The sequence below is a fragment of the Simochromis diagramma genome, unplaced genomic scaffold, assembly GCF_900408965.1.
Source record: "Simochromis diagramma unplaced genomic scaffold, fSimDia1.1 OVJJ01000669.1, whole genome shotgun sequence".
In the NCBI taxonomy this organism is placed as follows: domain Eukaryota; kingdom Metazoa; phylum Chordata; class Actinopteri; order Cichliformes; family Cichlidae; genus Simochromis; species Simochromis diagramma.
This window is the reverse complement of record NW_024387458.1, coordinates 55,464-187,225: the sequence shown is the minus strand read 5'-3', so window position 1 is coordinate 187,225 and position 131,762 is coordinate 55,464. Positions and strand designations below refer to the sequence as shown.

Sequence of the window (131,762 nt, the reverse complement as noted above, 5' to 3'; positions counted from 1 at the left end):
GTGTGTGTGTGTGTGGTGGACATGAAATGAGATCACTGGTTCAAGTACATACTGTTCCCAGCAGCAGAAGCAGGCTGGGTGATTCCCACTTCCAAACATGTGTTTACATTCACATCCACTAATAATCCTGACACACACGCACACGCACACACACACACACACATGCACACAGGCAAACATGCACACACACACACACACACACACACACACACACACATGCACACACGCAAACATGCACACACGCAAACATGCACACACACACACGCACACACACACACACGCACACACACATGCACACACACACACACACACACACACGCACGCGCGCACACACACACACGCACACACACACACACACACACATGCACACACACACGCACACACACGCACACACACATGCACACACGCAAACATGCACACACACACGCACACACACGCACACACACACGCACACATGCACACACGCACACACACATGCACACACGCAAACATGCACACACACACGCACACACACGCACACACACATGCACACACGCAAACATGCACACACACACGCACACACACACACACACACATGCACACACACACGCACACATGCACACACGCACACACACGCACACAGGTTTGTTTTCATTGAGCTGCAGTTTTAATCAAACTCAGTAATGTTGTGCTTTCAAAGCATCCAACGCTCGACGCTGATGCGTTCTTTGGTTAAAACCTCAAACAAACAACATTTATGTTTTGAATCTGGGAACTTTATTCTTACAAAGTTTTTTTCATGCAAATCTCAGCTCGGCCTAAATGTCAGCGATGTTTCTCCTCCACAAGCTTCAGATTGTAATCCAACCTTTACGCTCAGCGTCACGTGACGTTCTCTGGCCCGAGCGGAGCACACAAAACATCCACTGGAGGATTTTTAATCATTTTAAATGACTTTAAAGACAAAGTGTTGTAAGATGTTTTAGTTCCAAAATCAAAGAAGAAGAAGAAGAGAGCATCACTAGCACGAGCTGGTCTACTTTAAGCTCATTCATTTCATTTCCTCAACAAACAGCGACCCCGCCCCACGGTCGAGGACGCCTGCCGTCTCAAAGGGACAAACGCCTCTGATTTGTTTTCAGTGCGAGATGGAGACGGAGCGGCTCAGTGACGGTGGGTCTTTGTTCTGCTGCTGAGGGAGGAAGCACCTCTGAGTTTGACTGTTTTCACCATCTCAGCCTGTTCGGGATCATGTGGTCACTTCTACGTGTTGATGTTCCTCCTCTGTGTGATATTTCTAGTGACCTTCTTCAAAGAGGCGTCACAGGATTGGTAACTATCTCTTATCTCATATCTTGGTCAAACTTCTAAAAAACATCCAGAAACTGCACTTTAATGCTGATGAAACTTTTATATAAGAGGATCATCTGAAGAGTGTAAATGTGCTGCTGTGATTCGTCAGCACTGGCCTGGTTCTTACCTCATGATGGTTCTTCAGTCTTTGTAAACAGTTTATTATCCTCCAGACAGATACTTTATTCATCCCCGGCTGCATATCCACAATATATATATAAATATATCTTTTTTAGAGTGCTTCAAGGATTCATACTGGGCTCTGCATTATTCCTGGTTTAAATTCCCATAATTCACTGCTATGCTGATGACACTGTGCTGTACCTGCACCAGGTAATACTCTGGTAATAACCACAGTGATTCATTTGAACAGCTGCATGTGTTAAAAACAAAGTCATAAAGTTAATGAAACCAGGTGTGCTGGTGTTACCTGCTGCTGCCGGGCTGCTGTGCAGGCAGTTCGGGGAGACGACAGTCGTGTGCACAGAGGCGGAGGCGTGGTTGCTAAGGTCAATCACTGAGGGTGCTGGCGTGGGAGGGGCTGGTGTCATGATTGGCGGCTGGCGTGGTGGAGCGTGTGGTGGGTGGTGGTCGTGGTGGTGATGGGAGGGGCTGGAGGGGATCCCGTTCTCAGACAGAAACTCCTCCAGGTCCATGTACTCCAGCTGAAAGGTGTCTCCATCGTAGGGGAGGGTTTTGTCCCACAGCGTGGGGCCCAGGAAGGCCGACTGGGGGGCGCTGCGCTCTTCTTCTAGGTTTTTCTCCTTCTCGTGCTCTTTGCTGAAAGCTGCACAAGAACATGGAGAGAGTGAATCAGTGACAGTGACCAACTTTTAGAGGTTTATGGTACAGAGCAAAGGCCTGCACTAAAAAAAGCACCAGGAGAGAACTGTGGGATCATCTCACAGACGACTGCTCAGAAGAAGATCCAAAGGAGAACCTGGAGATCCTCACAGAGATGACAGAGAGCTGCTCAGAGACTGAAGGATAAATGTGCTCAAGCTTTCTAATGTTCAACAAACTGTGCTTCAGTGCTGTATTTCAGTAAACCTGCTCCTCATATTCTGTGAAATACAAAGAAACGAGGAGCAGATCGAGACTATAAATACGAAGAGCAACTGCTGCTCTCAGAATTTGTTGCGATCAGCATTAGTCACTCTGTGAAGGTGGTCTCTGGAGCTATAAAAAGATATTTTGGGTTAATCTCTGTGAGCTGGTAGCTGCTGCTTGGTGTTCCACCTTTAAAGCTTTCTGGTATTGATGAAATGACTGAGAACCGTCAAACACATCTGAATTCATTTTAGGATGTTTGCTATGACAGGAAGCTGAACTCTGACTCTTCTTTCAGCTCGACCGCAGCAGATTGTACCTGAACGTTTTCTAATCTGGATGTTTTCCTGCTGCTCACATGACTCTCGTCTTATTTACCACAAACGATGGTGAAGGTTTGGTCAGGTTTGAACATAAGAACTGCTTTGTCTGATTACAAAGAAGTCGTTATCAAATATCACAGAGCTTTGTTGACCCGTCCACCACCCTGGCATCAGCACCCTGCTCTTCAGAGGCTGGTGTGGAACCAATTTTACTAAAGTTGCACTCACTGAAGTCACAAGTGAGAGTTACCGCTAACTGTGCATCAGGTTAACTCAGCATAACACAACATGGAAAAACGATTACATGTTTTTAGGCATCTGAACAAAGAAAGTGTTTCGAGGGGATAAACTGAAGTAAAATGACTGCACAGCTCTGGCATGAACACCTGAGATTTACCCAAACATCCCTCAAAGACCTCTGAGAGCTTGAAAAACTAAAGTTAAACTTTTTTTCATGTGAACTTCAACAAAAAGTAGAAATCTGAGTCATCGTTCATGGTGTTTCAGGTCATCATTTAAAAAACCTCCAAACAGGAAAAGGTGATGCAGATATAATGACGGGGAAGCTGTACTTACTTCATCGCCCTCGCAGCCTGACACGTCTCCAGAGCAAAAACTTGTTTAGCAGGCTCAGACCGCCAAGGTCAGGATGGTTCAGCGTGACCACAAGAAACCAAACACAGGCGAGACGACAGCCTCAAACCCCCAAATACTCCGAACTCTGACGGCCTGAACCAGCAGCTGCACGGCGCTCTCAATAAAGTCCTTGTTATTAACTGAGAGGGTGGATAAAGTCCAATCACGGACACACACAAAGCCCAACAGAGTCCATCAGGACGAGCACACACAGGTGACTCATTACCTGAGCTTCAGTAATAACTTACTAAAACATCTGAGATGTGAAGAAACAAGAAAACTGAGCTCTGGAATATTTTCTTCTGTGTCTTTATATTAAAGGACGCTTCCAACATGGATTCTAATCGGAATCATAAGTGTCAGGTAAACCTGGAGGTCATGACGTCGATTAAAGGACAATGATCACTGATCGGAGCTCACGTCTACACCTGACGATACAAACTCATAAACATGTTATAAACATCACGTACAGGCCAGAGGAACAGGACCTGTGTGCAGTGACAGGAGACGTGTCTCATGGCGCGTTCACATATTTGACTTTCGGGCAGCTGGCTGCAGAAAAGAAGCATCTGAAGGAGAATATCGATATTTTCCGATCACTCTTTGAATTATGAACGATCAGCCCGAGCCGGGTAACATTCAGACGCTTGTTATGCAACATGAAAAACAGAAGTTCACAGCTGGGCGCAGCACGGGGCCGCTTTCCTAAAATCCTCCAAAAATGACACAGAGTCTGGTTGGCAGAATCGTCCCCGGTTCCTCGCGGGGAATTTGCACTTGTGACCTCCGTGTTTGCGAACTGCTCTGCGTGAGAAGCGAGTCTGACACACACCTCAAATTAAATTATTGCCCCACACACAGGCAGAGGTGTGTTTGCAGGTGCTTGTTTGTCACGGTGCGAGTGTGACCTCGGCAGACACGGACTCTTCTTTCTTCTCCTGCTGTGGAAACTTTGCTGCTGACGCACAGTTTAAATGTGACACACACACACACACACTTCACCTTCGTGCTGCAGCGGCAGCTTCACTGGGTTCTCCAGCAGCGACTTGAGCACTCCGTGCGTGGCCATGGGCAGGAAGCCCGGGCTGAGCGGGCTGAGCGGGGTGAGCGGGCCGGGGTGTCGGGAAATCTTCTCCATCACGCCTCCTTGCATCGGGACTTCAGTCTGGGGAAACGAGCCGAGCAGAGCCGCAGGTGTGACACGGTAAGGTGAGCGCTGTCCTCGCGTTGTGGCCTCACGTCCACGCGGAAAGGAATCCTTTCAGAATAAAAGTTGCTGCTCTCAGCACACACGACCTGCTGCGTGCGCGTGCGGCGGTGCCTGACCGGGCTGCGGACAGAGCACCGAGTCCATGTGTGAGAACGGAGGACTGCTGACGTCAGAGCTGGAGCCATAACCCCGCCCCGCTCTCTCTCTCTCTCACACACACACACCTTTGCTGAGCGTACTGCGCATGCTTCCTGCGCAGCGACAGCTTCATGGTGAGAGTGTTTTCCCTGTTGGAAGTGAAGTGAAAAATCTCTGTGATTTTCTGAAACCTGTGGAAAGTTTTTGCTCTGAAGGTGAAAAAAGAGGGCGTGGTCGGAGCTGAGGTTCACCTGAGGACTTAGGCTGAAAGCAGCTCACTGTCCTACAGTGAGTTCACCCTCAGTGAACTACAAGGCGCCCTGTAGGTTTAAGAGAGGTGAAACCTGTAGTGCTGCTGATGTAATAGTTTTCCTCTTATTTTGCGGTCGCCGACAGCACGACGACATCCAGCCGACCGCCTGAGTTATGCCTCAGCGGGAAATCTACGTTTAAACTTCCGACCTAACCACAAACCGCTCCTAACTCTTCCACGTCACATGAAATTCACATCGTAACTACGGGTCAGGTGGACGCAGCCCGCAACGACGCCGAATGGCGAGGATGAGATGAGAGAGAGCTTTTATTTGTCAGTTGCAGTTGCCCACACCCGAGATGACAGACCTTGCCGACCGTACATACAATACACAAACATCACATTGGGGAGACAGGTCAGGCTAGGTAGCGAGGAAAAAAACCATCAAAAAGTGTAACACAAAGGATAATCCAGGAATGCACAGTGTTGCGGGAATTGCCGTCTTGTGTGTGACTGGGTGCAGTAAGGAGTGTATGTGATGTGTGTGTGAGCATGCGCGTGAAGGAAACGCGGGGAGCGAAAGAGAGAAACGTGGAGAGAGTGTGTCATGGGTAGAGAGGGCGACCGGGAGCAGCGTTCTAACGGGATACAGGCTGTGTGTTTTCGAAGTGTGCAGTACTGTTATTAAAGCCTCATCTCTTCAGTACTCTCCGGTGCCTCGGCTGATTTCTGTCCGCCTCACTACTCCACAAAAGTGAAGGGAGTTAACCCCGAAGGAGGACAAACTTCGGCCCTGGAGGAAGCATCTCCCGACCACGGTCAGGGGACTGACGGCGAGGAATGGTTAACAACAGATATCATCACACGTAACAGAATACAACACAGACAAGCAACATGGGAGAATATTCCAGTGTGTAGTGTGTGTGCGATCAGTGTTGATTCTTGGATGTTTATTGGTTCAGTTCTTGTTTTGTTCAGTGTTTCCTGCTTCACTTTACTTCCTGGTCCGTGTCATCCCTGAGTCGCGCTCATGTGGGCAGCACTTCTGTCTGTTTCTTTCCATTAACGCTCATTCTGAGCGAGCTGCGTCTGGTTGATCTCTTAATGTTTCTGATCTGCAGACTAAACATCCAGAAACTTCCAGGAACAACCAAACCCTGAAAGTGTTTTTGTCTCTCGTGGAGTTTAAACTTCTCTCTGCTCTCAGCAGTTAAACCTTCGTGATCTGCAGACGTGCTGACATTTTATCCCTGAAACCTTCATTCAGGCCTTTTTATTCTTGTGAAATCTGCTTCCTTTAAAATTCACACACACACACACAGCCTGCAGAGGTATGCTGGGTCACGTGAGTGGGCCGGCTTGACCTACTTTTGTCCAATGAGAGCCCGCCATGTCCCGCTCTTCTCCCCCTCCTCCCCGCCCCTCTGTGGCTCAGTCACGTGGAACCTGGCGTGCTTCAGATAGAGAAAAACAAACGCAGCCCAAGGAGGAGACAAGATGAGGGAGGGAGGAAGGAAATGAGGAAGCAGAGAGAGTTTAAGACATTAAAAATGTCAGATGAAACGTTTCAGTGAGGGAAACGTCTCCGGACTCAAACCTGCAAACACGTAATGAGCTTCAGTGATATATGTGACGGTGAGGTGTTTGGAGAAGCAGGGTCGCTCAGGGCTCCGCACTGATTGGTTCAGGTTTGAAGAACACGATTGCTCCGCTCAGACCTGCAGACCCCTCACACAGGTCCCTGCTCCAACCAGGCTGCAGCTTCAGAGCCCAGACCTAAACCCTGAACACCCTTCTGTCACTTTATTCACGCAGCTTTAACACAGCTTCATGTCTGTCTGTGGATGGTTAGGTGTGGGTGGAACGAAGGAAGGAAGTGAGAAAGGAAGAATGGAGGGAGGGAAGGAAGGAAAAGAGGAGAGCAGATTCTTCTTCAGAGGAGATGAAAAAAGAGATGAGACGAGCACATAGGACAGTCGTGGCACATGTAGGGACATCTCGAAAGAGTAGGACTGTTCTTGTCGTCAAAGGAGCTTGCAAAGAAAAGCGTCTGGACTTCTTTAAGTTGCTTGAAGACACAGTTTCACACCTTGGCCCAGGCGATTAGAGGATCATCAGGGGGTCCTTTTGTCCCTCTGTGGGGGGAAACTCCCACTAGGTTATATCTGGGACTCTCCACCATTTGACCTTAGAACTGAAGAAGCTTTTCGGATGAGAGGTGAAACGTCTTCAAGCAACTTAAAGAAGTCCAGACGCTTTTCTTTGCAAGCTCCTTTGACTACGATGACCTGGATGACTGAGAACCTTCACAGACAAAGGACTGTTCTTCCTCCCCACTGTTGCCAGCTGGTGCCCATAGGGAGTCAGTGTTGTGGTTTCTCTCTGACCACCATGAACAGCATCAGAAAGTGATTTCTTGTGTCCTGGACTTTGGAGCCTCGTGAGGCCTGATCTGATGTGAAGCTCGTCTAACATGCAGCCATATGTGACGGTGGACAGAAACAAACAACAAACCCCTCTCAGCCTCGCTCTCATTAAAAGCTCCTAGCAACAGCGTTTGTTAAAGGATGGGGATGTTGTGATGACCTTTTTGAGAGGAAAGTAGGGCAGCGGCGAGACACGCCTGCTTCAGAGCGGGGACTGGGCCAAACACGGTTCTGACTCATCCCATTAACACGCACGCTGCACCTGTGAGCGCCTCGCTAACACACCTGCTGAGGACACCTTCAGGCTGCATATTAAGGCTGTATCCCAATTCAGGGTCTGCAGCCTTAAAGTACGCAGCCTTAACGGTCCTCAAGGGCCGTGTACTCAAAGACCGCTAAGGCCGGAAGTGCGAGGCTTGTGAAATGGGCGGTCTAGCCTCCGTTGCGCTGCCCAGGTTGCCTAGCAACCATGATACTAACAGCTGGAAACGTGTCATACAGCTTTGTTTGACAGAAATGAAGGAGAAAATATTTTGTTCATTTGTTTGTTTGTTTCTACATGAGCTTTGATCATTCTCTGTGAGATTAAGCTCAGCTATTGAACGGCGTATATTTTAAAGTAAAGGCTTTAAAACCAACTTAGTACAAACGTCACTAATGTCACATAACTTTGCCGACATGTGGCCAACAGTAATGTTTTAATGTTCTTCGTTATTAAACATTTGCACATAAATAAGTGACATAATATTCAGTACTTAAAGTTTACTCTTCAGGCGCCCCTCATCCGCCGTTTTTTTCCGACAAAATTATCCACACCCACCGCTGCGCTATGCATTCTGGGATATGTTGGGCCACGAAGTCTACACCGCCATGTCCTTAAAATTCAGGGAAATGAAGGACGCATTTGAGGGCTGCATTTCGAGCAGCCTTCGAATTGGGACAGCCTTCGTCGCGTCGCTGTGATGTAATCGGCCTTAAAATGCGGCCTTTAAGGCTGCAGACCCTGAGTTGGGATACAGCCAATGACTACGTCCACACTGGCCCGGATAGATTTGAGAACGGCGTTTTCGTCTGAAAACGCTCCGCGTCCACACTAGTTGTGCGTCCACATTGAAACGTCTGAAAACGCTTACGTTCCAGTCCTCCGCATGCGTTATTTACTTTCCGGCAAAATGTCGAGGAAAAGCAGCGAGTTTTTAAAACGGACTAACAATGAAGTGGAGTTGTTGCTGCGAGTAACACAAAAGTACAAAGTTGCAAACGCGAGTGAGAATTAAATAATTTGAAGAAAAGCTCTCTGGAGCACGTACACACTGATATTAATCTTTAATACGGCTGTCAAACAAAACAACTGCTTTGTAATACCCTCCACTATCTTAGTTTAATTGGTCACATGACTGCATCACATGACTGCATCACATGACGAACATGCGTCATCGTTTTAGAAAGTCTCCGTTTTCACTGTCCACACTGCGACAGGAAAGCACTGTCTTCAGATGTATTCGTTTTCTGAACGTTTTCAAAACGCTGCGTTTTCCTTGGGGAAACGCAGCCTCAGTGAGGACGGGAGGCCAAACGGAGAGAAAACGATGCGTTTTCAAACAGCCTAAAGCTGCACTGATCAACACTAACACCTTCATAACAAAGTGTTAGAGCCCACACGGACTGATTTATGAAAATTCGACAAAGCTAACCCTGTGCGCTCTCTGGTGTCCAGCAGGGGGCGACTCCTCTGAGTCTTGGATCAATCGATCAATCAATCGATGTATATATCTCATGTATATCTCATGCATATATCTTTCTACGTAGCACTTTTAATTCTTATTCTTACTTTTATTTTTTCATGTCTATTTAAGCGCAATTTATGACAGTATGTTTGCACTGAAGCACTGCAGCAATTTCCTAATGTTGTAAACCTGCTCAACATTTGGCAATAAAACCCTTTCTGATTCTGATTCTGATTCTGAGTCTGATTGTACAGAAGTGAGAGCAGCTGTGATTCTAGAGACCGCATTACAGCGTGTGTGCGTAGGCTGAAAACCCTGCGTGGAGGCAAACAGACACAACCGTATCTATAAATTGGTATTTAATGCTAAATAACAGCCTTCAGCTCTGTTACTACAGTCATTAAAAATGTTCAGGTGAAGCTGGCCGCTACAGCTGCCTGTGTCACCATCCACCTGTCAGTCAATCAGGACACGCCCCCAATAATGCAAACTTCACGTCTTTATACAGTAAACATGTTTATTACTGCTGTAGTGTGAGCGTTTGGGGATTGACCCCTGCTGGACGTCAGAGGAACTGCAGGTTTGATGGTGGGTCAGGTACTGATTTTGTCTCCAGGATTTCCAGGAACTGCTAATTGTGATCGCCTTGTTTTGTTCCCACATCAGCTACGCTGCAGTGTACGTGTGCATGCGCACGTCTCCTCTTTGCTTTTGTCCCAACAGTTTACAACCAAATTTGACGTTACACAACCTGCAAAGCCTCAACCTGGATGCTGAGAGGTCACAGATTGCATCAACCTCTCAGTCAGGCATGGATTAGAAAGCCGGGCCCAAACAGATCAGTTAGATTGGCCTGCTTAATAACATCAGTGATGATGAGTCTTACAAGGTACCAGCAGGTCAGCGCTCCATTCAGGCCAGCTTTGGTTATGTAAAGCAGAATTTCAGCCGTGCAGCAGGATTATATGAGCGTGCTGTTGTTTACAGAGAACTATTAAAACTGAGCCACAAACAAGGCCTGCAGTGGAGGCGAGCTCCGGGCCTCAGAGGGAGGATGCACAGACTGAACAAATGGCTGATCCATTTCAGGAGTGCAGTGTAAGAAAGCTGAGACAAAGACAGAAGAGGAAGAGAAATATGTGATGGAGCAGAGACGGAGAACTTTGATGGAAGGAAGCAGGAAGTAGATGAGACCGTAAACCTGCCCGAGTCCAGAAACGAGTCTGAACCCGAGCAGCAGGGCTGTCGAGCATCAGGCCGTGTTTAGCTACTGTTATGTGCATGTTTCACATTATTACTGTTTGCAGCAGCAGCACATATTCAGAGCTGCACTGAGCTGGAATCGAAGCTTGAGCCCGAGGCAGGAAGATTATTGGCTCGGGCCTCGCATGCACTATAAATACTGCCATTCAGCTCACACGGCGGCACATTCGTGCACTCCACGGGTGACGAACACACACATCCGTATGCAACACACGACTCGCCCAATCACATCTTCACTCTAATTAAACTCATTATCCTGCAGAAGAATCAAAGCATAGAGTCCAGCGTGAAATAGAAAGACAGCGCGCGAGTATCGATCCACAGCGATGACATAATGCTCCGCAGTCCAATAATAAAGCAGCATGTGGGACGGCACAGCGGTGAAATCATTCCGGCGTTTCATTCATGCTTTGTGATTGTCTCACATCCCACCACACGAACATGACGAGTCTTCACGTTCACAGGAAGTTACAGTAAATCTGTTTTTATGTGTTTCTCCCTTTTTATTACCAACTCCTGATGAAAAATTTAAAGATTTTTCTTGGTTACTTTTCTTCCGTTTTTGTTGTTGTCCCGTCTCTTGGCTGCCTGAATTCTCGTCTTCTTGACTCGCGGCTTTGGTGGAAATTTAATTCAACTTTAAACAAAATGTCAACAAACACCTGCGTGTGTTTTAATTCACTATAACCTGAAGTCATGAAGAGAAAGACGTACAATTCAATAACATCTCAACTACGTTTATTATTTATTTTCACAGTGACCCAGAGGTTTTCATCATAACAGCGTCATATTGAAATAATCTTCTTTTATATTAGGAACAGCTGTCTGCAGATTAAGGTGTAGTTTAACTACATGTACATGAAAACACCATCAGCTGTGAGCCCTCCGCTCTCCTCACAGACGAATCTGAGGAAATGATTTGATTGGCTAAAAGATGTCATGTGGGATGAGTTAGAACGCACGTCACTGGTGTGTGACCATTGTAGAAACAACACAAACACGTGTACGAGCGAACTTGAGCAAAACAAAAATCTAGAAAAACAATCTAGTTATAGCTCCGAGTCCATATAGAGCTGCGTCCAGACCCAGATCTGGACCAAGGTCCACCTATTGGGGACCCTGACCTGACTGACTTTAGACCTGGAGAGGGGAAGTCCAGGCCTCGAGGGCCGGTGTCCTGCAGCTAGGCTGTCGTTATCGCATGACCAAAAGAAAGACGACTGCAGTGATGCCAAACGTGACTCTGGTGTTCAGCAGCCACCATCCTTTTAGTCATGCAGAAGAGTTCATTTAAATCACTTTAATATTCCAAACTGATAATGTAGCCTAGCTAAGCCAGCTGGTCAACGTCGTCGCTATCAGAGTGAAACTAAGTACTTCATATAAACTTTTTGTTGCTGTCAGACAGCAGTGAGCGAATAAAAACTGCTGGTTTGACGTATGGAGTCACCGCTGTTGTTTAACTCGTGCAGAGCCGCCTTTTGTCCGTCTGTTCTCCATCTGATCGATTGTTTTGATCCTCTGATGTTCCCTTTCAGGCTGCCGTGCGAGCGGCTGCAGCCAGAAAAACACTTCCTGTTAGTTTGAACAAGTTTGTGGCAGCAAACTTCACAGTGACCCTGAAGGACAATTCAGAAGCAGGAATGTCGACCTTCTCAGATTAGCTGAGCTCTCAGCATCCACTGACAAAACCTTCCTGTTGCTGGGAATAAAAGCATATCGAGCGCTCGGCGAGGCTCTCCGCGACGAGAGAAAAGGCCGGAAACTGAGCAGGGACAAAAAAAGGAGGCAGAGGAGCGCTGCAGCAATTTAAAACATAATGAAGGAGAGTCGAGACGGGCTGAAGTGGTCAAGAAAGAACTGCGCTCACACTGAATAGAGACAAATTACATTCCCAGAATCCTCAGACCTTCATAATTCTCCGTTTTTAATGCATGAAGATGTTTTCTGGAGAGAATGACGCGACCTTTACAGAAACTAAAGTGCTTTCAGTTTTTCCATCATGGTGAGTGAGGCGCTGCCGAGGCTCAGAGAACGTTTTACACGGCAGTAAAACAAACAGACACCTGCAGACACGACTCAGGGCGTGAAAGTTGAACCTAAATGTCTTTGTGTTCATGTCAGAGACCACAAAGCTTTCTAATGCAGGTCCGTGGGACAAATGCTTCTGAGTCACCAGTGCAAAAAACCTGCAACATTAGTGAAATGCAGAGCTTTTATCTCGTTAGCCTGTTTGCTAATACATGTTTTAAAGGACACATAGATGTTTTATAGTTTATAGTTTATACGACAGGAACAGGAAATATGTAACAGGAAGTGAGCAGAGGAGGCGGTTGACTTTCAGGAAGTCGTGTTGCTTAAGTCATGAGTCGGCGCTGACTGTAGCTTGGCTAACATCACGTGCCAACGATGCACCGAAATGTAAACTGAAGCTCCGCCCAGAACATAAAGCTGGCGCTTTTTGCACATTAAAGCTAATGGCTAGTCGTTACTCCTGCTGCACGAGTAACACACGTGAAACAAATATCTTATTTGTTATGTGTCTTTATTTATGAGTTCTTTTTAAGAAAATATGCCAGTGCAGCTTAAAACATCGACGAACGCCCTCTGATGGAGAAACTGTGCGTCGTCAGTGCTAACATGAAGGGTGTCTCTTCACTTTCTTGCTGTTTAAATGTTGACACTAGCTCAACGACGAGCCCGCCGGGCTCTTGTTAGTAACCCTGAAATGATGTTTGCTCGCAGACATACATTTACACGTTGAATTGCTTTATAACAGCTATAAATGTATATAAATATAAGTGTCACATGACTGCAGTAATGATGGAGGAATTGGGGATGGATGGCGAATCGGCTCCTACATCTTCATCTCTGCGGTTGGGTTCTGTCTCTGCTTCACCGCCTCTCCATCACACCCTTCCCCCACCTCTGAAGTCTCCTGAGGTGGAGGCGTCAGCTCCGGGGCGCCGCCGCTCGACCCGGGAGGGCTCCATGAGGTCGTCTGGGTCACGTGACTGTCGAAACAGAGAAAAAGCAGCTTGTTCAGCGTTATCGATCGCCTGAAACTGACTCCTCCTACAGGAGCTGTTTTGTGAAGTGAAAACTACGAAGTGTCTTCTGGCAGCAAAATGAGATTTAAAGTTTGACTAATGTGAACTTCCTGTTTCACAGCGAGCTCTGCAGGTACGCCGTAACTCCTCTGAAACCTTACAGTGACTCAAATTCAAAACATCTACAGTGAAGTGATTGTAGGTAAATACAGTCACATTGTTATTTCCATTTACTTCCAGGATCCGTATTATTAACTGAAACCGATCAGCGTCAGTATCATCTTTGTGCTCTGATGTTCAGATCATTACAGACTGTACTCTGTAATTATCCCATAAATCCAGAGTTGGACGGCTGAATTTTCAGGGACTGTGGGGAATCTTTATCCAGCGCCTCGTTCTGTTAATCCCATCTGAAAGAGGCTTACAGCAGATCCATCGTTATCATCCAGCGTTATAGTCCTGGATATAGTTTTGGACATAATGTGATATTTGAATATTTGAACTTGTAATTACAAGCCCAACAACACAATCCCTGTATGAGGTTATTCAGCCCATGAAGGTGTGAAAACACTCTTACTTGATGTAGTATTTCACTCCATCTGCAGTGTAAGCTTCCTCCCAGCCATAGGGAAGACCTGCAGGGGAAAATGAAATCTTATTTAGAGCTCGTCATGTTTAATGTTTGTTCTTTCTGGACGTGGGTGAGATCGTGTGTAGTTCCACTTTATCCCGACGTAACGAGGCCAGCAGCTCACAAACACACAAATATCAAGTTTCTATTCAGCTTGAGAAGCTCCGCTGCTCCATAAACCCATCACCCCGAGACTCCACACTGATCTCTGCTCTCACCATATGGACAAGGAGACAATAAGTCGCTTCACCTTGTTTCAGAGACCAAAACAGGTTTCAAATGCTGTCCAGAGGACATCAGAGCAGAAACTGACACCAAACGTCTCGTTCAGAGTGGAGGGTCTGTGGTGATTCACGTATTACTGATGTGTTTGGCTGGCTTACTGACATTCCCCTGTCCTCCTTCTGTCCATATCCGGCTATCCGTCCTCAACACGTGTCTCACTTTTTCACTATTTGCTACATTTGCAATATTCTGTTCAGCCAGCTGGAGGATAAAGTGACTGTAATCGTACCTTTGCAGATATATTATTACTCCATCTATCTTCTCATCCTCACTAATGTGCACAAGCGCTGGTTATTGATTCAGCAGTGACCTCTCAATAAATAAATAAATGATGACAATGTAGAAATGCCAAAAGCTGCAGTTCCTCTAATGTCCACTGGAGGCTCCAAACATGAGTCAGTCCTCAGAGACAGATGTAACACTCATGATGTCCCGGAGTCTGTTCTGAGATGAACATTTCCACAATTGTCGTCACCTTGGTTCCTAAAACCTGGACGTGACCACGAAGATGTTTCTCACTGTTTAATTACTTACCAATTAGAACTTTTCACAGCTTCACTGCAGCTGATTGGTGTTTAAGTTCATCTCTTCCATTCAAGCTGTGACTGGAGCAGCATGCTAGCAATCAGTGCAATCACATGGAAGTTGTTGCCAATCAGTTGGGGAATACTGGGGAATATCAGTGGTTGCCAGGAGCTCCCTGATCAATCTGTAGACCTGTGAGACTTGAGCAACAATTTTCCCACCAACTGCCATCAAACTCCAGCAACCACTCGCAATCAGCCAGGAAATACAGATTTTTCTCCCACGACCGGAGGTCACCAGACGGTTGCAGACTGGTCTCTAGACCTGTGTGACTGAGGCTTCACTCACTCGATCTTACAGGATTGTCACACATCCAAAACGGCAGATATGTTAACATCACGTAATCCTCAAGAGGACCAGAAATCTTTTTGCAACCATAGCTAGCGTCATCTGGTGGCCTTCAGATGGAAGACAGTTTTCCTCCTTTCAGAACAATGTTCCTGTACACACTGCAGCTAGCAGGCAGTGCTTGCCCCTGTCCACATCACCATGTGCAAACAGGCTACAGTTCTCTAAAAAGGCCCAAACTCTAACCTTAACCACCATCAATTAGTCCCGTGTGTGCGACGTCTGTGCAAACGAGTGTGGTGTCTCGTCTGTATGACGCCGTCAGGTATGAACGAGCACTCTTACGACTACACAGGAACGCGCTGAAAGACGACATTTGCAGGATAATCCTCCCAACCCCAGAGGACGAGCTTGAAAATGCTGATGGGGAAACACTTGTTTTACAGCCTGCGGTCACCACAAACGTCGGGCTGCAGCATCCCATAATAAACAGAATGTCCGTGTTATTGTTTCATATAAAACAAACGCACATTTTCCCTCGTTGGCCTCACAGACACGAATTAGAGGACACAGGTGTCGTTACTGGATGTAATAAAACGTTCCCACAGAGCTGTGTCAGCCTGTTTCTGCCTCTGTGCTTCCTCTGCAGGCCATCACATAATCACAATAACCTGCATGCGTGTGCACGGAGACGGCTCAGCGCCGGAACAGACACCTGACCTGCGGTTTCACCCTGGCGGCCTGAGCGCTGCAGGGAGGCCCGTGAGACGGGAGGCAGGAAGGGCAACATCGACGAGGGACTGAGCAGCTCCTGGAAACAAACGCTCTGCAGTCGCAGTTCCATGTTTTTATGCTCGACCTCCACACGACCTCAGTAAAAACACGCAGACAGGAAGTGAGAGCGCATGACTGCTGCAGGAGGAGATAATCATGTTTTTATCATGCAGCCGAGTGTGTGTGTGTGCAGCTGACTCAGAGCGTGCGCATCCATGTGGGTTGCGGTGGGAACTCGGTACAATCATGAAGTTCGTCAAAGCTAAAGCCCTACGTTTAAGAATAAAAACTAAAAAGATTTTTAAAAACTGGGAGCGCGCTCCTGACTCATCCACTGAAAACACAGAATTCCCGTCTAAAGCATTTTGGGATGGACGCAGGATCCGCTCCCACATCTTTGTGACTGCAGTTGGGTTCTGTCTCTGCTCTGCTGCTGCTCCATCACGCCCTTCCTCTGCCAATTTGAAGCATCGAGGGTTCCTGGAGCTGGCTCGAGAACCCGGTTTGGAAAGTCTGACGGGATCAAAGTCCCGCTGAACTCAGACAAAGTCAACGTGGAAAGTCTGACCACAAGAAGGAGGAGACAGACGTGTGTGGAAGCTGTTTTAGCCTTATGTTTCTTGAACTTTGGGTGACTTGAAGATTGAGGATAAAATGGTTAAAAGACATCAAACAGTTAAAACTTTGGTGTCTGTTAAGGCCCGAAAAGAGAATATACACCACAGGAAGACCTGCAGGAACCCTGGAAGTGAAAATGATCATTCATTACACACTCCGTGGGAACAGTTCCCTTTCACTGAGCCATGCTGCTGGTGAGGTTATTCATTTTTAACGTCCACAGCAAAGTTCAGCAGGGTCATTCAGACTATGCTGGGTCCATGTGGCGGTGGATGCCATCGCCACGGTTAACCATCCAGTCTTTAATGATGACGAGGTTTAAAGCTACAGCGCATTGCCTTCTGAGTGCACGATGGATCTCTAACGCTACACTTCTGAAGCTTTGGACAGATCCATTTCAAACACGCCAACAACTTCTGCAGCTGACCAATCACACGAGCCGAAGATGAAGTAAGGAATGACCAGCTTCCCTGCAGATCTCTCCTGCTCCAGTTCAGGAGTAACGTCTATAAAAAGCTTCCCGTGTACCTTCGTGGCGTATTAGGTTCAGAGAACCCCGATCTGGGATTTATTGAATATCCCGTGTCCTCCTGATCCCACCTGTGTGAGCGCCTGTGAGGATGACGTCACACAGACAGGAAGCTGAGGCGGTGCAGGCCGAGACTTGGTCAGACACACAGAGTAACTTCACACAGATGCATTTTGGGAGGCGAGCTGAATGAACACAAGAGTAAGCCATAGGAGGCGTTGTTGTCATGGTAACAGGGTCTGAGTCGTCACAAACGAGGAATGAATGAAGCCGACGAGCCTGCTGATTGTTTCTCAGGCAGGGAGCGTGTGTGTGTGTGTGCCAGGTTTACACAGCTTTGTGAGGACGCCGCTACACTTATAGGGACCAAATGCAGGCATGTTTGAGACTCACAGTGTGGTTTTAGTGGCAGGGTTGCAGTTGGGTTATGGTTAGGGTTAGGGCGAGGGTTAGCGTAAGCGGCTAGGGAAAGCATTATGTCCCCACAAATGCATGAAAACAAGTGTGTGTGTGTGAGATCTGATCCTGAAGGTCTGCGGTTTGTCTCCGGTGGTCAGATCCTCTGGAGCGATAAAACTGAACGAGAGCCAGCGGTCTGATTTTAAAGCCAAGCAGGTTTCCAGGCAACCAGCGGTGTGATAAAGATGAGCTACAGGTGAGCGTGATGAAGCTCCGGATCAGACTGACCTACTTTCTCTGCTGATTATCTCTAACAGGACGTCTGTGTCCCGAGCCGTGGCCGTTAATTATGTAACAGCGCCCACGCGCTGATGGAGGGAAATTAGGTGACTGTGTCACAAACCTGCTGAATGCAAACCAAACAGCTTTCTCCAGCAAATACACAGAGCCCAAAGAAGGACTCCATCACATATATAAATCTCAGTCAAAGCAGCAAGAAATAAGTTCCAGTTAACGGTTGTAGCTGCCACCGCCTCTGAGACCAGCACAAAGTAAAAATAAAGTTTTGGGGTTTTTCTGTTTTTTTCAGCAGCTCCACATTTAAAAGATATGATATTTTCTGTGAATTGACACAGAATTCCTGCTGCCTGAGGTAAATACAGGCCATTTACCATATTATAGTATTGTCAGATTATTATGATATATATATATATATGTGTATATATATATATATATATATATATATATATTGTAGATCAGCGTCGGGGGGGGTGCCCGTGATCAGGTACCCTGCTGGGGTAATAAGCTGGCCAAAGGAGGAGATAGAAGCCACTGACATAAAGACAAGAAAGCTCCTTACCATGCATGGAGGGTTTCACCCCAAGTCCAGCACCCTGAGGCTGTACGCTAAGCGGAAGGAAGGGGGCCGGGGACTGGTGAGTGTCAGCACCACAGTCCAGGATGAGACAACGAACATCCAAGAATACATTGGGAAGATGGCCCCAACTGACCGAGTGCTCAGTGAATACCTCAGGCAGCAGAAACCCAAGAAAGAGGAGGGAGACGAGGAACCATCATGGACGGACAGGCCCCTGCACGGTATGTACCACCGGCAGATAGAGGAGGTGGCTGATATCCAGAAATCCTACCAGTGGCTGGACAAAGCTGGACTGAAAGACAGCACAGAGGCACTAATCATGGCAGCACAAGAACAAGCTCTGAGTACAAGATCCATAGAGGCTGGGGTCTATCACACCAGGCAAGACCCCAGGTGCAGGCTGTGTAAAGATGCCCCAGAGACAATCCAGGACATAACAGCAGGGTGCAAGATGCTAGCAGGCAAGGCATACATGGAACGCCATAACCAAGTGGCCGGCATAGTGTACAGGAACATCTGTGCCGAGTATAACCTGGAAGTCCCGAGGTCAAAATGGGAGATGCCCCCAAGGGTGGTGGAGAATGACCGAGCTAAGATCCTGTGGGACTTCCAGATACAGACGGACAAAATGGTGGTGGCTAACCAACCGGACATAGTGGTGGTAGACAAACAGAAGAAGACGGCCGTAGTGATCGATGTAGCGGTTCCGAATGACAGCAATATCAGGAAGAAGGAACACGAGAAGCTGGAGAAATACCAAGGGCTCAGAGAAGAGCTCGAGAGGATGTGGAGGGTGAAGGTAACGGTGGTCCCCGTGGTAATCGGAGCACTAGGTGCGGTGACTCCCAAGCTAGGCGAGTGGCTCCAGCAGATCCCGGGAATAACATCGGAGATCTCTGTCCAGAAGAGCGCAGTCCTGGGAACAGCTAAGATACTGCGCAGGACCCTCAAGCTCCCAGGCCTCTGGTAGAGGACCCGAGCTTGAAGGATAAACCGCCCGCAGGGGCGTGCTGGGTGTTTTTTTTTTTTTTATATATATATACACATATATATACAGTGGGGCAAAAAAGTATTTAGTCAGCCACCGATTGTGCAAGTTCCCCCACTTAAAATGATGACAGAGGTCAGTAATTTGCACCAGAGGTACACTTCAACTGTGAGAGACAGAATGTGAAAAAAAAAAAAAAATCCATGAATTCACATGGTAGGATTTGTAAAGAATTTATTCGTAAATTAGGGTGGAAAATAAGTATTTGGTCACCGCAAACAAGGAAAATCTCTGGCTCTCACAGACCTGTAACGTCTTCTGTAAGAAGCTTTTCTGTCCCCCACTCGTTACCTGTATGAATGGCACCTGTTTGAACTCATCATCTGTATAAAAGACACCTGTCCACAGCCTCAAACAGTCAGACTCCAAACTCCGCCATGGCCAAGACCAAAGAGCTTTCGAAGGACACCAGGAAAAGTATTGTAGACCTGCACCAGACTGGGAAGAGTGAATCTACAATAGGCAAGCAGCTTGGTGTGAAAAAATCAACTGTGGGAGCAATCATCAGAAAATGGAAGACATACAAGACCACTGATAATCTCCCTCGATCTGGGGCTCCACGCAAGATCTCATCCCGTGGGGTCAAAATGATCATGAGAACGGTGAGCAAAGATCCCAGAACCACACGGGGGGACCTGGTGAATGACCTGCAGAGAGCTGGGACCAAAGTAACAAAGGTCACCATCAGTAACACACTACAACAGCAGGGAATCAAATCCCGCAGTGCCAGACGTGTTCCGCTGCTGAAGCCAGTGCATGTCCAGGCCCGTCTGAAGTTTGCCAGAGAGCACATGGATGATACAGCAGAGGATTGGGAGAATGTCATGTGGTCAGATGAAACCAAAGTAGAACTTTTTGGTATAAACTCAACTCGTCGTGTTTGGAGGAAGAAGAATACTGAGTTCCATCCCAAGAACACCATACCTACTGTGAAGCATGGGGGTGGAAACATCATGCTATGGGGCTGTTTTTCTGCCAAGGGGACAGGACGACTGATCCGTGTTAAGGACAGAATGAATGGGGCCATGTATCGTGAGATTTTGAGCCAAAACCTCCTTCCATCAGTGAGAACTTTGAAGATGAAACGAGGCTGGGTCTTCCAACATGACAATGATCCAAAACACACCGCCCGGGCAACAAAGGAGTGGCTCCGTAAGAAGCATTTGAAAGTCCTGGAGTGGCCTAGCCAGTCTCCAGACCTCAACCCCATAGAAAATCTGTGGCGGGAGTTGAAAGTCTGTGTTGCTCGGCGACAGCCCCAAAACATCACTGCTCTCGAGAAGATCTGCATGGAGGAATGGGCCAAAATACCAGCTACTGTGTGTGCAAACCTGGTAAAGACCTATAGTAAACGTTTGACCTCTGTTATTGCCAACAAAGGTTATGTTACAAAGTATTGAGTTGTATTTTTGTTATTGACCAAATACTTATTTTCCACCCTGATTTACGAATAAATTCTTTACAAATCCTACCATGTGGATTCATGGATTTTTTTTCCACATTCTGTCTCTCACAGTTGAAGTGTACCTCTGGTGCAAATTACTGACCTCTGTCATCATTTTAGGTGGGGGAACTTGCACAATCGGTGGCTGACTAAATACTTTTTTGCCCCACTGTATCACTGACTTTCAGCTTGTTGTGTTTGTGGATATATGACTGACTTTAATTATTAAACATTCGCACATAAATAAGTGACGTCATATTCAGTACTTTTGACAGTTCACTCTTCGGCCGCTCCATCTTATTAGGGAAATTCCACATACATAAATGTAAATTTCAAAACTCAACCCCATCATTTAATTTGTTTTTTGATTGAAATTGAATATTACTTAAACTCTCTTAAATTAACTTCCAATAAAAAAGGTTTATCATTGATTGAAATTCATTCAGAAATGTTTAACGAATGAGCTGTCACAACTTTCAAGTACAAAGTTGTTATGAAGTCTGTCACATTCCCCCCCCCCCTTTTTTTTCTTTTCTTATCCTTTATTTATTTATCCTTCTTATTTCATTGTACTGTATACTGTACTCTTATTTGCCTTACATGTCTACTGTACAAACTGAACTGGAATGACTAACTGTTCGCTTTATAAGTTCAATAAAGTTTGGAAAAAAAACCCCTCTTCGGCCGCTCCCTTCTGCCGTATTTTGCGACAAAATTCTCCACACCCACCGCCGCGCTATGAATTGTGGGATATATGGGACCACGAAGCGTGCACCGGACCACGCTTGATATTTGGGGAAATCGACGGCGCATTTGGAGTATGCATTTGAAGTACACTTCGAATTGGGACAGCTGTCGTCGCGTGGCGGTGACGTAACCGCACTTGAAATGTGTACTTCAAGCGTGCAGACCCTGAATTGGGACACAGCCTCTGTGTATTTGCTGGAAACGGTATTCACACCTTGCTTTTCTCTGAACTACCAGAATTTAATCTTCCTACTGAGCTGTGTCCTGGCTCTGTGTATTTGCTGGGGTTAAGAACTATACAACTAAACAAAGGCTTGTGTATTTTCTGGAAATACCTCAGCGCTTTCCCTGAACTGTTAGTTTGTTTGTTACAGAGCTGTGTGAATCTCCCAGCTCGGTGTGTTTGCTGGAAACGCTTTAAAAACCCACACACTCCACCCACTTCAGTTTCTCACCTCCGTGTATTTCCTGAATACCTGTCATTCTCCTGGGCACCACAGCGTACCTGAGGCTTCTCCTTCCTTCTCTGCGAGTATCACCTGGAAACACCTTTGGGAACTACATCCTTGTTCCCCTGACAAACACTTCCTGGTGGTGCATTCAAGGACGCTTGGAGAGTTACCTGACAGAGTGTGTTCTGTGTTCGTTTCCTCCAAATAGACTCACTGAATCAAAGCCCTCGTGTCATTTGAGTCTCTTAGTCTTTGATTTTTTATGTATTTGTGATCATTTTGAGTCTCCTCTGGTCTTTCTGTCCCTCTGTGGTTTACTGCGTCAGCGTGGTGGCTGGCCTAGTGAAGATGATGTGATGCTATTGAAATGCATCCAAGATGAAGAAGAATTCAAATGTTGTTGGAAATATTTGAGATAATGGAAGCACAAAATATTCAACAACAGTTCGGTCGTTTTCAGAGATTTTAATGTGGGATTTTTTAAACATCTTTTACCCTTAATCTAAAACTTCTGTCAGTCTTTACGTCTCAGACAATTTCACATGAAAAATTATTCCTTTTTAAAAATCTCAGTCGCAGCCCAGCTGTTCAGAGAAAAGTCACGACCGTACGGTTGAGAGCGGCTGATCCTTTTCCCCAGAGAACGCCGCGGGATCTGCAGCTTGTTCCGAAAACACAAACAGCAAAACCTCCAAACACCATCGAAGCCCCTGAAGGCCTCTTTAATCCCAGAGTTCCCGTTTTAACGCGACCTTCGTCCTTCCTGACATGGCGTTCGCGTGCGGGGCGGCGTGCAGGTTTCTCCTCCTGTACTGTTCGATGATGCTTCGCTGGCTAATCTACTGCACAAACACGAGTGTTCAGCCACTCAGACACTAAACACTGAGCTATGAGACAGAAACTACAGTAAGTTATCTAAGCTGTGTGAGCTCGCTCGTGGCGGAGCGGCAGCTACTGCACATGGCAACCTTATGATACTGTAATGTGTAAGTTTACATTGTTTATACTGTTTGTTAAATGAAGATATTTATTGAGACAGAGGCAGGGCAGGAGTCAAAGGACTACATGAATGTTTTATCCACCCACCAGGTTAATCGTGAGTTCTGGTGCCATTATAACAGGAAATGATGGAAAGATAAGAAATAACGTCTAACTGACCAATAACAAAGCTGCTGTGTGTCTGCATGCCGCCTGTATTTAATGGATAGACCAATATGAACTTTGCATCATCATCATCATACAGTGATTATTAACATCTACATGTTTAAAAAAACATTTATTATACATTTTAATTCTGTGGATTTTCGTATTCGTCCACCTGAAAATGTGACGTCACGTTGAACCTGCATCGGCTGTTAATTAACGTTCACGTTTCTTTTATGCGTTAAAATTTTGTGAAGAATCTGAAAAAGCGCCGCAGAGCCGACCTTTAAATGTTGGTTTTTGAAATTCTGGGCTTTTATTCGGATGTTCCTCAGCACTAATTAGCTGATAATGCTAACATTGAGGGCTGAAAATGGTTGCAAACATAAATTAGCACTTTGACAAAGAAAAGTAATGATATTTAAATAAAGCTGAGTTCTATTACGAATATGAACAATATGAAAACTTTCTCTTCAGGCAATTAACAACAACTGATTGTGAATATGGAGCTGCGGGTTTTGGTGCCGTTTCTCTCATCGATGGCCAAACTTGAAAACATTCATGTAGCCGCTCAGCTTCACAGACGCCTTCATTGAGTGAGTTAACCTGCACCAAACTCTCTCCTGTCGTGTTTCCAGGTGAAACACCTGACCCGTCCTGCAGCGAACGCAGGTTAAAACGCTGGAATAAAGCTGCTGTTCTGTGTGCAGATGCTTTCATGCAGAGTTCTGACATGGCGAGTCCTTCAGCAGGAGCTGAGGAGGTGTTGGGGAGAGAGCGGTGGGGATCACGGCTGGATGCTGAAGTCCGGCCGACATCTCGACGACTTTGTTCTCCAACAGTCGGGTCGTCTAGAAGCTCAGCACTGAAACAGGGAGGACAGTCGCTCACAGCGGCGGGTCGGCGGGATTGTTTGTTTCGGCTTCATGCGGGGCGGCACACACAGACAGGAAGAGCAGGAGGAGGAGGACATGCAGACCGGCGTGCGTGGAGCTGAGATCACTTACAGTCGACATCCAGGATGGCTCTGACAGTCCGAGTGAGCTCCTGCGCCTCCTGGGCGAGTGTGGCCGCCGTCCACGGGCTTTTCTTGTAGCGGGCAGCGAGACCTTGAGACGACGCCCCGACTTTGACGTCTCCGGAGCTGCAAACAGAGACAAGGATGAGTCAGAGGTGAAGTAACACAACGATCACTAACTCGGTCTGAGAGGACCTTGGTGGAGGTCGTCTGCAGCTGCAGAGCTCACAGAGGTCCTTTCATAACAAAATCTCAGGACAGAAAGCCCAGAGAGTGTCCCAAACAGACGACGAAGCCTCGGCAGGTCGTCCTCGCTGAGAGCACTGTGTTGCTTCAGGCTTCAAATACTTGGTTCGTTGAGTCGAGGGTGAAATGATTGGTTGTGTGATTGGCTGATCAGAGTCCCAGCATGGACTAAAACACAAACCAGCTGCTACCTTCTTCTTTTTCTCCGGCTTATTTCAGGTTTTATTCTGATATTTACTCTGATTTTCTAAGAAAACTCACTGACAGTAGATAAAAAAAACAAACTCAGTTTTCCTTCAATGCAAAAAGTTTTGATTGTAAAAGAAAAGATTAAACTTCACAAGCTGCAGGTTGTTTTCTCCCTGAGATCGCTGATCATGAGGAACTGACAGATCTGACCAGACAAAAGAAGCTGCACGGGCTTTGTATTAAATACATTTCAGGTATTTTCATTATTTTCTGGCACATTTAGGATTTCAGCTGAAAGCAGGACATCCATCCATCCCAACTGTTTCGTTGCTCATACCGAGGCTACTAGCTTGTAGGTGGCTCTCAGCCCTACTTTACCATTAGCTTCTTTTGAACGTCCATGTCAGCTGTGTGAAGGTGATTCAAGCGCCTCATCTGGTTTGTTGTTACGGACGTTTCCATGGTGTTTCCTCCCGTTTAGCGAATGTTCTCTTTACTGACAGCGAGGAGCTTCCACACTAACAGCGTGTTAGCATGTAGTTGTAAGTGTGTGACTTTTTACCTGCACTGCTGTGTGTGTGCTCAATATCAGACGTACGTGAGGCTGACCGAGTGGTGACCAATCAGGACCGATTCTGGTCCCAGTCGGTTGATCGGTGCACTCTTCAAACCCTGCAGACGCTGCGTGGACCAAACCGTCAGGTCACTTCCTGCCGTCTCACAGCGCTCTACTATCCTCCCCCCAGTATGAACCTGCTCCTCCATCCTCAGGGACATTTCTTTCTGTCAGTACTGTGGCGCTGATGACTAACGACCTTAATAAGACTGATATTCATGATTCAGAAAGCCACTGAGTCGGCATCAATGAGCCTTTATTTCTGACTCAAACCTCACGCCTGCGTCTCTGAACGCACTCACAGAGGCGCCGGCTGACATTTTAGCTGCCTGGTGGCCCAGAAACAACCAGACAGGTGAATAAAAGGAAAGGCAGGGCCCGGTGGTGGGGGTCCCATGGTTATGAAAGACGAGTGGAGGTGTCCCACTGACCTGGACTGAAATAAAAGGAAGCAGGCAGGAGGTGTCCGAGCTGATAACCTGACCGAGTGACCCGATTCACTGAATCAGAGTTACACAAGCAGCCAGAAGGAGCCGAGGAAACCACGATGAGGAGGTGATAAGAGGAAAACAGAGAGAGGAGGCAGGAGAAATCGAATAAACACTGAAGAAGAAGAAGAAGAAGAAGAAGAAGAAGAAGAAGAAGAAGAAGAAGAAGAAGAAGAAGAAGAGCTGGGGGGTTAAATTAACGCTGAGAGGAAAAGAAAAGGAAAGATGACAGTAATAAAGGGCACAAGGAAAGATGAAAGACAGCAAAGAAGGAAAGATAGAAAGAGAAATGGAACAAAAAAAATTAGAAAGACAAAGGAAAGACAAAGACTTAAGGAAAGTCAGAAATAAGGAAAATGGAAAGGAAGGAAAGATGGAGACTGATGGATGGAAATAAGGAGTGAGAGGAGGAGAAATCTGCAGAAAGAAAGGTTGTGAGGAAGGAGAGTTAAAATAGAAAAGACACGTACAAGATGAAAAAGGAAAGAACAAAAAAAATAGAGGAAAAGGAAGGATAAAAGAATGGAAAGGATAATATGAGGAAGGAGAGAGGAAACAAGGATGAGAGTTAGAAAAATGAGGAAATTAGATCAGGAAGTGCTGTAACGTGTGACCTACTCGTCTTTGTTGGTGTCTTTGTGGAAGTTGATCAGATGATTGTTGATAACGAGCACAGAGTGACCTCACACACGCTCCTCATTTCATAACGCCGCCATCTCACCGCCGCTCACTGCGGGCGACCATTAACAGGAAGTAACTGCTGTCCTACCTGCACTGAAGTGGGTCAAGCTGGACCGCTGAGTGTGAGAGTGTGTGTGTGTGTGAGTGTGTGCGTGTGTGAGAGAGAGTGTGTGTGTGTGTGTGTAACCTGGGCTAATGGGCTATGCTCTCAGCTGGATCATTACGTGACAGACTGAGGTGTTGGGGTCGCAGTCACAGTCTATTCACACACACACACACACACACACACACGCACACAGTAACCTGTAAACACACATTATTACATATACTGTGCACACACACGTGAGCTGTCCTGACGGGTCAAACTGAGCCGTGTGTTTGAAACTTGGTGAACTCAAGTTTCTCTTTCCACTGAACCACCCTGTTCAGGTAAGGACACACACACACACACACACACACAAACACACACACTGATGTAAATTCACACACACAGTATAATGAAACATACAGATGAAGGCTGCTTGTTTCTATAGCGACCGCTTTACCACACACTCACACTGAGCAGATTGACTCGTTAGGACGGCCACCGCGTCGCTAACAAACAGCAGGCTCTCAATTATCATCGAACACACAGGTTTGTGATTCAGCTGTCTTTGTGGGCACCCTGAGGACCACAATAATAATAATAATGATAATAATGATAATAATAATGATGATGATGCACTCTCAGGCTCTGTATAAGCCCATCTCAAGCAATGACAGCAGAAAGTCAATAAGGTTCAGCGACTTTAATGTCAAAATAACCGATGAGAGAAACCAGGTGAGCAGAGGAAGTGATCAGCTGGTTGCTGGTCGTGGCTGATGGTTTGTCCTTAATGGACTTTCCAGGATGTGGTTGCCAAGGTAACCCTCTAACCTATTTAACATCTCCTCATATGTCTGTCAACAGCTTCTTAATCGCTCGCCACCTGTTAACTTCACATTGCCATTGACTCGTTGTCACTGACTCTCTGTGCTCTGGTCAGCACGTCACTGCAAACCTGCTGCACATTTACAGCATTACAGTTAGTGCTGCACATACTGCAGTACATTAACATACACTACTCTTTTACCCATAGAGTTTACTGCAGTACTTTTGCTATAGTAAATTTACTCAATACTAACAGTGAAGTCCTTTATCACAGTGAGGACCTCACAAGGTGAAATATTTACAATGGTTCTCACAAGGATATATTTACAAGAACACACACACACACACACACTCTACCTGTAGCTCTTTGGGGGGCCGTGACTTTCGAGTAGGAACTCCTGAACATTCTGCAGAAACAAACGAACAAAAAAGAAGGTTGTTTGTTTTCTTCTTTGTCTTTTATTTTGTTTTCCAGCTGCACCAAAAACTTATTTCATAAACAGAAATAATCCTGCTGAAAACATCTTTTCATGTAAAACGTCTCCTCGGTATGAGAGTTATCTGAAGGCCATTATTTTCTCTGTCGACAGTCAACACTGATGAAAGGATCTGATTTCAAACCCACAGCAGCAGCGAGCGCATCTCTTACTTCTCACTCTGTGATCTCCACTCAAACTCATCTGCTTTTAAAGATGACCTTTGCCATTTGGGCCAATGGGAGTCTTTCCCCTACAAACAATGACTGTGAATGAAATTATTTTTGAAAGTGTGGCTGTATCGTGATGTCTGAAAGCTGAAAAGTTTTACCTCCACAAAGCTCAGCAGTTTTCCCGTTGACATCTCGAAACCCTTTTTGGCCGCCTCGCTCTTCCGCAGCTGACACTCCAGGACGGCCGCTCTCTTCTTCAGCTCGTCCGACTCCTCCTGAGATCAAAAACATTCAGGTTCTGGACATTTATGATCTTCGTCTCCTCGCGTTTCCAGCTCCATATTTTTAATGCTAAACCCTAATGGAGTTTATTTATCTCGCGTTGGCCTGCGCTCATCCTCTGCATGTCTCTTTGCTCTGATTGGTCGACTTCTGGAAGTCCGTCGAGTACCATCTTTTCCGAAGTGACCCGTGCACCGGACAGCCTGATGGGAATAGAGGACTGATTCCATCTGGGGTCACGTCTTGTGCACTTCCTGTTTCACATCTCGTCCTTTAAAGAAAGTAGTCCTTACTTCCTGCCCACAGTTTTTCCCACTGTGATTACCTGCTGAGCTACCCCCCTCGGGTGTCACCGCTTCCTCCCTGTCTATTTAAATACTTTTGCATCAAGCTTCTCTTCAGTAAAACAAAAAGCTCATTTTTGGCTCCTGTTTCTGCTTTAACTGTAACTGGCTGTTACACGTCCAACCTTTTCAGTTCCCTTTCTCAGCGCTTTTTAAAACTATCATAAATATGTTAAATTAAAAGCAGTGGAGCCGGCGACCCTGAAACAGGTCATTTAACTGTAAATTAGTGTTCGATGAACTGGTTCACGGAGACTAAAGCAGACACCACAAACACAGACAGGAGCCAAAGAGGCCAAACATCTTACAAAAGTCTCATTTCCTGTGCTTGTCTTTGGTGCGTGACCAGTAAAAGCTGTTAATGAAAAGGAGGAGTGTCTGCATGCAGTCGTGCTCTGGCGTTTGGACAAAAGCTCTTTGTTTCCAGTGTGAGCACTTTTGTTTCTTTCTGCAGACTTTTGTTTTGTGCCGATGGCTCAGAGAAACAACGCTGAGCGGATTTCTGCAAAGCCTACGTCAGAGAGGGAAGCAGCTCTGTCACCAAATACACCTGACCCACATTCAGGCCTGAAGACGAAACCAGGACCTGGAGCAGCAATAACCCGGCACCAAAAAGCCTGTATTTTTAATATTCCCCCTTCATTGTTCCCGTGTTGAGAGACAGAAGCCCAGGCTGCAAACATGCTGCACTAAAGTAATAGAAAAACCATTACATGACAGAAAGGTTGCTGTTTTTTCACTATCATCATAGAAATGTTTGATTTTACGATGACTCAGCGACGATCTTTGTGGTCTTGGGTCAATGGGTTTGCTTGGTGGCTGGTTGGACGGTGCAGTCAGCTGCCTTCCTGCTTCCTCATCCTTCCAGTTTTATAAATGTGCCACATAACTGAAGCTGAAAATGGTTTCACACATAATCTTAGCTGACCGGGACTCTGCGGTAATCGTCAGAGAGCAGCTCTGCTCGGTGCCTACCGTGAACTGATCCATGTGGTGTGAGTCACCTTGTTGGCTGGTGCCTGGTGCTCCATCCTCTGAGTCTTCAGCTCTGCGATCTCAGCCTCCAGCAGGTGGATCACCTCCTCATAGTCCATCTCCATCCCTCTGGCCTGCTTCTGGGCTGCCTCAGCCAGCTGGATTCGAGTCCTCAGAGCTCGGCTCTCCTCCGCGCTGTGTTTCACTTCCTGTCAGAAAGAGTGGAGGAAGAGGAGAGGGGGAGGATGGGGTAGAAGGAGAACCTGAGGGATTACTCAGTAGACTTTCAGTGGTGCTTTCAGGCCCTGCTCAGTGCTTTTGAGAGGCCTCCCAGGTGGTCGTGCCATGATTTGGGATTCGTGGTGTCAGGATGAGTTAGTGTGATGAGGCTCTTTGCTGTGGCCTCGGGGACGTTTCTCTGAATCAGCAGGCTGTGCAGTCGAGTCCCAGCAGGCCTGTCAGCGCTCAGCATACCTCTGTCTGTGATAAGGTTACCTACGGTTGGAGAGCAGCGTTATCATCAAAACAATAAAACAAACCTCCGTCTGGTGACAAAGATCGATCAAACTGTTGATGAACGCTCATGGCACTAAACCTTTATCTTGATTTTTACCAGCAGCTGACACCATGAATTGATCAGGAAAATGTGAAAGAGGTGAGCAAGGAATTTCTCACTGACATTAACCCCATCGTTAGAAATAATGCAGGTTTGAAGCACGTAATCATCGGCTTCACTTTGAGATCTGTAGGCTACAGCCAAGATCCAAAAGCCATGAAATCCAAGTAAACTAGCAGTGAACAGGAGAACGATGGAAACTCCGAAACAGGAAAGACTCCTTAGAAAGTCAGACTAAAGGACCAGATGAAGTCGAGACAAAATGAGGAGCGGAAAAATGGTTTTCAGTGTCTTTAAACTGACTTTAATGTGCACTCATTTTTATAAAACTAGGTTAAAATAAACCTCTAATCATTTAAAACAACACTGACACTTATAAACGTTCCATAAATGCAGTTTATGAGATGCTAATTCATTTTATTTATTTCACATCAACAGTCGGCTCAGGGCGCACTTTATTGTAAGCTAAAACCCCTATAGTAACACAGATAATCAGACAACCCCTGTGAGCAAGCACTTTGGCGACAGTGGGAAGGAAAAACTCCCTTTGAACAGGAAGAAACCTCCTGCAGAACCAGGCAGGAAAGCAGTCCTACATATTTGTGCATGAACTGCACTGAAGAACGTTTCCTGATCAAGGTCCCTCACAGTGTTACCAGAGGCCGATGACCATGCCCTCCAGATTGAGCAGAATCTACCAGCCGTCAGCATCAGTAGACGTCATCCTCTGAGGACCATGAATGCCATTATAACATTTCATGGCGGTGCATTGACCAGGTGATATTTCAGTGAGCACTGCAGTCGCTGTTAAGACTCAGACGTCTCTGTGCAGTCACACCGTCAGCATGAATAATGCTTGAGCTAAAAATAAAACGACAGGTCATCGTCGCTTTTTGGCAGGTTGTTGTTGTTGGTGGAGTTTTTCTCGGAATGAGCTCTTATTGTTTGATTGTGTGATTTAAGAGCGCGGCCGGGCCCGACTGACTGGCTGGCGCTCTCTTACGTAACAATGCTGGAACAAAAACAAGACACAGAGCTTACTTCATGTCCTCGTCTCACTCCTGGCTCATTATTTTTCAAAACGTCAGCACTGTGCCCGATCTGAACTCTGTTTGCAGAGCAGCATGTCAGCGTCACTCTGAGCTGGTGAAAGGTGTGTGTTTAAAATGCTGCTGGTCCACAGAGCCCAGCCTTGTTCACTTTGACCTGACTGAATGTGGCTTTGTGGTTTTTGCAGAGTTCAGATTTTACTCCTGTGTCAAACAGAGTGTGAACAACAGCCGTGTAACAATGAGTCACCGATGTGTCTAAACCTGTTAGTTTCTCTACAGAATCAAAGCACAACAAATGCTGTCTCAATTTTAGTCATATTTCAGTTGCAGCTGGCAGCTTTTCATTCACAGTGAAGCCCAAACTCTTCGCCCACTTATCCACCTCCTGCAGCCATAGCTGGACTGGCCATCGGCCCACCGGGCATTTGCTCGGTGATTTGATTTTTTGTTTTTATGGGCCGATGATTTTTTATTTTATTTTATTTTTTTATGACAGTATAAACAGTGAAAGGTGGTGTATTGGCCAGATGCTGGCAGATGTGTAAAAATAACTCAGTTGTTTGGTGGTGGCTGTGGCGGAGCTTCCACTGAGGCCAGCAGGTGGATGAGGGGAAGGGGAGGCAGGAGGAGCAGAGCCCCGAGGCGGTGAACTGAACTCCAGGTAAGAAGTTATGAGCTGCAGTCTATCTGGGTCAGATATAAACCAAGTTTAGTTTATTTTCGTTGTGCTGACTTTTTACAGTCAGTTACAATAACTCGTACTGCGTGCTAGCTAGCATGACGGAGTTTCTATACAGCTGGGTGGTGCTATGATGTTACTGATAGTGAACTTTATTTTATTCATAAGTTAGTAGAGTTGCCAACCGTCCCGTAAAAAGACGGAATCGTCTCGTATTCAGAGAAAATATTACACATTTCGTTTTGAGGTGAAAAGGAACACAGTTTGTCCCAGACTTCAGCTACAATGAAAAAGACACAAAGCTGGAGTTATTCTGTCGTTATGCTGCACAGCTGCCTCTTCTTCTCTCATCCTCTCCCCTCTCTCTCCTGTTTCTACTTCAGTCATGAAACTGATCAATGATCAGCTGATCGGCTTTTCTCTCTTGTTTGTTTATCGCCCACTTTGCGCCAGAAAGAGGAAACCAGCGGATGTCACGCTAAACAACAGCAGCACGTTTAAGCTTGATCAGCTGTTGTTAGAATTTATTTAATATTAATTTCTAGTATCAGCTGATGTTGGCTGGAGCCACAGCTGTAAAGCTGCTGGTCATGATGTCGGTTTGGATATGTGGTGAGAGGGAAACATGAAGATGAAACCAGGAGATGTCCTTACTGAATCATCAGAGCTGAACAGGTGATGGAGAAACAGGTTTACCTTTTAGGTGACATGGATGAGTTGAAGTTATGAACTGTTTCTGAGAGACAAATAACACCAGGATCCTTTTCTAAGTAGCTGACAGCTGGTGACTGTGCAGGGGCGGGTCTAGCAAAGTGTTGCCAGGGGGGCAGGTAGGGCATTAACAGGGAGAGGGGGGCACAAAAACATACTTTTATTTCTTATTCTCATTTAAAATTTCTCGCTTTTATTAAATAATTATCTGAATCTTACAACCAAAGGTTTTATCTGATGTACAACATATAGAAATCATACATATACCAACAAGACTGTACATCACTGTCACCACAGCGTTTGCTTTCATTCAAAGGCTTTATGGTTTTTCCTGTAATACCTGGTGGGCCAGTCTCTAGTCAAAATGCCCGGGCCGATTTTTTGTCCCAGTCCAGCCCTGCCTGCAGCTCTAAGAGCGAGATACGAGTAAGAGCTCACAGACCAGCTAAAGCACATCATTTCCTGCCCCAAGGCCAGCTGGACAAACACCACACCAACGAGGCACCCGAGAGGAACCCTGGTCAGACACCCAAACCACCTCCACTGACTGAAGTCCCAGAAATTCAAGCTACACCCTTCAGAGGAAGCTTGTATGTCACTGCTCTCAGCTTGTTGCTATAGGTGCAGAGTGCGCAGGCATCACCCCAACACTCGCCCGGGAAACCCCGAGACACTTAACCATTGCCAGAGTGGGCACTCCACCTCTTCATGCTGACCACCGTGGCCTCAGACTTGGATGAAAACCATGAGAAATTTGGAGCTCCATGTTCGATAAAGCAAACAGGAGCACGTCACAACTCAAGCTATGCAGATGAATAAAAGCACTACAGGCCAGAGGGAAATATGTGCTGGCATACGGGCCCAGCTGGGCTTTGACCCCATGTGATCTTTGATGCAGAGGGAGAGCCAGTCTGTAGCGTGGAGGTTATGTAACTCTCAGGGCAGTGAAACAGACACCAGCAATAATTAGACACTCATAACTGGAAGCAACCACTCCCAGTACAGTTGGCACACTGGCAGCCAATAACCTGTAACCCTGCAGCGCTGAAATAAACATCACACGGTAAACTGATCTTTGGTGGCACTAACAGATCAGAGTGAACACTGAGTTTTGTCACAACACTCAGTGCAACACGAACCAGGAAAGAAACACTGCAAGATTTCACCGAGGAGCATGCAAAACACCACGGGGGCCCAAAACTCCCCCTCATGTAAAGATACTCATGCAGGCAAAAAAGAAATATATTTATCTGCTATAATGAGAACAAATTGTCTGAAACTGAGGGTTTACTGAGCTCTGAGTGCCTGAGATCACACACGCACACACACACACACACACACACACACACACACACACACACACACACACACACACACACACATCGAGGCAAAGAGGAAGCAGACTGGGGAGAATTTGGCAGCTCTCATCCTCCTGCTGCGACATCATATGCAGTGGAAGCTAACAGAACACACATGGAGTAAATGCAATGATTTATGAACAAGATTCTGAAATGCTGGACACACACACACTCACACACACACACACACACACACACTCACACACACACACACACACGCACACACACATAGTGTGTGTCATCCATCTGTTACCTCCAATTTTCTCTAGTAATTAAAAAATCTGCAAACTGCCGTTTCAAGAATGAGGTTTATGTTCATGTCCACCACTCCAGCTCTGTGGGGACCAATCTCAGGTTTTAACCTTTGGAGCGAGGACATTAATGGAAAGTAGGGACATAAGCAAAAGTAATGAATTGTTTTTTTTTTTGTTGAATGGGGAAAGTTTTTTGGAAACTTTGAAAAAATGTCTTACTGGGAGACTTCAACGCTTATCTGGTCAACAACAGTGAGACATGGAGGGGCGTGACTGGGAGGAATGGCCTCCCAGGTCTGAACCCCAGTGGTGTTCTGGTACTGGATTCCCGTGCAAACCACAGTTTGTCCATAAAAACACCATGTTCAAACATAAAGGTGTCCATAAGTGCTCGTGGCACCAGGACACCCTAGGCAGCAGGTCAATTTTGAGATCGTATCATCAGATCTGATTGCGATGGAAGGTGCCTAAACATGTGAGCACCTTTCCCATAAGCACCTACTCGGATCGAGTCACCACAGCTCAACTCAGATCGAGTGATTTTACATTGCATACGACACGAACGCTACAACAAAGGTGGACATTGAGGCAAGAATATACCTGCTGCTCGGTCTGTGGCTTTTCGCCAGACTTGGGGACCATAGCGTCGTTTCTTGGAGCCATTTCCCTCATTGCCGGGTTTCAAAAATGGCAGTTTTGATTTTCATGAACGAGATGCTCTCATGACTTATTGAGTGAAAACTGTGGTGAACCGAGGAAAGTCAGTCCGAGTAGGGGAGACATGGGGACATTGAGTCTGAATGGACCGTGGTCAGCACCTACACTACTGAAGCTGCTGCACTGCGCTACGGCTACAAGGAGGTTGGTGCCTGTTGTGGTGGTAACCCCCTCACAGGTGAGGGGAACGGCTGAAGAAGAAGCACTATCCCGCTGGGATACCCTGTGGGACTTTGGAGGCAGCCAATAGGTGCCAGCATGGCTGTGGACGTTTTAGGGCTGTAATGGTTGACACGCCTCTACAATATTGTGTGGAGATCAGGAGCGGTACCTCTGGATTGGCAGGCTGGGGTGGTGATCTTTAAGAAGTGGGACTGGAGGGTGTGTTCCATCTATAGGGGGATCACACACTTCTTTACCTGCCACTCCTTCAGTATATGAATAGTTACCTAAAATGAAACAACAGTGATAACTTTAAACTTTGTCACAACTGCAAAGGTCACGTACATCGACTTAATTCAGCACATTACCTTCACACAGGAGCTTCCAGGACTGAAATATAAACCCAACGTGGAATTACTCAAAAAAACCTGCAGTTCCTCTGATGGCCACTTGAGTCTCCAACAACCCAGAGAACAAGTGTCGGTCCACGCTCACTTCTATATATGGTCCAAATAACAACATTATTACTGCCAAAATGCTAACGAGACCAAAACCAGTGGGTGATGTCATGGTGACTACATCCATCTTTTATATACAGGCCATGCTCACTCGCTGCCCTCATCATAAAGAACATAATTACTGGGTTTTCTTTACATGAAACCACGGTCCACAGGCAGGGTGACAACATCGCTGTGCATGAATGTCCTCGTTTAATAATGGAGTCCAACAGGAATGCAAGTCTTTTCTTTACTTTGTGCCTCTGGAGGACATCATTTACTGTAATTTGTGCTGCACAGTAGCGCGACACGCTGTCCAACAACACAGCACAAGTGTGACCATCAGAGCAGAGTGGCTCAGAACTGGGACACACTGGCTGGTAAAATTAGACTCCTGGATGGTTTCCAGTGTAGAGTGTCCACTAAGTGTGGAGATGAGGTGTGAGTGTGTGTTTGTGTGTGTGTCTGTGTGTGTGTGGTGTATGGTTTGGTAACTAATGGATCCCAGCGTGAGCTCTCTTCCCTCCAGCTGTGGCTTCAGGGGGGCCCGAGGGGCTCTGAGAGCCCCCCCCGTCTTAAAGGCTGACTTCCATCTCTAATGAAGGAGCATGTCAGCCCGCTCTCCTCCGCCCGCCTGCTCGCTCCCCAGAAAAGGCAGCATAATGGAAGAAAAATCCCTCGCTGTGCACAAGCTGTACAGCCTGGCAGCGCGCGGCGGAACAAAAGAGCAGCGGCCGGTCCCGCTTCTACCCAGACCAAAGGTTTTTGTGCTCCCTGAGAAACAACACTCACATTTGCACCGACGGCTGCTTCCTGCTTTGTTTGACTGTTATGTAATAATAACATAACTTCTCCATCTCGAAGCTGGAGGCTGCGCTGAAAGCTGTGGCAGAGCCGGTAAAATGCCACGCTCAGACAAAGGATATTAAAAGCACTTCAGCTTATTCAGGAGCACCAACGACTTACACCTCCAACGACTTTTACTGACAAGCAAACACAGTTTCCGAAACAGGCGGAACCTGGATCAGATTATAATAATAACAATAATGATGTCCAGGTGATTTATCTGCATGCAAACACAGTGTGAGTGTGGAAGGCTAAGTGACTCCAGCCTGGAAACCTGATCAAATCCTCCCTCAGACGATTAAAGGCTGTCAGCTTAATTCAGCTGTGCAGGTTTGTTAAATATGCAGGCAGCGCTGAAGCTGACAGTCGTGATCTGCGCCCTGATGTGACTGCAGGCAGCCAGGACATGTCTGAGCAGCTAACGTTGCTTAAAACCTGCTTTTATACTAGGACAGATGACAGAGACGCAAAGTAGACTTCAGAATATTTTAAAGTGTTCTTAGAGTTTGTGAGTCGATACAGTGCCTCTGCACCTCAGGTGCACACTGAAGTGGTACTGCATTCCTTCTGATGGTCAGCAGGGGGCATTTCCCCTGGATGTTCATTAGCATGGTCAAAGTTTCTAATAATGAAGCCACTGGATGAACAGACTGCTCTGACACTCAGTTCCACACAGTGTTTTTACTCTTTTAACTGTATGATGTCATAGATGGGAGATATCCCAGGACCCACCCATTAGCGTTTTGTTCACAATGGGCGGGGCTAAAATAACCTGTTTCACACAGAGGATGAACTGAGGGCCTGCACCAAGGCCCAGAATCACATAAGGAATGATTATTATGAACTGTGTGTCATGCAAAGCTGCTCTGGCAGAGTCCAAGAAGAAAAAGGTTTCACTATGAAAAAGCAAAGAATAGAAAAAGTCCAATGTCTGCAAACCTGCCAACACTTGGTGAGAAGCTAAAGGCGCGACTGCAGAGCAGGAAGTGAACGCTCAGCTCTGCGTCCTCCTCATTTCTGCTCCTCGGGTCTGAAACTCAGGTAAGGAAACGCCCCATCGGCCTTTGTTGTTATGGTGCACTTGTCGGCTAAATGTAGATATTGATTGATTTATGCAACCGAGCGGGAGCGAGAGAGGCCGAGACCCTTCAGCTCTGAATCACAACAAACACAATGTGGGGAGGAGGAGGAGGAGGAGGAGCTATTCTAGAGCCCAAAATAAAAACAGATTCACCACGGGGCTCACAGTCCTCCCACACACACACACACACGCACACACACACACACACGCACACACACACACACACGCACACACACACACACACGCACACACGCACACACACACACACACACACGCACACACGCACACGCACACACACACACACACACACACGCACACACACACACACACGCACACACACACACACACACACACAAGCTCTTTATCATCACACCTGCAGGTCGGTTTGTGTGTGTGTGTGCGTGTGTGTGTGTATGAAGGGCTCCACCTGCTGATCACACCTCGTCTCACACACACTCCTGACTCCAGCATCCACCACAGCCACTGACCAACACATGACCTGTGTATGACTTCCTGTTTTCACACACGTGCGCAGGTCGGATGAGTGCAGCAGGCGTGACTCACCTGTTTGACCTTGCTGAGCTCCTCCTCCATCTGATGGTGGACTCTCTGAGACTCGACCAGCTGCTCCTGCAGATCAGAACCGACACTTTAGAATATTTACTGAAGCCCACTTTTCTTTGGATATGATTGAATTCTACAAAATGACTCAGGCGTGAGTCTACCTGCAGCCTCTTGATCTCCCTCAGAGCCTCGATGTGCTCCTTCCTGAGCCGCTCCATCTCCTCCAGGTCCTCTGAGTCCGACAGTGACGGCTGCACAAACACACAAACACATCAGAAACATCTGCGACAGAGAACGATTCGTTAGCATCTCGTTAGCGTGAGTGTCAGGCTGAAAGTGTCGTAAATGATGAAGAGCGAGTGAAAGCAGCACATTGAGGCTTGTGTGACGATGACCTGAACATTAATCACACCTGTATCCTCTCACAGATGCAGCTGCTGCTGCTCTCAGGTCCACCGAACCTGTGTGACCTGTGTGACCCTGTGTGACCCCAGCACAGCTCTGCTGATAGGACCCTCCTGTTCAATGGCAGCGTCCACAGTGGAGTGGACGTGGAGTCATCACGTGCTCCTGTTCACTTAAACCTGGATGATCCTCAGTCTGATGAATCCAGGTGATCTCAGAAAACCACCGGAGGCAGCAGTGAGTCCCCATTGACTCCCATATTAAAACTTTACAGCAGTGTTTGTTCTGTTGGAGACTTTGGGAGCATTGTTAATGACATCATCTGATGACATCATCACTCATACTGTACTAACAGACGTATAAATAAAGCGACTGCTCACCATGTCCACGTTTTTATTTTGCTTATAACCAGCAAAGTAAAACTGGAGCTTAAAGGTCACTTTTTTATTCTAATAAACAATAAAATGAAAAGATAAAAATAAAGAAGCAGAATCGATCCCGTTAGAAACGCCGCACAGGCAGCATCATTCCCACCTACACATTCTCCAGGTGTTCCCTGCTCTGTTGCTGTGACCGCCTCCACCCTCTCCGTGCTGTGACTGACACTGATGACCCCCCCACACCCCCCACATACTTTAACATACTGTAATATTCTACAAACACTGTCTGCACTGCAAAACTGAAAACTGTGTTTTTAGTACTCTGTTGTGCTTTTCCTGAAGGCTGCATATACGTGCATACATACAGGATGAGTCACTCAGCATCTTTTCTATGAGTTTAAAGTAAATTACAGTTAAAAGTTGTTTATAAAGTTCAGTAACTGTGTGACATCAGACGTGTGCGCTGTGCTGCACGCTCCTACCCTTGGGTCGCTGGGCGACTCCAGCAAGCTGAACAGGTCGTCGGACGTGAAGCGAGACCCGGGCTGCGTGACGCCCAGCTCCTCCAGCTGAGGCTTGAACAGCTCCTTGATCAGGCTCTCGAAGTCTGGGAACAGAAAACAGACATGAGCGCTCAGCAGGAGGCAGAACGCCAACCCGAGCCTCTCTGAGGCCGAAGCAGCGACGAAACCTGCAGATCTGCGTCCTGCACTTGACTTTCATCTTCAACGCTGCCGCGCCACATCACCAAGCCTCCTTTAAACTGTGCAAACAGTCAATGAAAACACAATATGGATCATCTCTGAGCACAGTCAGCCATGTGACCACACCTTCTGTTTTTATTCTACGAACAGTGAGATTAAGGGATCCCCTCTGTGTGTGATGGTGACGACCTGGCGGCTGCTCAGAAGAATTCAGTTCAAACAGCTGCTCCAACAGCAGCAACAGTTTCTACGTTTCAACTCTGATGTCCAGCAGCAGACAAAGACATTTTATTCTTTCTACTGAAGCTCTCTGCTTTTCCTTCACTTTTTCAAACAGTGCAGTAAAACCCACAAAGCAGAATAAAAGCTCTGAGTTAACTCAAGTGAGCAGAAAGTGTGCAAAGCTCGAGTCGCTGCAACGTCAGAAGAATCGAGTCCCAGTTTCCCAGGTGAAACCGCCGAGGGCACAAAGGAGGGAAGGAGGCGAGTAAAGCCGAACGCAGGAGAAACAGAACTCCAGCTAAAAACATCCAACAAGGACACAGCAGGAATCCTCCTGACTGCTGGAGACCAACATGGTCCAAACACAGCAGCACAGTCATCAGTTTACCTCAGAGCTGCGCTCAAAACCTTCAATCATGAAAAGAAACAAGAGCTAAATACAAATAAAAGTACATGATGTCCTGCACAGGTGTGAGGATGAGGGACACCTGCAGGAGGACAGCCACAGGTGAGCTGAGCGATGATGTCTTACCTGTGAAGGCCACCGTCCCAGCCGGATCAGCTCGCAGTCTGGACCGCAGCGTCTGCCGCTGAGTGTCGGAGGGCTTCAGGCCAATCAGCTCCAGAGCCTGGACACACACACACACACACACACAGATCGATACACAGCTCACATGGTGCAAACACACACTGACAAACAGCCGCTGACCAATGAGAAGAGAGTATCGGCTCATGAATTGGTTCAGCTGACACTGTTGTGTCGTGATGAAGTACACAAACACATTTTGTGTTTTGTTTGGATTTGGGAACAAAAAGGTTTTTCCTTGGTTCCCATGAAGCTGAATGATGTTCGTGGCGTTCCCGTCAGCGTGCAGGGAAATCATCACCTCATGCTGTCGCACTGAGGACTCGATAGTTTCTGTGCAGATTTACGTGTTTGGTTGTTTTCTTGCCTCCTGGTTGGTTCATCCTGCTGACTCTGCTGTTTCAATGTCAGCGTGAAGCGTTCAAAGGTGCGACTCACAAACACTCACCTGCTCCAACCTTTCTATCTTGAGGCGGCAGCTGTCGCTGAGGGAGCTCTTCCTCTGAGGAGGCTGACTGCTCGGAGACTCTGGAAGCAGAGGAACACACACGGTTACTGCAAAGACACAAAACAACTACAAACAACAAATACTGATGAAACACACACACAGAAAACAGGGAGAGAATGACACGAAACACGTAACAGTCCACAAAGACACAAAAGAAAACTCAAAAACGGAATAAAAATACACAAAATATCCACAAATCAACTACAAAATGATGCAAAATGACCAGAAATTGTGACAGAGAGATGCAACAATCACAAAATGTTCAAAAATAATTACAAAAAATATTTAAATAAACAACACGAATGAACCATGAGGAGCCAACGAGTATAAGAATCACATGTTTAATACCATAAAACCACAAAACCCGGAAATTTGAATTTGAAACGATCGTGTAACATCATTCATCGATACAAATTTAAAGGTCGGTGCACTTAAACGAGGAGGTAACAGTCGCAAAGAAATCATGAAGTCATTTTAAATATTGAAAGAATTAATGAGATAGTAAGTAAATGCAAGTTCTGCCTAAATTCTGTGTATTTTACAGGAAAACAGACACGAATTTAAATCACTTTTTATTCACTGTGCAGTTTCATGGTAATTTTGCAGAAAACCATCTTCCTGCATCTTGTTCTCTCTGTGCTGCGGCTGTTTGATGGAGCAGGTTTTCTTTTTCCTTTTATGTTCTGTTGTCCTTTTCTTTTAGTCTTACTCACGACTTACATTTGTTACAGTTTCATTATTTTTATCATGAATTATTTCCTGTATAAACCTTTAAACATTTGTAGGTAAATATAATGAAATTGTGATTGTAAATCAAATACATTTGAATTCTGTTCATTGCAGAGGAGTTATGCCTCCTTTATGCCAGAACACAACCCTCCTGTGTCTCTGCAGGTGTTGTTACAGGTGTGTTAGCTCTGTGACCCTAGCAGCGTCTTCTTCAGCCTCAGACATCACCATGGAGACAGGTCGGACTGGTTCACTGGGACAGCTGGAGCCTCAGGTTGTCCATCAGACAGAACGATTTCCCACATGGACAAAGACCTCAGGCCTCCTCATGATCCCAGTGATGCTCCGCACCTCTTCAGCCAGTCACAGGCCAGACCTCCACTTACCTCACTTCCTCCTGTGACAGGAGGACGCATCATCTGCCCCCCAACCCGCCTTCCAGACATTTATTAACAGCTCACGGTAGCTCATCTGTGAACACACATTTGCCTGCATATGTTCACATTCTCCCGATGCTGCTGTACGATTTCCTGATGTCGCAGATTTCCGTACTGCATGAAATTCAGGTCTAAGCTACTTTATGCAAATCAGAGCTGTCGAGTGTCTGGAAACTCTTCCACTAGGGGGGAAACTCCCACTAGGTTTAAATCTGGGACTCCCCACCATTTGACCTTAGAACTGAAGAAGCTTCTCGGATGAGAGGTGAAAGGTCTTCAAGCAACTTAAAGAAGTCCAGACGCTTTTCTTTCCAAGTTCCTTTGACTATGATGACCTGGATGACTGAGAACCTTCACAGACAAACTCTTCCAAGTTCCTAAAACTACTGAAAACCTGTGGTTTCCGTCCTGCATGGTGTTAAATGCTGTCACAAAGCTGCAGGTGAACAAAGTGAATAAACCACAGACGTTTCCTGAGCGGTGGATACGTACCGGGGTTCGTCTCAGGCAGGCTGTGACTCTCCGGAGGCGAGGACACACGTGTCTGCTCTGCTCTGCTCGGAGACACTCGCACCTGCTTTCACACATTAACATAGCATGTTAATGACTCTGTGTGTGTGTGTCAGATATGCTCACGTGTGACTCTGTTCTCACATTAAACTGACAGTTTAAATAAATGAAGTGACAACTAACACGTTGTCTGTAAATCTGTGCTCTCAGCTGTGGAGACGACACGTTTCTCCAGGCCGCGCTGAAGTACCTGCACAGACAGGCTATCAAAAACTGTCTAACAGACTCTTGTTAGTGCTGACTTTACACTCAGCGCCACCACCAGGCGGTTCTTTTGTTAAAGCGGTGCTGAGACGTCCTGCTTCCTCTCTAATCTAACTTTAAAGAACGAGAGCTCAAATCTGTGTCCTGTGTTTGTACAAACTTTTATGAGGCTCTCAGAGTCGACGCTCTGACCTGGGTGACGTTGACTGATGGCAGAGTCTCGCTGGCGGGGTTTCGGCTGGAGGTGATCTTGGTAACCACGGCCGGCTGCTGAGGCACGGTGCCCAGGACCGGGCCCCTTATCTGGGGTCCACCCCCACCACCAGACCCCTGCAGGGAGATGGGGCTGTGGGGCCCGCTGCTGGAGCTGGAGGACGACCTCCGCCTGATGAAGGCAATCTCCACGGTCGGGTCGGGTCTAGAACACAAGATGAGTCTGAGTTAAACGTCTGGATTTAAGTGATCAGAGACGACCTTCAGTTTATGTTTCTATTCAGTTTTTATTATTTACTAATATTTTCTATCTTATGGTTTCTGAATAGTAAACGATGCTGTATCTTTGAAAAGCACCTGAAACAACAGCAGCACACGAACAGCTGTGTCTTTATGTCCTTGCTGTGTGCTATCCTGTCATTTGCACAATGTCTGTTTGGTATCAGGTGTGCCGTACCTGAGTTTGGTGCGTGTCAGGATGCCCCTGGCCTCCTCGTATGTCACTCCGATCAGCGACTCTTTGTTAATGGACACCAGCTGGTCCCCAACCTGCAGCCTGCCGTCCTGAAGCAGCACAGTCAGACAGGAGCAGTGAGACCGCGTGTTCAGCAGCATGCTCACATAAACACTATCAGTATAAGTTGGTATGATTATTATAGATGAGCATAACGTGAGTGCTGTAGTCTGGCCTTTTGCTGGCATGAAGTTGAGTCTGCTGAGGACTGACATGTCACCTTATCTGTTATCAACCCAGTGAATCTCCAGTGGATCATATCAGATGCATTTTTAGTGTCCGCTGTAGACACAGCGGGCTGCCCAGCGGGGTTCTCACTGAATCCAGAATGATCGGAATCAAACCACCGGACCACAAAGATGCTGACCTTCTGGCAGTCTCCTCCAGGTGCGATTTCCTGAATGAACACCATTGGTCCTTCGGGACGGTTGGCTCCGCCCTTGATGATGAGCCCCAGGCCTGTTCCCTTGGCGACACATATCAACTGAATAACACTGTCACTGAGGACACAGAGAGAGAGGCGGCATGACAGAGAGCGTGATTAAAAAGCACGCTGTCATAATCTCTAACCCTCCTCCAGCTTCAAACTGCTGAAGAGGCTTTTCACTATTTTTAGTGGCTGCTGGTGTTTCCATGCAGCTGAATCATAGTTTATTATGTAACCACTGTCCAATAACAAACTGCCTGGACTCCATTCAATGTACTCGTAGTTAAAGTACTGCAGTACCGCAGCTTGATTATGGATGTCAGTACTGCGCTCTACTAACATGTTATAACTACAGCTAACCAGCCTGTAATGCTCAGGCTGGAACATTAAACTGATATATACACAGCAAAATCTCCAGTGTTAAATTAACACTGGAGAGTGTCTATATGGGTCCACACCTCTGAGTGTTAAATACAACACTGTTGAGTGTTAAATTAACACTTTTGACAGTGTTATGTGTTTAAAAGTAACTTAGTCAGTTTTGAAGATTAACAACGGCTAACACTGAGCAGTGCTGATTTTCTAACACTGGAATATTTCTAACATTTTGAGTTATTTTCCAGTGTTAGAAAATCAGCACTGCTCAGTGTTAGCCGTTGTTAATCTTCAAAACCGACTAGGTTACTTTTAAACACATAACACTGTCAAAAGTGTTAATTTAACACTCAACAGTGTTGTATTTAACACTCAGAGGTGTGGACCCATATAGACACTCTCCAGTGTTAATTTAACACTGGAGATTTTGCTGTGTACCATCATGAGTCCATAATATGATCCAGGCTCCATCATCACGAGTACTTGAATACTCTGCTGTCCTGTTACTTAGTTTGGAGTTTTGCTCTGGTCTGAGAGCATGTCGCTGTTTCTACTTTAACACTTTTTTATTTCTGTCTTTTTGAGTGTCGTGCTTCCTGTTTTATTTTGATAGTCCCTTTCCTGTGTGCAGTGTATCTATGGCTGTATCCCAATTCAGGGTCTGCAGCCTTAAAGTACGCATTGTGTCTGTTTGCCTCCACGCAGGGTTTTCAGCCTACGCACACACGCTGTAATGCAGTCTCTAGAATCACAGCTGCTCTCACTTCTGTACAATCAGACTCAGAGGAGTCGCCCCCTGCTGGACACCAGAGAGCGCACAGGGTTAGCTTTGTCGAATTTTCATAAATCAGTCCGTGTGGGCTCTAACACTTTGTTATGAAGGTGTTAGTGTTGATCAGTGCAGCTTTAGGCTGTTTGAAAACGCATCGTTTTCTCTCCGTTTGGCCTCCCGTCCTCACTGAGGCTGCGTTTCCCCAAGGAAAACGCAGCGTTTTGAAAACGTTCAGAAAACGAATACATCTGAAGACAGTGCTTTCCTGTCGCAGTGTGGACAGTGAAAACGGAGACTTTCTAAAACGATGACGCATGTTCGTCATGTGATGCAGTCATGTGATGCAGTCATGTGACCAATTAAACTAAGATAGTGGAGGGTATTACAAAGCAGTTGTTTTGTTTGACAGCCGTATTAAAGATTAATATCAGTGTGTACGTGCTCCAGAGAGCTTTTCTTCAAATTATTTAATTCTCACTCGCGTTTGCAACTTTGTACTTTTGTGTTACTCGCAGCAACAACTCCACTTCATTGTTAGTCCATTTTAAAAACTCGCTGCTTTTCCTCAACATTTTGCCGGAAAGTAAATAACGCATGCGGAGGACTGGAACGTAAGCGTTTTCAGACGTTTCAATGTGGAAGCACAACTAGTGTGGACGCGGAGCGTTTTCAGACGAAAACGCCGTTTTCAAATCTATCCGGGCCAGTGTGGACGTAGTCATTGGCTGTATCCCAACTCAGGGTCTGCAGCCTTAAAGGCCGCATTTTAAGGCCGATTACATCACAGCGACGCGACGAATGCTGTCCCAATTCGAAGGCTGCTCGAAATGCAGCCCTCAAATGCGTCCTTCATTTCCCTGAATTTTAAGGACATGGCGGTGTAGACTTCGTGGCCCAACATATCCCAGAATGCATAGCGCGGTGGTGGGTGTGGATAATTTTGCCGAAAAAAAACGGCAGATGAGGGGCGCCTGAAGAGCAAACTTTAAGTAAGTACTGAATATTATGTCACTTATTTATGTGCAAATGTTTAATAACGAAGAACATTAAAACATTACTGTTGGCCACATGTCGGCAAAGTTATGTGACATTAGTGACGTTTGTACTAACTTGGTTTTAAAGCCTTTACTTTAAAATATACGCCGTTCAATAGCTGAGCTTAATCTCACAGAGAATGATCAAAGCTCACGTAGAAACAAACAAACAAATGAACAAAAGATTTTCTCCTTCATCTCTGTCAAACAAAGCTGTATGACACGTTTCCAGCTGTTAGTATCATGGTTGCTAGGCAACCTGGGCAGCGCAACGGAGGCTAGACCGTCCCATTTCACAAGCCTCGCACTTCCGGCCTTAGCGGTCTTTGAGTACACGGCCCTTGAGGACCGTTAAGGCTGCGTACTTTAAGGCTGCAGACCCTGAATTGGGATACAGCCTAGTTGTGCTTCCCCTTGTGTCGTTAGGTCTCATTTGTCCCACCTGTTCATGTCCTCTCGTTGTCCTGCTTGTGTTTCCTTGTTAACCATCATGTTCCCTCTCCGTGGGCTGTGTATGTCTCTTCGTGGTTCCAGGTTTTCTTGTTCCTAGTTTCTTAGTGTTTTTCTAGTTTTGTTTTTGTATTCAACCTTTTTCTCCAGTGATTAAAGCTCCGCTATCAGTTTAGCTTTCACCCGAGTCCTCGTCCTGCTGCCACGCAGCGCTACATGACAGATGTGACGCATGGGCAGCGTGTAAAGAAGGTGGCGTGTAAAGTGGCAAAGAAAGGACTTCACAGCTTAACAGCTGTGTTGGTTTCATTAAAAACTCTGAATAAATCAGCTGGAAAGTTGAAATTACTCATGAAAACTCACTGCAGGACGGGTTTAGCTCTCTATGCGTTTTTATGTCTCTGAGACTATTTGTATTTTAATAATAAATATAAAACAGCCAATCAGAATCTGTGTCGAATGTTTTCTGGTTTACAGGGAAGTGAAGGCATCACCGTGAGAGGGAGTTATTTCTGTTCTTTAGATCCTACCTGAAGGCGTGCACAGGTGTGTGCACGGCGTAGGCGGGGTTAGTGGGGTAAGGGGCGGTGTGGGTGTAGGCCGTGACCCCCTCTTTAGGACTGAGGAGCTGGGGGCTCTCTGACCGGGAGGAGGAGGAGGAGGAGGCCGTGTCCGTCAGCTTCCCTTTAAAGAAACGAGAAGAAGAATGAAGAGAGGTGAGCAGGAAGACGTGGGAGAGAGAGAAGAAATGTAATGGCGGAGGGAGGCGGAGGACGATGGGACGCGGCGGGATGGAGAAAAACTGGAACACAGGATCAATTTAGTGACTCAGGACTGAAACTTTGTACTTTGTGAGGACCAGACTGACATGAGAGGACTTTAGAAAGTAACAGGATTTTTAGAGTGTGAAGATATTTTTGGAAAATGTGGACATTTTTGAGAAGTGGTGATGTTTTTGGAAAGTCGCAACACCTTTGTAAAACTATTATTTTGACTTTTTTTTTAAACTTGGGGACATTTTTGGGTCAGAACATATTTAGTGAGGATGTTTTGTCCGCAGTTCTGCGACACGCAGACATGGAAATGAAAAATTAAATTTGTAATGGACTCTTTTAAAAGGACTGTTAGTTTTGGAAAGTGACCACAAAGCGATTTTGTAACATGCTGTGAATTTCCAGGCATTTGAGCTGTTGGAGTACCGTCGTGTCTATCGTCGTCATGTCTTCAGAGGGCTGTCTGAGGGTTCGGTTTGTCCTGGATCGAATGTTCATGTCGAACGTGATGGTGGGTTTTACCTGTGGACAGCTGTGTGGGAGAGATTCGTCCTGAAGCCGTGATGTGGTTGGAGCTGTACTTCTCCATCAGCTCAGCGAACTCCCTCCTGAAGGACACATGAACACATCACAGCGCCCTGTTTCAGATTCACTTCTCAAAGACCCTCGTCATAACCTCAAACCCAGTCCTTGTGGTGAAACTGAAGGAATTAAGGACATTTCTGTCTTCTCCAAGACTTTAATTCACATGTAAAAAACATAAAAGAACTGCTAATAACTGCTAAACCAGTATGGATGTCTATGCAGTTTATTTCACAGGCCTGGATTTAAAATATCCGTATGTCATTAGTTCATGAACACGAGTTTTTCTTAAGCTGCAGATTCCAGGAAAAAAAATGGGTTCCAAGAATGTCTTGATTGGACGATAAGCGAGAACTCAGACAGAGTCGGACTTTCCTGGAAATCTGAAGAAAAGCACTCAATGATGATTGTTGGAGGCTGTGAGCCGACATACATTAAAGATGTGCTTCATTTAAATGATGTTCCTGCTGCGTGCTCAATGAGCTGCAGTTCAAAGACATCGTTTCCAAAGGAAAGCACTTTGGAAACATGGCGGCCTGCGCTGGACGGCGTTCAGCACTGAGGCGTTTGAGGAGAGCGAGCTGTGAGATCTGTGAGAGTTTGTCTCCCTCACATGGACACCGAGGAAACCGGACGTCAGTCTCACTCAAACCATCAGCCATCACGGTCTGATCCGATCAGCTGTTAATGCCTTTTAAATGGGATCTGCATGATCATTGAGAAAAACCATTCAGAGATCAGATGTCTGTGGTTCCATCCACTCTCAGCTTTCATTCAAACAGCTGCTGGAAAAACTGGAATTCTTGAATTATCTTAACCCCCCCAACAGAAAACGTAAAGCCAGAAGTCTAAACTGCAGCCGTCCACCGTTTCCTTTTACACCACTAACCAATCACATCAGAGATCACCTGGAGGCAAACCTGGAATCAAAAGACAGAAAGCATTTCATGAATCAGCAGGTCGACGCTTCACCCTGACATGACGACGGTGCACATAACAGCGTTTGTATCTGTGAGAGCTTCAGTGGAGACCAGGATCAAGCTCTAAATTAAATGTATTTGAAGGATGAGGTCAAACATAGAGCGTCAGGCAAAGCAACCAGGAAGTATCACGTAAAGGTCAGAGACCAGGACGCCGTCGTGAAGACCTGAAGGTCATAAAAACGCTTCCTCACCCTCAATAAACACAAATCAATGATTCAGAGTGAAAATCAACTGAAATGTAGGAAATCAGACATTTATTCATTAAAATAAGAAAAATGTGCTCGGAATAAACTAAATGTATGCAAATCAAATTTCATTTGAGCAGACTCCATTAAATGTAACAGTTTACTGTGTAATTATTATAATATGGAAAATATAATTGTAAGTTAGTCAAAGTGCACGTTTTTGGGCAGTTTTATTTTGAGTGTAAAGGCGGAGACGAAGCAGAAATACCGACGCTGGAATGAAACATGAGAAGAAACAGTGACATGAAATAGTCACGTGTGTGTGGAGGAAAACTAAGAAAATGAGGAGGTCGAGGAACAACGGAAACGTGAAACCCAGAAGCCGCAAGTTCCCATCAGGATTGGAACCAGCTCCAGGACCAGCTCGTGAACAGCCAGCCTGCAGTGGGACAGCTTAAAGACCTCGACCAGGAAGTGAAGTGAACGACTCTGAGCTAACGTTTAGATTCTTCTGTGGGGGGGGGGGGGTTGGACGATGGGGTGGGCATGGACTGCAAAAACAGAGACCTAAATGGCTGTAGCTCACGAGGTAGAGCAGGTCACATACTGATTGGAAGGTCGGTGGTTCGATCCCAGGCTCCTCCAGTCTGAATGCCAAGTATCCTTGGGCAAGATACTGACCCCAAGATGCTCTTCGATGCATCCATCAGAGTGTGAATGTAGTTAGAAAGCAATAAGTGCACAGAAAGTGCTTGTGAGAATGGCTGCGATTGGGTGAATGTGGCATGTGGTTTAGAGCACTTTGAGTACTCTGGGAAAGTAGAAAAGCACTATATAAGAATCAGTCCATTCACCACTCACTCAAAACATGAAAGAAAGAGAAAAACTCATCAGATCAGTGATCGATTTTTAAACGTGTCCTCGAACCACCCGAGGATCCGCCCCCCAACCGTCTGCAGCAGCTTAAAAATAATCTTCCACAATATTCCCTCCAATTCAAGCCTCCATCAATGAGCTTAAACTCCACGCTTGTTTTTCTGGTTTTCTCCATCCACCCCCCTTCCCTGCCCCCGCCTGATTGCATCACGGTGTCCTCAGCAGGAACCGTGTGGCTGCAGATAATCATCATCATTAGTTTTAGGTGTGAAACAAACGTTGGCAACATTGGAGCTGTGAGGCGAGTTACACACACACACACACACACAGGTTTCGTAACAATAGGGATGAGAATGTGCCAGAGGTGGGATGACCTTTCGTCTGCAGTCACAACAACACGTCACTTCCTGTCAGCTGCTGTAAGCTGCTGATCTCTTTGTTGTTCTTTAAATCAGCTTCTGTTCCTCTGCGGACTCTGACCCGCCCCCGTGGCCTCTGTGCTCATTTAAAATGAACGTGTGGTGACCCGAGACTGAGGTCAGCTTTATGTGAAAGCAGCTTGCAGAGTTATTAGCAGTGCGTATTTATCATTTATAGATGTTGCTGTTAATCTGTGAAATACTAAACACAAATCATTTATAGTTTTATTTTAACACAGATCTGTCCCCATAGATTAGCTGCATTCAGCCAATCGTACACAGCAGAGGTGTCCAACTGGCTGTGAGGAGGCGGAGCCTGCAACATTGTCGACCTCTGAGCTCGACCTCAACACTGATGATTTTAAAGCGACTGCGCAGGACGTCCAGAGTGACTGCAAACTCAGACAGATCAGCAAATGTCTGCAAATACCTGCAACCAATCTGAGTCAGTCTGCAACAGGAGACGCAGCTCACCTGTGTTCTGGTTGTAAGGTGCAGCTCCTGTTAAAGTGTTCCAGTTAAATCCTGCAGCACCACGTCACTATTTCTGTTTGACCTTTGAATTGTTGTTTCAAACCTGCATGCTTCTGGCTGGACTCAGAATGTAAGGAGGTACATGTGTGTGTAATGTGACAAGTTTTCCATTGTCACATTACAGCCACAAACATGAATCAATTTTATTGGAATTCCACGTGAAAGACCAACACAAAGTGGTGTACATGTGAGAAGTGGAACAAAAATCATTCACGATTCCAAACATTTTTTACAAATAAATAACTGCAAAGTGGGGTACATAACATTTCTCTGTTAGCCAAAATTAGCATTCCTTTACTATGACTGTGAACTGCGGATACAACTTTATAACTAAACTAGCTAGTTAGCTAATTCTCCAGCTCTAATTAAGTTGCATTGTTAAAAAAAGCCATCAGCACATCAAAGAACCACCTTACCATCACCTACTGGATTTACAAGGCTCCTTTTCAGAGTCCTGCTATTAGCATTTTCCATTTTGGTTCATTTTAATTAGTGCTGTCAGCGTTAATCTCGTTAAAATGACATTAACGCCATAACTGTATTAACGCGGCAAACCTCCATTAATGAGCTGCCGCGGATCGCCCTGTGCGTGGGGCTGGATGGCGTCAACGTGCTAACGTGGGCAAACTCATTGATACTGTGCACGTCAGATTAACGCTGACAGCACTAATTTTTATATAAATTGCTCATGCAGCTAACACTAGCAGGCTTGGCTGGAAAAATGTGTAATAAACTGAACTACTTCTCCACAAAGCAACAGCACCTGTCACTCAAATAGGCCACGCCCCTAATGATGCAAACTTTAAACCTATAAACAGTCGAGCTATTAAAACAGGTTATAACCATGTTTATTTCTTCTGTAAAGGTTTAACAGTCTATGAGGTCTGACTCGCTGCTGGAGCCTCTGCTGGACGTCAGAAGAACTGCAGTGTTAGTGACATTTTTCATGTTTGACCCTTGAAGTGAATCCAGTTCATGAAAACAAATAAAACCTATATCGTGCTTTCACAGACTGACGGTACAGTTTCATGACGCAACTGTCTCCCCACAGAGAGCAGGATGTCACCGAGGCGGTCTGATCCCCGGTCATGTCTCTGTGCTGAGCAACTGCAGCTCTTTCCCAGAGCAGAGACCCTGTGGACAGACAGCCCCGTGTCCCTATTGTGTCAAGCTGTGTTTGAGCTGACGTGAAAAAGCACAGGGGCCAGCAGAGTGCCAGGTCAGTTTACCTCACACATCACCTCACAGCTCGCTCCAAGGACGAATCAAACCACTGACGAGCCTCGTTTCCAGGAGCACGGAAAGCTGAAATCCCATCCTCGGAGCTGCAGAACGTCAGCGTCGTCTCAGTGGGAATAAAAGCAGATTCCATCTTTATGAAGAGCCTCTTTAGAAAAAGCTTAAAACCTGACTTTTCCTCCACTCACACTGAACGAGGGAGCATAAGAAGCTTAAATGCTCCATTCAGTCATTAAAATGTGACTGGAGAAGTGTCTGCACACCTGAACTTGTGACCCTGAACACTTTAAGGCTCACTTGTCTGTCCACCCACTGCAGGAACATAACCCCGACTGTCAGCATCAACCCCCCGGCCTGGCAGTCACCCCTGCAGCTCAGCTCAGATGTTCTGTTCTAAGATGACTTTCAATCAGCTGCTCTGCTGATCACAGATCATCACCATCAGACAAACCGAGTTCGTCCTCAGATAACCTCAGAAAACATGCTCAGCTCAGCCAGACAGAGAAAAAGCAGTAAAATCAGAGGGATAATTTCAGAATAAAAGCACCTCCTTACCTGGATTCCTCATCTCTGGCGATCAGCAGGGACATGTGATTGGAGACCGAGGCCGTCCTTAAGATCTCCACCGCCCTATCAGGGAGCAGAATCGAGCAGTAAACATTACCAGCGTGTGATGGAAGATAAAGAGTCCATGTGTGAAACTCAAGGACATCTCTGCCTGGTGGAAACGTCCTCTGTGGACCTGTTGGACAAATAGACTGCAGTACCACCGACAGCCACTAGATGCTGACAGCAACTGACTCGAGCCCAAAAGTCTTTGCTCCTACTTAAAAGTTCAAAAGAACTTTAGTATCCGTCGTGTGGCCGATGATCGATAGCTGTGATTGTCGTTCCATCTACGACTTTCGAGCCTCTGTTTAAAGAATGAAACTGATTTTTAAGTTTAACTGGAACTGTGATACTTGGTTATCATCAGTGTTTATGACGTTGGTGTCTCCGGCTAATAAAAACCATACTTCAGCAGGTAGTACCATCCAGTGTCAGTTTTGACCAGTAAGTTTCATCATCAACATTTTTTCTGATGAAAACAAGATGATAACAAAATAAAATCTAATCACAAGGACACAAACTGTGATGAATCAACACTCTGTCAACGAATAAATATGAGATGAAAATATTCTGGAGAGACAAGATCCAATCAAAACTGATTCAGCTGAGCAGAAAGGCGGGACGAGTTTGGAAGTTATCCAATGAGAAGTAATCTCCTGGTGCGACGAGGTTAGACCTGCATTTAGACTTCAGTCGCCTGAATCAACTTTAGATTTAGTCAGCTATAATCAAAGTTTGCTCTCAGAATGAACACTCGGGCTGCAGTTTAAATTATCTGCAGTGTTTACATGTGAAGGTGAGGCTATTGTCTGTCATAGACAAAAATCAGGAACAGGAAACTGCTGCGTTTAGCGGTCGTGCTAAACATGACATAAAAAACATGAAATAGAAAACTTCCTGTTTTCCTTATTTCCTGCACATTAACTGCAGTTTCTCCCTTAAAAAACAGCAGGGAGTGTTTCTATAGGTCACCTGTTTAAATTGCACTAAGGCTTGTAGTTGCATCATTAGGGGTGTGGCCTCTTTGAGTGAAGGGTGGATGGTGACACAGGCGGCTGTAGCTGCTAGCTGTCTGCTAGCTTCACCTGAACTGGACCTCTGGACCGTGTTTGTGCTGTCGGAGCCTTTTTAATGACATCATATGACCAATAATGGGGCTGCCGTGAGGTCACTGTATTAACAGCTTTGGTGCAGTACATGTTTATTTTGATGTTAGCAAGATTAGCAAGTATCTGTGTCTATGCTCCCATACACTAACTCAGGTTCAAAAGGGAGTTTTTCCTTCCCACTGTCTCCAAGTGCTTGCTAATAGGAGGTCATGTGATTGTTGGTGTTGCTTTCTCTGTATTATTGTCTTAATAAGTCTTATTTTATAGTCTTAATTTCTTAATTTATAAACTAAAGAGCATTGAGGCGACTGTTGTTGTGATTTGTTGCTATATGAATAAAACTGAACTGAATTAGATAAAGTAGCTGTCCAAATATGGTCATTTTTACTCAAAAATGCCAACATGTTGATGACCTTAAAGCAGATGTTGAGGCTGCAAAATTTCACGTGCAGCATTCACATAAAGTGTGATGGACACCAACACTCTGCAGTCCATGCAGCTTCACAATTCAAACAGTGCAAATAAACAAGTGATGCGAGACCGCCATGCTGCATTTTCTAAAATACCTCAACAGTGAGACTCACCTCTCATTGGTCACCCCTATCAGGCTGATGTTATTGACATCCAAAATCAGGTCACCTGACTTAAGCCGACCTGGAACAGAGAGTGACAGACAGACGGACGGAGAGAAGGCAAAGTGAGGGACGATAACAGTGTCTGTAGTAACCGATCCACAAAAAATACCAGAAGAATAGCTACCATCCAGAGCGGCCAGCCCACCAGCGATCACTCGCTTTATGTAGATACCAAACTCCTCTCCTGTCAGCTCTCTGTAGCCCCCAATTATTTTAACACCTGTGAACACACACAGATGAGCTCCAGTTAAAAAAGAGCCTGGCTTTCAGGCTGTACTGGCTCTTCATCTAGTTGTGACAGGCGATCGCAGCATTTTCAGATGCTGAGCTGCGGCTGAAGGAGGAGCGGTTAATAAGGACTCAGAGGTCAGTAAGGTCGAGGGAAAGATGCTCACCGAGTCCCTTCTTGCAGTCGCAGAACTCCAGCCTCTGTACGGCTCGGCTGATGCCGTGTGGGCCCATGATCGTCCTGGCAACAAGCAAAAACACAACAGATTTAAACACATATCAACATCCTCCCTCAGCCAAAGCCCCTCTCGCTCTGTTTCCTCAGAGCGCCGCTGCACAAAATAATCAAATCATCACAGGATTTTGGCATTGTCTCCCTCTCTCCCTCCCACCTCCACCCGGCTACGTCCAACCAATAAAATCTGTCGCCTCCTAAACGACGAGGCGGTTGAACCATGTGGCGACCTGGATGTTTGGAGGCTCGGGCGAACACAAACAGTGATTAGAAATAATCAAAGGAACATTACGGAGCAGTTGTTTTGTGCTTCTGCTGAGAGATTTGTGGGTGAGAAGGTTTCAGATTAAAGCTGAAGAGACTCCAACGTGGTGAACATGATCCTGCTGTCTGCTGGTCGTTCTCAAGTCTCAGCTCAGAGTCAGCACAGAGTCAGTTTGAGCGGCAGTTTGAGTCACATGCTGGTGTCTGAGCGTTTCAAAGGTTCGTGTAGAGGCAGCAAAGCCTGTCACGGACAGACTGACATGAATACTCGAGGCTGGGCCCAGAGGCTTTTTTAAATCTTTGGGCTCTAAGCTCAGTTTGATGCCTCCCTCAAACGCCGACTAAAGACATCGAAACAGATGCTGTGTCAGTTTTATGGGAGTAGCAACAAGAGAGAGCTGATCCTTTAATTTGGGTTCACTTACACTCAAAATAATCATGCTGACCACTTCCAAAAATAGCAAATGAACGGTCACATGGTGCATCTGCTGTTTTGCTCTCTCTCTCTCTTTAGTGACACACATCTCTGCAGATGACACGTTTTTTCATACAGCGGTCATGCAAAGGATCCAGTTAGTTCTTTGTGTATTATATTGCCCCCTTGAGGACTGACAATAATCACTTCCACCTAAAAGTCTTCAGAGGTCTACTGGATTAAAACCAAGCACCAAATAAATTCTGCAACTTTACCTGGAAGGTCTTTTTTTTTAGGTTAGGAAAGGTTAAGGATACTGTGCTTCTCTGTTTCATTTAAACTCAATTTACCAACCAGCTGCAAAGAGAAAGCTTTTCATACATATGTTGATTTAACAGTCATGTTTGCAGTTTAGATGGTTAGGTGGATGGTTGGTTGGATAGTTGGATGGTTAGGTGGATGGTTGGATGGTTAGGTGGATGGTTGGATGGTTAGGTGGATAGTTGGATGGATGGTTGGGTGGTTAGGTGGATGGTTGGTTGGATAGTTACATGGTTGGATGGATGGATGGATGGTTAGTTGGATGGCTGGTTGGCTAGATGGATGGTTGGATGGTTAGGTGGATGGTTAGGTGGTTAGTTGGATGGTTGGTTGGATAGTTGCATGGTTGGATGGATGGTTAGTTGGATGGTTGGTTGGATAGTTGGATGGTTGGATGGTTAGGTGGATGGTTGGGTGGTTAGGTGGATGGTTGGTTGGATAGTTGGATGATTAGGTGGATGGTTGGTTGGTTAGTTGGATGGTTGGATGGTTAGGTGGATGGTTGGATGGATGGTTGGGTGGTTAGGTGGATGGTTGGTTGGATAGTTGGATGGTTAGGTGGATGGTTGGTTGGATAGTTGCATGGTTGGATGCTAAGGTGGATGATTGGATGGTTGGTTGCATAGTTGGAGCTGCAAAGAGAAAGCTTTTCATACATATGTTGATTTAACAGTCATGTTTGCAGTTTAGATGGTTAGATGGATGTTTAGATGGTTGGTTAGTTGGATGGATGGTTGGATGGTTAGGTGGATGGTTGGTTGGATAGTTGCATGGTTGGATGGTTGGATGGTTAGTTGGATGGCTGGTTGGCTAGATGGATGGTTGGATGGTTAGGTGGTTAGTTGGATGGTTGGTTGGATAGTTGGATGGTTGGATGGTTAGGTGGATGGTTGGGTGGTTAGGTGGATGGTTGGGTGGTTAGGTGGATGGTTGGTTGGTTAGTTGGATGGTTGGTTGGATAGTTGGATGGTTAGTTGGATGGCTGGTTGGCTAGATGGATGGTTGGATGGTTAGGTGGATGGTTAGGTGGTTAGTTGGATGGTTGGTTGGATAGTTGCATGGTTGGATGGTTAGGTGGATGGTTGGTTGGATAGTTGGATGGTTGGATGGTTAGGTGGATGGTTGGGTGGTTAGGTGGATGGTTGGTTGGATAGTTGGATGGTTAGGTGGATGGTTGGTTGGATAGTTGCATGGTTGGATGGTAAGGTGGATGGTTGGATGGTTGGTTGGATAGTTGGATGGTTGGATGGATGAATGGATGGATGAATGGTTGGAAATAAAACAAACAGCAAAGATGTCCACTGTGAGCGACCATCTTTGAACAGAGGAGGTGGTTTACGACACCAACTCTCTGCCATCTATAATCCAGTTTTGAGATCCCTTCCCAGACGCCTTAACGCCCACTCATATCCTGGGCCATCTGATCTCAGGAATTCGCATGATAAGGTGGGGCCAGGTTTCACAATGAACTCACCCGAAACCCTGGCTGATTGGGACCCACACCCAGTTTCACACCTTGGCTCAGGCGATTAGAGGATCATCAGGGGGTCCTTTTGTCCCTCTGTGGGGGGAAACTCCCACTAGGTTTATATCTGGGACTCTCCACCATTTGACCTTAGAACTGAAAAAGCTTCTCGGATGAGAGGTGAAACGTCTTCAAGTAACTTAAAGAAGTCCAGACGCTTTTCTTTGCAAGCTCCTTAGACTACGATGACCTGGATGACTGAGAACCTTCACAGACAAACAGCAAAGATCCAAAGCAGCATTTGCTTTTGGAAGCTGTTGCTGTAAACCTACAAGCTGCAGGTAAAGAAGCTCCCAGAGCAAGAGAAACAGGCCAAACTGAAACTGCGCAACCAGAATGAGGTTCCTACATCTTGGAACTAAAGAACACATGGGTAATATCATCAATGGAAACAGGCCACAGAAGCAAGACCCAACCAAGTGAAGCCCACTCTGCAGGAAGTAGACATACCATTATCCTAGTCTACTGTAAATAAAAGACTTCCAGAAAGAAGAGTGTCCCACAGTTTGACAGATGAAAGTAAAACCATCCAGCAGAATAAATAGAATAAAGCAAAACAACTTTAAGGTTTTGAGTGGCTCATGATCAGAGTTACAGAAAATCATTCCAATGACACTGAGTCACTGCTGTTTAGTTCATTCAGACTACGTTGGAACATAGCTGCCCTGATACAGCGCGGGGAATAATGATTTCATCTCCTGCTGAATCGGTTTGTTTCTCTAATTTTTATGGAAGTTGTATTTTAAGAGCGATACAACCAAAAATCCAGAAAAAAAAACACATAACATAGAAGTTATAAATTGCTTTTAATGCATTTGATCTCCAAGCAAAACATGACTTAGTACTTGGTGGAGGAACAGCTGCTTCTGCACAGCAGTGTGATGTTTCTTGTAGGGGGTGGCGGGGAGGGGGTATTGTGGGTACTGCAATACTTTAGTCCATTATGGTGCAATGTGCTACCAATGATGTTCTTGGCCTTCAGATCAGATCAGATGTAGTTTTGGGGAGATCCACCACTCATAAGATGAGATCTTGCATGGAGCTCCAGACTATGATGCTCATTTGATGCTGACATCCTAAGACAGCTCTTTGGTCTTCTCTGAGGTGTGAAGAGGTTAGAATGGATGAAACTGATTCTGTGGACAGGTGTGTGTTATACACACCAATAGCGATTTGGGATCAGGAGGATCTGTAAGTGACTGATTGACTGAAGTCTGTGTGCCACATGGGTTAAAAGCCAGTCTGTAGGAACGTGAAGTCTGACTGGTTTATTTCACACACTGATATGTAAATTATTGTATAATTTTTATCTAATGCCTTTCCTCCATCAAAAACTAGCATAAAAATCTGTCTGTGAAGGTTCTCAGTCATCCAGGTCATCGTAGTCTTTCCAAGCTCCTAGACTACCATAAAAATCGGAGACTGTTCATTTTTCTGTAAGTAAGCAACTCAGTCGGGAATATAAATAATAAATAGTTATTTCCTCCACTCTGTGTGCTGAGAAGCATTTGAGGATATTGTTAGATTCTAATATTATTTTATGCCATATTATACCCCGAATTAAAGGTTGTGAATTATTATGTAGTTTTAGTTTGCATTATTCTCCTGAATTAGAAGAAGCTGATAACTATTACATTAGTTAAACTGATTTGCATTACATTAAATTGCTGACTTGTTGTGAATGAATGATATTGTTTTATGATGCATTATACTGCTGAGTTATAAGAAATACTGTTCGCAGAAGGTTATTGTCTTATTTGTCCGAGTAGAAGAGAACAGAGTGTGCCAAGGTCGTAGCTCAGGCGCTGTGTGAGAGAAAGCATGTGAATGTTTAGGCTTTGTATGATAAGGTGGAGGCACCAGAGGCTATAAAAGTTTGAGCAATGCTCCACCATTTTGAGATTTGAGGCTGTCTGCATACAGTGTCCATCTCCCACGCGTGTGTTCATTAAAATCATCGTTTGACTCAACCCGGCCGGACCAGTGTTGTTATTGTGGTGTTTCTCTTGTTTCCATCCCCAATTTTGAACTCGTAACAATATCTACCAGGTAGTGAGACGTCGCGGGAGGGCGGTTTTAAAGCTGCGATATTATCTCAGTTCTTCAGAAGCTTTGAGCAGCGCAGCTTTCAGGGCGACCCTACATATACTGTGTTATGTAAGGGATAATGTACAGTGAAGTCAAGGTCACACTGTGAAGAGGATTAGTTTGAAATCATAATCCATCTTAAGGAACCAAATATATTGTAAGGAGACCCGATGCATGCACATCATACAGCTGGACAGTTTTCCAAGCAGCAAACGTCAGTCGAGCAACCAGCTACTAAAAATCACTTCTACATACGTTAACCTATTATTTCGAGATGATTCATCAACAAAGTAGATCAATAATTAGCAAAATAAAATCACCCAGAAACTAAATGGACTCAGTCGATGCTGATAAATGAGAGTCTACGTTTGTTGAGTTACTCGGCTTGAACAGAAACTGACCAACACATTGGGACCACAGACTCTTTCCCACCATCCCAGATGAGTCTGTTTTTTTGTTTATTGTATTGTAACTGTTAGATGTTACCTGAGGGCCATATTGGAGTCTCCACCTTTCTCAAAGGTCATCTTTTTCTTTTTTCCAGACTTCAGAAAAATTAGCACAAAACCACAAAAAACATGGAAGCCTCTTCATGACAGCTAAAAGAAACATAGGTTCTCAGCAGCTGTTTCATAAACTGAAATAAACTTGGTGTGTAGACCCGGCACTCGATGAAGCGTGAGTTGAGCACGTTTTTCCAATCAGTGCTTAAATCAGGTGACCAGCAGGTTTCGTTAAAAAATTAAGCCAGCGTGAACGTGCCCAAGCCTGCAGCTCCTTTAAAGGCCACTCAGTGAACATTGTTGGAAATCAAAGAAAAGGGCAGACTTCCATCAAATATGAATTCTGCAAACATTAATCTCCTGCTAAAACCAGGCAAAGACCCTGTATATCCCTCAAGCTATCGTCCAATATCCCTTATAAATGTAGACCTTAAAATAATCTGCAAAGCTCTCTCAAAGAGACTAGAGAAAATAACTCCCCTCTTAATTCATCCTGACCAAACTGGTTTCATAAAAGGTAGGCGCTCATCAACAAATACACGTAAATTACTTAATTTGATAGACTACTCATACAGTAAAAACCTTGAAACTACAATATTTTCTTTAGATGCAGAAAAAGCATTTGACAGAGTTAACTGGAAATTTCTATTTGCAACTTTACACAAATTTGGTTTTGGATCCTCTTTCATTAACTGGTTAAAAATATTATATAATTCCCCAACAGCTCGTGTCAGAACAAATGACCAAACATCCTCCAGCTTCTGTCTCCTGAGGGGCACCAGGCAGGGATGCCCACTCTCCCCTTCACTGTTTGCAATTTTTATTGAACCACTAGCAGCAGCAATTAGACAGAATTCAGTAATTAAGGGCATAAAATGCAAGAACGTGGAACATAAAATCAGCCTTTATGCAGATGATGCGTTACTTTTTCTCCAAAACTCACAAACCAATATCTCTGGGGTCATTGCATTGATAAACTCTTTTGCAAGAATATCAGATTACTCAATTAATTGGTCAAAATTGACAGTCCTTCAGATTAATTGCTCCTTCTATAATTCTACGTCTACACCACTGCAATCTGGAGATATAAAATATTTAGGTATTAATGTTTCTCCCAAGCTTGCAGATCTAACTAAATTAAACCATATCCCACTTTTAAAGAAGGTAGAAGGTGATCTGGCTAGGTGGAAATGTCTACCCATATCACTCATGGGAAGGGTTGCCGCTATAAAAATGATTGTCTTACCAAAAATAAATTATTTATTCTCAATGATCCCAACTAAACCACCACAAGATTGGTTCAGATCTCTAGATTCATACATGTCCAAATTCCTTTGGAAAAATAACCCCCCACGTATAAGCTTAAAAACACTACAAAAGACCAAGGATAAAGGAGGACTAGAACTGCCTAACTTTCAGCACTACTTCTTAGCCAACAGGCTTCAGTTTATCTCAGGATGGCTAAAACATACCCTCTTAGATTAACCTTGGCTAAATGTAGAACAAGCACTTTGCAATAATCTAGAGATTTCAGATCTACCATTTATCAGCTCAAACATCCAACGACATGAATGCTTTAAAAGCATCAACATCAGCTCTTCTCTGACAGCATGGTGGGAGTTTCTAAAATTGACGGAGTCTTCATTAATCCCATGCAAACGTACACCTATCTGGAACAACCCTGACATATTACAAAACAATAATATGATAAACTTTTCAGATTGGAGTGGTAAAGGAATCAAATACTTAGAACAAATATTAGAAGGAACAGAATTTATTTCATTTGACGGACTAGTTACACAATATGGGATCAACAAGAAAAGATTTTTAGAATATCAACAAATTAAATCCATAGTAAAAAAGAAATTTAAACCGGGTGAAGTTGAACTACAAACACCACCAAGTGTGGTTCAATTTCTTACTCTTAAAACCCCCAAATTACTATCCAAAATATACAGAATGCTTTCTAAAACAGATGAATCAATATCACTTCCTATTGCAAAATGGGAAGCGGATTTATCAGTTAATTTAGACCAAAACTTCTGGTCTCAGATTTGCTTAAAAACCTTTCATCTAATTAGGAATCCCAGTCTTCAATTAATTCAATACAAAATACTACATAGAGTGCATTATACAGGTCATCGGATGTTCAAGATGGGTTATACGTCTACCAACAACTGCTCACACTGCCAAACCAATTCACCGGACAATTATATCCATGCTCTTTGGTTCTGTCCACCAGTTCTGAAGTTTTGGCGCAAGATATGTGAGGACTTATCAAAGTGTCTGAAATGTAACATTCCAACTTCCCCTTTAGTGTGTTTGTTGGGCAGCTTAGATAATGTCACTACAGATAAGAATATAGCCCATATGGTTTTCACTGCCCTATGCATGGCCAAGAAAACAGTCCTCATGAACTGGAAAAATAAAAATAATCTTAATTCTAACCAATATAGAAATTATCTATTAGATTACATTAGTCTTGATACAGCCTCTGCCACCACTTCAGATCAATTGCTCTGGGCTCCTTTGATCAGCTCCATCACCTAGTGGGGGTGGGGGGGCATAATTTGGTCCCACCTTCGCTGTTGTGATTGGTGTGGGGGTAGGGACAGGCTTGGGGCATTGGGGGTTCCCCAGGAGCATCTTCCTTGGAGGGCTCAACCCGGGGTTGCGGTCATGGCCTATTAAGGGCTCTGTTGGCTCTTAGGTGACGGTTTCCTCGTGGCTGCGTGCAGCGGGGCTAGGGGAGGGTCTGTGCTGACGGACGTGGGTTACTGACCTGGTAACCTGGGTGCCCCTGGGTGGGTCCAGGATGGGCGTGGGGTTCTGGGGGTGCTCTGTCTCTGGGCTGGGCCCTGGCTGGGCCTTGGGGGCTTGGGTCCCGGTTGGTGTGTTGCTGGGGTTGTGGGCGGGTGGGCTGTCCTGGGCTCTGTGGGGCCAGGCGGCGCTGCTGCACTGGGCCCCGGTCCAGATGGGCCTGGGCCCCCCTTTCCCTGGTGGGTTGCAGAGCATGGGGGTGCCTACTGGGGTCAGCGGGGGAGCTGGCCCCAGGGAGGGGTCACTTGCCCCTCCCTTCCTTCCCTCCCCATCTCCAGCTGCCTCCCTCTTCCTGCTCCACCACAATCACCCACACATGCAGGGCCTTGGGGTAAAGGTGTGTCACCAGGGTGCAGGGGAGGCATCCCCCCCTCTGTCCCCTTCTGGCTGCCTTTGCCTCAATTTTATCCCACAACTTAGACATTCACATTACTCACACTCTCATAACACATACATACTCCAAAAGAGCATCAGGGTGTACACCTCACCCCTGGCGTCGTTGCCCACCTCTCAATTTTAAATACACGTAGACATTGAGGGCTATCAGGAGGGACTATGTGCTTACCTGCTGCTCTCTGGCAGGTAGCTCCACGCCCTCCTGGGTTTTAAATGCACCTTAGAACACACATGCATCAACACTACATATGAGCGGGCGGAGGGAGGTTTGGAGTCTTCACACCCCCGTTCTCTGCGACCTGCTGTGCTGGAGCGGGGGGGCCAGGAGGAGGAGTTGGCCGTCCGACTGGGGTCTGGAGTGTGGGGCCTCCCTGCTGCTGCGGAGTCGGGGCGGTCTGTTTCTCCCCACCACAGGGAAAAGGGTAACACCACCTGGGTCTGGGTGCAGTTTCCCCCTCCAGGGGCAAGGGTACCTAGACCCGGTTCGTAGAGTACGCTTGGGGAGTGTGATCGTGTGTACAGTGTCTCTCTATGTCTTTCTCCACGTTGGGTGAGTGTGGAGTAATTGCATATGAGAGCATGAGGGTGGGAATGGATGTTTGTATCTGTGTGTGCCTGTATGTCTGTGTCTATATGTCAGGTTGGGTATCAGACGCCACCTCTCTGGGGACATCTCAGGCTCTCTAAGGTTTGGAGGCCTATCTCCCCCCACCACCACTTCCCCTGCCGGTGGCAGACGCCGTCAGACATCGGTGCGTTGGTGGTTCTTTGTGTCCGGGGATGGGCGTCCAGGTACACACCGGCTCACTCCTTGGTGGCTGCTTGTCGGGGCCTGGAGCCTGGGGCTCGCTCGGGCCACTTCAGGGGGTGGGGTGCCCTCGGCCTCTCGGCCTGGGGCTCGGTCACTCAGGGACAGCTGGCTGCCGGCGGAGCTCACGGGCACGTCACTGCAACTCCCCCTGGCTTCTGCTCCGCGGCTGCTGAGCGACCCCTCATCTGGGACTCTCCTCAGCTCTTTCTGGGATAGTGGCGCGGCTGCCCCTCTGTTGGTCTTCCTTGGTTGTGTTCTGGGGGCCTCTGGATATCTGGAGTCTTGATCTCCTCCATACCTGCTTCATGCCCTGGAGGACGGGGCTGTGGCCCCCCCACACCCTCTAGCAGATCATTACATAAAGGAACCTTTTAAAAACAAGCGTGTCCATGCTCACAGGTGTACACACGGGTGCTCACACACACAAACTACACCCTTTTTGGCTCCTACCTCAAAGCACACTGTGCGCTGTCGATCTTATGTGCTGCACAATAATGTTTAATATTTAGTATTTACTGTTATATTCACATAGATTATCGTGATGTTGTCTATTATGTTGCTCTTTTTTTTCTTTCTTCTGTTTGTTTTCTCTTTTTTCTTTCTCAACAGGTGATCCAGGTGATTGATAGATGGATTTTTTTGTCTGCTTATTTTGTTGTTTTTTTTGTTTTTTGCCCTTTATCCCCGTCCCTCTTCCCCCCTGTTTTTGTTTCCCTCTTTCTTTTCCCCAGTCGGTCCCGTATTTAACAAGTAAAAATAAAATAAAATAAACAATAAAAGGTGAATCAAATGGACCATTACGGCAAGGCTGGGATGGTCCATTTGGTAAAGTAAATCCGTTGTGCATCTTTCCTCGCCTCGACAATAATTCTGATGGCAAAAGAGCCAAACGGGACAGGCAAAAAAGGAAAAAAAAAAAAAAAGGCCACTCAGTGTTAAAATGTCCAATCATATGGCTGCTTTACGGCTAACAGCTCCAGTTTTGGTGCACAGTGAAATTCTGTGTCCTAAAGATGGTGTGGAGTCTCGTTTTATTCCATTTATAGATTTCCATTATAGTTCATTTATAGTTGGATTTTTCTTTTGGCCAATGAGAATCTCTCCTGTCAAATACATCAGTGCACGCATGAACTCAGATCTAAATGCTCAGACTCACTTGGGTATTTGATGCATTCACTGTAAGCCTGGATCAGTACAGCAAGACGCTGCCAGATCTTATCACTCTGCATAACCTTTGGCTTCCGCCTGCCCCCGGCTCAGCGATGAAGAGTCATTATCGTGAGTTTGTCTACTACACGTAAAACAAACGTACCTTTCCACATCAGTAACCTGACAGCAGCAGCTCCCCCAGGCCCACAAACAGACGACAGCAGCTGACAATGTGCAGCGAAGCCAACTGCTGGGACACAAGGGAGCAATTAAACTGATCACTTAATACCTGATAATCTGCACGACCTGTCGCAAATGATTAACATCCCACAGAGGCCGGGCGCCAGCGAGGACACGCTAACACCGCTGCAGAGCCTCCAGACCACCATCGCCTACACCTACGCACCTCATCTGTAGCTTTACCTGCAGAAGAAACAAACCTTCCACTTAAACCTGCAGTATAGTTTACTGGCTGCATCAATGAAACTGAAAGAGATGTCCCTGAGGTTTTGTGCTGTTATGTAGATATTAAACAGATCCATGTATCACAGTTTTAACTGACTTTTTTCTATTTTTAGTAACTGGTCATTAATGAAATAATGGAACATTCACCAGTTTAATGTTGCTGGTTTAAAGCGATCGATTCCATGTACAATAAAATTATATCTAAAGAGAAGCCTGGTCACATATTCTCCACCTGAAAACGTCTTTTACCCTCACTTCTAAAGTGAGGCACATATTTCAGATGTTCCAACATCTGACAAAGTTTTAACATTAACTGAGCCCACCTCAGGGTCTTTGTCCACAGGCACAGATGACTGAGTGTTTTACCTGACGGTAGGTTAAAGTCTTCTAGCTCTTCCTTCACAGTCATCATCAGCTCTTTGTCCACCTGTTAAGGCCTACAGAGGAGTAGACTACACCCCTGGAACCTCCGGTCACTTGGGAAAAACGTGTGTTCCCGCAGTGGTTGTGGATGGTTTCAGGAGGCTTGCTGGGTGAGATCGGTTGCAAAGAGGTTGCTGCACCAAAAACCTCCTTGCAACTGCTTTGATCACAGGCAGACGGCTGCGATCAGCTGAAGTTTTTAATGAAAGATGCAGACCTTTCTGCAAAATATTAACATTTACACTCTGAGCAAAAGTGTAGCTTTAAAACATGCAGTGCAAACCAGCAAAGGTGGAACTTTTACTTTGAAGGTGAAAGGTCTCCAGTCAGCATTTTCACAGTGTCACTAGCACTTGGTGAATCATTCTTCCACGTGAACAACAGGTGATGCTGATTCTGCTAGAGACCAAAGCAGCACCATGCACCTCTCTGCAGCAACCAGCTGGAGAGTTACACCAACTTGTATCTGAGATGTCACATTAGCAAAATGCTTCTTTTCATCCAAAAACCAATGAGGACTGAGAACTGAAAGGTAAAAACAGTCGAATTCTTATTTGTCTTCTTCTTGATTAGCTGCATCCTTGCACTGTATGATTTCATCACACATACTAATTCCACTTAGTGAAGTCTCCTCTAAAGTTTGGGGAAATAAACTCAGCTGGACAATAAGGTTTAAGTTCAGATGTAACTTCTGCTGTAAAGCTGGACATTTAAAGCTGAACATCCTTTATGTGGACATTAAAAGAACTGCAGTTTCTGTCTCATTCCACTCACTTCATTTTTCAGCCGTTGAAGTTGCTGCTTGAGCGTCACCCCACCTCCCCCAAGAGCTGTGAAAGCCAGGATTTAATTTCATTCAAATGTTCCAGCAAAGAGAGGATCACATGAAAATGAAGGAAGAGAAGGAAGTGAGTTCAGGTTTGAATGTTTGCTTCCAGTGTTGTGTTAAATATCTGTGCAGCCAAATGAACAGATAACTTATTTTCTTTAGTCTAAACTGATGAAAATGCACGCTGATCCGTGAGCTATGCAAATGTGCAGAGAGCTGCAGCGCGTGAGGATTACTGTTTGGTGTTTGCATATTTAATCTGCTCCTGTCTGTTTGCCGTCTTTCTCTGTATGTTTAAGTGTCAAATAAAAGCAGGAGAGGGGGAACACAAAGAGGAGACTCCCTGCGGTGAAGCGCAGCAGATGTTTTCCTCAGCTTGAGTGATGGGGATGGATCCACACGCTGACAGATTATTACCAGACACAGGAAGCTGTGCAGGAAACCCGAACTGCTGGCTCACATTTCACTTTCATGTCTCATTCATAGCCAGTACATAAAAAGAAGTAAGGGATGCTTATCATGGAGTGTGTTTGTTTGATTGCCAGGAGTCATGCTGTTTAATACAGTTGAGCTGAATACTTCATAACCCTCCTGTTTTGATTTCTCCAACATTCAACACTTCAATATGTTTCCAGCACCTTGTTGAATCTGTGCCATGGAGAGTTAATGCAGTTCTGTAGCCCTAACACTGGTCCTAACATGGCGTGTATAATAATGGTGAGTCTACATTAGAGCTGCTTAACCTCCTAAGACCTGAACTCTTCCATGGCAGCATTTTTAATTTCTCTTTGATATTTGGGCATATTGGGACCTGATGAATGTAAAAACAAAGAATCACCAAATTTTTTTTTTAAACCAATTTTTGTTTCTAAGAAAAATGAGAGCCACATATGAGGATATTTGTTTTAAATTTTGATAAAACAGAGGCAGTGTAATGTCCTCGTAGGTCCTTGTAGAGCAAAATTTAGTATTTTGGTCTAGACAACCCAAAATGTGATGTCCACATATGTGGACGCCAGGTCCTAGGAGGTTAAAGATGCTCAGATGACTGAAGCAGAAGGTTTCCACAGAACTGCAGCAGAAGTTCTTTACATCTGTAAAGCTGTGTCTGAACAAAGCAAAGACTTCTGCAGTGAACAAGACCAGAGTGGAGTTGTTTGTCCTTAATGCACAGCAGCATGCTTGGATGAAACCAAACCTCATACGACCATGAGCACGGTGGTGGAGGGATGATGATCTGAGTGCACCGTAAACTTCTCTGTATACCAAAGTAATCTAGAGCCAGTGTGAGGCCATCTGTCCCACAGCTGAAACTTGGACCAAACTGGGTCATCAACAGGACCGCAGCAGATCTCCAACAGAACAACTGAAAAAGAAAAGAATGGAGCTGCTGCAGAGCTCAGAGAGCTGTGCATGAATGAATGCTGCAAACCTGAATGAAACGAAGCAACACCGCAAAGAAGAGTGGAGCAAAACTCCTCCACAACCCCCTGATAGACTGATGAGATGACACAGAAACTACCACTGCAACGTGTTGCTGTTGAGTACATTCCTGCAATAAACCATCAGTCAATCTGATGGTGATATCCATGCATGTGTTTACGCCTAACCTGGCTAGTCTGTCCATCAGCAGCAGGTCCCTTTGCAGCCGTGGATTTTTATCTCTTTCTAAACCCAGAACGTGGTTGTTGTTTATTTCAGTTCCAGCTAAAATAACAGAGGTTCATAACATTCATGCAGAGGAGGCAAAACCAAAGCGTTCTGGAGGTGAAACCATGGAACGACTGTCACTGGATGCCTTTTCATCAGGGTCACTCAGGGTTTGGTGGTTGGATCCCTCAATGCTCCAGTCAGCATGCCAAAGTGCCCTTGGGCCAGACACTGAACCCTGATGGACTCATCGCACTGTGACTGTGAATGTGTGCCTGCATGTTTTAGACAAAACATCGATTCAAATGTGCGTGAGAGAAGTAGTAAGGATCAGTTAGAGTAGAAAAACATTACATAAGGACTGATCCTGAGGCACGTGAGTGTGCTGATCCCTGTACCTCTCTTCACCCCACTGCGGAGGTAAACCGGCAGGAGGTCCGGACTAATTCCTGACCCTATGTCAACTTTTAATGCCTTTAATTTAAATTATCCTTCCACAACTACAGATGATATGATTGTTTTCCTACAATCAAGCAGCTGTCTTTTTGGAGGGCTGATGACGTGTTAAGTTGTAGGTCTGTGACCTGAGAGATGGTGGTCAGAGATGGACTATTTTATAGTAGCAGCCCATAATCTCAGAGTCCGTGCAGCTATTAGTTTGTTCATTTTAGAATAAATTCTCTGGTCTGAGCATCTCGGCTGTGCACGTTTTGTTAAACTGTGCAGTTCTAACTTGGCCTATCGAAAGCTTTCATGCATGCAAAGCGATGCAAAGACGAGTAACAACAACAGAGAAAATTCACAGGAATAAAAAAATTAAAATTAAATTACAGGATTAAATCATCTGTACTTGCAGCCAAACTTTGGTTCTCATAAGCTAAGAGTTCATTCTGCTCTTTCACCCGACGACAGCAGCACTGTTTTATCTGAAATGTGTGACCTTCAGGTGCAACATGAGTAAATCAGAGCACTGGAGTAAAAAAAGTATGTGCCACTAAAATCTGGTGGAAGGCAAAACAATAGAATAAGAATGGAAATCCGCGCGGAGCAGCGAGCGCTGCACTGTCCTTTAAAGCGTCTCTGACCCAGAACTGCGTACAAGCATGTGGACTTAAACTCCGCGGCATCTGGCGCCAAACAGCCTGTAAACCTGCTTCACCTCTGAAGTCTGCGACCCACATGAGCAGAGAGCGAGGCAGAAAAACAAAAGCACTGAAGCATGTACAGGAGACAAGTTTCTCCATTAAAACAAAGAGAGAAAGAGGATGGAGGAGGAGCAGAGGAAGAATTAGCTTACCAGTAGAGTAGAGACAGCCCATCGAATCGCTCAGCGTCCTGGGGGAGGAATGGCATCGCACGATGGCCTCAGACAAACAAATAAAGAGCTCTCACACAAACACACACACGAAGAAAAAAAACAGGAGCGAGACGGGCGGCTGAGAGGAGGAGACGATGAGATGAGAAGAGACGGCGGCGGCGGTTCAAACCGGGACGGTGTGTGTGACCGCACAGAGAGGAGAGGAATGGAAATCCGCCTAGACAGGGAGAGACACGCTTACCTTTACTCACTAATCCGTGCTGATACCCGTCCCTCACACACACACACACACACACACACCAAACTTTAAAGTTTCCTTCAGCTGCAGGATGAGAGCATTAAACAGGAGATTAAATGTGTTGAAATGTAGCCTCTGTGGGTGAAGATCACCTGTAAGCAGAGGCAGGAAGTTCAGTTCAGGCTCACATTTGGAGACTGGTTGGGATGGTCTCCTGGTTCATACATCATCACAAAGTTTGAACTCTTTACACCACTGCAGCTGAAATCTAGGCCCAGTACTCGTTAGCTTCCTTCAGCTGTAATATCAGCAGTGCGAGCTGCTTACATCAAACCAAAGTGTCAGGCGTGCTTACTGTCCCATTCCCAGCTGATGAACAGCGACTCTGCTGAGCCTGATACTCACATCATGACTTTAGAGCAAAGACTGGACTTCTCCTTTTAAATGTATGTAGTTTGTTGCCCAAGATGGACTTTTTTCATATTTGGGTATAATCCATGACTCAACACATTTATCACTGACAAACAACTTAGCATTGAAGCCAGGGCTGCCCTTTGTCACCGATTCTGTTCATAAGTTTTATGGACAGGATTTCTAGGCGCAGCCAAGTGGCGGAGGGTTTTCACTTGGGTGGTCTCAGAATCTCATCTCTGCTTTGCGCGGATGATGTGGTTCTGTTGGCTTCATCGGGTGAAGGCCTCCAGCTGGCACTGGAACGGTTCGCAGCCGAGTGTGAAGCAGCGGGAATGAGGATCAGCACCTCCAAATCTGAGGCCATGGTTCTCAGCCGGAAAAGGGTGGAGTGCCCACTCCGGGTCAGGGTCTCGTCCCGGGACGAGTGGAGGAGTTCAAGTATCTCAGGGTCTTGTTGAAGAGTGACAGGAGAAGGGAGCCGGAGATTGACAGAAGGATTGGTACCGGTCTATTGTGGAGGAGAGAGCTGAGTGTAAAAGCGAATCTCTCAATTTACCGGTCGATCTACGTCCCTACCCTCACCTATGGCCATGAGCTGTGGGTAGTGACCGAAGAATGAGATCGCAAATACAAGCGGCGGAAATGAGCTTCCTCCGAAGGGTGAAATAGGGTGAGAAGTTCGGCCATCCGGGAGGGGCTCAGAGTAGAGCCGCTGCTCCTCCACATCGAAAGGAGTCAGCTGAGGTGGTTTGGGCAGCTGACAAGGATGCCTCCTGGTGCCTCCTGGGTGAGGTGTTCCGAGCATGTCCCACCGGGAGGAGGCCCCGGGGCAGACCTAGGACACGCTGGAGAGATTATATCTCTTAGCTGGCCTGGGAACTGGCCTGGGAACGCCGGATAAGCTGGAGGAGGTGGCTGGGGAGAGGGAGGTCTGGGCCTCTCTGCTTAGGCTGCTGCCCCCGCGACCCGGCCTCGGATAAGCAGAAGAAGATGGATGGATGGACATAATGTATGTAACACACTGTGTCATTGCTACAAATATATAAATTTTTTTTAAAACCAAGCCCTAAATTATTATTACATTGTAACTGCCCATTATCTACGTCTTTTTGAGGTCTGATCATTTTTTGATCTTGCTTCCTTGATGTGATTCCCAGGGTTCAGTCCTGGGGCCATTATTATTCACCTGATATTATAATGTTGATCAAGGAGTATCGAACACTAATTTCCATTTTTATGCCGACGACACTGTGATGTATTCCACACCTCAGCTCCAACAATCATTTAATACTGTTCAGCAAACTTTGTGCTGTTCAAAATTACTTTTCAATGCAAAAAAATAAATACATGTTGTTTCCAACACTAAATTAAATTCTTTGACTTTTCCATCTATCACAGCTCTTCGCGGTTGGAAGACTGATTTGGTATCTAACTCTTGACTGGTGATTCTCTCTCCTCCCTCCAAGTCTCATATCAAACAGTTGGTGTCATGAACGTGATGAACATGGAAACATGAGCCCTTCACAATAAAACAGGAAACAGAGGAACATGATGCCGGACAGGAGGAGAGGCAGACGAGAGGAAGGGAGGGAACACGAGGGAGAGAGAAAGCAGACATGACGGGCTGGGAAACAGATAAACATGGCGAGGTAAAACACAAGGAGGGGAAACAAGGCACAAGAACTCACATAAGCACAAACAGACACTCAGAGGGCCACGACACAAGGAGGAAAAGCTAAACAGAACAACCTAGGTACTACAGAATAACCTTAGACTAACAAAGTGAACAAAACGACAAAAACACCAGAGAACTGAGAACGCTGGGACCCTGGACCATGACAAGTTGGAAAAAAAACTGAAACCGAAATTCAGATTTGTCTTTTGAGTGAAGTCTTATCAGTGGGAACATTAAACCATTAGGATGTTCTCATTTATAAAGGATCTGCAGCAGATCTTCCAGATATAAATTTATAAGGATCCTTTACAAGGATCTTGTTTCTCTGAGTCTGTTTAAACAAATGCTTAATATTTTAAACACTCAAAGATCTGCATGCAAATGTGTTGTTTGTTGAATTATTTGGTGACACCGTTGAACTTTTTATTTAGATTTTTGTGATCAATGATGTTTCATAATTTATAAATTTAGTTTTTTTCAGGTCACCTTGTAAATAAGATTTTAAATCTCAGTGGGTCTTTCCTGGTTAAATAAAGCATTAATAATTAATTATGATGTGCTTAAATTTCAGATTTGTTATGAACTCTTTAACGTCCAGCGTCTTTGTTTTCACTGAGACTGAAAGCTTGGAGTCATTTTTAATGCTGCTCTTTACAGGCGAGTTCACTGAGACAACAGAAAAAGACACGAGTGTTTTAGAGCTTCACCATCTTTCCTTTATGATTTTACAGCTTTATTATCAGTTTCTGTTTGAGCAGCAGCTGAGTCATCTTTTATTTTCAGCTAAACTCTGAATCTTATTATTACTATTAACCTCTGGTGCTGGTGAGTAACTGAACAGTTTTTAGTTAGTTCTTTAATGTAATATGAAATATTTCCAGTTCTGAGCTGTCAGGGTTCATTTCTAAAGTTTAGCTGATATTTATGCAATCAAACACTCATCTGTGTGAGTCACAGGAAGTGTAAAGCAGGAGAAAACAGTCTTAGAAACCCCACACCTCTGTGGATCAGGCCAACCCACAGCTCAACAGAAACACCGAGATTTCAACACTTCCTCATTCTTCATCGTGTTTGTCCCCACAGAAGGAAACAAGTTTCACCCTCAGGTCGTCAGCAATGACGCATCAAAGACATTGGCCGGCGAGAATATCAGTAAATGTGATGACCTCTAACCCAGAAACACGCGAGCTAAAACCACAGAGGTCTGTTCGTTACCTGGTTCCATGGTAACCAAGCAAACTATTAACAAACCTGGACTGTTTATGAGCGCAGATTCACGGGTCAAGGAAGTGCTCGTGGTCACGTATAAACAAAGCTTTTTAATATATATCTAACTTTATAACAACATCATGAGGTCAGAATCATGGAAAGCAGCTCTGGTGGAGTCTCAGAGAATAATAAAGAGCAGTAAAGCAGTGAAAAGCAGAATAGGCTGTAAAGTTTTCAGTAACTTGGACGCCTGGAAAGGATTCCCTGTAAAATCTAAATATTTGTATAACCACTTAAATGCTGGTGCTAAAGTATGTCATGTTACTGGTAGCACTCTTGGCTGAGTAGTTTTCCTCGGCCCCTCAGTTTGTGAAATGTGTTGTGAAATGTTTTTGACTCTGACTTCGTTCACACTCTGTACCAGCCTCTGTGGGGCAACGGGCTGACGAGGAAGATCCTCTCGCGGGAGACATAAATACCCGACAAAGATCATTCCTCCTCGGACACTTTATGAATGAACGTCTCGCGTCGGGACTGGTGAGTATTGGATTCATCTAATCTCCTCTGATTCTCTGGATCAGATGTGGAAACATACACAGGCCTGTTTAATCCGCGTGTGCTGACATATATTCTCAGTGTAAACTCCTTAAAAGTGCCACATGTAAACTAAAAATAAATATCCTTCCATGCATATTTTTAAAAATGTTTATTTTTCCTGGAACAGCTGTGATGCTATGATAGAGCTATCTGTGTTTATTGAAATTTAATAACTGAATCCTGTAGCTGGGAACTTCAGGCCATTAAAACTTCATGTTGATTGAATATTATATGGCACAATAACACCGTAATGGCACACTTCTTTGTTAAATCATAATCAGAATACTTTATTAATCCTTAAGGAAACTGTGTAGGTTACAGTTGCTCCAAGACAGTAACAGTAACAGACTCAGCTATTTTAATAATATGTTACATTGTTTACAAATTTAAGAAATTGCACTAAAATAAACAAATCAGTCAATTATAAATATCAAGAATATTGAAAAGAATATCACAGACGTGAGAATGTATTTGATTGACATTTGACTCTAACTTGTGAACTTTGTCATTTGTTGTTTCACTGTAAAAGAAAGTATTTTGACTTAATTAAACATTTTTTAGGTCTTTCTTCTGTTTGTTTAATATTTTGGATCCCAGCATGTCCAGGACTTGTGAAAGAGTGGAAGTGATTCATGTCATCTTTGATAAAAATCTAAATTCTGCTGTTTTAAAACAGAAAAAAAGGAAGAACAAGAGGAAGCTTCAAATTTCAAGAGTTTGGAAACTTTCCAAGGTGTGGTCACACAGACTTTCCCCCTCGCTCAGATTTAACCACCAAACCCACAGATATTTTTAACAGTCAAACTTAAGAATAATCCTCAATAAATTTCAAGGACTTTCTGCCCGAGTCACCAAAATGACCTCAGAGCCAAACTTCACCACCGCCTCAAACCTCACCACCCCCACTGCCGATGGTGGCTGCCCACCTGTCGGTATTGGGCTGGAAGGTAAGATCATGCCACCCGTCCTCATCATCGACGTCATTCTGGGGCTGCTGGGAAACCTGGTCGCTCTGTGGATCTTCTGCTTCAAACTGAAGGCGTGGAACCCCAACAGCCTCTTCCTCTTCAACCTGGTTATCGCAGACTTCCTCGCTCTAGTGAGTCTACCTCTGAGGATCGACGCCTTGCTCAGGAGTCACTGGGTGTTTGGAGACGGCATGTGTCGGATCAACCTCTTCCTGATGTTTTCCAACCGCTCGGCGAGCATCGCACTCATGACCGTGGTGGCAATTTATCGCTACTTTAAGGTGAGAGAGTCCTCGTGGTGATGGAGTTGTAAAAATGCTTAACAAAGTTTTTTGTTGCACCTCGTTGGGCCACATTCCTGGTAAAGAGAACAAACCTCTGACTGCATTTCTTTTTTTTTTTTTTTTTTTTTTTTGCCTGTCCCGTTTGGCTCTTTTGCCATCAGAATTGTTGTCTAAAGGCAAAGAAAGATGCCCAACGGATTTACTTTACCAAATTGACCATCCCAGCCTTGCTGTAATGGTCCATTTGATTCAACTTTTATTGTTTATTTTATTTTCACTTACTGAATACGGGACAGACTTGACTGGGGGAAAGAAGGGGAGAAAGAAAGAGGGAAAGAGAAACAGCTGAGAAGAGGGACGGGGGAGAAGGGCAAAAGACAAAAACCAACAGAATGAGCAGAAAAAAAAATGCATATATCAATCACCTGGATCACCTGCTGAGAAAGAAAAAAGAAAACAAGCAGAAGAGAACAAGAGTAATAGAATAAACAGCATCACAATGATATATGGGAATATGACAGTAAATACTAAATATTAAACATTATTGTGCAGCACATAAGATCAACAGAACACAGTGTGCTTTGAGGTAGGAGCCAAAAAGGGTGTAGTTTGTGGGTGTGATCACCCGTGTGTACACCTGTGAGCATGGACGCGCTTGTTTTTAAAAGGTTCCTTCATGTAATGATCTGCTAGAGGGTGTGGGGGGGCCACAGCCCCGTCCTCCAGGGCATGAAGCAGGTATGGAGGAGATCAAAACTCCAGACATCCAGAGGCCCCCAGAACACAAGAGACCAAGGAAGACCAACAGAGGGGCAGCCGCGCCACTATCCCAGAAAGAGCTGAGGAGAGTCCCAGATGAGGGCTCACTCAGCAGCCGCGGAGCAGAAGCCAGGGGGAGTTGCAGTGACGTGCCCGTGAGCTTCGCCGGCAGCCAGCCGTGCCTGCTGCTTTAGTTTTGGCACTATCCCGACACATCGAAAACAGGAACATGTTTTGATGTTCTTCTGCCCCTAAAACCCAGGAAAAACCCATCAGGTGACGGTGCAGGGTGTGCCAAAATAACTTCAGGTGTGGGTCTACCAACTGGCGAGAGAAATGTTGAGCTAGTTTGTAATTTAATCCCAAATCTGATTTTTTTGTGTGTCTACTGGAGGAGACCCCAAACTAGATGATGTAGAACAGAAACAACAGTTCCTACTTGTTTATCCAGATAATTGTATTCAGGTGGAAGTTTCAGAACCAGTATCATCAGTGCTGTTTTCTTCCAGGTGGTCCATCCTCACCACCGCTTCAACCGCATGACCAAGCGACAGGCGGTGTTCGTGTCGCTGTTTGTCTGGCTGCTGGTCATCACGCCCCGGGTTCCTATGCTGGCTTACAACCACATCAAGGGCAGCGGCAACACAACCCAGTGCTTCTTCTTCACGTCTTACAAAGAGGCGTCGCGAGCCATCATCATCCTGGTGGCCATGCATCGCATCCTCACCGTGCTGGAGTTCATCTTCCCGATGGCCATGCTGCTGTTCTGCTCCATCCGGATCTCCAGCTTCCTGAAGGAACGACGTATGGGCAAACCCGACAAAGTGCACAAGGCGATGCGAGTGTGCATCGCCATCGTCACAGTATTCATGGTATGCTTTCTGCCCACCACGGTGACAACCATCGGAGTGTGGATCATCCGCTCGTACCGCCCGTGGGACTGCACCAGCTTCTACAGATTCACCCAGCTCAGCATCGTGTCTCTGGGGTTGAACTTCCTGAACTCGGCCTTGGATCCCATCATCTACATCTTCTCCAGCTCCATGTTCAGGAAGGCCCTGGTGGGTGCGCTGCCCTGTGCACTGTGCTGTGGGCAGGACGCCGAGGACAACAAGACGTCTTCTTCGGGAACTCAGTCGACCACCCAGGAGGAGATGAAATCCATGAGGACTGATAGAGGAAGCGAGGCGAAATAGTAAACTGCTCCTTGCTAATAAAGACTAATCAAAGAAGTGAAACCTTTTCCCTGCTCTGATTTCCTTTATTTTTGTATAATTTTGCATAAAGTTATATCTTTGGCTTGTTTTATGATGAATCTGAAAATCTGTCGCATAACCATGTAAACATATATTCAGTCAAGTTTGAAATATTTTTCCTGTTGAACTCTTTAAATGTAAGTTTTAAGCCTTGTCTTTTGTTTTTTATATTTTTTTATTTTGATTAAATAAATTATTTTAAAAACAGAAATAAAAAACCATCGCTGAGATCTCAAAACCTGCAGTTCCTCTGACATCCAGCAGAGGCTCCAGCAGTGAGCCAGTCCCTATAGAGTACCATGCTAAACTGCAGCAGAAGAAAATATGTTTACAGCCTGATACTGAAACTGTTTTGGTCTCTGTGCATAAGTCAGCTTAAAATGTTTCTATAATTTACCAGTTTAAATTGAATTAAAGGTATATTCAGTAAATTTCTTTTAGGTATTTTAAAAAATACACTATATCGGATATTGGCAGATATCCAAATTTATGATATCGGTATCAGTTTCGGAAATAAAAAAAGTGGTATCGTGCCATCTCTTTTTTTTTTTCTTTTTTTTTGTGTCCCGTTTGGATCTATAGCCATCAGAATTGTTGTCTTAAGGCCAAGAAAGATGCCAAGCGGATTTATTTTACCAAGTGGATCGTCATGGCCTTGCCATATTGGTCCATTTGATTGATCTTTATTATAATTATGAATTTATTTTACTTTTAGTTGCTACAAACGGGACAGACATGACTGGAGGATAGGACAGGGAGAAAGAATGAAAGAAAGAGAGGGAGAGAAAGAAAACCAAATGGGAGAAGAGACGGTGAGAAAGGGGGGAAGAAAAAAAAGGAAAAAAAAGAAAAAAAAAAAAAAAAGAACAAAACTCCTGGGTCACCTGTATGGAGAAAAAAAAACAGAAGAGAAAGCAAACAACAAAGAGCAACATAATAAATAAAAAAAACGGCACCATCACAATAAACTAGCTAGCAGTAGATATCAGTAGATACTAAATAATAAACGATATTGTGCAGCACGCAAGATAGACAGCGCACAATGTGCTTTGAGGCAGCAGCCAAGAAAGCTGTAGTCCGCGTCTGTGAATACCCGTGTGTACACCTGTGTGCATACCTGTGTGGATCAGCATGCTTGCATTCCAAAGGTTTCTCCATGTAACGATCTGCTAGGGAGTGTGGGGAGCCACAGCCCCGTCCTCCAGAGCATGAAGCAGGTATGGAGGAGATCAAAACTCCAGACATCCAGAGGCCCCCAGAACACAAGAGACCAAGGAAGACCAACAGAGGGGCAGCCGCGCCACTGTCCCAGTAAGAGCTGAGGAGAGTCCCAGATGAGGGCTCACTCAGCAGCCGCGGAGCAGAAGCCAGGGGGAGTTGCAGTGACGCGCCCGTGAGCTCCGCCGGCAGCCAGCTGTGCCTGAGTGACCGAGCCCCAGGCCGAGAGGCCGGGGGCACCCCACCTCCGAAGTGGCCCGAGCGAGCCCCAGGCTCCAGGCCCCAATAAGCGGCCGCCAAGGAGTGAGCCGGTGTGTACCCGGACGCCCACCCCCAGACACAAAGAACCACCAACGCACCGACACCTGAGGGAGTCCGCCACTGGCAGGGGAAGTGGTGGTGGGTGGAGATAGGCCTCCAAACCTTGGAGGGCCTGAGATGTCCCCAGAGAGGTGGCGTCTGATACCCAACCTGACATATAGACACAGACATACAGGCACACACAGACACAAACATCCATCCCCACCCTCATGCTCTCATATGCACTTACTCCACACTCAACCAACATGGAGACAGACATAAAGAGACGCTGTACACACGGTCACACTCCCCAAGCGTACTCTACGAACCGGGTCTAGGTACCCTTGCCCCTGGAGGGGGGAACTGCACCCAGACCCAGGTGGTGTTACCCTTTTCCCTGCGGTGGGGAGAGGCAGACCGCCCCGACTCCGTAGCAGCAGGGAGGCCCCACACTCCAGACCGCAGTCGGACGGCCAACTCCTCCTCCTAGCCCCCCCGCTCCAGCAGGCCGCAGAGAACGGGGGTGAGAGAAGACTCCAAACCTCCCTCCACCCGCTCATTGTAGTGCTGATGCATGTGTGTTCTAAGGTGCAATTAAAACCCAGGAGGGCATGGAGCTACCTGCCAGAGAGCAGCAGGTAAGCACATAGTCCCTCCTGATAGCCCTCAATGTCTACGTGTATTCAAAATTGAGAGGTGGGCAACGACGCCAGGGGTGGGGTGTACACCCTGATGATAATTTGGACTCCGTGTATCGTGCCCACCCCCAAGATCCTATATGTATGCGTAATGAGAGTGTGAGTAATGTGAATGTCTAAGTTGTGGGATAAAATTGAGGCAGAGGCAGCCAGAAGGGGACAGAGGGGGGGGGGTAGCCTCCTCTGCACCCTGATGACATACCCCTACTCCAAGGCCCTACATGTGTGGGTGGTTGTGGTGGAGCGGGAAGAGGGAGGCAGCTGGAGATGGGGAGGGAAGGAAGGGAGGGGCAGGTGACCCCTCCCTGGGGCCAGCTCCCCCGCTGACCCCAGTAGGCACTCCCATACTCCGCGACCCGCCAGGGAAAGGGGGCCCAGGCCCATCCAGACCGGGGCCCAGCGCAGCAGCGCCCCCCGGCCCCACAGAGCCCGGGACAGTCCACCCAACCCCACCACAGAGAAAACTGCACCCACCCCACCATCCATTCATCTTCCAGACTACATGAGACAATAGACGCCCAGGCTGAGATCTTCCTCCACCTCTCCTGTGTCTCCCCCTCCTGCAGAGAGTTCCTGAGGAGAGGAAGAAGAAAAAAGTCAAAACAGTCAACAGAGAATGGAAGTTAATGGTTTTGAGTATTTACATAATGCTGTGATAACATGAATGGTGTTACTCTCACACGAACGTTTCAAGAGCAAAGGGAACAGGCTCATGCACATCTGTTCAAGCTGCGGCTTAGTCGACCTCCTCGTGCCATCTCTAATAACAAATAACTCTTATGCTGTATTAAAAGCCAGTAAATAAAAATGCATTTTAAGATAAGATTGAAAAAGATTGACAGTGGGAGCCTGTCTGATGTATAGGGGTAAATTATTCCACAGCTTAGGCGCTACGACTGCAAATGCTCGATCACCTCTATGAACCAGCCTCGACCTAGGTATGGGTAAAAGCAAAAGATCACTTGATCTAAGAGATCTAAAAAATGAGGGTACATGAAATAAATGCATTCAAATCATTTGTTTAGTTTTTTCTTAACTTTATTGAAATTAAACAAATTTACATGGAAAATTTGTGGCGCAAGTCAAATGTCTGAATATCAATCAAACTATCAACAAAGACCATTTATTTTAGAATGATATATGAAAAGTCAGCCACAACAATAAAAACTTCTTCAAATATACAACAATGGAATAAATGTCTTCTAATTCATCAGCTGATCAAACGCAACAAGTTAAAAAGAAAACATCAGACAAATTATTTTAACTTCCACTTATTCTAATCTCAGGAAGGAAAAAATGCAAATAAAAATCTGAATCCCATCAAACCATCACCAAGAAAAAAAAAGCTTGAATTAACAAATCATGAACTATTTAAAGGCTTTAATCAGGATTAAACTGCAGGATCACTGAAAGAATAAATGACAAAAAGAGAAAAGGATCACTTCAATCAATCTGAGGGTCAAACAACACAACACAAAAGCTGCTTCATGCAGGAAACCATGGAAATCTGCAGGTGAGGCCTTAATCTCCTACGACCTGGCATCCACATATGTGGACATCACATTTTGGGTTGTCTAGACCAGAATACTATATATGGCTCTACAAGGGCCTGATATCCACTTACAAGGACATTATAGTGCCACTGTTCTATCGAAGTTTTAAACAAATGTCCTCTGGTGATGTTCGATTCGTGAACAAATCGTTCAATACTCGAGAATCACTTTACTGACTCGTGAATCATGATTCACAAGCGCAACTGACTCACTGACTCATCCCAGTTTCAGCCAGTTTCTTAACAAAAACATTCCTGCTCTGAACTGGAAGAAAAAACCCTGAGTAGAAGCTCACATCAAGACAATAGCTCCTTGGTTCACAGTAGCATCTCTCAGCTAACATGCTAACAGCACATTTGAGTTACTCACCCCCTCCCTTGCTGTGCTGAATCATAGCATAAGCGAATCACTCAGGACTCTCTAACCCCCTCCCTCCTGGCTCACAACTCAAACGAGTTGAACGAATCACTCACTCACTCACTCACCCCCTCCCTTCCTGTTACGAATCACTCACTCACCCCCTCCCTCCTGGCTCACTGTCACTTCACAGCTACTTCTTCTTCTTCTTCTTGGTTGGCAACCAATGTTAAGGCACTTTACCGCCCCCTGGCTCACAGCTCAGTGCACATTTAGATGAGAAAATATATATTTGACACAATTAAGGAAAATACCAATAAAATAAAATACAAATAAATAAATGTTCCCTTTAGCATTTTTGTTGCTTTAAAGAAAATAGTTGTTTTATTTTACAATCATTCATCTAAACAGTAGGATGTACATTAAAAGAGAAACAAATTAAGTTTGAGTGAAAATATACATTTTTGCACTCTCTGGTCAACTGACTCAGTGACTCAAATGACTCAAGAAACCCGATTCACTTTGGTGAGCGATTCAGTAAAAAGAATCGAATTTACCATCACTAATGTCCTCATATGTAGATCTCACTTTTCTCAGAAACAAAAATCAGGTAAAACAAAAAAGAATCAGGTAATAATAATAATTATTATTATTATTATTTGTTACATTCATCAGGTCCCAAATAGGAAAGAGGAATTAAAAATGCATGCAAAATGAAAGAGTTCGGGTCTTCGGAGGTTAATGTGGGGCCCCATTTATGTGAACACAAATCCAAATATATCTAGCAAAAACAATCTGGGTTTTTTTCTGGAAAAGATGCTCTAAGCGTCTGTTAGCTGTGATCATACAGGCTGATTGGTTGTCATAAATTAAATAACTAAATGTGACCGACATGATGGCACATTTATACAGCTCTGGTGTAAAAAGCTGAACTGAATTATGTGGCATCAAGTTTAAAGACAGAGCAACATGGAGCTGTTTTTGTTCCAGACCTTGAAGGCTGGAACAACAGGCTCAGAGAATTTGGTCCTGAAGGTGTGAATGTGACTCAGTTTATTAAATGAGACTGTGTAGTAGGACAGAGTCCCTGCAGGCCAATCCAGAAACACTCCCAGTCTGGGGCAGCCAGAAGGTGGAAGTGGGTGATTAGTGGTCATACTATCATGCTCTGCATAGTAAGTTGGGTCTGGGTCCCATTTAAAGCCCAAAGACCAGGAGATGTTATTCCACCCGAACCCAGTCAGTCTACCTTTTCCCTTTCTCTCTAATTTTCTGTAGCAAACAGCAGCAACAGCATCTGCACCTTTATTCATATTCAGTTCTACCTCCCAGTAATGGTGCCCAGTCAGAGCCTCTCTGCACAGAAAGTGAGGCCAAACTTCAAATCTCTCAGGATGGTTGGGATACGACTGCCACTCTCCGTTTGTCACCTTCTAATTCATTAATTCATCCATTCGCTTCCGCTTATCCTTTTCAGGGTCGCGGGGGGCGGGGGGACGGGGGGGGCTGGATGGAGCCTATCCCAGCTGTCATAGGGCGAGATGCGGGGTACATGTTGGACAGGTCACCAGTCTGTCGCAGGGCCAACACACAGGGACAGACAACCATTCGCACTCACATTCACTCCTATGGACAATTTGGATTAATCAATTAACCTATCCCCACAAGCTGCATGTCTTTGGACGGTGGGAGGAAGCCAGAGTACCCGGAGGGAACCCATGCAAACACGGGGAGAACATGCAAACTCCACACAGAAAGACCCCGGCCTGATGGTGGAATTGAACTCAGGACCTTCTTGCTGTGCGGCAACAGTGCTAACCACCGTGCCACCGTGCTGCAATTCATTCATTCATTCAATTATTCGTGATGATGCCACTGACTGAATCTGTCCACTGCAGATCTGCAGTCTGTTTTTAACACGTCAGATGTCTGTCCTCAAACCTCAACTTGTCTGAGTTTGATTGTGATGATGGATTTTATCTGCATGTTTCTCTGATTCTGTGTTTCACACTGTGCTGCCTTTGAGACCTGATCAGAATCACAGTTCAGCCTAAACATCAAAAGGCTTTATTAACAGAAAGTTACTGTTGTTAATAAATGCAACAACATGTTTAGGAACCTAAACCAATCAGACTGATCCACTGACAGCACTGCTTTAATAGTTCCTGTCCTGAAATCCATTAATCTGGTGGCAGGGGAGGATGCTGGGCAGGCCTGGCACACCCAAACGTACAGTGAGGGTGTGCTGGGAATGCCTAGCAGAGGCCCTAATCCGCGAGATCTTCAATGCACTTCTCCAGCAGAGCTTCATTAGCATTCTAAGGGAGACTGGGGACATTTAGTTCGAATGGACCATGTTCAACTTCTCCATTATCGAAGCCGCTGCCCTGAGCTGTGGACACAAGGTGGTTGGTGCCTGTCATGGTGGTAACCTCTGAGCACAATGGTGGACACCAAAGGGGAAGGGAGCCAGAGGGTGTGATTCTACTACAGGTGACCCACAATCTTCAGCCTCCCTGGGAAAGTCTATGCCAGGGTGCTGGAAAGGAGAGTCCCTCTGCTAGTCAGACCTCAGATACAGGAGGAACAATGAGGTTTTCATCCTGGTCATGGAACACTGGACCAGCTCTTTATCCTTTCAAGGATACTTGAGGGTGGATGGAAGTTTGCCCAACCAGACTACATGGGTTTTGTGGACTTGGAGAAAGGATTCAACTCTGTCCCTTTGGGTGTCCTGTTGGGGTGCTCCGGGAGTATGGGGTGTCTTGCCCATTGCTATGGGCCATTCAGTCCTTATACAACTGTTGCAAGAGCTTGGGCCGCATAGCAATAAGTCGGACTCGTTCCTGGTGGGTGATGGGCTCCGCCAGGGCTGCCCTTTCTCACAGATTCTGTTCATAATTTTTATGGACAGAATTTCTAGGTGCAGCCAAGTGGCGGAAGGCTTTCACTTGGGTAGTCTCAGGATCTCATCTCTGCTTTTCGTGGATGATGTGGTTCTGTTGGCTTCATCAGGTGATGGCCTCCAGCTCAGCTTGGATTGGTTCACAGCCGGAAAAAGGTGGAGTGCCCACTCTGGGTCAGGGACAAGTTCTTACCGAAGTGGAGGAGTCTTGTTCATGAGTAACAGGAGAAGGGAGCTCAACAGATTGACAGACAGATTGTTGCTGCGGTTGCAGTGATGCAGACACTGTACAGGTCTGTTGTGGTGAAGAGGGAGCTGAGTGTAAAAGCGAAGCTCTCAATTTACCGGTCGATCTACGTCCCCATCCACACCTATGATCCCAAGCTGTGGGTAGTGACCGAAAGAATGAGATTGAGGATACAAGCGGCAGAAATGGGCTTCCTCTGAAGGGTGGCTGGCCTCTCCATTAGAGATAGAGTGAGAAGTTTGGCCAGTAGAGTGGCTGCTCCCCCACATCGAAAGGAGCCAGTTGAGGCGGTTTGGGCATCTGACAAGGATGCCTCCTGGGCGCCTCCTGCGTGAGGTGTTCTCCCACCAGGAGGAGGACCTGGGGCAAACCCAGGACACGCTGGAGAGAATATATCTCTCAGCTGGCCTGTGAATGCCTTGGTGTTCCCCCAGACAAGCTGGAGGAGGTGACTGGGGGGAGGGAGGTCTGGGCTTCTCTGCTTGGGCTGCTGCCCCCACGACCCGGCCCCAGATAAGCAGAAGAAGATGGATGGATCAATGGGAATAATTTCACTTTAAACAGTTCAGATAATTTTAAGATGAAAGAGTGTTATTTTGTTAGTACTTACAACAGGTCAGATCTCTCCTGTTCGTCACCTTTTCCACATCAGTGACATCAGGTCCTGAGAAATCATCAGTGACCAGGTTTGTGTTCCTGTAGTGGTAGATACTTCCTCCTTTGTATTTGTCATTTTGAATGGCTGTTATAAACAGTCTGCTGCAGTTTTTCACCGCTTCGGCCTTTTCTGTCATCTGCTTTATCACTTCATCTGAGAAGTACCATTGGTCCTGGGTAGGTGGAGTGTTACCATCAGTACCTTCCAGTATCTTTTTCTCCAAGTAGTCAGACATGTTCTGCAGATATGGGTGAGTGGATTTCAGGGAGGTGAAAGCAAAGCAGAGAACTTCCTCTACTCCTGGTTTAAACACCTCTCTGTCCAGCTCAGACTGATCTGAGATGATCTTTGTTCCCTCCATCATGTCTACAAAGTACCTGATGATGGTGACTTCTCTCTCTTCATCTTTGATCCACTTGGTTAATCTCTCCTGACTGAAAGGTGACTTGTCTCTGTCATCAAACACTTTCACTAATTCCTGCTCATCTTCCTCACCTGCCCTGATGGAGGGAAGTTTCTCAGCCATTGTTTTCTGGATTGAAGATCTGAAATACTGACAGAGCTTCTTGAATCTGCTCAACTTTTCTTGTACCTGTGGAAAGCTTCTCACCACTCTGTCGTCCAGCAGATCATTGCATCTTATTTCCAGGTTATAGAGGTCCTTCAGAGCATCTTGAGCCTTGTTAGATTATAATATTATTTTATGCCATGTTATACCCCTAATTAAAGATTGTGAATTATTATGTAGTTTTAGTTTGCATTATTCTCCTGAAGTAGAAGAAGCTGATAACTATTGCATTAGTTAAACTGATTTGCATTACATTAGATTGCTGATTTATTGTGGATGAATGATATTGCTTTATGATGCATTATACTGCTGAGTTATAAGAAATACTGTTTGCAGAAAGTCATTGCCTTATTTGTCTGATTAGAAGAGAGAGTATACTGGAGTTTTCTGCCCCATTTCAGCAGGAGCAGATAAACAGGGAGCCAAGGTTGTAGCTTAGGCGCCGTGTGAGAGAAAACATGTGAATGTTTAGGCTTTTTATGATAAGGTGGAGGCACCAGAGGCTATAAGAGTTTGAGTAATGCTCCACCATTTTGAGATTTGAGGCTGTCTGCATACAGTGTCCATCTTCCACGCGTGTGTTCATTAAAATCATCGTTTGACTTAACCCGGCCGGACCAGTGTTGTTATTGTGGTTTTTCTCTTGTGTCCATCCCCAATTTGAACTCGTAACAGCCTTTATAACAAGTCCGATGCTGATCTCAGTCACTGCCTCAGGAGCTTCTGGATCTAAAATCTTCAGAGGCATCAGTGTGACCTTCAGTGGAACACAGTTTTCTCTGTTTTCTCCCAGTAGTTTTGGAAGTTGGATGTATGTCTTCACTGCATCTTCAAATGTTCCAGGGTTGCTTTCAAGGATGAAGTCTCCATAGAACTTGCAGGTGAATTTATCAGTCACAGCTTTTTCTTTATTACTCAGCTTGATGTCAACTTTCCCATTAACATTAAATGAGGGGATCTTGTTTATCACTGCTTGCATGCTGCCCTCGATGACTTGAATGCTGCTATCATCTAACTTCTCACTGTCAAACACAAAGAAAGCATTTGCTCCATAAAGGATTCCTGTGACTACATGTGTCGCCAAATTCGTCACATCTTCTGCTTGTTGGGTGTTCTTGGTTTCATCAGGAGTCAACATCAGCTGTTTGAATTTGGTGGTAGCTTTGTAGTGAAGTGTGACTCGACTCTGATGGTGAGATTTCTTGTTATCATTCAGATACTTGGCTGATCCTCCAACTTCAATGAGTCCACCCAGGAAACTGGCCTTTAGTGAAGCATTAACATCCAGCAGAGAGGATTTTGTTTTAGTGGAATCAGACGCACTGACTTCAAACTCACTGCTGTGCTGATTTTTCTCCACTGGCTTCTTCTGCAGAGTTTTAGCATCCCACAGTGTGACACCTTTAAGACATGAGATCCACAAAATGGTTAAGAGGAAATTTTTTTTTTTTTTTTTACATATATACTCATTTGTTTCATTAAGATGCGCCCACTACAGCCAGAAGAAGTTATTTGGTTTATACTGAATTTTGCATCCTTTATTCTTCAGTTTTGATTGAATTACTACAACTGCTACTAATAATAATAATTACAATTCTAAACTAACAAAGCAAAGCAGAATTTTAAATGCCAGTAAACTGTTAAAAGTAGAATCCATCTGACTCTGTCTTGTATTTTAAAGAGTTACTGCAGCTGTTGAAATATTGATGAAAGATTTTCTCCCTCTTGTAGGAATGCAGCTGAATAACATTTTATGAAATTAGAAAAGGATCCTGGTGTTATTAGTCTCTCAGAAACAGTTCATAACTTCAACTCATTCATGTCACCTAAAAGGTAAACCTGTTTCTGCATCACCTGTTCAGCTCTGATGATCCAGTAAGGACATCTCCTGGTTTCATCTTCATGTTTCCCTCTCACCACATATCCAAACCGACATCATGACCAGCAGCTTTACAGCTGTGGCTCCAGCAAACATCAGCTGATACTAGAAATTAATATTAAATAAATTCTAACAACAGCTGATCAAGCTTAAACGTGCTGCTGTTGTTTAGCGCGACATCCGCTGGTTTCCTCTTTCTGGCGCAAAGTGGGAGATAAATAAACAAGAGAGAAAAGCCGATCAGCTGATCATTGATCAGTTTCATGATTGAAGTAGCAACAGGAGAGGGAGGGGGGAGGATGAGAGAAGAAGAGGCAGCTGTGCAGCAAAGACAGAATAAATCCAGCTTTGTGTCTTTTTCCAGTCTAGCTGAAGTCCGGGACAAACTGTGCTCCTTTTTATCTCAATACGAAATGCGTAATATTTTCTCTGAATGCGGGAAGATTACGTTTTTTACAGAAACTCTACTAACTAACCTTGTGAATAAAATAAAGTTCACTATCAGTAACATCATAGCACCCACCCAGCTGTATAGAAACTCCGTCATGCTAGCTAGTACGCAGAACGAGTTATTGTAACTGACTGTAAAAAGTCAGCACAACGAAAATAAACTAAACTTGGTTTATATCTGACCCAGATAGACTGCAGGTCATAACTTCTTACCTGAAGTTCAGTTCACCTGACACTCGGACTGGCGGCCTCCTCGGGTCTCTGCTCCTCCTGCCTCCCTTTTCTCTCATCCACCTGCTGGCCTCAGTGGAAGCTCCGCCACAGCCACCACCAAACAACTGAGTTATTTTTACACATCGGCCAGCATCTGGCCAATCCACCACCTTTCATTGTTCATGCCGTTACAAAAAAAAATCATCGGCCCATAAAAACGAAAAATCACCATCGGCCCACTGGGCAAATGCCCGGTATGCATGATGGGCAGTCCAGCTATGCCTGCACGGCATCTACAATCACGCCTCACCAGCTTGAAACCTGTGCTCTGCTTGTGTTGTTTCTGTTGGTGGTGATGTGCACAGCTGGCAGCAGGAGAGCTGCAGCCGTTTAATGTACTGTTACAGCAACCGCGTGATTATCATCGGGTCTGCCGTGGTGGTTTAAAGTTATCAAATCAGTAAACAAATTATAACAAACAAGTACTGTTGAGAAACTATATTACAAAAATTACAATAAAAACTCTCAACAACAAAAACAACTACTGAAAATATAATATGTAAACAACTTAACAACCCTCAAAGCGTCTAAGTCACGTGACCTGACAGCGCAACACCTAAACACAAGCGCCGAGTCTGGCGACCTGGCTCTTTTCTCTTTGCCGCAAGCACAGCATTGCAAACAAGAGCGGAACTGAAAGTAAAGAATAGATCTCACCAGGCTTGTATCATACCGATACCGACTTGGTATCGATAGAATCAATATTTGGATTGATCCGCCCACCGCTAGTCTACAGTCCAGAGCGATCAATTTTGTGAGAGAATATATCAGTTTGTCCAATGCTGACTTATTAATTTTGGTCCTGAAGCCAGTCATTTCATCAAGTTTGGGCTGCCAACACGTTTTTTGTTACTGGGACTGCTAGCGCTAACAGCTCCCACAGTTTCTGTGCTCACTGCAACATGTTTTGCATTTGGATGGTACTGTACGGTGCTTTTATCAAGGCTTCCGTCGGTTAGTCTTTTGAAATAAAGTTTGCCTCCGATCAGTCCTAGCAATGTGCTTTCTGATTCTTCCATTTTTGTAGTTCTGTGCATCAGTATAATCGATATACCAGGACATCATGCATTGACAAAAGTTCCCCTTTGCTTGGATCACAAAGGGTGACTAAATGTGTAAATTTTTTAACACATTTTTAAAAGATTAATTAATTGCGATTAACGCGTTAAATTCCCACCGCCAATTTTATGAAGTTCAATCAGAATTTTTGCTTTTCACTTTTACAACTGTTCAATAAACACATTGTCCTGATATTTTGGAGAACAAACTGTACCTACCTGTGCTCCACCTTTGAATTCACATACAGTATGATTATAATTCACAACCAAAAATGGAAACCAGATGTTATTGTGGATGCTTGAAGTAATTGAATGTCTGGAAATTTCTCTCAGGTCAAACCAATCAAAACAAAAATTACACTTCAACAAACCTGGTATTTTTTCCAATATCAGATGTGAACTTTTGATTACAGAATGAAAACTGAGTTCAGGGGTGAGTCTTTGATAAAAATGTGAGATTATGCTGTCCAGATGTTCTAAAATCAGTGTGGATACAGTGGATATAGACTGAGAATCTAAACATGTCACACGTGACCTGGGATGAGTTTATCACTCCGGGCATCATAGAGCATCCCTAAGGTGAAAGGTCGACCCAGAGCAGCCACCTCCATTATTTTTGAATCCATGTTTCCTACATAAATAAAAATATACAGACAGTTTTGTGGAAGGCACAGCAAAGTTAATCCTACTGTAAACGATAAAGTGCAAATTAATCAATTTGAAAATAAAAACAAGTAAAAAAAAAAAACGGACTAAGACCGGACTAAGACCACCAGGTACCAGAACAGCTTCTTCCCTACAGCCGTCAGACTCCTGAACTCTGCCTCCTGACATCTGACCCACATTAAGCTCATGGACTGAACATACACACACACAACCACCTACAACCGATACACACAATAGACAAAATAAACAAATGGCGGACTGAACCCTCATACACACAATAATAACATGGACTGAACCACCACTTACAACCACCAAAACTTCATATAACCACTGTAGAAATTAGCCACATATCTGACTGATCTAAACTGCACTGCTGTAAGTAAAGTAAGTAACATTTTATTTATATGGCACCTTTCGAGATAAAATAACAAAGTGCTTCACATAAGCTAGAACATAAAACAACATCAACCAAAGGCAAGTTGAAAAAGATGGGTTTTTAACTGTTTTTAAAAAGAACTGTCAGAGTCTACAGATCTCAAACTCAATGGTAGAGAGTTCCAAAGTCTGGGAGCCACAGAAACAAAGACTCTGTCACCTTTTGTTTTTAATCTAGTGTGCTGGACAACCAGCAAGCCCTGGTCACAAGACCTCAGGGACCTGCTGGGAATCCCACGGACTCTATGGGAACATTACACAGACACTGATATCTGTTAATAAAATGTGATGGAAGTTTTTAAATAAACTGCAAACACTTGATGAGCATCTTCTGATCTGGCTTAATACTATGCTGCAGCAGAGAGAGCACTCTGATCAAACGCCACACTGGTCTCTGACAATGGGCGCTGGCTTGTGGCTTATATACCAAGTGAAAACAACAACTTTTGATTTTTCAATAGGAAGAGGGCCATGTCACACATCAAACTTGTTGGTAATGTCACAAGAAAAACAATGGTGATAAAACAACAACAAAAGTTGTATCCAAGATGGCTGACTTCTAAATGGCCACCATGGTCACCACCCATCCTGAGGAGTTTGCCCCCTCACATATACTAATGTGCCACAAACAGGACTTTATTATCACCAACCATTCCCATGTTATTACAGTGTATCCATATAAATGGCCCAACCTGTACAATGACTTTAGTATATTGCAAAGTGTTACTACTTTCAGCCACTAGGGACAGTGGGTAGTTTTACATGGGATGTCCTTCTTCTGACTTCAGCTGGAATCAAACCAGCAACCTTTCAGTTCCCAAGTGAATGTGTAAATCACAATGCTGTGAAGCCACTCAAAATTTGGGTTGGAAATTTATACACTAAAAAAATTGTGATTTTGTCTTAAGATTTGAGTGACATTTAAAGTGTTTAGTGAAATTTGGAAGCAGTTCACAGAACTTAAATAAAGTTGCAAATGAAAAGTTTAAATAAAAGCATCAAAGATCCAATCGCAATTAAGTGATCAGGCCAACTAAGTTTGGTGGATTTTTGGATGACATATGTACCTATGGTAATTTAGCCATTTAAATCAGCTGTGTTGGATCAAGGAAACATCTAAAACCTGCAGGACACCGACCCTCAAGGCCTGGAGTTCAACACCTGTGCTGTAAACAAATTAGATGCATGTTAATCAGTGACTTTTAAGAGCAAACCAGCCCCTGTCCTATTTAACCTCTGGTTCTCAGTTCACACCTGCAAAGGCATTCATGTTTCAAAGAAGGTAAATAGGCAAATTGGTCCTTTTTAAAGTTTAAAACTTGCAGGGAGAGTCTCAACTTTTATGGAGAAAACATAAATCCAACATTCCCCTGAAAAAATCCTATAAGATCCGCACAGATCTGTGGGTTTAAACGCAGAAAACGTTTGCATCTGTTGGTCATTAATAATTGACGAGGTCAGATTTAACTGCAGGGCCTCATTTAGCTCAACATGCTAAAGTTGCCACATTTGTTTTTTTTTCCCCTTTTGTATACTCCCATCATTTACCAGGTAAGATGACCAAGAGGCCTGCTGTTGCCCCCGATAGAAACCAGTCTATTCATTCTAATGCGTAGAAACCAGTGGTTACTTTGATATGAAGCTTGTGGCTTTAGATAATGTGAGCAGAGAGCAGAGGACACCAGCACCTCATCGTAACATGCCTATTTTTACTTTTACTTTTGCCAATGAATGACTGACTGATAGAATGATTGTAAATCAATACTGATTTTTAGGAGATGGGTTTTTCTTTTTCTTTTTTTTTTTCTATTTTGCTCCTGATATGTTGTTGAAAAGATTGAATGAATGAGAAGACTGTGTGAGAGAGGGTGAAAGAGAGGTAGAGTGGATCTGAAAAGACAAATGCCCATGTGTGACATTTTGAAAAAACAACAAATGTTCCGTTAACTACTTTTATGCTTCAAATAAAGGACCAACACCAAGAGAAAAAATAAATAAATTTGCGACCACATAATGTCATGGTCCTGCGACCATGACTCAGTGACTTTGTGTTTATGTACTTATCGTTATTACTTTCATTATTATTCATGGCTGTTTTGGGATGGTTTGTGTTTGGGATTTTAGACACTGGGTTCTGGGTTTGTGCTCCCTCTGTTGGTCCCTGGTGTTAGTGTTCCCCTGTCTCGTCAGGTTAATCAGGTCCAGCTGTTTCCCCCACCTGTGTGTGATTTCCCAGTGTCTCTTTGTGTATTTATAGTGTGTGATTTCCTCTGCTCCTTGTCGCGTCGTCTGTGTACATACCCTGTGTTCATCCTCTGTGCTATCCTGCGTACTCTGCATCTACCCTGTGGAATCCTCTGCGTGCTCTCCCTGCTGTTCTCCCTTCGTGTTCAGGTTTGCCACTCCTTTGTGTAGTTTCACCCAGTTTAGTTCATCCGTAGTTCTGTTTTGCCATCTCCTCTTTATGTTTGTTATTATCAATAAATCACCCTCACACCTGAATAAGTGCTGCACTTTGAGTCCTCCTTCCACTCTCCACATGGCCGCTGCCCCGGACCGTGACACATAAGGTACAAACTAAACTGTGGTTCTGAAGAATTGTTAATTCACTATAGCAGTTTTCCTAACGTTTTGGAGCCACGGCACACCAAACAAATGTGCAGAATTGGTTAAGTTTGTCTCAAGTATACCTTTTGTGCTTTCTTCTGACCTTCAGCTAGGTCAGAATTGTCTCCAGGACCCAGGTCCGACTGACTACTTTTTCTTTTCAAATATTTAGCTATTGCTATAATGCACTGCATTGTCTCACTCACAGCATGACTATTATGTAATTTCTTCTTTGACTTGACTTCTGTTTTACCTCCAGTTGCAACCCATTTAATTAGAGCAGCTAGTTGTACAGCTCTCTAGTGGAAGAGAATGTAATTGTTCTGCCTGTTAGTCACGCCAGTTGCTTAGAGTAGAAACAGAGATCATTTTGTATTATTGTAGCGTCTGTTTTTGTAATTTGGTGCTATATAAATAAAATTGAATTGAATTGAATTTGGACATGTTTAGTCCAAATTCCAGGCATTACCGTGACGTCCATGAAACATTTCCAATGAAATATCTCTTTAAGTATTCCAGTGGAACATTCAGACAATGTTTGATTAATGATTAATCTGGAAACCAGAACTATGTGAGAGTGTCCCATGCAAGCACAGCCTGAAACATAGCAACATCTGTCCCACAGCGAGTCTTCTATGTAACAAACACTATATAAAAGCTGAGCGAGTGAACAAAGTCTCAGGGAGAACAAAGCATGTGCTGCAGGAGCCACACCTAGTGTAATGTTGCGGGTCATTTTTAAGCAAAATGTCACCACTATAGAAATCACTCAGATTAAGTCCAAGAACAATCAGTTCAGTCTCTAATGTTTCTGTTGCAAAGAGTTTCTTACCTTTAGGCAGCGAGGAACAACTGGAATTTTAGTGTGAAAATAACAAAAGGATTTTTTTTTGTGTTCTGGGGGCCTCTGGATGTCTGGAGTTTTGATCTCCTCCATACCTGCTTCATGCCCTGGAGGACGGGGCTGTGGCTCCCCACACTCCCTAGCAGATCGTTACATGGAGAAACCTTTGGAATGCAAGCATGCTGATCCACACAGGTATGCACACAGGTGTACACACGGGTATTCACAGACGCGGACTACAGCTTTCTTGGCTGCTGCCTCAAAGCACATTGTGCGCTGTCTATCTTGCGTGCTGCACAATATCGTTTATTATTTAGTATCTACTGATATCTACTGCTAGCTAGTTTATTGTGATGGTGCCGTTTTTTTTTTTTATTATGTTGCTCTTTGTTGTTTGCTTTCTCTTCTGTTTTTTTTCTCCATACAGGTGACCCAGGTATTTGTTTGTTTTTTTGTTTTTTTCTTTCTTCCCCCCTTCTCACCGTCTCTTCTCCCCTCTGGTTTTCTTTCTCTCCCTCTCTTTCTTTCATTCTTTCTCCCTGTCCTATCCCCCAGTCATGTATGTCCCGTTGTAGCAACTGAAAATAAAATAAATTCATAATTATAATAAAGGTCAATCAAATGGACCAATATGGCAAGGCCATGATGATCCACTTGGTAAAATAAATCCGCTTGGCATCTTTCTTGGCCTTAAGACAACAATTCTGATGGTAAAGATCCAAACGGGACACAAAAAAAAAAAAAAAAAAAAAAATGAAATGTAATGAGAGAAACTGGTTATTTTGTCATATGTGCCGATATTGAACCCAAGGTACTAACTAGCTAACTGACTGGATGCCCATTAACCTTATAACTCCTGTTGTGTGTGTGTGTGTGTGTGTGTGTTTACAGAGAGACAGCCAGGTTCATATAAGATCAGATCAAATGATCCGTCAATAAAGGATAATGTTGGATCAGTGTTTCAATATTTATATCCTTTATTAGATGTACATGTGGTTTGGTTATTTGCAATTTGGTTGAAAGTACACTGAGAGAGGACTTTTTTTATTAGTGCTCTTAATAGTATTTTTTTAAACTAATTGAATACAATCTATTTGTGTATGATTGTCAGTCCAAAGAGGGAGAGAGGAAAGAGGGGAACATGAGGAGAAAGTACAAGCTCAGGAAGAACCAGGTAGGAAAACAGACAGGGAATACTAACAGGCACAACACAAACTGTTAAACTGGCAAAGAAAAAACCCAACTAATTTTACTCATACAATCTGGAAGTTGTGTTGTCCCTATATTAAAGCTGCTATACAGAATCTGCTAAACAAACTGGGTTGTCAGCCCTGGCACTGCATTACCATATTGAGCTTCAGTCAGAGGAAGTCACGGCTGCCAAAACCTTTTTGAAGCTCAAGAGTGAGGCTGGTGCCATCCCAGATATGTTAACATTGTACAATCTTCTGGATAATCAGATCTTCCCCACACTGAAAACTGTTATTCAGGTTGCCCTAACAAACCCAGTTAGCAGCTGTAGCTGTGAGAGGTCTTTTAGTGTCTTGAGTCAGCTCCATACCTGGCTGAGAAGGACCATGGGTCAAAGCAGACTCCAGCACCTGGCTGTGATGTCAGTTGAGAAAGAGATACACTTTTTTCTCACATGTCCATCACTCCTACTCTCGTCTGGATTATCTTTTGGTCAGCAGCTCACTGCTCAGACACTGAGATTCACCCTATAGCTGTCAGCGATCATGCTCCTGTATCTTAAACACTAATGCACAAGAATAATACTACGCCAAGTAAAAACTGGAGATTTAATACACCACTGCTTAAAGATGAAGACTTTATTAAATATTTTAAAAAAGAGTGAACTTCATATTTAGACTTCAATGACACTCCCGGAACTTCAGCTTCTGTTCTATGGGAAGCAGGGAAAGCTGTGATGAGAGGTAAAATAATTTCTTTCTCATCACATAAAAGAAAAAAGAAAACAAAAATATTCAGGAAAAAAGCATCAAATCACTAGAAGAAGCCTACGCGTCCCACCAAGATCAGGAAACATTGAACAAAATACGCAAAACAAAACTAGAATTAAATGAGATAATTGATAAAAAAAACAAAATTCTTAGTACAAAGACTACGCTTACAATTTATAGCAAACCAGCTAAAAATAAATAAAGAAAAAACAACTATATGTGCTGTTCAAGATTCATCTGGGAACACAATATATGAACCGAAACAAATAAACAACATTTTCAGGGATTTCTATAAAACGTTGTATTCACCACAAATAAACCCATCTAAAAAATAAATTGATCAGATTTTGGACAACATAACTCTTCCAAAAATAATTAGACACTCAAGCAATGGCACTGGATTCACCACTGACATCAGGTGAACTCCAGGAAGCCCTGATAAGTATGCCCAATAATAAGGCTCCAGGTCCAGACGGCTTTCCTGCAGAATTTTACTAAGAATTCTGGACAATTGTGGCACCAGTATTCCACGGAAGGTTGCAGGAAATTGAGGAAAATGGCAGACTACCACCAAATATGAATTCTGCAAACATTAATCTCCTGCTAAAACCATGCAAAGAGCCTGTATATCCCTCAAGCTATCGTCCAATATCCCTTATAAATGTAGACCTTAAAATAATCTGCAAAGCTCTCTCAAAGAGACTAGAGAAAATAACTCCCCTCTTAATTCATCCTGACCAAATTGGTTTCATAAAAGGTAGGCACTCATCAACAAATACACGTAGATAACTTAATTTGATAGACTACTCATACAGTAAAAACCTAGAAACTACAATATTCTCTTTAGATGCAGAAAAAGCATTTGACAGAGTTAACTGGAAATTTCTATTTGCAACTTTACACAAATTTGGTTTTTGATCCTCTTTCATAAACTGGTTAAAAATATTATATAATTCCCCAACAGCTCGTGTCAGAACAAATGACCAGACATCCTCCAGTTTCTGTCTCTTGAGGGGCACCAGGCAGGGATGCCCACTCTCCCCTTCACTGTTTGCAATTTTTATTGAACCACTAGCAGCAGCAATTAGACAGAATTCAGTAATTAAGGGCATAAAATGCAAGAACGTGGAACATAAAATCAGCCTTTATGCAGATGATGTGTTACTCTTTCTCCAAAATTCACAAACCAATATCTCTGGGGTCATTGCATTGATAAACTCTTTTGCAAGAATATCAGATTACTCAATTAACTGGTCAAAATCTACAGTCCTACCGATTAATTGCTCCTTCTATAATTCCTCTTCTACACCACTGCAATCGGGAAATATAAAATATTTAGGTATTAATGTTTCACCCAAGCTTGCAGATCTAACTAAATTAAACCATATCCCACTTTTAAAGAAGGTAGAAGATGATCTGGCTAGATGGAAATGTCTACCCATATCACTCATGGGAAGGGTTGCCGCTATAAAAATGATTGTCTTACCAAAAATAAATTATTTATTCTCAATGATCCCAACTAAACCACCACAAGATTGGTTCAGATCTCTAGATTCATACATGTCCAAATTCCTTTGGAAAGATAAACCCCCACGTATAAGCTTAAAAACACTACAAAAGACCAAGGATAAAGGAGGACTAGAACTGCCTAACTTTCAGCACTACTTCTTAGCCAACAGGCTTCAGTTTATCTCAGGATGGCTAAAACATACCCTCTTAGATGAACCTTGGCTAGATGTAGAACAAGCACTTTGCAATAATCTAGAGATTTCAGATCTACCATTTATCAGCTCAAACATCCAACAACATGAATGCTTTAAAAGCATCAACATCAGCTCTTCTCTGACAGCATGGTGGGAGTTTCTAAAATTGACGGAGTCTTCATTAATCCCATGCAAACGTACACCTATCTGGAACAACCCTGACATATTACAAAACAATAATATGATAAACTTTTCAGATTGGAGTGGTAAAGGAATCAAATATTTAGAACATATACTAGAAGGAACAGAATTTATTTCATTTGACGGACTAGTTACACAATATGGGATCAACAAGAAAAGATTTTTAGAATATCAACAAATTAAATCCATAGTAAAAAAGAAATTTAAACCGGGTGAAGTTGAACTACAAACACCACCAAGTGTGGTTCAATTTTTTACTCTTAAAACCCCCAGATTACTATCCAAAATATACAGAATGCGATCTAAAACAGATGAATCAATATCACTTCCTATTGCAAAATGGGAAGCGGATTTATCAGTTAATTTAGACCAAAACTTCTGGTCTCAGATTTGCTTAAAAACCTTTCATCTAATTAGAAATCCCAATTAATTCAATACAAAATACTACATAAAGTGTACTATACAGGTCATCTGATGTTCAAGATGGGTTATACGTCTACCAACAACTGCTCACACTGCCAAACCAATTCACCGGACAATTATATCCACGCTCTTTGGTTCTGTCCACCAGTTCAGAAGTTTTGGCGCCAGATATGTGAGGACTTATCAAAGTGTTTGAAATGTAACATTCCAACTTCCCCTTTAGTGTGTTTGTTGGGCAGCTTAGATAATGTCACTACAGAAAAGAATATAGCCCATACTGTTTTCACTGCCCTATGCATAGCCAAGAAAACAGTCCTCATGAACTGGAAAAATAAAAATAATCTTAATTCTAACCAATATAGAAATTATCTATTAGATTACATTAGTCTTGATACAGCCTCTGCCACCACTTCAGATCAATTGCTCTGGGCTCCTTTGATCAGCTCCATCACCTAGTGGGGGTGGGGGGGGCATAATTTGGTCCCACCTTCGCTGTTGTGATTGGTGTGGGGGTAGGGACAGGCTTGGGGCATCGGGGGTTCCCCAGGAGCATCTTCCTTGGAGGGCTCAACCCAGGGTAGCGGTCATGGCCTATTAAGGGCTCTGTTGGCTCTTAGGTGATGGTTTCCTCGTGGCTGCGTGCAGCGGGGCTAGGGGAGGGTCTGTGCTGACGGACGTGGGTTACTGACCTGGTAGCCTGGCTGCCCCTGGGTGGGTCCGGGACAGGCGTGAGGTTCTGAGGGCGCTCCGTCTCAGGGCTGGGCCTTGGGGGCTTGGGTCCTGGTTGGTATGTTGCCGGGGTTGTGGGCAGGTGGGTGTATGGGGGCCTGGCCCTGGCGCAGGGTCTGTGCTGATGGACGTGGGTTACTGACCTGGTAGCCTGGCTGCCCCGGGGTGGGTCCGGGACGGGTGTGGAGTTGTGGGGGTGCTCTGTCTCCGGGCTGGGGCCCTGGCTGGGCCTTGGGGGGTTTGGTCCCGGTTGGTATGTTGCCGGGGTTGTGGGCGGGTGGGTGTATGGGGGCCCGGCCCTGGCGCAGGGTGCCGCCAGTGCATCGAGCTACCTTGGGGGCTCTTGGACTGGTGGGGGAGGTTGTTACATCTTGCAGGAGCTCTCCTCTCTTCAGGAACTCTCTGCAGGAGGGGGAGATACAGGAAAGATGGAGGAAGATCTCAGCCTGGGCATCTATTGTCTCGTGTAGTCTAGAAGATGAGTGGGTGCAGTTTTCTCTGTGGTGGGGTCGGGTGGGGTGTCCCGGGCTCTGTGGGGGCAGGCGGCGCTGCTGTACTGGGCCCCGGTCCGGATGGGCCTGGGCCCCCTTTCCCTGGTGGGTTGCAGAGTATGGGGGTGCCTACTGGGGTCAGCGGGGGAGCTGGCCCCAGGGAGGGGTCACTTGCCCCTCCCTTCCTTCCCTCCCCATCTCCAGCTGCCTCCCTCTTCCCGCTCCACCACAATCACCCACACATGTAGGACCTTGGGGTAAAGGTGTGTCACCAGGGTGCAGGGGAGGCATCCCCCCCTCTGTCCCCTTCTGGCTGCCTCTGCCTCAATTTTATCCCACAACTTAGACATTCACATTACTCACACTCTCATAACACATACATATAGGATCTTGGGGGTGGGCACGCTACACGGACTCCAAAAGAGCATCAGGGTGTACACCTCACCCCTGGCGTCATTGCCCACCTCTCAATTTTAAATACACGTAGACACTGAGGGCTATCAGGAGGGACTATGTGCTTACCTGCTGCTCTCTGGCAGGTAGCTCCATCCCCTCCTGGGTTTTAAATGCACCTTAGAACACACATGCATCAACACTACATATGAGCGGGCCAAGGGAGGTTTGGAGTCTTCACACACCCCCGTTCTCTGCGACCTGCTGGAGCGGGGGGGGGGGGGGGGCTAGGAGGAGGAGTTGGGCGTCCGACTGGGGTCTGGAGTGTGGGGCCTCCCTGCTGCTGCGTTTCTCCCCACCGCAGGGAAAAGGGTAACACTACCTGGGTCTGGGTGCAGTTCCCCCCTCCAGGGGCAAGGGTACCTAGACCTGGTTCGTAGAGTACGCTTGGGGAGTGTGATTGTGTGTACAGCGTCTCTTTATGTCTGTCTCCACGTTGGTTGAGTGTGGAGTAAGTGGGTGGGAATGGATGTTTGTATCTGTGTGTGCCTGTATGTCTGTGTCTATATTCAATTCAATTCAATTCAATTTTATTTATATAGTGCCAAATCACAACAAAAGTCGCCTCAAGGCGCTTCATAGATACAGAGAAAAACCCAACAATCATATGACCCCCTATGAGCAAGCACTTTGGCGACAGTGGGAAGGAAAAACTCCCTTTTAACAGGAAGAAACCTCCGGCAGAACCAGGCTCAGGGAGGGGCGGCCATCTGCTGCGACCGGTTGGGGTGAGAGAAGGAAGACAGGATAAAGACATGCTGTGGAAGAGAGACAGAGGTTAATAACAGATATGATTCAATGCAGAGAGGTCTATTAATACATAGTGAGTGAGAAAGGTGACTGGAAAGGAAAAACTCAATGCATCATGGGAATCCCCCGGCAGCCTACGTCTATTGCAGCATAACTAAGGGAGGATTCAGGGTCACCTGGTCCAGCCCTAACTATATGCTTTGTCAGGTTGGGTATCAGACGCCACCTCTCTGGGGACATCTCAGGCCCTCCAAGGTTTGGAGGCCTATCTCCCCCCCCCCCACTCCCCCTGCCAGTAGCAGACGCCCTCAGACATCGGTGCGTTGGTGGTTCTTTGTGTCCGGGGATGGGCGTCCAGGTACACACCGGCTCACTCCTTGGTGGCTGCTTATTGGGGCCTGGAGCCTGGGGCTCGCTCGGGCCACTTCGGGGGTGGGGTGCCCTCGGCATCTCGGCCTGGGGCTCGTTCACTCTGGCACAGCTGGCTGCCGGCGGAGCTCACGGGCACGTCACTGCAACTCCCCCTGGCTTCTGCTCCGCAGCTGCTGAGTGAGCCCTCATCTGGGACTCTCCTCAGCTCTTTCTGGAACAGTGGCGCGGCTGCCCCTCTGTTGGTCTTCCTTGGTTGTGTTCTGGGGGCCTCTGGATGTCTGGAGCCTTGATCTCCTCCATACCTGCTTCATGCCCTGGTGGGCGGGGCTGTGGCCCCCCCACACCCTCTAGCAGATCATTACATGAAGGAACCTTTTATAAACGAGTGCGTCCATGCTCACAGGTGTACACACGGGTGCTCACACACACAAACTACACCCTTTTTGGCTCCTACCTCAAAGCACACTGTGCGCTGTCGATCTTACGTGCTGCACAATAATGTTTAATATTTAGTATTCACTGTTATATTCCCATAGATCATCATGATGTTTTTTATTCTATTGCTGTAGTCTTCTTCTGCTTGTTTCCTTTTTTCTTTCTCAACAGGTGATCCAGGAAAAGATAAAGAGGAAAAAACTTTTCTTGTTTTTCTTTCCCATCCCCGAGTCCAGTTTGGCCTGATTACAATAACTTAGAATAAAAATAACTAATAAAGATCAAATAAGCTATGACAATCAAGTGGACCAGTATAGGAAAAGGCCCAATTGGGAAAGTAAATCTGTTGGGCACTTTTCTTGGCCTTCAGACAATAATTCTGATTGCTACAGTGCCAGACAGGACACAAAAACAACAACAACAAAAAAAAAAAGAAAAAAAAAGAGAAAGATGCTTGAGAGACTTGACCACCAAAATGTGATAGACAGATTTACCAACCTCAAGGTGAGGCGACATAAGTTAAAAGAAAAGGAAAAATCTGCAAAGCCATAGTAGTATCTGGAGTAAAGATCTTTTCATATATTGTATACATTGTACCAGAGGCCAAGGTGTCTCAGTTTTTTTTAATTTTTTAATAATATTTTGTACATTTCAAGGATTTTTTATGGATCTGTATTATATAATACATACACTTTAAAGGTGAATCTCTATCCAAAAAATGCACTGTTTACTTTTTACTCATTGTGAGCATCATTCATTATTCTCCCGCAGTAATTAAGGTCAGGATATGTATTTTTTTATTCCAATCCATTCTTCTTTAGCAGCATTTAAATAACCTTTATCAGATTTGATGGTTTTGTTACAGACTTTTCAAAAAAGTGTTTTGCTTTTCTTTCACAAATGTGGGATTAAATTGTGTTAAAATGTACAAAACAGTGATGTCATGTTTTGTGATGAGGACCCAGGCACAGAGAGACTTGATGAATTTACGAATCTTATGATTTAATAAAGAAATTTGCAGACTTGCACAGAGAAGGTAAAATTATGATGACTGATAACAGAGACGAAGACAACAGACGACAAGGACCGGGAGGAACAGGGGTTTAAATGCACCAAAGAGACAGTCAGAGAGAACTCTGGACAACGGGAGACATTTAAGGATGCAGGGACTTTTCTAATAGTAAAAATGTAAAATCTGAATTCTATCTAATAGACTCCAGTTTGTGCATGTAAATGGAGAGTCCTCTCCACACACTGAAGTTAATTATGGAGTTCCACAGGGTTCAGTGCTAGGACCTATTCTGTTTACATTATACATGCTTCCCTTAGGCAGCATCATTAGAAGACATAGCATACATTTACACTGCTATGCAGATGACACCCAGCTCTATCTGTCCATGAAGCCAGATAACACACACCAATGAGTTAAACTGCAGGAATGTCTTAAAGACATAAAGACCTGGATGGCCGCTAACTTTCTGCTTCTTAATTCAGATCAAACTGAGGTTATTGTACTCAGCCCTGAAAAGCTTAGAAATATGGTCTCTAAGCAGATTCTTACTCTGGATGGCATTACCTCGGCCTCCAGTAACACTGTGAGGAACCTTGGAGTCATTGTTGACCAGGACATGTCCTTCAACATATTAAACAAATATATAAGACTGCTTTCTTCCATCTGAAAAACTAGTTCATGCATTTATTACTTCCAGGCTGGACGACTGTAATTCATTATTATCAGGAAGTCCTAAAAACTCCCTGAAGAGTTCAATGGACTGGAGCAAACAGGCTCTATGCACTGATTATGAAAGGGTGGAGTCTGCACATTCTAATGTAAAGTTGTAGTTTCTTAATCTTGGCTTCCTTCACAAAAGACTATCAAAAGAAAACAGGAAGTAACAATGAAAGGGAAAGCCTATATGGAGACAGAGACTTCTGGGGGAACACAGGGGAGGCAGGTCAACCTTAAACTCAATGAATTAAATAGGAACTATAACTTACCACAACAGAAAGCAGATCACAGATGGCAGCAAAACTAAGAAAACGTATAAATTACACTGAGAATATAATCATAAAGGAACCAACCAGGAAATATCTGTTATATTAAGTAATACTCAAAATAACTCGAAACACCAGTGTCATTGTGGCAGTGCTGTGGTCCCTGAACATGAAGGCAGCTCTCTGTTTACCTGGCTCTATCACCCTGGTAACTAATGCTGCACCCATAACTGGGTCCAGAGCAAGTATCTGAGTTTGACTTCAAGTATTTATTTTTGTGCTTGTGGTGATCAGACCATAAGATTAGCTAGCTCTGTTTTCTATTTTCTCTATCACCTATTCTAATGTCTCTGATTAGGGTAGTTGGAGCTTGATCCTGAAGCAGAAAGCCAGAGTTAACACAAAGAAAGCCTGGCTGTGTTGAACTTACTGTATCAGACAGACAGGGTGTGTGTGACCAAATCTCTTCCTCGTTGCACTTTTTCTTTGAAATAAACTTGACTGAGTTGCACAACAGTGAACATGCTGGTATCAAGGTTACATCATGTCAGTTTGATCTGATTTCTTTTCACAGAACAGTTTGAACTGTTTATATTTTGCAGCTTCATTGATCCAAACCAGCTTTCTTTCATTAGGCAGCTTTATCTAGTGTGAACTCATAGTCAGCTTGTAAAGCTTTCCAGCGGTGTGCTCTGTTAGTGTAAGCCCTGTGTGTCTGAATGCTCTCATTTGCTCTTTCTCTGTCTGGTTTATTTAATATTCTGGGATTTTGTGTTTTTTCGTGGTTTTGTCTTTTGTATTTCTAACTCCTTGGTTATCCTTTAATACTTTTATGATTTTCCAGCCCTTAGATTTTGTCTGTGTGCCTCCCTTGTGTTCATTGTCTAGTGTTCCTGGTTTCTATGTTCGTGTTGTTTCCTGTTTTACTTTAGAGTGTCCCACATTCAGTGTTTTGAGGTTTTCTTCCTCTTTGTCTCATCAGGTCTAATAAGGTTCAGCTGAGTCTCCTTCCTGTTGTGAATTTCCATCGTTCCTCTCTGTGTATTTATTGTGTGTGCTTCCCATCATTGGATCTTCTGTTCATCTGTGTTCTCATGTCTCAGCTTCCTCATTCCCGACTTACAGGTTTTGCATTGTTTTTACGTTCCTTTTGGATAGCTTCTCCCAGTTCAGGTTTTGTTAGTGTTTTTCAGTTCCCCTTCGCTTGTTGTGTTGTAGACTTTTCGTACAGCCATAAATAAAGGCTCGCCTTCAGTTAAAACCTTCCCCTGTATCTGTGTCTGCGTTTGGGTCCTCATTCTCTCATCTCCACACGATCTGCCTTCGCAAATCGTGACAATGTCGTTCCATTGATTGGCTTGTTTTGTTCCTGGTGTCCTTCTCTTTGATGTGTACGCTTTATAAATAAAGTTTTATTCCTATAATGATGCTTTATGTTGTTATAAAGTGCAGATGTGGACACTGTTGTGTGTTTCAGTGAGTCTCTTTAAAGCCGTGCTTTGAGCTGCTTTTCATTTACCACCTTTTTGTCACGGTTTGCTGGGGCAAGCCGTGTGGAGTTGGAGAAAGGACCCAAAAGGCGGCGGCTCTGGTGCAGGTGAGTATTTATTTACAGGAGTGGGTACAAACAGCAATGGTGGGTGAACATGAAACCGGACACCTAAACTGGGTACAACTAGCAAAACAAACCAGAAACGAAGATGCAGGGAGGTCCGGGGAAATACATACGGGGAGACGAGGGGAAACAACACAGACGAACCAGCAACTACCATGACAGAAGACACAACTTAAATACACTCAGAGAACACAGGGAGATTACACACAGGTAGGGAACACAGCTGGGAGTGATTAACGTGACGAGACTAGGGAGGCAAACTGAAAACACTCACATAAGACGCAGACCTTCACAATAAAACAGGAAACACATACACGCAATGACATAACACACCAACTTAACACAGACTGGGGGGACACAGAACATAGGAACATGAACCATGAAACAGAAGAGTACAAACACCCAAGGCAACCAAAACCACAGAATACTAATAAACTAACATAAACACGGAGTCGCAGACTCCGGACCATGACACTTTTGTAGTTCCACTGTTTGCTCAGCAGTAGTGATGTGCAATACCACTGATTTCCTTTCTGATCCGATACCAAGTAATATTCAGGGTGGTATCGACGATACTGATCCGATACCAATACTTTGTACAAAAATTTATTCTATTTATTGGATCTCAAGTTATAGCGTCATAATGATTACAGGACATCAGATTTCTTGTTCTTATCACTTAATAATGCAGAGTTCATCACATAGAAATAAAAAAACTGAAGTTGTGGCTATTTGAACACCTTGCCTGCCTGCAGCACTAAAGGACTCAGTAAGAGACGTCTGTCTCGCCCTAGCAGCACCTGTCCCTCTCCTTCTCTTCAGTTCGCCTCAACATAAGCTCTTCATATTCTGTGATATGATTTACTCTGAGGTTTTTGACGAGGTTAGTGATGTTGCCACAACCATACATGCCAACCCTCCCGATTTTTCCGGGAGAATCCTGAATTTCAGTGCCCCTCCCGAAAATCTCCCGGAGCCACCATTCTATCGAATTTCTCCCGATTTTCCACCCAGACAACAAAATTGAAAAACCATGTCTCAGAATTCATAATTCAGCCCAGCCAATTCCAGTTTCCAGATACTTTTAATATTACTCTTATTTCTCTTTCTGGGTCACAAAAAAACTTTTAACATATTTTCAGGCGAGAATGAAGCTGTGTAAACTTCAAATATCTGAGCCGACACATCGTCTTCAAACCCCCGCGGTCTTTCGCTACTCGGGTTAAACATGATATATAAGTCACTTTGATAACTTAAACATGTTATTGTTTGGCTTTTTCAGTGTTTTATTTGTTCGTGAGTAAATCGGTTTGGCTGAGATTAAAGTTATTAGATTAGATTACATTAAATGTAACTTCATTAATCCCTCGGGAGGGTTCCTCCGGAGTTTTCACACAGCTGAATAAACGTCAAACAGAAAACTGATTAAACAAAGTGTGAGACGGTCGAGAGTTTACATCAGTGCCTGGTTATATTTTAGATAGCAAGGAGCAGACGGCCGAGTTTCACTCCACCGAGGGAGCTCATGACGTACTACCCGGCTTTCTTTAGACCGCGAAGGCCGGGTCCTCAGGTGGAAGCAGCCTCTGAATTTGGACACCCCCGCTGTTTCTGGGCCGGCCAATAATAACGGTGACATTTAACGTATTTTATCCGATAAATAAACACTGTAAAATGTATTTATCGACCCCCCACCAGCCCTTTTGAATGTCTCCCTAATTCTGAGGTCTCAAGGTTGGCAAGTGTGGCCACAACACCTCACTTTTTGCCACATGTATCGCAAACCACGTCTCGGCTGTTTGTGGAGGTAAAATACACCCGCAAATTACTCCAATTACGTTCAGCCATTGTTGTGAGTGCGCACCCAGTGGCTGCGAGACATTTATACAGCCGTATTTCGCACATGACTATGAAAGGCGGAAGAGGAAGTAGTTCCTTTGAATGTAGACAATCCGAATGATATAGTTTCTTTCCACTGTGTTCCTGTTACAGTTTTTTACAGCCGCTAGGACACATTTCTCAATACTTAGGTCACTTTTGCAAAACTCTTCACACAATTCTCCTAACTGACCTTCAGCTTGGCAAAGCAGTTCATCTCACATTCAGAATGCACTACAACTACCAAAACACTTCATTCAGGTCTCAAATAAACTCATTCTTCCAGAACACTAGCAAAGGTTGACAGCCGACAAACACACTTTGTCACCCACAAAACAATGACCTAAAAAACACTAACAACATGTAGCATTACACAGTGTTTTCTTGTGTAAAACAAGGACACATCTCTGTTTATAATTTCAATATATGTTACTGGAATGAATCAGACATCATGCAGAATTCGTTAATATTTGTTTATGTATTTTTATTTTTTTGTACTAAGTAATCCCAAAATACAAGAATTTGTATACACACCATCCACTGATACACATACAATAGTAATGCTAATCTACTCGGTCTTCTCCATTTGGCCACAGGTTCTCATCCACATCACATCTTATGTCATCTAGGGCAACACACCTAGGAAAGAATCTTCTGGCATGCCAGAATTGAAGGAGTTGAAAAATTGAAGGAGTAACACCTGTGTAGATGTTCATCTACAATGAGAATCAGCTGTGGCTGGTTAAACTGCATTTTTAGATTTAAAATATGTTTCAATAAAATATTGCTGTTGGATTTTGCTGTCTTTTTAAGTTTTGCATTGAGATTTTTGGCAGTTGTTGTGTCTGAGTGAGAAAATAATTCATGAAATTTGAGAGATGTAGTCATTGAATGCATTTTGTGCCAAAACAATGATAACTGGTCCTCAGTTTAGCCCACATAGACTTCTGTTGTGCTCACTGTGTGAGGAGTTTTGCAAAAGTGACCTAAGTATTGAGAAATGTGTCCTAGCGTCTGTAAAAAACTGTAATGATAAACTACAAATTTACCCTAAATTACTAAAATATCAATATTTTAATGTGAGAATCGATTCTAGAACATAAATGATTGGTATCAGAGGAATCGATATTTCAGGATCGATCCGCACATCACTACTCAGCAGAGGGCGTTGCTCAGCACAGATCACAGTGTTTGCTGCTGCGTTTTTCTCTGATCATGTGTGGAACTCCAGCTTTGTAGATTCAAGCTGACAGATCGTATATACAGCCTGTGGAAAGGCTGGGAGGTTTATTATGAACAGAACTGAAGGTTTCTGTATTTTTCTTTTTTCTTTTAAGAAACACAAAGACACAAACTGCTGCTGCCGCGTCCACACAGAACTCATGAAACATTTTCATTCACTGTATTATGAACATGCAGCATGACTGTAGACAATATAGTAGACACACAGACTTGGATAGATACAGCCACACTGTCACGGCTGGGAAGGCGAGCCGTGTGGTGTGGAGGAAGGAGGACCCAAGATGCAAGCAGTGGATGAAAATGCTAGTGAAGTTTATTTACAAGGTGTAGTGACAAACAAGCAGTGGGGCATGACAAATAACTGAAGACACCTAAACTGGGAGAACTAAAATAACAGACCTGGGAGCATACGACAAAGGGATGAGAGGCTGAGAGGCTGAGAGGCTGCTGACGACGAGCAGGACACCGAGTAACACAGACAAACCGGCAACAGGCAGGAGAACACACAGGGCTTAAATACACACACCAGTAATCAGGGGATGAGAGACAGGAGGGCAACACAGCCGGGAGAAATCAGAGCTGACGGGACAGGGGAAATGTAAACAGAACACACTCACATCAGGCAGAGACCTTCACAATAAAACAGGAAACTCAGACACAGGGAACCAAACAAGACACAGATCTAAACAGACAGCTTCACAAACAGACGGGGTGACACCATAGACAGACAGAGACACAGACGCAGACTCAAAGGCAGACCGAATATAACACATAGAACTCAAACAATAATAATAATCATCATCATAATAAACTAGAAAATGATAATAAACTAAAAGCGCTGGGTCACCGACCCAGGACCATGACACACACAATTTAAAGGAAGATTTTTTTAACCTCAATTCAATTTTATTTATATGGCACCAAATCACAACAACAGGAGCTTCAAGGTGCTTTATATTGTAAGGTAGACCCTACAATAATACATACAGAGAAGAACCCAACAATCATACAGAGCATACAGAGCCAACAGGTCTGTAGATGACGCCATCAACATGGCCCTACACTTCATCCTGCAGCATCTGGACTCCCCAGGAACCTACGCCAGGATCCTGTTTGTGGACTTCAGCTCTGCCTTCAACACCATCCTTCCAGACCATCTCCGAGGCAAGCTTTCCCAGATGAATGTGCCTGATCCCATCTGCCGGTGGATCACTAACTTCCTGACGGACAGGAAGCAGCATGTGAGGCTGGGAAAGAATGTCTCGGACTCCCGGACCATCAGCACCGGCTCCCCTCAGGGCTGTGTTCTTTCTCCTCTGCTCTTCTCCCTGTATACTAACTGCTGCACCTCCACCCACCAGTCTGTCAAGCTAATCAAGTTTGCAGATGACACCACCGTTATTGGGCTCATCTCGGACGGGGATGAGTCTGCCTACAGGAGGGAGGTTGAACGTCTGGTGTCTTGGTGCAGCCACAACAACCTGGTGCTGAATGCCCAGAAGACAGTGGAGATTATTGTGGACTTCAGGAAGCACACAGCCCCACTCCCCCCCATCATCCTGACTGACACCCCCATCACCTCTGTGGACTCATTCCGCTTCCTGGGTACCACCATCACCCAGGACCTGAAGTGGGAGCCCACCATCACCTCCGTCATTAAGAAAGCCCAGCAGAGGATGTACTTCCTGAGGCAGCTGAAGAAATTCAACCTGCCCACACGGACAATGATGCAATTCTACACTGCAATCATCCAGTCCATCCTCACCTCCTCCATCACCGTGTGGTACGCTGGAGCCACTATCAGGGACAAACAGAGACTGCAGCGTGTTGTGCGCTCTGCTGAGAAGGTGATTGGCTGCAGACTCCCATCTCTGCAGGACCTGTACACCTCCAGGACATTGCGGCGTGCAGCTCGGATCTCAGCTGACCCTTCTCACCCTGGACACAGTCTGTTTGACCTGCTACCCTCAGGCAGGAGGCTCCGGTCCATTCGCACCAGAACCTCTCGCCATAAGAACAGTTTCTTCCCCTCTGCTGTTGGACACATGAACAATAAACGTACGACTGTTCCCACCACTAACACATGACCCTACGCTGTGTTCACTGCATCATTCCATGTTTTGGCACTGATCACCACCTGCACTCATGTATATATCTTTCTACGTAGCACTTTTAATTCTTATTCTCATGTATATATCTCATGTATATCTCATGCATATATCTTTCTACGTAGCACTTTTAATTCTTATTCTTACTTTTTTTTTTCATGTCTATTTAAGCGCAATTTACGACAGCATGTTTGCACTGAAGCACCGCAGCAATTTCCTAATGTTGTAAACCTGCTCAACATTTGGCAATAAAACCCATTCTGATTCTGATTCTGATCACGAGCAAGCACTTTGGCGACAGTGGGAAGGAAAAACTCCCTTTAAACAGGAAGAAACCTCCGACAGAACCAGGCTCAGGGAGGGGCGGGGCCATCTGCTGTGATTGGTTGGGGTGAGAGAAGGAAGACAGGATACAGACATGCTGTGGAAGAATTCACTGTGAACTGAACATCTTTTTGTTTTTAATTGTCACTGATAGATGTCACTCTGAGCTACAATTAGTTATTTTTCCCTCATTTTATGACTTAAAAATTGATTAGTTAAATCAAACAATCAGCAGATAAAAATGTCTAAAATCTTAGTTTATAAAAGTGTATTATTTATTTTCTCTATACTATATAGTAATAAGGAGGCAAACTCATTTTCCATATATTTTTTATTGATGTTTGAGGACACATGGATAGCTCTAAATGTATAAATACTATATGATTCCTGCTTTTTACTTTTTTTTATTTATGGTTAACTAACAAGTTTCCTCGTAAAATCACAACTTATGCAGAACAAATTGTTATCAGTCATCAACCTTAAAGTCAAAACTCTAAATAACAATCAAACAATCAATAAAGAGCATATAATATGAACACATCAAATATGTGAAGTCATCTGTAACAATCAGACTAAATTAAAATTCTTCAAATATAAAAGTGGATAATTTCTAAGCAGCTGTTCAGCTGATCAAATACAACACATTGGATAAAATATCAGACACATAATTTTTACATCACTTGGATTCTAATCTCACATCAGCTGGAAGAAAATGCCTGCAAGATTCAATGAAACGTGAATACATTAAAAGCTTTTCAACATTAAATCACAGGAAGAGCAAAAAGAAAGAAACGTTAATACAAACCAGTTATGCTGTGGAAGGCAATTTTTAATTGTCATATTAGAACATCAGCTTAACTGAAGTTGGAAACCTCACTATTATCATAAAAGATAAAATAAAAAAATAAGCAGACATGAGTCCTGCAGTATTACTGAATTCTGGCTGATTATGGAGGAAGAATGCTGGATAAACAGGCTCAGAGAATTTAGTTCTGAAGCTGTGAATGTGACTCAGTTTGTCAGATGAGACACAATAAAAGGACAGAGTGCCTGCAACCCAGTCCAGAAACACTCCCAGTCTGGACAGCCAGTAGGAGGAACAGGGTAATATTTGGACTCATTATTATGTTTTGCACAGAAACTTAGAGGGTTTTCACCTGAACCTTGATCTGGATGGTGAGTAAAACACCACAAAATAGCGTTTTTTCCAAGCCTGCATGCATCATTGTTTCCTTTCTTCTCAAGTTGTTTGTAGCAAACATCTACATCCACGCAAGCTTGAAGAAAAGCTTTGCATTCCACCTCCCAGTAACAGCGGCCAGTCAGTTCCTCTCTGCACAGAATCTGAGGAACCTCACTGAATCTCTCAGGAAGGTCAGGATATGGCTGTTTCTCTCCTCTTGTCACCTCCTTGTCTCCTTCAGACAGAAGGAGTTCACAGTGTGCTGTGTTTGGATCCAGGCTGAGACCACAGGCATCTGATGGAGAAAAAGAGATTCACATTCATGATAATGTGACAGATTTTCACTTTCACGAAAGTGCTTGCTCATAAAGCGTTTGTCTGATTGTTGGGATTTTCTCTGTATTATTTGTATAATCTTTATGTGATATTCTAAGGTCCTTACAATATAAAGAGCCTTAAAGCAACTGTTGTTTTGATTTGGCACAGTGTAAATGAAATAAAATCTAACTTCTTTTAGAAAGGTTTGAGTTACGCCAGTGGACAAGCAGTACGCTCACCTACCAGAAGAACCAAAGAGTAGCAGTTAGCAGTGGCTAGCATAAAATCAGCTAAAGCAACAAGAAATTGCCCTTCTGTCACTGTGAGAAAGCTGAGCTAGGTTAAGTGCTAAGCACTCCCCCGCCATATGCCTGATATAGAGAGTACTCGTAAAACAGTACAGCCTTCCTGACTTCATAACTCCCTACAACACCAGACACAGCTATCGAGCTGGTGGGTAGAAAGAATAAAGTTATGTTGAAACCAAGCACACCATTGTTTTTCTTGTGACATTACCAATAAGTTTGATGTGTCACATGGCCCTCTTCCTATTGAAAAAGCAAAAGTTGTATCCAAGATGGCCGACTTCTAAATGGCCACCATGGTCACCACCCATCTTGAGGAGTTTGCCCCCTCACATATACTAATGTGCCACAAACAGGACTGCTCTTCTACCAAGCCAACCCGTCTCATCTCATTCCACAACATCAGGAACATTAATATGGACATTCTCACTACCAGTTTGGACAATGTTCAGATCAAGGACTTCTATTCCACTCCTGATGATTTGTTGTTATTTTATAATAATTGTCTACACACTGTCCTTGATTCTCTGGCTCCTGTAAAAACCCACTCTGTTTCCTTCGCTCGCTCTGCTCCCTGGTTTACCTCTGACCTCCGAGCTCTGAAGGCCAAAGCTCGGCAGCTAGAGCGTAAATATAAGAAATCTGGTTTAACTGTTTATTCAGAAATCTATAAATACCACCAAGACTCCATCAGTAAGTCCAAACAAAGCTTCTACTCTGGTATTATCAGTTCTTATGAGGGTAATGCAAGGACTCTGCTTTCAGTTCTCAACAAACTAATTCAACCCCCCAACGCTTTACCACCGCACTTCTATTCCTCTGAAACCTGCAACTCCTTGATGCTGTTCTGGACTACGAAAATCAATAACATCCACCAGCAACTCAGATCAAATGTGTCTACGCCCTCTCCAGAACCTTTTCTCCTTTTTGAGCCGTTTTCCACTTTTCATCTTCCTGATTTATCTGATATTTCCGAGTTCATATGTAAATCAAAGCCTGCCACATGTCATCTTGACCCCATGCCCACGGGGCTTGTGAAATCCTGCCTCTCTTCTTTACTCCCACTCATTTCTGCTATCATTCACTCTTCTCTCACCACCGGTATCGTTCCCTCCTTATTGAAGACTGCTCTAGTCACTCCTATACTGAAAAAACCTTCTTTAGATCCTAACAACTTTAACAACCTCCGTCCGATTTCCAATCTACCCTTCATTTCTAAGATACTCGAAAAAGTGGTTGCAGCTCAACTTCATTTACACCTGTTTAATAATAACATCTACGAGAGATTTCAATCTGGTTTTCGCTCATGTCACAGTACAGAAACTGCTTTACTTAAAGTCACTAACGATCTTCTAATCGGAGCTGACTCTGGTCTTCTCACCATTCTCGTCCTTTTAGATCTCAGCTCAGCCTTTGACACCATTTCTCACTCTGTACTTCTAAGCAGACTTTCCACTCTCGGCATCTCTGACACACCCCTCGCCTGGTTTCAATCATATCTCCTCGACCGTTCCCAGTTTATTCAACTAAGGTCATTCCGCTCTCGTCTATTCCCCGTCACCTCTGGTGTACCCCAAGGCTCAGTTTTAGGCCCTCTCCTCTTCATAATATACATCCTCCCTCTAGGTACCATTTTCTGCAAATTTGATCTTCAGTTTCACTGTTTTGCTGATGACACCCAGTTATAGCTCTCCTGCAGACCTGATTCCTCCCTCCCACCTTCTTCCCTTTCAGAATGTCTATCCGAGTTAAAATCCTGGGTTAGCTCTAATTTTCTAAAACTCAATGAGGATAAAACTGAGATCCTCCTTATTGGCACCAAATCCAACCTTTTGAAGGCAAACCATTTCTCACTCACCATCGATAACTCCACAGTTTTCCCTTCTCCTCAGGTTAAGAGCCTTGATGTCATCCTAGACAGTTCACTTTCCCATAAATCTCACATCAATAATCTCACCCGTTCTGCCTACTTCCATCTACGCAGCATTAAGAGATCACGTCCTTCACTTTCCACCCAGTCTACGTCCATTCTTGTCCACAGTCTCGTTACCTCCCATATGACTACTGCAATTCTCTTTTGCATGGTCTTCCCCAAAAATCCCTCCATAAGCTTCAACTGGTTCAGAACTCTGCTGCTCACATTATCACCAGAGCCCCTCCTACCAGCACATCACCTGTTCTTCTGGAACTTCACTGGCTCCCTGTGATAATATTCAAACTTCAATTCAATTCAATTCAATTCAATTCAATTTCTTTATTGTCCCACAAGGGGAAATTAGTTTAGCAGCAGGAGGATAAGAACAAACAGAACAATACTATAAAACAATAATAACAATAATAATGATAGAAAATTCAAGGACAATTATTTGCCATTAAGGAGACAAGACGCAGTAGGGATAAAAGAGACCTGGAGTCTTTTAGTCCTCCTCGGAGGTTCTCTAAAATGGCGGCCGGAAGGCAACAACTCAAACTCACTGTGAAGTGGATGGTTCACACAATTAATAATAGAATGAGCCTTTCTAAGCACAATTCTATTGTAAATGGCCAAAAGTCCATCTTGCCAGCGCCCTGAAATTTTGCTAGCAGTTTTTACCAGAAGTCCCAACCGATTCTTATTCTTCACCGTCAGGTTACCAAACCAGGCAGCGATACAAAAAGACATCACAGATTCGATAAAACTTCTATAAAACAAGGACAACATCTCAGATGAGACGTTAAAAGATCTCATTTTCCTTAAAAAGAACAGTCTTTGTTGAACTTTTTTAGTAGTGGCATCAGCATGAGATTCAAAACACAGTTTATGGTCAAGTACCACACCTAGATACTTATAACTCTCAACGATCCCAATATCGGCAGTTTTAATGATAGTGGGTGATGAGCTATAAGAGGACTTCCTAAAATCAATAATCATGTCTTTAGTTTTTGACACGTTAAGTGAAAGGAAGGACTCATCACACCAATTCACAAAATCATCTACAACCTGAACCTTCTTCTGCTCACCTTCAAGGCCATTCATAACCTTGCTCCTCCTTACCTTTCTGACCTGTTAACCACTACCTGTTCTACCCGCTCACTTCGATCTTCTCCTTCTATCCAGCTTCCTTCTGCCTCAGCACCATGGGAAGCAGAGCTTTCAGCTGCTCTGCTCCCAGGCTGTGGAGCTCTCTACCCCCAGAAATAAGAAACACTGGTTCTCTCCCCCAGTTTAAATCCCAACTCAAAGTCCATCTGTTCAAATCTGCATATTCACTGTGAACCCACTGTTTGTTCATTTTATCTTGTGCTTTTGTTTTATTGTTCTTATTCTGCCATTGTTTTACTATGTGTTTTATCCTATTGTAACGTGTCCTTGGGTGACTTGAAAGGCGCTCATAAATAAAATTTATTAATATTATTATTATTTATTAAGGTGCCAATGGAGACTGCTACTGGTGGCCAAAGACAAAAGAAGAGGAAACGTGGAAGGTGTGTTAGGAGGCAACAAGAGAGAAGGAAAGGGAGGAGTTTGGAGGGGAAAGTAGATACTTTAAATGCAGGGCCGATGACTAGTAAAGGGATGTAAATGTAAAGAAATGGAATACGAGTCATTTTGAAGGAAGAGTATGTGACTATGTACAGTGTGGCTGAAGGGAGTGCCAGCCAGGATCATGAGTTTGAAGCTGGAAATCGAAGTAGGGATGTTGAATGTTGTCATTGTGCATGCCCCACAGGGTGGATGTCAGTTTGAAAAGTGAGAGGAATTATGGTTTAACTTGGATGAAGTGGTAGAGAGTGTCCTCAAGGGGAAGAGAGTGGTGACTGAAAAAGAATTCAATCTGCTGTGAGTGGGAGGGGTGGAGCCCCGCCCCTCCCTGAGGCTGGTTCTGCTGGAGGTTTCTTCCTGTTAAAAGGGAGTTTTTCCTTCCCACTGTCGCCAAAGTGCTGCTCATAGGGGGTCATATGATTGTTGGGTTTATTCTCTTTATGTGTTATTTTAGGGTCTAGCTTACAATATAAAACACCTTGAGGCGACTATTGTTGTGATTTGGCGCAGTATAAATAAAATTGAATTGAATTGAATTAGATACTTAAACTCCTCCACTTGGAGCTGGAACTTGTCCCTGACCTGGAGTTGCTTCATGTCTCATTCAGTTGGAGCTATTTTAAAACTTTACCAACTTTATTACTTAGGAATACTTTTCCTTACTTTTGCTCTTTATAACTCTGTCAGATTAATTGTTCTTGACGTACATTATTTTTCTGCATCAAGTAGATTGGTTTTTACAGTTTGATTTTGGAACCCCTGAAAACTCTTTCGACATGCATGAAAAGGTTTTTACTCAAAGACAAATTTCACAGAAATGAGAGAAGTTTAAGATATTTTAAGAAGTTAAGATTTTAATTATTTTAAAAAGGCATATATTTAAGGACAGTTTATGGACAATATCAATAGCAGAAACCAGTCTGACTTGAAATATTTTTCTGTACATAATTACTGTTTTAGCAGCCACCTGAGAAAAATGTGACCCTATATATTAAAATAATCAGCAATTTCATGTTAAAAATTTTACACTATGAACCTGGAAGAATATTATTTTGTAAGTACTTACACCACATCAGATCTCTCCTATCCATTTCATTTTCCACATCACTGATATACGCCCTGAGAAATTCTCAGTGATCAGGAAGTTCTTCCTGTAGTGGTAGATACTTCCTCCCTTGTAATTATCATTTGAAATGGCTGCTACTAGTAAACGGAAACTGTTGTTGTTCTTCAGAGCTTTGGCAAGGTCATGGACAACTTCAGCCTTTTCTGTCATCTGCTTTATCGCTTCATCTGAGCGGTACCATTGGTCCTGGGTAGGTGGAGTGTTACCATCAGTACCTTCCAGTTTCTTTTTCTCCAAGGATTCAGACATGTTCTGCAGATATGGGTCAGTGGATTTCAGGGAGGTGAAAACAAAGCAAAGAACTTCCTCTACTCCTGGTTTAAACACCTCTCTGTCCAGCTCAGACTGATCTGAGATTATCTTTGTTCCCTCCATCATGTCTACAAAGTACCTGATGATGGTGACTTCTCTCTCTTCATCTTTGATCCACTTGGTTAATCTCTCCTGACTGAACAGTGACTTGTCTCTGTCATAAAACACTTTCACTAATTCCTGCTCATCTTCCTCACCTGCCCTGATGGAGGGAAGTTTCTCAGCCATTGTTTCCTGGAGTGAAGATCTGAAATACTGACAGAGCTTCTTGAATCTGCTCAACTTTTCTTGTATCTGTGGAAAGCTTCTCACCACTCTGTCCTCCAGCAGATCATTGCATCTTATGTCAAGGTTATGAAGCTCCTGTAAGGTATCTTCAGCCTTAGTAATAAATCCATTGCTTATCATGTAAGCAGCTTTTGGATGGAATTTCTTCAGAGGCATCAGTGTGACCTTCAGTGGAACACAGTTTTCTCTGTTTTCTCCCAGTAGTTTTGGAAGTTGGATGTATGTCTTCACTGCATCTTCAAATGTTGCAGGGTTGCTTTCAAGGATGAAGTCTCCATAGAACTTGCAGGTGAATTTATCAGTCACAGCTTTTTCTTCATCACTCAGCTTGATGTCAACTTTCCCCTCAACATTAAATGAGGTGATCTTTTTTATTAGGATAGCTTGTATGCTATCCTGGATTATCTGAATGCTGCTATCATCTAACTTCTCACTGTCAAACACAAAGAAAGCATTTGCTCCATAAAGGATTCCTGTGACTACATGTGTCGCCAAACGTTTCACATTTTTTGCTTCTTGAGAGTTTTTGGTTTCATCAGGAGTCAACATCAGCTGTTTGAATTTAGTGGTAGCTTTGTAATGAAGTGTGACTCGACACTGATGATGTGATTTCTTCCTATCATTCAGATACTTGGCTGATCCTTCAACTTCAATGAGCCCACCCAGGAAACTGGCCTTCAGAGAACCATTAACATCCAGCAGTGCCGACTTTTTTTCAATGGAATCCGTTAAATTGATGTGAAATTCACTGCTGTGCTGATTATGCTCCACTGGCTTCTTCTGCAGAGTTTTATTATTCCACAGTGTGACACCTTTAAGACACGAAATCCACAAAATGGAAAAAAAAATTCTTTAGAAAGTTTAGAAACGAAATAGATTAAAATTGTATTTGAAATGTACTAAAAAAGGTAAAACTTAATTTCAAAACAGTTTTAGTGAAACTGTAACACTCATAAAGCTCTAGAGAGTTAGAAATCTCATGGTTTTTACTCTGCAAAAAACATGCTTCAAAGTTTTTATTCTGTTAATGGTTTTTTTTGAGACAGAATCTATTCTGTTCTTTCAGAGATTTCCAAATGAATTAATCTTAAGGTTGTCTGTTCTTTAAAGGGTTTTTTTTGCTCCTTTTGTTACTCACCCTTTTCATTTAAACTATTATTTTCTTCATACAGTATTTTCATTAAATGGTCATTAATATTTCATTGCTGCTATGATAAATATTTCTTTGATGCATCTACTTACCCTATAAGTAGATAGGTCATTTAAGAAACAAATTAGTGTGGGTTTTTGCTGGCCATACGGCTGATTGCTTGAACAACAAATCACATTTTACCTGGGATGAGTTTCCCTCTCCGTGCATCATAGAGCATCCCTAAACTGAAAGGTTGACCCAGAGCAGCCACCTCCAAAACAGATGATGCTCCTACATGAATAAAAACATGTGGTCATAAATACAATGTGACCACTCAGCTTCTTTCATGTGATCAAACATGTGATCAACCCCACTTTGAACACAGTCTGTATATAAAATGTGGATGTGAAATTATGTTGTTTGTAGGCTTTTGTTTGTAGGCCTTTAACCCTCTAAAGCCTAACCTATCACTAATGTCTGTTTTGTGATGTTCGCTGGGTGCCCCGCCTGGGGGACTCTGTTGTCCTACTGGGAGACTTCAGTGCTCAAGTGGGCAATGGCAGTGAGACCTGGATGGGTATGATGGGGAGGAACGGCCTCCTGGATCTGAACCGAGCAATGTTTTGTCATTAAACTTCTGTGCAAACCACAGTTTGACCATAAAGAACACCATGTTCGAACATAAGAGTGTCCATAAGTGCACGTGGCCCCAGGACACACTAGGCTGCAGCTTGATGATCAATTTTGTAATCGTATCACCAGACCCAAGGCCATATGTTTTGGACACTCGGGTAAAGAGATGGGCTAAGCTGTCAACTGATCACCACCTGGTGAAACCATGGGTCAGTTCTCTGTACTCCCTGTCGTCCCCATCAGTGATGAGGCCGACTATTGGCAAGTGGTCAGAGAACTCCTGCAGGAAGCACTGGGTGGAGTTGTGGGAGAAGTCTGCCGTGTAGATGGTGAAGAGGAACGGTGCCAGAACCGTTCCCTTTTGCAGACAACCCTGTCCAACACACAGCCCTGAATTCTCACACACTGTGGTTGGTCAGTGAGGTAGTCCAGAATCCAGGTAGTGAGGTGATGGTCCACTCCTGAGTTCTCCAGCTTGTCCTTCAGAACTGAGGGAAGAATGGTGTTAAAGGCACTGGAGAAATCAAAGAACATGATCCTCACAGTGCTCCCAGCGGTCTCCAGGTGAGCGAGGGAATGAAGTAGGAGGTGAATGACGGCATCATCCGCTCCAATTACAGGCTGGTAGGCCAACTGAAGTGGGTCCAGTGATGAGCTCACCAGGTCCGAAACTTAGCCAGGACCAGCCGCTCCAGGGTTTTCATCAGGTGGGATGTCAGAGCCACTGGCCTGTAGCTGTTGAAGTCCTTAGGGGGTGAAGTCTTTGGCACTGGTACAACACAGGAGGTTTTCCAGAGCTGTGGGACTCTCTCCAGCCTCAGGCTCAGGTTGAAGAGGTGCTCCATCACCCCACACAGTTCTGCACAGAACCTGAAGACCCTTGTGCTGATGCCATCTGGACCCGCTGCCTTCTTGGCAGCCTCCTAACCTGTGTGTTTGAGAGAGTCAGGCTGGAGCCTTGTGTTGAGTGTGTATTGGATGCTGTTGTTGGGGGTGGGGAGGAGTGAGCAGGGTGGGTAGAGGAGGTGTGAAGGGTCTGAGGTGTCAGAGGTGGAGCAGCAGCAGTGGGGGTGGTTAAGTCTGCAGCCCATATTGGAGACTGTCTCATATATGAATCAAATCTGTTGAAGAAATGATTCAGTTCATTTGCCCACCTCACATCCCTCCCAGGCAGAGAGTTCTGATGTTTGTGGCCTGAGATGGTTCTGAGGCCTCTCCAGACTTCACCAACGTTGTTTTGCTGAAGCTGGTTCTCCATCTTCTGCCTGTAGCTGTCCTTCCCTTTCCTTATCAGTCCCCTCAGCTCTCTCTGCACCCTTTTCAACTCCTCCTTGTCTCTGGATTTGAAGGCCCCCCTCTTCTGCTTGAGGACGCTTTAATTTCTGGGGTAATCCACAGTTTGTTGTTGGAGAAACTCCGCACAGTCCTGGTGGGTGCAGTGTTATCCACACAGAAGTTAATATAGTCCGTATTGCAGGTCACAAGGCTGTCGATGTCCTGTCCGTGGTCAACACAGATCACCTCCCACACAGTCGACTCAAAACAATCCTTAAGAGCCTCCTCGCTTTCCTCTGATCATCTCTGCACTGTGCGGTCGGCTGGTGGCTCCCTGCGCACTAAGGGCTCATAACCAGGGACAAGGTGCACCAGGTTGTGATCAGATCTCCGCAGCGGAGGGAGAAGTGATGAGCTGTATGCCTCTTCTGCATTGGTGTACAGTAAATCCAGAGGTTTATTGTCTGTGGTTGGGCAGGTCACATACTGGGTGAAGGTGAGCAGTGTGGAGTCCAGTGAGACATGATTAAAGTCCCATGATGTTAGGAGAAGGGCTCTCGGAGATTGCGTTTGCAGTCTGCTGACCACAGAGTGGAGAGAGTAACATGCTGAATCCGCGTTGGCTGAGGGGGGGGGGGAAGTACGCCGGGGGGTAGTACGGACGCATGCTAACAGCTAACAGTTCAATGTCTCTGCTACAGAGTTTCTCTTTCACAGTGATGTGTCTGGGGTTACACCCTCTGTCATTCACAAACACTGCCAATCCCCCTCCTTTCCTCTTCCTGCTTTCTCTCGTCCTGTCCGCCCGTAGCAGCTGGAATCCAGGTACAATCACGCTTGTGTCCATAGTTAGCGATGTTAGCCAGGACTCCGTTAGCATGATGCTACATTACCGGTATTCCCTCTGTGACCAGGTTAGCAACGTGAGCTCATCCATCTTATTGGGCAGCGATCTTACATTTCCAGTGATTGCAGAAGGGAGAGATGGTCTATAATGCTTCCTTCTTGGGCGAAGGCGCTCCCTCCCAGCACGACACCCACGTCTTTTCCTCCTCAGCTCGCTGGGAATGTCGTGCCTGTCCGCCGGCAGCTCCGCTGCGGGACGCAGCGCTAACAGCTGATCCCTACTGTAAACAAAGGATCCATGTGCTGGGTTCCCAGACATGGGTGAAAAGGTGGAAAAAAATGGAGAAAGACAACCAAGACTAGCACAAAACGGTACTCCATGATTGCAGAATCTAATTGCTAAAACTTTAGTTACAAAAAATTATGAGAAAAATAACGAGGAGATAAGAAAGAAGCTCAGAATGAGCTGAGCTGCTGTAACAGGCTGCCACGCACGGGGAGCACTGGAAGTAAGTGCTTATATTTCCCCCTTTTTTCCCTAGTCTGTTTGCTCATGCAAAATGAAATGTGATTAATATAGAATAAAAATGAATGATATTTAATTGTGATGAATCAAAATTAATCCACTGTAACCCTGTGACAAATCTGATTAAACATTTTAATTGTTTGACAGCACTAATAATATATTATATATTAGTGTATACTTACCTATTAGTATATAGGTTTTTTAAAAAGTTGTATTTCACAGGAGAGAACCTGTGTTAGAAGATTGAAGAAAACTATTCAAATTATCTTTGAATTTAAGCATAAATTCTTTGTGTTTATTCTGCATTTAGTTCATTATATTGCATAAATGTCTGTTAGAAGCTTAAATATGAAGTTGAAAAAATCATTGTTATTGTAACCAGGCTATTGATCAAGTAATTTCTATTAATCACGATTAATTACAGAAAATTTTGAGATTAATTTTTTTTAAATTTTATCTATTGACAGCACTGAGAATAATATATACTAATAATATATACTATATATACACAGAGAAGCTGGAACTGATTCAGCTCCTAACTGACCAGATCAGTATCCCAAACGTTTAACTGAATTGAGGCTATACTCTGAGGAATAATTGTTCCTTTAACTGTATATAAAATACATAACAGGACGTCAGGTCAGGGGAAAGCTGTCTTCATCCCCACCCTCCAAGATTAAGTATCAAACCCCAGAAACAGGTCGTACATTAAAGAAACATACACCCTCGATGACCGACTATCAAGACTACGTGAAGTACCCTCTGGGAGTCTACTAGAAAAGGTGTTTGCACCATCATGGACAATCCCTACTCCAGTCATCAAGAAACCAACCAATTGATCTACAAGGAGCAGTGCCCTCCATAAAAAAGGAGACTAGAGGCAAAGACCAATGCAGCAGGAAAGTTTCTGGAGAACTATTGGAACTGCAGAAAGGTGTGATGAAAAAAGGGTGCCTACACTACTACAAGTTGCGTGTACCTGACCAAACAAAGTTACACCCTTGGTCAGCCACTTGAAGTGGTATACCAGAGAGACAGAAGGCAGGAAAATAGATCAGCTGTTTTCCATTCAACCATGGAAGGTGTACTCTGTGATAGGAGAACAATAACAGAAAAGCCCCAACAAGGCTGGAGATGGAACAATACTGGAAGACCATATGGGAGAGGTATGCAACACACAACAACAGTGGCTAGTGGATCTAAGAGCAGACCATAATAACCTCCCTGAACAGGATCCACTAACTGTCACAGTGGCAGACATCCAAGAAAGGGAATCAAACATGAACAGTTGGACACTTGAGATTGTAAGACCAGGCTGACTAACCTGTTCACCATCTGGACTGACTACAAGAAAGCCTATGATCAATGCCTCACACATGGATCCTGGAATGCCTCAGACTGTACAAGCTCAATGGGACCCTAAGAGCCTTCATCAGGAACTCAGTGGGGATGTGGTGAACAACACTAGAGGACAACTTCAAGCCAATTCTGCAAGTTGCCATCACAAGTGGAAATTATCCAGGAGACGCTCTGTCCTCACTGCTGTTTTGCATAGGTCTGAATCATTTAAGCCAGATCATCAACAAGACTGACAACTAATACTGACTAAAGAATGGACCTAACATCAGCCACCTCCACTACATGGATGAGGATTGCACTGAATGCTAGGAGTGAAAGGGCGAGGAGTAAGCTGAGAATGTACGCTAAGTGATAGAAAGGAGGTTGAGGACTAGTGAGTGTCAGAACCACTTTCCAGCATGCAACAACAAAGAGGGACAGAAAAGCAGTCAGTTTGCCTCACGCAGGGCAACACATCTCCGTCGCATAGAGTTGATCAGGTTGTTGACCGTGGCCTGTGGAATGTTGGTCCACTCCTCTTCAATAGTTGTGTGAAGTTGCTGAATATTGGCAGGAACTGGAACACCCATCCAGAGCATCCCAAACATGCTCATTGGGTGATATGTCTGGTGAGTATGCTGGCCATGCAAGAACTGGGATGTTTTCAGCTTCCAGGAATTGCCTACAGATCCTTGCAATATGGAGCCGTGCGTTATCATGCTGCAACATGAGGTGATGGTCGTGCATGAATGGCTTAACAATGGGCCTCAGGATCTTGTCACGGTACGGTAAAATGCCATCAAGAAAATACACCTGTGTTTGTTGTCCATAGCATACGCCTGCTCATGCCAGAATCCCACCGCCACCATGGGCCACTCGATCCACAACGCTGACATCAGCAAACCACTCACGCACACGACGCCACACACGCTGTCTGCTATCTGCCCTAAACAGTGAAAACCGGGACTCATCTGTGAACAGAATGCCTCTCCAACGTGCCAAATCGATGTGAGTGTTTGCCCACTCAAGTCGGTTACGATGACGACCCTGATGAGGACGACGAGCATGCAGATGAGCTTCCCTGAGACGGTTTTCTGACAGTTTGTGCAGAAATTCTTTGGTTATGCAAACCGATTGTTGCTGCAGCTGTCCGGGTGGCTGATACATATCTCCATTCTGAATTTTCACAACAGGCTCATTACTTTTGGTTTAATGCATTTGAGGGAAATTGTTAGTCACTCAACATATTCATATTCATATTCAAATTCTAGACATCAAATCAATTTAAACCTAAATGGCAGGAAAAATAACACATAAAACAAAATCCTGATTGTCTATCCATTTCCAGGGTTTATAACACACAATGAGATTTAAGAAGCAAAAAACAAAACATAACAACAAAGAACAAAAAAAACAATTTATACAGCATTTATAGTGCAATAATCAGGGATTAAATGGGCAAAAACTGTAATTTTTGAGCAGATGCCCATAACTTGTACAATATTTCAGCATAAAGCTAGTGCTACAGAAGAGAAGCAAGCATAAAGGAAGTAAATTATTTCAAAGTTACAGATAATTTTAAATTCAACAAACATTTCAAAACATTTCTCAACAAATATCAGCAAACAATCTGTTCAAAACAAAACAATTTGTGTTCAGATTGCTGCACTGTGTGTCTGCTAGCTAAACGAACAGCTAGTGTGTTTCACAGGGAGAAAAAAGAATGAGAGAGAACTTCGCAGATGGAGAAAGATAAGAAAGACAGAACAGAGAAATGTTATATTTCAAAGTTAAGGACTGCAAAGTGACATTTGATAAACCCCAAATTTAAAGCTTAAATATTAGGTCCTCATTCTTTTTAGAGTTTGTCAGACACTGGATCTGTACAAGACGTGAAGTTATTTTTTTCATATTGTGATACATCAGAGATTGAACTATATTAACTTGCATGTTCTTCAAATGTTGTATAGAAAGGGAGCTTATGGCATGTTGCACCAGTACGTATGGAGTACTGGACTGGTGCTGAGCAGCTGTGGGGCTCATGGTCAGTGTTAGGTTACATAAAGGGTATCAGACATGGAAATGAACCATGACAGCCAAAGATAATTAGGTTTGGAGGCAGTCAGTGGCCTACAACGCAATGACCTTTTTTCTTTAAAAAAGAAGAAGTGTTTTTTTTCTCTGCTTGTGTTTTACAAAAAGGATGTTTAAGTTTTGTCAGTTCATTCAGTTTTTAAAAATGATGTTTATATTTCATTGTATTATTATTTTATTATAAATAAAACATGAGGTTTAGTTAGCTTTAAAAAAAATAGCTGGTGGAAATGTCCCTGAAAAAACTTCTTTTAACTTTGAGTACATTTCAGAGTCTGTATGTCTTTTACCATTACTTGAGTAAAAAATGATAAATCAGTACTGAAACTTTTAACATAATATTTTTTAAATGTCTTTACTTTCGGCACCTTGGGAGAATTTCATCTTCCACAATTGGCACTTACAGGGCAATTTATCACATAAAACATCAGTGTCGTGTATATATATCATAAATAATATTTTAATATTTGTCATCTGTCATATGTTAAAGAGACAATGTAAGTAATATTTAAATGTAATGAGAGTGGAATATATTCACTTTTTTGTAATCCAATTATGCATGTCTTGGTTACATTAAATATATTACAATCAACCAGGCCTACATTTAAATTCAGTTTCAGCTACAGTTTATATTTATTTAGGACTCAGTCACAATTATCAAAAAGCACTTTATATTGTAAAGTAAATTTTTAATATAATTTAAATTATTAAGTTTTAGACTCACCTTTTCCTCTGCTTGGATTCTGTGTCTCACCCATGTCTGACAGAGATCCTGAGATGGAGATCCTGGTTTGGGTCCCATTTGAACCTCTCGCTTGTTACTTTTTCTTTCACTTACTGGTTTTGTTTACGTACAAAAAAGGGTTCTGAGTAACCCTGTACAATGTAAAAGTTGGGAATGGCTGACTCATCTCCCAACACCAAATAACCTTCCCCTAAATCACATCTTCTGTTACCGAGCCTCTCCAATGGGAATAATAATGGCCTGCTCTAAAGCCTTAGCTCATTACTGCAGTGCATGAGCCATTCATTTCTTTGTGTAATCACAACTGTAGCTGAAACACTTGTACTTGAAAAACTTTGTAGCCTTGAACAAGTCATTTTGGACTGTGGTGACTGGAGGTCTAAACCACATTAAAGTTTCATGTTGAATTGAAATGGTGCAAACTGGCTTCCACTTTTGAGTAAGCTGCCAACGTGGTAGAAACTGAAATTCAGGAAAACACAGACATGATTCATTTCCCTGTTTGCCAGCCACTGTGAAAGGTTGTTGCACATATCCTGTTAACAGATTAATTGTTCCAATTTAAAACTGAAGCATTACTTAATGGTACAACGTTTTTAACAGTCTTATAGGAATGGGATCCAATTGATGAAAGACAGAAATTATTATGTAGTATGGTTTAATTTTTGGTCAGCTCTCTTAATACTACGCTTCAGAGTACTCTAGCTTTGTTAAAGTAGTGAGTTTGCTGAGAAAATTTACTTTAAATTGGGCTGGCAGTTCTGGCAAAAAATTAAGCCGTAACCCATGCTTGTTTTGTCAAAGAGTTTGAGCGGTTTTTTGGCCAGCCCACAATTTCAGATGATTTTTCAGGTTGACTTGTCACACTAAAAAAGTGATCAGCAATGCTGCTTTACCAGGTGTAACAATTAAGTTAATTAAGTAACATCCAGGCATCCATGAAAACACAATTTATTACATTTAAGGGAGTTACAAGTTAGCAGGAAGTTAGCTCGCTAGTTTCTACCTAAAGATAATATACCATATATATATATATATATATATATATATATATACATATATAATATAGCATGTTCTGACTGAGAGGTTTCTGAAAAAATTAAAACGTACAGCTCTGCAATCACTTCCAACATAAATGAAGACAGAAAACTAAACAGCAGTGACGTTTGTAGGGTTACTGTAGTTGGGTTATGTTAGCATAGCATAGCATAAACACAGTGAAGCTGGAGGATGAACGCTAACTTTTTTCCACTCGATAAAAGTTAACGTGAGGGTTCCTGATGGTTAGAGACAAATGCAATCGCATGGCAGGATGCTGTAAACGGACCAAACTTAGTCATTAATATACTGCAACAACATGGGAATAGAGCAGCTACAAGACGCTTTCAACATTAATGAATCAATGGTACAGAAGTGGAGGAAGCAAGAAGAATGAGTTGAGTAAAGTTTGACTTGAATGACTGTTTTGTTTGGCATCATACGCCTTGTAATCCGGTGCTCCTTATGGTCCAAAAAATACGGTATATAAGGAGAACAAAAACTCTCTCAACTCGGATCTTTGAGAGAAAACTATTTAAACAAACTAACACTCTACAATACTAAGTAAAAGACAAAAAAGTAGTAAAAAAGTTTAAAGTATGGTTGATGCAAGTGCACGTTTTTCCACCAATGTTATTCCTGTTTGTGCTTTAAATGGAAGAGTAGTAGAGTGAGTAGTCACTCAATCTTAACCTCCTAAGACCCGAACTCTTCCACTGCATGCAATTTTTATATCTCCTTGATATTTGGGCTGATTGGGACCTGAAGAATGTAAAAACAAAGAATTACCAGATTTTTTTTTTTACCTAATTTTTATTTCTAAGAAAAATGAGCTCCACATATGAGGATATTTGTTTAAATTTAGATAGAACAGTAGCAGTATAACATCCTCGTAAGTGGATATCAGGCCCTTGTAAAGCAAAATTGAGTATTTTGGTCTAAATAACCCAAAATGTGATGTCCACATATGTGGATGCCAGGTCCTAGGAGGTTAAGGCTGGTCAATTGATCCTTGGCTCCTCTATACTGCATGCCAAACTGTGCCCCGAGTTTCCCTTAATGCATCCATTGAAGTCTGGATGTTGGAAAGCGCTTAGCATGGCTTAAAGTGCTGTATAAATGTATGTTTGATTCGATGAATGAGACATGAGAAAGTGCTTTGATTCCTCAACACCAGTCTAGTCTCTAGGAACAGCCAAGCTTGTCATACAGCAAACCACATATGGAAAGCTTTCTGATATGCTTTAGGAGCTGAAGTGAGTCTGTCGTATAGCTACCATCCTAAAGATAACAGACAAACAGACTACTGGCCTTTAAACATTTGAATCCTCTTTCAGTTACTGATTCCCGATTTCAAGGAATCAGTGGTGGCTGAATCCTGACTTATCTTTATATTTTTACATACTTTAGTACCATTTTTGGGAACATTTCAAGTTGCTATCCATCAATACAACTGTTATAGCCCAAATTTTAATAATACGTATGCATTAAGTCCATAGTAACTATATAAATTGCAAAAAAAAAGTGCAATAAACTGCAAAAAAAAGAAAAGAAAATTGTTGTAGTTTTTTATACATATACTTCTAGTTAGAGAAATTTAAGACTGTAAGACTAAAACTGTATATACAAAATAGTTTCCCACCACAGGAAATTTATTTTGAGTATCTGCATAGTTTTATTTTTGAGACACACCAATTTTTATATACTTCAGGAAAAACAAAAATAAATATCATAACGCAAATTTGCAAAAAAAACAAAAAACAAAAACAGCATGTGGATCAAAATAAACTATTTCCAGCAGTGCAATTTGAGTTCTAAGCATCTCAGAATCTGTACAGAAAAGCCTAAAGTCAAACATGACTTTTAAAAACGCCAGTATAGGCTTATAAGGCCCGAAAAAAATACATTTTCCGTGAAAATGGCGTTACTTCCGGTTTCTGGCAGGTAATGGCGTACATGCGATAGTTCGTGCTGACGTCTATTCCAACGTAGGAAGTGTTATGAACAGCTAATCTTAGGTTAAGAGTGGTTGAAGTATCTAGTTGTGTAAACTCACCATTCTTTTCCATTGTGTCCTGTGTTTGAGTCCTCAGTGTAAACAACATTAGACTGAATTCGTAACTACAGCACACCATGTATAAACAAACTGAATTCTGTGATTAGCTCTGTTCATTTCACTGTTTTACTCAAAGTCACCACAGTTTCGTGTTGCTCTTATTCCTCTAACATCATGGTATGCGTTTTTTATTTTTATTTTGCTGCAGTCAGCTGACAGTTGGTCATTTTACCAACTAAAAGAGGAAGTAAGACAACAGAGTAACCCTAACCCTACTCAACATGTAACACGGATCTATAAACTTGGGCAAAAAGATGCAAGACGTGCAATACGTATGATTTAAAACCTGAAAGGAACTGGGAACCTAAAAATCGTGGTTCATGTTGTGAAAAACTCAGTCATGTCAGCAGTTGGGTCTGTCCAAACGTGTACTTCAGAATAGACTTCAGAATAGACTTTTTTGAATTTGCGATCCCCTCTACCATTTTTATACAGGGAGTGCAGAATTATTAGGCAAATGAGTATTTTGTCCACATCATCCTCTTCATGCATGTTGTCTTACTCCAAGCTGTATAGGCTCGAAAGCCTACTACCAATTAAGCATATTAGGTGATGTGCATCTCTGTAATGAGAAGGGGTGTGGTCTAATGACATCAACACCCTATATCAGGTGTGCATAATTATTAGGCAACGTCCTTTCCTTTGGCAAAATGGGTCAAAAGAAGGACTTGACAGGCTCAGAAAAGTCAAAAATAGTGAGATATCTTGCAGAGGGATGCAGCAGTCTCAAAATTGCAAAGCTTCTGAAGCGTGATCATCGAACAATCAAGCGTTTCATTCAAAATAGTCAACAGGGTCGCAAGAAGCGTGTGGAAAAACCAAGGCGCAAAATAACTGCCCATGAACTGAGAAAAGTCAAGCGTGCAGCTGCCAAGATGCCACTTGCCACCAGTTTGGCCATATTTCAGAGCTGCAACATCACTGGAGTGCCCAAAAGCACAAGGTGTGCAATACTCAGAGACATGGCCAAGGTAAGAAAGGCTGAAAGACGACCACCACTGAACAAGACACACAAGCTGAAACGTCAAGACTGGGCCAAGAAATATCTCAAGACTGGTTTTTCTAAGGTTTTATGGACTGATGAAATGAGAGTGAGTCTTGATGGGCCAGATGGATGGGCCCGTGGCTGGATTGGTAAAGGGCAGAGAGCTCCAGTCCGACTCAGACGCCAGCAAGGTGGAGGTGGAGTACTGGTTTGGGCTGGTATCATCAAAGATGAGCTTGTGGGGCCTTTTCGGGTTGAGGATGGAGTCAAGCTCAACTCCCAGTCCTACTGCCAGTTTCTGGAAGACACCTTCTTCATGCAGTGGTACAGGAAGAAGTCTGCATCCTTCAAGAAAAACATGATTTTCATGCAGGACAATGCTCCATCACACGCGTCCAAGTACTCCACAGCGTGGCTGGCAAGAAAGGGTATAAAAGAAGAAAAACTAATGACATGGCCTCCTTGTTCACCTGATCTGAACCCCATTGAGAACCTGTGGTCCATCATCAAATGTGAGATTTACAAGGAGGGAAAACAGTACACCTCTCTGAACAGTGTCTGGGAGGCTGTGGTTGCTGCTGCACGCAATGTTGATAGTGAACAGATCAAAACACTGACAGAATCCATGGATGGCAGGCTTTTGAGTGTCCTTGCAAAGAAAGGTGGCTATATTGGTCGCTGATTTGTTTTTGTTTTGTTTTTGAATGTCAGAAATGTATATTTGTGAATGTGGAGATGTTATATTGGTTTCACTGGTAAAAATAAATAATTGAAATGGGTATATATTTGTTTTTTGTTAAGTTGCCTAATAATTATGCACAGTAATAGTCACCTGCACACACAGATATCCCCCTAAAATAGCTAAAACTAAAAACAAACTAAAAACTACTTCCAAAAACATTCAGCTTTGATATTAATGAATTTTTTGGGTTCATTGAGAACATGGTTGTTGTTCAATAATAAAATTATTCCTCAAAAATACAACTTGCCTAATAATTCTGCACTCCCTGTAAGCCGGTTTTATAGCCACATTAAATATGAACTCTAAATATCAAAGATAACCTTTAAATGTTTCAGTTAATGTTTTAACTGATGTCTAATTTTTG

General features: G+C 44.1%; 4 protein-coding genes and 1 pseudogene across 9 annotated transcripts in view; 1 reads left to right on the top strand and 4 right to left on the bottom strand.

Annotated features, from left to right (window-relative positions):
* The window catches only part of LOC120723009 (hepatic leukemia factor-like), a 14,112-nt gene extending 9,134 nt beyond the window's left edge, over positions 1-4,978 (bottom strand). The window contains exons 1-2 of one of the 2 annotated variants that reach the window (XM_040014236.1): positions 4,344-4,978; positions 1,763-2,119 (exon numbers count right to left, since the gene is read on the bottom strand). In XM_040014236.1, coding sequence (XP_039870170.1) covers positions 1,763-2,119; positions 4,344-4,494 — 508 coding nt within the window. In that variant the 5' untranslated portion in view covers positions 4,495-4,978. The remainder of the gene's footprint in view (positions 1-1,762; positions 2,120-4,343) is intronic. The other variant, XM_040014237.1, reaches the window with a different exon arrangement.
* Positions 4,979-12,884: 7,906 nt separating this feature from the next.
* On the bottom strand, positions 12,885-70,448 carry stxbp4 (syntaxin binding protein 4). 4 transcript variants are annotated; one of them, XM_040014231.1, is made up of 22 exons: positions 70,057-70,444; positions 55,033-55,106; positions 54,762-54,857; positions 54,587-54,656; positions 52,840-52,914; positions 47,989-48,074; positions 47,224-47,377; positions 44,003-44,135; positions 43,579-43,685; positions 43,101-43,326; positions 42,627-42,708; positions 40,909-40,988; positions 40,407-40,503; positions 39,431-39,555; positions 38,325-38,414; positions 38,164-38,229; positions 29,656-29,835; positions 28,184-28,300; positions 27,734-27,783; positions 24,236-24,372; positions 13,986-14,043; positions 12,885-13,372 (listed from the first exon to the last, which is right to left on the bottom strand). In XM_040014231.1, exons 1-22 carry the CDS (start codon positions 70,110-70,112, stop codon positions 13,216-13,218), a joined length of 2,316 nt encoding a protein of 771 aa, XP_039870165.1. In that variant the 5' UTR covers positions 70,113-70,444; the 3' UTR covers positions 12,885-13,215. The 4 variants fall into 4 exon arrangements, with proteins under 4 accessions (XP_039870165.1, XP_039870163.1, XP_039870162.1 ...); XM_040014229.1 differs by lacking the exons at positions 12,885-13,372; positions 13,986-14,043 and adding an exon at positions 22,536-24,093 and having other exon boundaries at positions 28,184-28,297; positions 70,057-70,448; XM_040014228.1 differs by lacking the exons at positions 12,885-13,372; positions 13,986-14,043 and adding an exon at positions 22,536-24,093 and having other exon boundaries at positions 70,057-70,445.
* A 2,879-nt stretch (positions 70,449-73,327) lies between these two features.
* Positions 73,328-77,459, top strand: LOC120723008 (hydroxycarboxylic acid receptor 2-like). Of its 2 annotated transcripts, XM_040014235.1 has the most exons (3): positions 73,328-74,150; positions 74,887-75,459; positions 76,731-77,459. In XM_040014235.1, exons 2-3 carry the CDS (start codon positions 75,067-75,069, stop codon positions 77,415-77,417), a joined length of 1,080 nt encoding a protein of 359 aa, XP_039870169.1. In that variant the 5' UTR covers positions 73,328-74,150; positions 74,887-75,066; the 3' UTR covers positions 77,418-77,459. The 2 variants fall into 2 exon arrangements, with proteins under 2 accessions (XP_039870169.1, XP_039870168.1); XM_040014234.1 differs by having other exon boundaries at positions 73,328-75,459.
* Positions 77,460-81,952: 4,493 nt separating this feature from the next.
* Positions 81,953-126,751, bottom strand: LOC120723004 (annotated as a pseudogene).
* LOC120723006 (neoverrucotoxin subunit alpha-like) lies at positions 85,243-94,253 on the bottom strand. Its single transcript, XM_040014232.1, has 4 exons — positions 94,182-94,253; positions 90,177-90,272; positions 86,658-87,382; positions 85,243-86,092 (listed from the first exon to the last, which is right to left on the bottom strand). The coding sequence occupies exons 2-4, from the start codon at positions 90,265-90,267 to the stop codon at positions 85,355-85,357; spliced, it is 1,554 nt and encodes a 517-aa protein (XP_039870166.1). The 5' UTR covers positions 90,268-90,272; positions 94,182-94,253; the 3' UTR covers positions 85,243-85,354.
* Positions 126,752-131,762: the final 5,011 nt, after the last annotated feature.

Bases quoted from the DNA above. Each gene is read 5' to 3' on its own strand.
- LOC120723006 (XM_040014232.1), bottom strand. From the start codon at position 90,267: ATGGATTCAAAAATAATGGAGGTGGCTGCTCTGGGTCGACCTTTCACC. The intron at 87,383-90,176 runs GTCACGTGTGAC...CATGTCTTAAAG, and splicing joins GAGTGATAAACTCATCCCAG to GTGTCACACTGTGGGATGCT. The intron at 86,093-86,657 runs GCTGTTACGAGT...TAATCTAACAAG, and splicing joins GCATCGGACTTGTTATAAAG to GCTCAAGATGCTCTGAAGGA.
- stxbp4 (XM_040014231.1), bottom strand. From the start codon at position 70,112: ATGCCATTCCTCCCCCAGGACGCTGAGCGATTCGATGGGCTGTCTCTA. The intron at 48,075-52,839 runs GTAAGGAGGTGC...TGTGTCCTTCAG, and splicing joins GCCAGAGATGAGGAATCCAG to GAGGGAGTTCGCTGAGCTGA. The intron at 28,301-29,655 runs GTGACTCACACC...TTTTGATCTCAG, and splicing joins ACCAGGCACCAGCCAACAAG to GAGGAGTCGGACGAGCTGAA.
- LOC120723008 (XM_040014235.1), top strand. From the start codon at position 75,067: ATGACCTCAGAGCCAAACTTCACCACCGCCTCAAACCTCACCACCCCC. The intron at 75,460-76,730 runs GTGAGAGAGTCC...GTTTTCTTCCAG, and splicing joins CAATTTATCGCTACTTTAAG to GTGGTCCATCCTCACCACCG.